At 43.2% G+C, this 139,093-nt stretch overlaps 11 protein-coding genes across 15 annotated transcripts; 9 read left to right on the forward strand and 2 right to left on the reverse strand.

Annotated features, from left to right (window-relative positions):
* Positions 1–327: 327 nt before the first annotated feature.
* On the forward strand, positions 328–29,624 carry nphs1 (NPHS1 adhesion molecule, nephrin). Its single transcript, XM_041942326.1, has 29 exons — positions 328–397; positions 567–761; positions 4,111–4,233; positions 9,620–9,742; positions 10,457–10,538; positions 11,638–11,741; positions 13,539–13,660; positions 13,872–14,043; positions 15,282–15,439; positions 16,415–16,556; positions 16,989–17,113; positions 17,189–17,357; positions 17,516–17,645; positions 17,858–18,030; positions 18,738–18,878; positions 19,467–19,607; positions 21,292–21,413; positions 22,051–22,210; positions 22,362–22,518; positions 22,887–23,038; positions 25,550–25,661; positions 25,749–25,930; positions 26,073–26,123; positions 26,446–26,568; positions 27,468–27,516; positions 27,823–27,955; positions 28,887–28,965; positions 29,184–29,350; positions 29,496–29,624. The coding sequence occupies exons 1-29, from the start codon at positions 328–330 to the stop codon at positions 29,583–29,585; spliced, it is 3,747 nt and encodes a 1,248-aa protein (XP_041798260.1). The 3' UTR covers positions 29,586–29,624.
* Positions 29,625–35,614: 5,990 nt separating this feature from the next.
* On the forward strand, positions 35,615–41,801 carry fxyd5 (FXYD domain containing ion transport regulator 5). The gene is made up of 10 exons (XM_041943007.1): positions 35,615–35,826; positions 37,599–37,644; positions 38,866–38,958; positions 39,166–39,309; positions 39,388–39,438; positions 40,062–40,139; positions 40,550–40,579; positions 40,673–40,747; positions 40,853–40,898; positions 41,381–41,801. Exons 1-10 carry the CDS (start codon positions 35,770–35,772, stop codon positions 41,403–41,405), a joined length of 645 nt encoding a protein of 214 aa, XP_041798941.1. The 5' UTR covers positions 35,615–35,769; the 3' UTR covers positions 41,406–41,801.
* Positions 41,802–42,075: 274 nt separating this feature from the next.
* On the reverse strand, positions 42,076–55,329 carry si:dkey-262k9.2. 4 transcript variants are annotated; one of them, XM_041943008.1, is made up of 9 exons: positions 55,235–55,286; positions 53,696–54,016; positions 49,950–50,010; positions 48,909–48,944; positions 48,083–48,115; positions 46,746–46,820; positions 46,524–46,592; positions 46,295–46,337; positions 42,076–45,024 (listed from the first exon to the last, which is right to left on the reverse strand). In XM_041943008.1, exons 2-9 carry the CDS (start codon positions 53,726–53,728, stop codon positions 44,982–44,984), a joined length of 393 nt encoding a protein of 130 aa, XP_041798942.1. In that variant the 5' UTR covers positions 53,729–54,016; positions 55,235–55,286; the 3' UTR covers positions 42,076–44,981. The 4 variants fall into 4 exon arrangements, with proteins under 4 accessions (XP_041798942.1, XP_041798944.1, XP_041798945.1 ...); XM_041943010.1 differs by lacking the exon at positions 53,696–54,016 and having other exon boundaries at positions 55,235–55,329; XM_041943011.1 differs by lacking the exons at positions 53,696–54,016; positions 55,235–55,286 and adding an exon at positions 53,552–53,635.
* Positions 54,523–72,812, forward strand: LOC121610294 (IgGFc-binding protein-like). The gene is made up of 28 exons (XM_041942327.1): positions 54,523–54,565; positions 55,670–56,824; positions 56,910–57,244; positions 57,338–57,929; positions 58,008–58,603; positions 58,689–59,235; positions 59,321–59,868; positions 59,950–60,502; positions 60,672–60,868; positions 61,380–61,518; positions 61,974–62,272; positions 62,442–63,018; positions 63,263–63,846; positions 63,973–64,540; positions 64,993–65,564; positions 65,685–66,246; positions 66,341–66,540; positions 66,731–66,866; positions 66,970–67,301; positions 67,381–67,954; positions 68,055–68,647; positions 68,733–69,300; positions 70,238–70,788; positions 70,876–71,431; positions 71,506–71,705; positions 71,970–72,347; positions 72,440–72,707; positions 72,790–72,812. Exons 1-28 carry the CDS (start codon positions 54,523–54,525, stop codon positions 72,810–72,812), a joined length of 12,246 nt encoding a protein of 4,081 aa, XP_041798261.1.
* Positions 72,813–73,875: 1,063 nt separating this feature from the next.
* Positions 73,876–89,115, forward strand: LOC121610295 (IgGFc-binding protein). The gene is made up of 22 exons (XM_041942328.1): positions 73,876–73,936; positions 75,374–76,615; positions 76,723–77,060; positions 77,208–77,787; positions 78,202–78,800; positions 78,906–79,473; positions 79,767–80,032; positions 80,144–80,482; positions 80,632–81,205; positions 81,334–81,533; positions 81,870–82,011; positions 82,135–82,463; positions 82,546–83,125; positions 83,227–83,825; positions 84,218–84,785; positions 84,885–85,489; positions 85,580–86,147; positions 86,255–86,454; positions 86,962–87,342; positions 87,476–87,762; positions 88,652–88,702; positions 88,812–89,115. Exons 1-21 carry the CDS (start codon positions 73,876–73,878, stop codon positions 88,659–88,661), a joined length of 9,036 nt encoding a protein of 3,011 aa, XP_041798262.1. The 3' UTR covers positions 88,662–88,702; positions 88,812–89,115.
* A 2,975-nt stretch (positions 89,116–92,090) lies between these two features.
* LOC121610296 lies at positions 92,091–100,978 on the forward strand. Its single transcript, XM_041942329.1, has 14 exons — positions 92,091–92,201; positions 92,308–92,367; positions 92,522–92,548; positions 94,188–94,217; positions 94,444–94,467; positions 95,573–95,647; positions 97,333–97,369; positions 97,548–97,585; positions 98,851–98,955; positions 99,766–99,801; positions 99,945–100,019; positions 100,126–100,162; positions 100,821–100,858; positions 100,959–100,978. The coding sequence occupies exons 1-14, from the start codon at positions 92,189–92,191 to the stop codon at positions 100,976–100,978; spliced, it is 615 nt and encodes a 204-aa protein (XP_041798263.1). The 5' UTR covers positions 92,091–92,188.
* Positions 100,979–101,420: 442 nt separating this feature from the next.
* Positions 101,421–110,025, reverse strand: LOC121610812 (NF-kappa-B inhibitor delta). Of its 2 annotated transcripts, none has more exons than XM_041943101.1 (12): positions 109,898–110,025; positions 106,426–106,562; positions 106,299–106,329; positions 105,626–105,813; positions 105,351–105,535; positions 104,672–104,777; positions 104,430–104,576; positions 104,286–104,337; positions 104,004–104,161; positions 103,562–103,678; positions 103,268–103,432; positions 101,421–103,179 (listed from the first exon to the last, which is right to left on the reverse strand). In XM_041943101.1, exons 1-12 carry the CDS (start codon positions 109,911–109,913, stop codon positions 103,108–103,110), a joined length of 1,374 nt encoding a protein of 457 aa, XP_041799035.1. In that variant the 5' UTR covers positions 109,914–110,025; the 3' UTR covers positions 101,421–103,107. The 2 variants fall into 2 exon arrangements, with proteins under 2 accessions (XP_041799035.1, XP_041799034.1); XM_041943100.1 differs by having other exon boundaries at positions 105,351–105,538.
* A 2,476-nt stretch (positions 110,026–112,501) lies between these two features.
* On the forward strand, positions 112,502–115,174 carry hcst (hematopoietic cell signal transducer). The gene is made up of 6 exons (XM_041943170.1): positions 112,502–112,559; positions 112,862–113,067; positions 113,603–113,679; positions 113,876–113,896; positions 114,123–114,257; positions 114,596–115,174. The coding sequence occupies exons 3-6, from the start codon at positions 113,634–113,636 to the stop codon at positions 114,637–114,639; spliced, it is 246 nt and encodes an 81-aa protein (XP_041799104.1). The 5' UTR covers positions 112,502–112,559; positions 112,862–113,067; positions 113,603–113,633; the 3' UTR covers positions 114,640–115,174.
* Positions 115,175–116,757: 1,583 nt separating this feature from the next.
* Positions 116,758–117,878, forward strand: LOC121610986 (transmembrane immune signaling adaptor TYROBP). The gene is made up of 5 exons (XM_041943334.1): positions 116,758–116,931; positions 117,027–117,047; positions 117,138–117,281; positions 117,378–117,439; positions 117,546–117,878. Exons 1-5 carry the CDS (start codon positions 116,895–116,897, stop codon positions 117,600–117,602), a joined length of 321 nt encoding a protein of 106 aa, XP_041799268.1. The 5' UTR covers positions 116,758–116,894; the 3' UTR covers positions 117,603–117,878.
* Positions 117,879–121,557: 3,679 nt separating this feature from the next.
* Positions 121,558–127,327, forward strand: LOC121610224 (casein kinase II subunit alpha-like). The gene is made up of 15 exons (XM_041942237.1): positions 121,558–121,625; positions 122,363–122,454; positions 122,786–122,862; positions 123,031–123,159; positions 123,246–123,357; positions 123,486–123,587; positions 123,686–123,736; positions 123,822–123,881; positions 123,999–124,082; positions 124,189–124,299; positions 124,453–124,554; positions 125,546–125,646; positions 125,738–125,886; positions 126,062–126,151; positions 126,473–127,327. Exons 4-15 carry the CDS (start codon positions 123,059–123,061, stop codon positions 126,586–126,588), a joined length of 1,179 nt encoding a protein of 392 aa, XP_041798171.1. The 5' UTR covers positions 121,558–121,625; positions 122,363–122,454; positions 122,786–122,862; positions 123,031–123,058; the 3' UTR covers positions 126,589–127,327.
* A 6,152-nt stretch (positions 127,328–133,479) lies between these two features.
* On the forward strand, positions 133,480–137,640 carry LOC121610483 (serum paraoxonase/arylesterase 2-like). Its single transcript, XM_041942617.1, has 9 exons — positions 133,480–133,638; positions 133,767–133,837; positions 133,924–133,979; positions 134,855–135,017; positions 135,194–135,320; positions 135,468–135,671; positions 135,760–135,841; positions 136,631–136,759; positions 136,918–137,640. The coding sequence occupies exons 1-9, from the start codon at positions 133,562–133,564 to the stop codon at positions 137,077–137,079; spliced, it is 1,071 nt and encodes a 356-aa protein (XP_041798551.1). The 5' UTR covers positions 133,480–133,561; the 3' UTR covers positions 137,080–137,640.
* Positions 137,641–139,093: the final 1,453 nt, after the last annotated feature.

The raw sequence follows: 139,093 nt of genomic DNA on the forward strand, positions 1-139,093 counted from the left end.
TGCATTAAGGCTACCTTCCTGACTGAAGAGCACTGCACCACTGAATGTCACCTAAGAGCGTGGTTGAAGGATGGCCAACCCCACCTATGACAAACAAGGGGGATTAAAGTGATAATCATTACTCTTCCCAGGAGGAATTAGCTGGTGGGACATCGACATTGAAGAAAAACCGCAGGTGAACGAGGTCTCTGATACCCCATACTTTTTTCCTCCTCCCAATACCCTATCTGCATTGCCGAGGGGGGATTTAATTCGCAGTAATTACTTTATTGACTCATTTTCAGGGCCGTATCACTGCAGTTTCCCATCAATAAAACATATGCCAGGATGAATAATGTGGCCAGACACAATGGGGTGCCTTCTCAGACAAAAGACCACAAGACAGCATCCCTGTGGTGTATGTTTATGTCATGCTCCCTGTCCTCCTTTTATTTCCTGCACAGCACTCCTCAGACATACTCAGCCCTTGTTCTTCTCCACCTCTTTACATTAAATCCCATCACATCTCCTCCCTGCTCTACCATTCCACTCCAACTCCTTGCCTCTTTCTGCTTTTATGTCTCCAGGCACGCAGGCCCAGCAGGCCTTCAGGTCTGAGCCCAGGAACCTCACTGTGCGGATGGGAGCCACAGCTGTGTTGAGGTGTGAGGTGCTGCGGGCCTCAGGGACTGTGCAGTGGGTGAAGGATGGCCTCCTCCTGGGACCTCAGAGAAGCCTGCCAGGCTTTCCACGCTACAGCATGATTGGAAACCCCAAGAGAGGTAAACAGGGATACTCACGGAATAGGGTCTATGGCTTGTTGTGTTTTAATGGACCTATGCAAACTAAACAAATGAATTTGTTTGATAAAAGAATCATTGAATAAACACTGGAACTTGTTATCATAAATTGCCTTTTGTTGAATTAGTCTCACAGTTTATGGGTTTGACATAGAATTGAAAAAATCTAACATAAATAATAAACTCAGAAGATCCAGTTCAGTGGAATAAGATGAGATAACATGGGTCATGGTAAAGCTGAGCTGCTTTGCATGCTAGAACAAGGTGTCAGATGTAGGATCAAAGTATGATGCTCCAAAGAAAATTAAGACACAATAACATGTTGTCAGTACAAGATCCATCCTATATACTGCATTTTCTTGTGATATACAGGTCATATGGTTTTAATTATGGTGCGTTGCTGTCGTCTCAGGAAGCATACAGCAGTACAGCTTGATGCTGGCTACTCTAAAAGTAAATGAGATGATGTTGTTGCTATGGCTTCAAAGTGCAGTAATAAAGCAACACAGACATTACAGGAACCTTATGGCACACTAGTTCTCTATGCAGGGAGCATCTGGGACTGAGGAGGTGATGTGATTGTCAGCAGCCTCACACCCTGCCTCACTGTCACTCATGTAAAGACAAAAAAATAAATGAAATTAAAGCAACAGAGTGTCAGCAAATCAGTGAAATGTGGAAGGGAATAAAGTGTGCTGCGGAATCTGCACCACAGTCTATAAAAAGTAATAGCCAATTAGAAGGCAATCCCTAGTAAGAGAAGAGCATCTGTTCCTTATCAGCCCGCAACTAGACAAGCGGCAATTCGCTGTTGCACAGTGTGGGAGACTGCCAGCAACACATAAACACAGAGAGACGCATAGATGCTCGTACACGCATTGTACATACAGTTTACATAAAAAAATGTAAACAAATGTATGGAACACAAAAGTGTTGTTTGTCAGCTGATTAGTTGTCAGTGAGCCAATTACAGCAAACATTACAGCAGGTACAGGGTTAGGGAAAAAAATCTTGCGTCTTTTTAGATCAGCGACAACAAAATAAGAATACGTACATGGGAACAGAAGGGAAACAAACACACACAAGCTGTCGAACGCTCAGACATACAGTCATGAATGAAATAGCCACCAGCGCAGGTACACTGTACCAGGAAAAGCAACTGCAGACTGATGTATGCAATCACTTTAGACTGCACAGAAAGAGTAAAATCATTTATGATGACACTTGACTGCACTTGATACTCCACCAGTTTTCACTGATTGTCACCATCAATGATGTTTATTGATGCTTTAAAAAAAAGGCTGAAATCAGACACACTCACAGGAGAAAAGCAGCGCTGATTTCAACACATGCTCACCCTTCGGTTCCCCAAGCCAAGGCAATGCTGCAAACGTGTATGGATACGAGCCTAGATCCACGATGTCCTGCATCCGTGCGCAACGCTGCGCATTGCAGAGACAGACACACTGAGGAACAGATAAAACAGCTTGTTTAATGATTCAAGTGAGAATTTATTTCCAGTGATTGGTCCACGAGGTGTAACTTAATTGTTGTACATGGCATGCAGCCAGTCAATCAGGCAAAACTTAATTATGAATTAACACTCATGCTCACCTGACATCACATATATTGCAAGTGTTGCATATTTTTCTTAATTTCAGCTAACTGATATAAAACATTTATAAACTTGTTACACATGAATATTAACTTAACTGCTTGCTGGGAGTTCTTGTTCGTGGCGTGTTGGCAACACTAGCTTGTCTATGCAAATGAAGTTGTCGTCAAGCTGAAAGAATCATGTAGGCCTTGGAAAAGTGCACAAATATTATTTACCCTAGAGTATGTAGTACCAAACAGAGCCAGAGAAATATGTGAGGAAGTTAAAGACCCTTCAGCTGATTGTGTGAATGCTTTTAGAAATATTGAAGCCTTTACTACATGCTCTGGATTGTATTACTTTGTACCAGGTAGCAATAAATAGATGATAGTATTAAAAATTTTCTGAAATGTTGAATGGACCTGTGAACTGTCTCAAATTATGAAATATTTTCTAAAACGTAATGATTTTCAAATTGTAAAAAGAAGTGAGAGGAACTTTATTGTCTCTACAATTCTGACTGGATCATGGAAAAAGATTGCCTGAATCGAGATCAAGACTAGTTGACAGTAGTTAGTTTTCTCTTTCCCTTCCCTTTCCATTGGAACTGACCTTCCCCAGTTACATAGCAATATGTGTTTCCAAGGAACTATACACAAATGCAGATATGCAGAGGGGAGAATATACTGTACTATAATATGCACTACGGTCATAATGGCTATGTGCATATACTGTATCCCCAAATTTTACAGAGTAATGGACAAATAAGCTAATCGTGTTGCAGCCATCCGCCATCTCCCCTCCCATAAATACACACTCTCTGCAACTTGATTGCACTATTTGTGAGTAATTTCAGGAAAGAGGAATATGATTAATAACTTCAATGTCTCTCTCCCTCTCTCTGCACTCAATGATAACTTAGATGTGAAAATTGCTTCTGGTTGGTGTTAATTATCTTGCCAGCTTACTTGACACATGCATTTGTAGGGCTGGGCGGTTGTCAGACCAAGATACTATTTTGCACATGTTAGTAGGCTGTGAGCCAGAGATTCGGGAGCTGGAAAACCAACACTGAATGTCATCTAATCCCCACAGGTTATGGCGATGCTTCAAACAAATCAAGTCCTGTTGGCATGCCAGACTATCAGAAGAGAGACAGAGAGAGAAGGACTCTGCCTGGCATCAATTAATAGACAGTTTATTCAGTCAGCGTTGTGACTCTGGGATTGGATTTCATTTACCACACTGGAAATTCATTCTGAAACAAAATGCCTCTGCAATGACTATAGACAACCACTCGCATGTCAATGGAAATGCCAGCAGCAGGAGGTTCTCAGCAAGTGATATGTTTCCATTTACAGAAATATGAAAACAGTCTATTTATAATCAAATGAAACACCCACAACGTCAGCAGTAGAGTATACTACCGCATTGAATTGAAATGCCAGACATTGTACGAATTGCTTTTATTGTTAATTTTCCCATTTCCCAAGTTGAAAATAGCCCATAATTCAGACACTCTGAAATCAGCACAGAAGAAATAGGGCCTGCAGGAGGTACTTATCGATATACATGCCACAAGTCTGAACAGCAAGCGTTATATTCACTGGGGTGTGAACAAGAAAACTAAATGAAACCCCCATCTTTGTAATCATTTACATGTGTTTAGTGAGCACATCCTTATCACGCCATGATGGGTGACAAGCATAATTAATCTCTCCCTCTCTGTTCCAGGGCAGTATCATCTCCAGATTGAGAAGGCCCAACTGGAAGATGACGGCCCCTATGAATGTCAAGCGGGCCGGTCTGAGAGCAGCCGAGCGATCATTTCCAATACAGCCTGGATCAACATGCTAAGTGAGCGAGACCATGGAGCCTGTGAACTGAGGGGATGTTGCGGGCTTTAAACATGTAGTTTTCTGTCAGAGTAACAAAACGATAATGTAATAAGGCACGGCGAGCATCCTCGGCACTCCAGTAACACACACACCAACCTCTTGACCAGTAATCAGCATATAAAGAGCTGTTAAATATTCATTTCTATTGATAAAGAGCTTTAATTTGCTTAACATAAGGCAGTTGCTTTTGAAGAAGCGCACACTTGAATTTAGGGACTAAATTTAAAGTGTCCTTGGTACAGTAGAACTCAGCAGTTTCCTTCAAGCGCAAATCGCATTTTAAGCATATATGAACCATGAAGGAAGTCACAATTTTTCTAACTTTTCGGACAGTATTAATTCCTCCAACAAGCACTGTGCCATCCCCACATGTTCCAGTAGGTCTATGGCTCTAACCAGCAGCTGCACAATATGGGTGATCCATGTCTCTCCCTCGCACAGGAATAAATTGTAACAGAAGTGATTGAAAAGTTCCTTCTCAGACATGGGCTGGAATAGATGTAATTGTGCGACTACATTAGACCACCTGTTGTCACTCTATAACAACCAGTATCTCACTCTCCCTTTCCCTCTTGCTTGTGGGAGCAAGCCCATATGTGGCAGGGAAAGGACTCTAAAAGAACCTTTCTTCTCCAGGCGCAGTTCATTTACTTACATCCCCCTCCCCATTCTCTCCTTTGCTCATTTTCTCCCTCTCTCCCTCGCTTTCAGGCTCTCTCTTTGGTGACCATGGAGAGGGTTTTTTTCAGGGGGGGGGGGGTTGCCGGGGCAATTCTAGCAGCCTCACTCTCCTCTGGGAAGAAAGCAGGTTTTTCTGACATCAATGGGTTGGTGGGAGGGATGGCGGGTGGTGTGGGATAGGAAGAGGCATAGACCGCAGACGTCTCCTTTGAAAGACTATGTTCTCTTCTACACTGCAGCAGTCCTACAGCAGGCCTACACCTGCAGCCGCAGCAGGCTTGACTCCCACATTTATTACTTCTGAGAAGGCTATTGCATGTGCGCCCACATACACAAAGTCGACACAATTGCTCTGGGCTTTGTCGAAAAGGTCAAAATGTGTGGGAATTAAGTTGCGTGCTGCGTCAGGGATCACTGGTAGTCGTATTTGCCGTGACTGAAACCTACTGCTGCCCTACGTTCCTGACATCCTCAGATCTGAAGCCTCTCCACACATCTCAGCTGGTGTTTTTGTTGAGCGTCTTGGCAACTCTGTCCAGCTGTTGGACGTTTAAGACGGACATTTGCAGCTGCACTGTTGCAAAGGGCAAAGCATAGAGCGACTGACTTAAAAAGGATTGCGCAGCCTTGGTCCTAAAGGGTCATTTGTTCCACCCCAACAACTCAACTGATTCAAAATACGTGACTAATCTGGAGCTTTATAATGAGCTGATGAATTCAATCTCCTGTTAGTGCTGAACTGGGACTGGGAACTGTGCATCCTTTTTCAAGAGCACTGTCTCTGATGAGTTCCCCACGGACTTCTCCATCACTGAACTACAGCTCCCAAGGCCCCACACCCCTGGCCACTCAACCGTTGCCATATCCCATCAAGCTCTGCATCAAATCAAAACACTATAAACTCTTTATGAGGAGATACAGTGCGGGAGAGGGGAGGAATGAGGAAACAAAACAGAGATTGCTGGTCAAATAATTGGATTCTTGGGTCAGAGGGAGTGCTATCATGACTGGCTAATTCAAGATGGATCACCACAGGCTGTGAATAGCGGGGATGGAGGCAAAAATGTCAATAAGCCCCATCCATGGGCTTACAAAGACATGTTTTCAAGACATTTCCATTGGTGCAACATAACTCCTGTGTGTTTTTGCCTTCCTGCAGAGCTTAGATAGGGGATTACTGCAATAGGCAGATCAAGTGGCAGTGAGTAATCCATGACAATAACAACCTCTACCTCCTCCACTGAAACCCCCTCCTCTGCTAAAACTTACCCCGCACTGTGCCCGTCACATACCTGACACATCCTGTGTCTCGGTTTATACCATTAGCCTTAGCATTTAATCCTATTAATGAACAACTCTCTCCCTCACCGCGTTGCATGCCTGTACAGATGCCTCCTGCAAATGTTCAAAACAGTTATTTGATGTGTTCTGGTTTTAGACTGTGTTACTCATTCAGTTGCCATAGTTGGGTCTTACAGAGATATATGCGTGTGTGTGTGTGTGCGTGTGTGAGAGAGAGAGTGACTGTGTGCCCATGTGTGTAAGCTTATTATCAGTGTTGGTTGGAGGTTAGAGGACATTTTAGGAACCAGGGCTATGGTGAGGTTTTCGCGGTAGCTAATGAGTTTAGCACTTGAAGAGTATATAATGAGCCTTCATTTTATGATTCCCTGTTATGAATAATGGAACAACTTATAAATGGGGGCACAGGCAACGTAGAACATGGTGACTTTATTCATCTTCGTTCACGAAAAAGTTCTGACAGTCGCCCAAGATATAACCCCAGCAGAGGACGGGGTGTTATACACTGATGTGATGGTGTGCATATCACAGTGCCAGACTGATGTCAGGGTCCTTACAATTAACAAATGAGTCTCTGCGAAGTCGCACAATGAGACACTGAAAGGACAACTGAGATGACTGTCTCTCTGCTTCTCCTTTAACTCAGTAAGGTAGATTTACCAGTGAGTCAGTTCAGAGTTTGCATGACTGTAGAATATTTTCTGTTAGTGGTCATGGAAGTGCGCAAATAGGAATTTAACGACCCAAAACAAAAGGCAAGAGAGACGGCAGTAGTGGGTCAGGAAGGAGTGATGTGTCGGTGGGTGGGGATCCACTTCTCCCCCAGAAGACGCCGATGTGACGGGGGAGAGGAAGAGAGGAAGGGCGAGCTGAAAAAAGAGCACTGTTTCAGAGGCTTTCATTGCCAGAGATCAGACACCTGAGACCTACAGTGTCTGTGTGTGTGTGTGTATTTTCGCGCGTATTCGAGTACAAAAATACACCCTTGTGCATGTACATGCGCGAGGATGTGTGGTTTTAGCCTTTGCCTTGCGCAGATATAGCCGATGAGTTGTGTCTGTCTGCTGTTGAGAGGTCTGATCTTCTCCTCTTTATTATTTTCTTAATTCAGCACAATAAGCTTTTTAGAGACTGTTTTATCCTCTGGGCCCTCTCCAATATTTTCCACAGAATCAGCTCCGCATCACATGTTACTGTGCACACACTGGCGCCTGTTTATAGAGAGAAGTGAGATGACTGTAGCATTCACTCGCCTGCGTCAGTGTGTTTGTGCGTGCAAATCTGCATGCACTGTAGACTTGAGTTTATCTTTGGGTGTTTGTGTGCAGAGGAGAGAAGGGAACGTCTGTATGTGAATGAGAGAGAAAGATAGGTGGAAAGAGCTGCTTATGCATATTGATGTGTGTCTGCTAATCTGCTTCTTATCTGCCTTATCCATCCATCCGTCTGTATTTGTCTAATGAATCGAATTTTGCGGCTCACTGTTTCTCGTCTGAACAGCAGGAGCAAGCCTTTGCATGCCTATTTTTGTGTTCATATATGTACCTTAATAAGAGAGATAGGGCTGGAAAGCAGAGAGATAGGGAGTCTAAATAAAAAAAGCTGCCTGGCAAGTAGACAAAAAAGGGGCACAAAGAGTTAATTAAGAGAACAGCTTGTTTGCTGTCTGTTCTTTGTTCTGAGTGCATGTCTACTAAATTGAGCAGAATGTGTGTTTTGTTGTTGTCCATGTGTGCTATCACATTTGTACAAATGTGTGTGTATGTGTATATGTGTGTGTGTGTGTGTGTGTGTAAGTTTATCCTGACTGGGCTGATTGGGTCACATGGTTTGCAGATGTGATGGATGGCGTGCTGTAATTCCCAGTCCAAGCTGGAACACACCTTCCCCCGCACTACTGGAGTTTAACTGCAGTGGTCAAGAAGGATAGCTTGTGAGGAGGGAGGAGGAGGGGGGGGGTTGCGCAGGGGCTGCTAGAGAGGGATGATGATGGAACGAATGAGAGATAAGAGGAACCGGCCAGCATGGGCGAGAGAGGAAAAAATTAGATACCTGCCTGCCACATTTGCGAACATATCATTATTCTTATTTTAGGATTTGTTAGGCTGCCAGACGCTCCTTGAGCACAACAAGTGGTGCGCCTATGTGAATCGTGCGGGCCCGAGTAGACTGAGAGTGCAGGGGCTGTCAATAGATGCATGGCCCAGTCATCTTCTCAGGGAAGAGGGGGGGAAAACAAACAAATGCATCTCATTATTGCTGCGCGCGCCTCTGCAGTGCTCTGGGTAACCCATCACAGTCCACACAGATTCAATTGCTTCTTTTAAATCAGTTTGAAGCTGCAGCCACATCTCATCTGTCTCAATAGCAGACTGGAGCCAATGGGCGACTCTGCACACTGCAACAGCTCCTCCTAGTGGCCAGGGATTGACTGTAAGGTTCCAAAGTGATGGACAGGGGCTGCTTGGCCTGATGATGTGCTTGCTTGCGGTCCAGCTGTGTTTTTTGCCCTCATGTTAGCAGTGGATTTATCTCAGATATTCGACAGCAGCCATCTCCCTGCCCCCGATCTCCTCTGCAGCCTGATTTACACTCACTTCTCATTCTTCTCTTTACTTCTCCGCTACAGTCTTTCATGTCTCCGTCACACACGTATTCATCCTGTAATTTCCAACACCCCGTTCTGTCTCTGAACTCAGGCAGCCTTTGCACTTGATCTTTGATGAAAGCAAAAAAACATTAATGGTACCCTTCTGATTCTGTTGGCTCACCCACTTGCTGAAAGCTGGTACAATAAACAGTCAGGTTCCTATAGGGTGAGCTGATCGCCTTGGTAAAGAGCCGCTCACAGATCTGCAGAAATCTCTTTGATGGTTTAGTTGGTGACGCATGTCTCAATTTACTGCTAAACAATTTCCAGTCCCTTGTGTTAAAAGCTGTGTTTTTTTCTGGAATTTCCTATTTATGGTCAGATAAAAGGATTGTAGAGTAGAACAGTGGAAAAGTGAAGACTGCTTTGATCAGTCCAGAGAGCACACATTTAGCTTGGGGGTGATCTGAGAAGACAAGTGTTTGGTGTTTGCTATGATAGATTAGCACTGGATCAGTTTCATCACTATTTCATCTCTGTACTCTCCCCTTGTCTAAAATTTGTATTCTAACTCAACAGAACATCAAACCTCGCTGCAGTGAATCACTCAGCTTCCAGCATGACGTGCCAGTCACTCCCAAATGTTACGAGTGCTTACTCTCATATCACTGCACAAGCTAATATCCATCTGTGATATCGCCTGCTTCCACTAACCCAACGCTAGTGTGATGGATATCATGCTACTGGTGTGATAAATGTTTCTCTCATTCAGTTTCTCCTTCCAAGCCGTACTTTGAGGTGGACATGGAAACACCTTGGGTGGCAGGGAAGACGTACACCGTCACCTGTGTCGCCCCCGACGCGAGGCCCATGGCTGAAATCACACTTTTTAAAGGTGAGTCACCCTTTCAGGTCTGGCAGAGATGGTCTATCCCGCCAGGCCAGAACAAAAAGGCAACAGTCTTTCCGAGATTCCACATCCAGGGATTTCCATAGGTCGCAACCTGAGTATATAAACATAAAAAACATTGCAGAGGATGAAATGCAAGTTCAGTAAAGATTTCTTATTTCATAGCCTTCGAATCGCAGAGTTGAAAGGAGCAGACTCTGCGTGGGAGGAAATAGCCTGAACATATGAATTTCCAATTTCCACTGACTTTACAATTACATGTACAATGGATGTATCACAAGTTCCTAGTTGTAACAAAAACTGCAGTTTCCTCATTTACTGTTTTTGCCTTTTGCTCCCCTGTCACACCTATTATACTGTACACTGCTGAACCAGAGCGGGAGAGATGTTCTGTTGTTTTATCTTGGTGTGAATTTCTCTACTGGGTTTTATATATTATCTCTTCTTCTCCAGCTGAAATGTATATCTTTATTGTGTTCAATAAAATGTCATTCTGTTTCGGTGATATTGTGGACTCGCTGATTTGATTTCATTTTAAAGACATACTGTACATACTGTGACTGCACCACACATATTTATCATATTCCAGTATTTACCATTCCACGTGAGAATAACACTGATGTTTCTGCCTCACAGGAACAAGTTTACACACAGTCTTCTCCCTTTTTTTGTGTGCCTTCCCCCCATTGTGTCTTTTAGATGGAGTCGAGCTGACAGGTGCAGAGTCTTTCACCATGTCTGGCTCAAAGGATAAGCTCCTGAACACGCGTGCTGAAGTAACGTATGTGTTCGCCCGCCTGCCAGACTCATTCTCCTCACCAGCCTGCTCAATCTCTCCAAGTCTGTCTTTGTTTCTTGTTTCCCTTGTTTCCACCCCACTCTTATGCTCCCCTTCTGTCTTAGTGAGTACAATGAATTTCTGCACACAGCGAGCTGTTACTTGGCACTGCGCGATTGAATTAGCTTCTGTCAAATGCACAAAATTACATTCCAGCAGCGAGACAGATCCGATCCTCGCCGGTTCGCCAGGTGCCTATACATTAAGCGGGGCCATAGATTGCTTTAATCCTGCTTGTCTCCACTGTGTCAAAGATAATAACCTCTTGTCATATCCTGAGATAACATTGGTACTGAGGAGCTGCAGTGTTGTTCAGCTCTGTTGCAGAACAGCCGAGGTTTTAAGCAATATTGATGCTTCTTCCTCATATTCATACTGAGCGCACGCAGCAGTGGGCCATGTGTGATTGTTATGGTTGACATGCGAATGCAATTTGATATAGAAGACGTAAACTGAAAGAGTAAACCAGGCTCAGAATAAATCCACTACATTGTGGGGACTAGGGGATCTTTCAGTCTACATCATCAAGTGCATTTTTGAATTTATTGTCATATGCAAGTGGTGGACAGTACACATACTCAAGTACTGTATTTAAGAACAAATTTGTACGGCTGTAGTTGCTAATACAAATTTGGATTGTGACCAGTATCCAGTTGTGCCTCCTGAGTTTTAATAGTTCTACTATTTTTCCTCTAAACTCCTCACATGGTTGTGAACCACTGGACTAAGCTGCATATAACGTAGTTAAACTTTATATGCAGTTGAGGTAGACTAGTTCCAACTCCACCAGCTACAACAGTATTAACAATCTAGTAAGGTCAGTAAATAATAATAATGTCACAGGATACTTTTACGAATGCGTTTGCTTTTATTTTTGACTGCAGAACTTTTACTAATGTGTTGGTACTTTTACTGTAATCTAAAGGATCTGAATAGCTCTTCCACCGTTGGCCAGACACAACCATGATGTGATGTTTTGAGCTTTCGCTGCTCAGTGTAAACTGTCCTCTCATTTCTTCTGTCTTTCTGCTACATCTCAAAGCGTCACCGCTCTGAGCTCTGACAACGGGAGGCAGCTGGCGTGCCGTGCCACCAACCCCGCCCTTTTCCGGCCTTGGGAGACCACAATGACCATGAGCGTGTACTGTGAGTGTCTCAACCTGTCTGCAAACTGACAGTCAACACCCCCTCTGTTCAACAAAAACACACTCGCGTACAAACACACTCAACCGCACAGGAACCCAACCTCGGGGAGGCCCAAGGGTATCCGGCCTTGTGCACTCAGTCCGTGTTAGTGGTCCGAGGAGAAACATTCAACCTGAAGGCGAACTCACACCTACTTCAAGACAACATGAGTGTGACTGTCTCCAGTTCTCCAAGTTTGCTCCTGGTGGGCTCAGATTGATATGACCAAAGCAGGAGGTGTAGGCGGTTTTCTTAATGTAAAACCATGTTCGCAGTGGCCACAGTGGCGGCGAGCAGCATAATATCACACATCAACAATGCAATTAAATCTGAATTCGTTTAGTTTACATTTACTGCTTTATTCAGTCAGCTCAAAATTATTTACACTGCTATCCCCCCAACTTTAACCAAAACACGTAACCTAATTATGAGACCAACTGAGATGGATTATATCAGTGAGGCTTCAAGTACTGAATTTTTTAACAGTATTATAATAACAAATATGGGAAACTAAGGCCACCACACTTAATAATGATGAATCCTGCAAAACTAACCGAGCAACTTTTGTGCTCATCAGCTCAAATTAAATTTAGACTCCACTGAGGCAGGAGGGGAGGCAGTTTCTGTTGCTTTTGCTTTCATGTTATTATCACAAACCGCGTGACATTATATAATGAAATTGTTACTGCGGCACACAAAGGTGAGTTGACACACTTGCTGTCTCTGTCTCTTTGTTTCTTTTTCCTCTTATTTGGCAAGGCTACAATGGAAGCCATTGTTGTTGAATGCACAAACAGTGTGACGCCGCAGCTACTGTTTACTACAGTAGGTTTAGTATTTTCTACCCTGTTGATCAGCTGAAGTAATTGATTGTTTAGGCCTGAGAGTCTACCCACCTGCTTCTCCCAGGCCTAAATCATGCTGTTGATTAAAGTGGAGCAGGGCTGCCGACACCTTCACCAGCGAGCGCTCCCCTCCAGCTCAGCTGCTGTATTATCCACAGGCTGACGAGACACCTTAATGTTGTCTGTATCTATACTCCTCCACATTAGAAGCCGCTGCAGCTGCTTTAACAATCACCAATAACTGTGAGCACTCCTCCCTTCCTCTCTATCTCCCTGCTCTGTATTAAACAACATGGGCCCTGTGCTAAGTGCTAATGTTGCAGAACTCGGGACCACCACTGCAGTCTTACTCAGCATGCCAGCCCATCAAAGCCAGCGCGGTGGCCATTTTCAGCCAGCCAGATTGTTAGCAAGGTGGCAATTTGTCACACTGGCCCAGGGTCTGCAGCCTGCTCGCTGAATCTGATTGCAGCAATAACAAAGGCCCCTCCTCCTCTATTTACTGTGTATATTTTATTCAAGGAGGCTGTAATTTATTCATATTTCACGTTGCCTTATTACCGTTTGAACATCTGTTATTTTGCTTTATGGACTGAATCCAGCTTTCTGTTCCCTCAATAGTTAATGCTTTCATCAGATTGTGACCTCTTATCCCACAGTCATGTTGAATGTGCCCAATTTATCGGCCCTGTCTCAATAAATAGGGACGCTCCCAACTCAATTGCCAAGAGTGTTTTCATTGCAAAGCCGTTCTTTTTTAAGTTATCCATTGATGCTCACTCCATCCCACTGTTTCCCTGTGTTACTGCATCCCTTCTCCTCCCTCACCATTTTCCCTTTAGTTTTCTGTCACCCTCTGTGCCATTCCCCTTTGTCAGGTCCATTTTTATTTTTGTCTCTCGTTTCCTGGCAGTCCCACCTCAGCCTCCAGTTATTGTAGGTCTGGAGAGAGAGGAAGTCAAAGCGGGGAGATTGCTCATGTTGGAGTGTGTGTCTCATGGTGGAAACCCCCTAGCCACTCTCCACTGGACCAAGGTAAATCTTCTCCACCATCTGTTAAGGAGGCTTTGCAACACACTGTCACACTGACAAAATGAGCTATTTTAGTTTGAGAACTTGCTGTGTAAGTACCCCATTGTTAGTCGCTTCTGTACTTCATTGGCTGCACCAGATGGGACCGTGCAACTATTCAAGCAAGTTCTTGATGTCGCCTATTTTAAATTTCACGTGTTCATGTGTGTGTCAGAATGGAGAGGCTTTGTCTACAACTTGGAAGGAGGACACTGTGGCGCAGAAGTCCAGCAGCGTCCTCCACCTGAAGATCAGCCCCGAGGACAACCAGGCAGTGCTGTGCTGCGAGAGCGTCAATCTGGTGTCCCTATCGCCCCTGTCCGTCAGCCGCAAAATCACTGTGCTCTGTGAGTGAAAATAATGCTTAGTATAATGCTTTGTACTGGAACACGCACACACACACACACACTCTCTCACACACACATACAAAGCCCTGGCAAGACGCGCAGCAATGGATTATTAAGGATATGGACATGAGGCAGAGGAATATAATAAGAGTCTTACCTCCAAAACCAATTCTTTTGCTGTCCCAGCATAAATTCTAATGCTAATATCATTAATGAAACTAATGGTTATTATGGCTGCAGCCCATATTTCCGACTGCCTCCAGATTAGTATCGCTGCATGCTCTTTCATAGCTGCCACACTAATTTAGCTGAATTGCTTCAACGCTCAATCCTGAGGCAGTAAAGCCTACACTTTGTGCGACAGTAACGCCCATGGTTAATAGATTATACTTTTCTCTCTGAATATAAAATGTTTGTTTCAGCAACAATAAAACAAATACAGGATTAATATTCAGCAGCCGTGGTGCACTGAGCCTAACAATAGCCTGATTTCCACTACAGAGCCAGACAGCGTAAGTCAGGGCTTTAAATGCTGCGTGATTGATGCACTATTTTATGTAAACATGCTTTGAATTAGGATCGGTCCTTGCAGAAATCTCTTGCTCATGCTACGTGAAGGTGGCTGAAGTTACCCCTCCTTTCCTCACCGAGCCCCCGACAGGCCCTGGTGCCATGCCTCGCAGTCATCCATTCAGGAATGTTGAAAATGAGCTGCTGCCTGCCTGACTGCGCTCTAGGCACTGGCAGAGGCTGGAGGGCACGAATACGTCTCACTGGCGTACTGTGAATATGCCTCTTTTACCTCACGGCACCTGAGTAATTTCAAGTCTGTGTGTGGCATGCACACATGCATCCCATCCTGTGTCTCGTGTGGGATAGACACCAACCGGTACAAGACTTACATACGTGACCCCACCTTCCCCACGTCTGCTAGTCAGTCCCCAGCCTTTGTATTCCCCCGAAGGCTTTATGCAGCTGCATCACTTTGCCTGCAGCTATTGTACCCTGTCTCCCCCTGTGGTTAAAACGAAGCAGACTTTAGAAACCACACTGAAAACCTCCTGAGAAAACAAGTTGCCACTCAAAGTGATTTTCCCTCTCACCCTTGATACAGCTCTATGTTTCTCATCCAAAAATAGTTGCGCTGCCACTGTGATCAGAATAGGTAGCTGTTGAATGTACTATTCATGGGACAATATTTTTCCCGACTTGTCTTTGCATGTGTGGGTGTGCATCAGTTGAGCCTGCAGAGGTGACGCTGTTGGGTTCGCTCACGGCCACTGAGGGGCAGGACTTGAGTCTGAGCTGTTATGCCACCTCCAGTAATCCCCCCGTCCAGATTCGCTGGTGGCTGGGCTACAAGGAGCTCAACACATCTATTGTCACCGTGGAAGAGGTGAGACGACGCAGAACACAATTAGCACAAAGCTAAAATCTTTTGAGCAGGAAGCCAAGAACAATACTGGCAAGAGACTAGACCTTTTGTACACAGTGAGTTGGTGAGCATGCTGGTCAGTATAAAGAGAATACTAAAACGGGGCATGTTTTGTTTCTTTTTTGTAAACACAAGGCTAAAGTCATGAAAGATAAAGTGCAAAGTTTTGCCCTTCAGTCAAGTTTGCCTTTACGGTACCAACAAAAATCCATTTAAATGCCTCCCATTGAATTAAAAGAATCCTCAAAATGAAATGTGACCTCATGTGAACCTTCACAGATGAAAGAAAGCGGTATGACCATGAGCACTCTCTGAATAGGCCTGCTGCAGCTCTGCAAATGAATCAGCAGCCAATTCCAAAAGGAGTATTCTGCTGCTCTTCTCCTCTTTTGTGTATGTTAATAAGATCAAAGTGAATAAAAGCTGACACAGAAGATGAGCATTATTAAACAAGCTCTTTATTCATCTGGCAGCAGCATTTTCATTTGATCTTACACGAGGCACTCAGTGTGCTGTGTGTGAGCTTTAATGCATCTGAAACAGTGTGAGGTTAATGAAGACTGACGTTCCTGTCCAGTGTCTTTGTTAGTCTTTCTGACTGTGGCTTTTACAGTAATCACCACAATAATAGCTTTAATAACCAGATGTGCTGCATAGGCATGGCTGCTATCAGGCAGGTGCAAAATGACGCTTTGCTCAATTTATAACGGTGTGTAAAGCAGAGAGAGTCAGATGAATATGCTTGTTTATCACAGACCATGCACAACATCAGTTATTACAGCAGCTAATTTGCCATCTGTATTCGCCAAGACAAACCATTCTGCGTTGTTTTTCTCTCTGATTTTTTTTCCCCCTCTCTTTCCTAAGACAGGCATTGCCAGAGACCAAGGCTGCCTGTCCCCCGACTGAACTGTCATGTGTGCTTTCCGTCTGCAGGGAGACAATGGTGGGATGACAACCATGTCCAACATGACCCACAGGGTCTCCCGCGAGGAGGATGGGCTGAAACTCACCTGTGAGGCTTTCAACGAGGGCACACACTTCTCCAAGATCCAAGTCGGCAAGCTCAGTGTCTACTGTGAGCGAGCTTAAGTCTGGTTTCTTTCAACTGTTGTGTTTTTAGTAGACAAAAGCTGCATTCAAACAAATCACCAAGGAGAATGAAGTTTTCATTTCGTACCATTTTCCTCTTAAAAACACATCTATAGTGGTTCAAGAGGGGTCAGTGGTAATTACAACTGTGAATGTCAAGAAACACAAAAAGGCAAAAGTCACTTTTGACAAATATAATCCTTGACAGAGAATGAGCGACTATGTTCCAGTCCTGCTTTCTCATGTTGTGTTGGAGGAAATATTTTCTGCATAGAAATACTCTTTATCAGTGGTATTGACTTCAGCTCTTTTCAGAGGCAATTGATCCTCTCTAAACACAAATAGCAAGAAAAATCAAGTAAAGTATTGTGAAAATATTCTACCAGATTTCAAACTCTTGTTAATCCGTTTACAACAGACCCTCCTCAGAAGGTTTGGATCGATGCTCCTCCTCAGGGTGTCCCCCTTCATTCAGGGACCACGGTCCGTCTCATCTGCTTCTCGACTGGAGGCAATCCCCTTGGGACTCTGACCTGGTTCAAGGTTGGCATGTGCTGTGTGTTGTACTGTGTGTCTATAGTGCACATACTTCTCTGTGTAACAGCCGTCCTGTTTTAGAACGGAAAAGCCGTGACTGATGCATTGAAGCAGGCGTCCTTTGATCGGGGTGTGGCTCGAGAACTGGTCCTGGTTCTGGAGGCGAGTGACAACATGGCTGCTTACCGCTGTGATGCCAAAAATGAGGCAAAGAAGACCATCTCCGCCCACACCAAGCTCACAGTTCACTGTGAGTTAGTCTGGAGCTGTCGCACATAAACATAGCCTGAGCTTTATTCCAGTCGAAGTCAGATAAATTAATTTGATTTGAGCCCAGTCATACAGCTACATCATCGTATACTCTTCATCTTGACGTTTTCTTTTCTGGCTTACTCCATGATCCTCCAGTTCCTGCAATAAGTATCAAGATCACAACTAAACAGGAGGAGCTACGTCGGGGCCAGATGCTAACTCTGGAGTGCCAGTCTGGAAGCAGTAACCCCAAGGCCAACGTCTCCTGGAGTTTGGGGACACTCAGGTTTGGCAAGACAGCGGGTGCAAAGTGGAAAGGCTCACAGCAGACAATGACACATGTTGAAAGGGGAATTTTCCTGCAAAAATTATGTGGCTAATTCAGCGTCAGAATGAGTCTGAATGACTGATGTTTATCCTGTTAAATGTGGCGATGTGCATGATTGCCCGGTGAACTCCCCTGTCGAGTGGATTTGCTGGATGGGATTTATGTCCTAGGTTCCAGGGAGTGGAGCAGCCACCCAGGAAGGCTCAGTTTGGTGGTGTGTCAGTGCAGAGTTCTGTATCCCTGAATCTGAGTTCACAGCATCACAACCAGAGGGTCGTTTGCCAGGCCTACAGTCCTGTGCTAGCAGAGGTGCCCAACACATTCTTCAAACTTAATGTTCTTTGTAAGTAGATGGTGCTTCTTTTGTTTCTTTCTTTCTTGGTTTGTTTGTTTCCTTGTTTTTCTTCTTGGCGAGTGACCAAGAGATGTGGTCTGCATAAAACTTAAACGATGCATAATGACGATCTATGGCGGTGCGTGCTGCTTTACTGGGGTTCTTTTGCAGAGAAATGTCAGCGTATAGTATGTGTATGTGTGTGTGTGGTTTTTTTTTTTTGTTTACTGGAAACCTTTGTTGTGATTTGTGGGTCTGTTGAGCTCTGCGGCAGTGTGTCCTAATTGTGCATTTGCTTTGCTGCATGGCCATGTTTGTCTTTGATGCCATTTCACAGGCAGCAGCCAGCCACTGCTTCAAAGCTTGTGCTGTGTATGAGCATGAAGGAATGTCACTGTGTGTTTGTGCAGAGCTGCAGTTGGACAACAGTACTGTCACGCGTCGTTTTAATGCTTGTCCCTCTCCCTCCCGCATTGCCTTACTCCCCTCTAAGTATGTGAAGTTGGTTAGATCTGGAATTATCGGTGGGATGTCGACTTTCTAATGGCTTGACTCTCATTAGTGTCTCTTACTGCTTTCATGCTCAACATATTTGGTGTGTCGTTGTGTTCTTTTTCGCTGTTTCCTGTCATTTTCTGGGCCTCAGTTTGTGTTTATGCCTCTTTGGCACAAATCCAACTTACTGCAGCTGTATTTGTGTGTCGTTTCTGTGTCAGACCCACCAGAGTTCAGCCCAGAGCAGCCAACGCAGGTCCAGGTGGTGGAGGATGACATGGCAACAATCCCACTGCTGGTCTCAGCTAACCCAGAGGAGGTCTCCTGCATTTGGCTGCACCGCAGGGAGAAGCTGGTCAAAGGTGATCCAGGGCTGTGTGATGGCTCTATAAACCAGGTCCTAGTTGAGCTGAGCCAGCAAGTAAGCACTCAGCTCTGCCATTCAGGGTCTGAATAAAACATGGCAGGTTAGCCAGCATGGGACCCTGCCAAATGTGATTCTCATTATGGCTCTAATGTATGCAGTCTAAATGAGGATTGCTGTCTCGCTGAATGCAACACAACGGTTCTAAACCTGGCTTCTCCTCCAGGCCGGTGTCATCAGGGCCCTGCTGCACCCACTCTCTTTCTCTGTTAACTCTGTTTGCTCCATCATACGCAGCCCCCACCAGAAAATGACTGCATAGAAAATGTTGAAACCCACATATTACTACATTTTGAGTTCTGTGGTACAGAAGGTGTCTCTCACGCAGCCAATTGTTGGCTTGATGTGGGAATCCAGCCAGGCCAATCAATAATGCAGGATTAGATGTCACTTAGAGACCGGTGGCCAGAGGACATGCGGTTGATGAGCGTGTAATGAATACTTAATTTACCATTGGTTTGCATGTGTGCATGTGTGTGTGTGTGTGTGTGTGTGTGTGTGTGTGTGTTTCCATGCTGTTGTGAAGAGGGAGATCTGCGCTACCACTGGCCGGACGACAACTCACTGGAGATTGAGAATGTGACGAGGAAAGATGCCGGCGTTTACACAGTCAAGTGCACAAATGACGAGGGTGTCGACCAAACCTCCGTCATGCTCGACGTTCAGTGTAAGAACCTGCACACAGACACAGAAACAGCTGAGCGGACGCATGCACCCGCATGTGAACTCTGATCGATGTTATCATACATTTTACCAGAAGTAAAAATTTGAGTACCTGTAGATTGCTTTCCACATATGTAGTGACATATGTAACGTGAACTATAATTTTCTTCCTATGTGTTCTGATATCTTTTTAGTATTAACTTTTGAAAGCATGCTTGATTGTTTTCAGTAGTTATTAAGTGTAAGTACCAGAGAGCATTTACCGGATGAACAATAGACAAAACATAAAAAGGGATGAAAATAATAAAAAATAAAAATTTTGAGAAACTTTATTAATACAGCACACACTGCAAAATGAAGTGTTTTACAGAAATTAGACCGGGATTAAAACATTTCTGCAATGAGACAAATAAAATCAATTTAAATGATAAAATGGAACAAATTGCCCAATAAGATAAAAAATATCACTGATTCTGCAAACCTCAGATCCAGAAAAATACAGCAAATGATGGGAGAGAAAATACAGAAATGATACTTTATAATAATAATTTTTAGCTTTCTGCATCCCATTCATAATTAATCGATCTTTTTTCAGCTTCTAGCACTCCCGATTTGCAGGTATACCTGTGGGCCATGTAGGTCACAAGTCAACCACATCATTTATCTCTTTTGAATTCCCCTTAAATACGGAGAATGAGCAGAATTTTTCTTGCATATATGTTGTCCATATTGTGCGTTGGAATTGAATATATTGGCTGCAAACTGCATGCTTTTTGAGCTTGTCTAAAGCTGCAAAGCATCAGAACCGTCAGTGCATGCGCTGCCATATCCAGGCGGCAACATTGACTTTCAGCTCCTGTCCAGCAAACATGCCTCATTAATTAGGCCTCCATGCAAGGCCGTGCACCTCCACAGCTGCCCCAGGCCCAGCCTCGAGCTCCCGGCCCTCTGCCCCGATACTGATGATTTAATAATGGAAGTGTTGAAAATGTAGGTCTGCCTGTTTCACCAAAGCCCAAGGTACACGCCTAATGGATTCTGCCGTCCTGATCTGACTGGGCTTGACAGTTGTAGATATTCATTATGTATGGAGAATTGTAGTAGCTTTTATGGGTGGCGGTGTCGCCCACTTAACAATGTCGGTCTTGGTTAGCAGGCCAAGATGGGTGGATCCCACCAACCCAGAGGTCTGAGCCTCTCAAGTGTTCCCACCACTGTTCTTCAAGTGTGAACATAGGTTTAGACAAGTAGGCACTAATGGTCTTATTGTTGCGAGTACATGGCACTCATGGGAACTATAAAACGCTTGTGAAGTAGAGGCAAATAAAGATAAGAAGAGGAGCGCTGCAGTCGGGAAGGAGGGATGATTTGATGAAAAGAGGAATCAAGGGAGGGGGAATTGGTCAGTCTGTCATCATCCATACGGGGATGTGATGTCAGCGGAGGGCCTTGTGGGTCACAGATTCCACTGGGTTGCAAAAACAAACATATAGGGAGGTTAATAGCATTGAATCTGAAACACAGAAGCCAATTAAGACAGGGTTATGAACAAGTTCAAAGGCAAAAGAGTGTAAGAGTAATTATAGCAATGCAGCATTGCTGTTAAATGGGTTGGCAAATGATTTGTCCCCGGTTGGCCTGTTAACCTTTGGTCCTGCCTCAGCCTTGTCCCATTTTCTTACTCTCAGATGCTCCCAGTGTCAAGGCAGTGAAAGACCCTGTGTTTGTGAACCGGGGGGAAACAGCAGACCTAATATGTGTGGCAGATGCCAACCCTGTGATATCTGGCATGTTCTCTTGGAAATTGCTGGTGAGAGCTTGGATACACACACACACACACCTACACACACACGTACACACACACACACACATACACACACAGGAGCACAGCCATCCCCTGAATTATATTTCCTTTACCTGGCTTGCTTTCTATTATTTTATCCATTCCTACCGTTCATCACTGGCCTTTCTAAATGCACAGATGCACCATATTTCACTGGCTCTAACTATCCTTCCACCCCACCTCTTCCTGCTCCACACTCAGCCCAAATCCAGAAAAATAGCTTTCATTACTGCTGCGTGACTAAAGGGCACATTTGTCAGCGTGGCGTGGTCTCTGTATCTACTGATGCCTTCTCCGGTCTAACCCACCCCCTGGCAGTACTGTGTGTCCCGCTTTCAACCTGCACAGCCCCTCCTTTTCTCTTTCCCTGTGGCTCTCCAACCCTTGGCATTATCTTTCTCTGTCCTCAGAGCTCGTTCCCCCGACGCCCTTCTCATCCCCACCTCAAGCCCTGATGGTTTCCTGCTCAACTCTACCTACCTGTCTTGCCCTCGCACAGCCCCCACCCCCGACAACACCAGCCCTCACCAAGGAGGAGGGGAGTCTGTGTATTGAGGGATAGCTGCTGTCTGCCACTTATTCCACCTCACTCTGTCTTCCGCAGGGAGAAAGGGAGGTGGGGATGGGAGAGGAGACTCAGGAAGATGAATCTGGCCTTCTGACCATCCATGATGTGACTCGGGCTCATGCTGGCCTTTACCAGTGCACAGCTGATAATGGCATAGCACCCCCTGCCACTGCAGAGGTGCAGCTGGTAGTGCAGTGTGAGTGCATTGTTAGGCTTATTTGTAGAAACATGCACACGTTTTTGTACCTGTCAATAAAAACACACTTATGTGTATCTACACATGTTTACTCCTGTGTTGTTTCTGGTTTCTGCATTAATAACCAACATGCCCATCTTGTGTTGGGAAGTCAAACCGGAGCTTCAGAAAGGACCGCAGTGGAGGAAGGTAGCGAGCAGAGGGGATGGAACCACTACAGCTGAGGTTGTGTGTCAGGCAGAAGGTATCCCTCGTGTTGACTTCTCTTGGGAAAAAAATGGCGTACGCATGGACTTTGCAAACCCCAGGTCAGAGAGTAAGCATTATTCTGTTCCAAATGCATTTCTTGCCATTCTTTTCACTATCAACTTCAGTGCTACTGTCAGCATTTGGTTACATATTGATGAATCCTCACAATTAGATTAGGTTTTACCCTAATATAATATATTCTCATGCTATTTCACCACTAAATCCAGATTTAGTGCATTTCATACTTTGCTTTTCACTATGCAAATACCTGTTTAATGCTTCTTTGATGTGTGAAATTGGGTGACTTAGTGCAATCTGCAGGACATCACAATCCCTGCTGTCTGCCTGCTCAGGATTTATCTCTCTTTCTCTGTGTGTGTGTGTGTGTGTTTGTGTGTGTGGGGGTGTGCATGTGTGCGTGCTGCAGGTATGAGGAGCAGACTGTGAGGGAGGGCTCCTTCCACACCAGCACAGTTCTGGTAGTAAATGTGAGCGCAGCTCTGGACTATGCTGTCTTCAGCTGCACTGCTCAGAACTCACTTGGGGAAGACAAACTAGACATCCAGCTCGTCAGCACAAGTACTGCATCTATTTACATTTGTATGTTCTGTGTGTGTCTTTTGTTGAAGTCCTGCATGCGGATCTCCAAAATGCCAGCTATTCATGAGCTAAGACAACCCTGAGACAATTAATTTTCACTTTTCGTAAAGGAACAACTTGGTTTACTTCAAAAAATCACCAACTTGTAATCACCATATTTCTTTTTGCAGCAATAATATGTTAAAAATGCATCATGAATTCTCTGTTCAAATGGAATCAAATTACTCTGTTGTCTGAAAAGATCACTAGTAATAGAGAGCAACTGAGATCAACACCCAAATCTGCGGTTATCTTGCCTGCACATAGACTACAAGGTTGAGTCTTGACGATCTCATAACACACTCTCCCCAATCTAAAATCTGCTGGCAACTGTTTCCACCGAACAAGTGCACGCTACCTGCCCAACATTGAGTGTCAGAGAGCCTAGAAACGAGTGGATTGTCATGAAAGTCAAGCATCAAGAGATAAAAAGACCCAGATAAAAGACCAGAGTTAGCAAACTAAACCGGACGAGTGCATATGGAATATTAACTGGCCTTGGTGTCTGTGTCTGCTCGATGTGTCAGTAATTGTTCACTAAAGCAACACGATAATTAGCATATTTTTATTAGAGTTTTTCTGCCCCCTAGTGGTCAAAAATCACACAATGCAGCTTTAAAAGAATAGCAAATGATCAAAGTCGGTGGTTAGGGCACACAACACGCAGGGATTATGCATATCACGTACTTGGCAGCAGAGCACACATTTTTCCTTTGGTTCTAATTTGGCAGCATCTCAAAATAATTGTGTCTGTGCTGCTTTGTCCAAGGTTTATCAGCCTTTTCCAGCAACATTACAATAGTGTGGGAGGGCAATTGAACATGCAGAATCCTGTAAACTGGAGAGAGTGGTTGCTCCTGAGTGTCAGCCCTTTAAGGAAGTTTTTCCATTGCTCTATCTCTACCTTATCATTTAGCCCATAGCGCTACTTCACTTCTCCCTCAGATAATGCTGCAGTGATACGCTTTGCTCTCCTGGCGTGCTTAGACTTTTCTGCCTTCAAGCTACCAGTGTATCCTTGCAACACCACCATTATCAACACAGTCCTGCTCTCAGCAAAGGCCCACAGCCATCATTGGACACATTTAATGTTTACTATAAAAACCATAAAATGCAATCCAATATTGGCCCTGTTTTTCCCCAGTCATGTTTTTAGTGCTGTGAATATTCATAATTAATCTGACGCAGTGATAATAAATTTTATATGCTTCCTTATCATTTTAGAGCCCAAGAGGAAAAGAGAGGGTTTTTTTCTCTTAGCATGGTGCTTTTTGGATTTGAAGGAGACGAGATCCAAATAAGGCTGACCCCTTTGCCCTGGAATCTTATGAGTGGAGCTGATAGTGGGAATTATTTACTCTGCAAACTGGGCTGCAGCCTGGAGCTAGAGACGAGTACAGCATCCCCTTCTTATGTTGCTGCTCGACTATCTCTCCTCCTCCTCTCCTTGACTATCTCTCCCTCTGCCCCCAAAACCACCCTTCTTTTTTCCATGCTCCAAATGCAAAATAATCCACTTTCCCTTCTCTACCCTGACTGAAGCAGTGCCTCATGTCAGACTGAAGGCCTGTTTAGCCTCCTTTGATCTCTGTCCACAATATTGATAATAATCAAGAGGCTTCATCCTTCATTGCATGACCTAAATCAGCTACTTTGTTCTGAGAGGGATCAGCCATTGCTCTGCCCATGTTTCCTGATCACTCGTACAACAAAGCATAAAAGAAAAGAAAAAGCAGATAAGGAGAGATGCAAAGCTGGTGCTGTCAAAAAGATATTTTCTGGAATAAACTGTGATTAAGACGCGAGAAACTATTAAAAAACAAAGAGGCTTTGGAGGCTCACTGACAAGTTTTGACCATGGTGATCATTTCTCCTCTGATTTCATTTTAATCACTTGTTTTCATTATTCATCATCAGCTGTTATTATCAATTTTCTTCATCACTGCTTCCTGATTTAAAATCCTGTAGAGTTTAAAAATATGTGAAAAGTGTGACATCCTGGAATCATACAACAATTACACCCACAAAATAAAATGTTGCTCTGAGGTAGACAGTTATTACTGGTCCTTCTGGTACACACGTCTTATAATTGTATTTTCAAACACAATTGTATGATCAATTGGGAAAGTAAGAATATCTCAAATCTTATCTTTTTTCTGGCTCTTCTATTTGTATGCAGAAGAACATCTGCTCTGCACTCACTTTTAGTAATAGCATTATGTCTATTTCTAACCAGAGATGGAGACCGGAGGGGAGGCACCTTCCTATAGGCCAGCAGGGCTTTGTGTTACTTCTGCAGATATAATCATTCGATTATCTCCGTTCCTGAGCACTTAAAGCCTTTTCAAATAGCCACCTGTCGAGTGAAGGTGTTCTGCTCTTTGTCAGTATTCTCGCAAAGTCGAGAGCACATTTGCTTTTTCTACAGTGCTCCTCTCCTTTCGCCCTCAGGTCACCCAGATCCTCCGTCATCGTTTCGCCAAGTCAGCACTACCCACGACTCAGTCACTCTGGAGTGGATCCCCGGCTTCAGTGGCGGTTTGCAGCAGAGATTTCGTGTAAGGTGAGATGTCAAGAAGGGATGTTGGTCCAAGAATGATACCCTCTCATAATCAAAGAAGTGTGCTTGACAGTGCCTTTTGGTTGACAGATACCGTTGGGATCAGTCAGCAAGTTTCCTGTACGTGGATGTCTTTCCTCCCAGCGCAGCAGCCTTCACTGTCACCGGCCTGCAGCCTGCTACCACCTACAACTTCTCTGTCAATGCCCTCAATGCGATGGGAGAGAGTGGCTATGCTGACGACAATGCAGTACTGACCATCACCACCAAGGGTCAGTTTGGAGTAACCCCAGCTTGACACAGAAAGGATGCTACTGTGCATGTGATGATATATGTATAATAAATGTAGCATAAGCTTATTATGCTTGCGAGTGTGGTGTGTACGTTTTTGGGATTCGCTTTCTTTCTCTGCAGAGAGGCCAGAGCTAGAAGAAGTCCCAGCAGATGATGACTCAGTCTCACAGAGTAAGTCTTTTATTACAACTCCCCGAAAAAGCTCTTAAGGGCAGTTGGAAATTGCTGTTTGCACAGCAGCTAGCTTCATTTGGCTAAATCATGTTAATGTATGCACCTCCAAGGCTGTTAATGTTTGCTCTACGAGAGTAGCGGTTGTCATGGCACCCAACCATACTTTTTCCCCTCTGCTAGTCTTTAATCAATAAAGACAATTGAGAGAGTGGTCGGCTCTGTCTCAGTCAGTTTTTATCTTTCCAAATTTCCATATGACTTCCTTTTTAACTTTCATTGTTATGCATCGAGCTAATGTCTCTAATGTTTTGTGAACTAGGTGCAAGTGGACTGTCAGGCTATTTGACAGTGGTGTTCACGGTGGTGTTTGGAGTCATGCTGGCGTTGAATTCACTGGGCTGCTTCTTTGGAGTGAGGTGGAAGAGGAGACGAGGCCAGACAGGTAACCATAACAATCCGGAAAAAAACAGGGAGGGCTGCGCTGGGTCAAGAACTACAGTGCTCTTCGAGCAAAGGGTCAGCAGTCGAGTAAAAATGAAAAAACAATGACTGTCCAGCTCATAATGGAAGTCCTTGGTATTGGTTGGCAGTCTGAAAGGAATCTGAGGCACTCTGATTATAAACCATGGGTGATGATCATCCATGATTTAATGAAGGATTTTTATATTTATAATCAGAGTGCCTCGGAATCCTTTTAGACCGCCAACCAATGCCACAGACTTCCATTATAAGTGAGCTGGACAGTCACTGTTTTTTCATTTTTACTTAACCACAATGATCTTTTCATCTATGGACGTGCAAGTGTTCCCTCCATCACTTCCTGTCATTATAATGTCCTGACTCCTCGACAGAACTGACTCCGAACCATGATGCAATTGCCAGCTCAGCCTCTCACTCTCTTCTCATCTCTCCATGTCTCTCTTTCAATCCGTCTATCCTGTCTCCTCTTCTTCTGCTCATTCTCTAAGCCTCTACCTCCTGCCACATTCATCCTTCAAAGCTGTCACTTCTCTGTTTCATCCATATCTTTTATCTCATTTGCTATCTTTATGTCCTTCTTCTCTCTCTGCTTCTGTCTCTTTCTATTTGTTCTTCAGTCTAACTGTCAGGTTCTCCCCTCTCTCTAGCTTTTATTTTTCATTCCTCACCTTCCTCTGCCCTCTGTTTTTTTTTTTTTTTTTTTACATAGACTCTACAACTTACTCGTCTTTCATTCACACTCGCTCCCTGGCCCTTTTATTGCTCTGATCAATTTCAGTGCTTATGAGATGATGCTCCTCTCTTCAAGTTCTAATTTCCTAACACTAAGCCTCTTTCCTCCTGTTCCTGTTCCCCCTGCAGGGGGTAGAGGAGGCAGTGTGTCGGACGGAAAGAAGAATGAAGAGGAGGGGTAAGTTAAGGCCCCACAGTAGAAATAATATAGAGACACACATCCAATCCACTCTAAGAAGTCTGATCCATTAGCTGACCCAGCTACTATAAGAGCCAGGCAGGCAAAAAATTCCTTTGTCAATATCCATTTATATCATTGAAACCACAAACCTGCAATAAATGGGTGCCACATGATACATTGTTCTCATGCAAGAAAAAGGTTGCTATGTGCTGAGTGTTTTGCATATATGTTAGCGCATATTGGGAATTAAGAGTTGTTGGGAAATGAATCACAACAGTAAAAGAATCTGACTTCTCCCTGTAGGTCCAACCAGTCAACTGTAAGCAACTCCAATAAGTACGAGAGCAGAGAAAAGATCAACGCCACCGCCCAGCGCACCCTCCTCGTCGACTCTGGATCCGAAACAGACAGCAACGTCTACGAGAGCTATGCGGCGGTAAGAGCGGGAGAGAGGAGGAAGAAAGAGAGCAGCGGGATGAGAGAAAGAGAAAAGGGCAATTGAGAAAATATGCAGAGACGTAGGGAAGGCTGAGTAAACAGATGAGGGGAGGGAAGAGGTTAGGCAGGGGGTGAAGGAGAGGAAGTGGAGAATTCAGCCATAACAAGGAAAATGGATAGATAAACTAATGAAACCTTTAGCTGTGCATAGAGATGGAACATAGATCAATACCTCACAATTAGCATTCAAAATACACATCGATCGTGGAGAAATTATCATTTTGTACTTTAAGGGGGCCAGCAAGGATTTGAACCTTGAAGAAAACTGTTGAGCGAGGTGGAAGAAAACAGATAGCAGTGTGCCGGATGGGGAATAATGAAGCCTCAAATCCCCAAAGAGGCAGGATTTACCTCTCCCCTACTTTAAAACAGTACACACCTGTAAGGGGTGGTTCAGCCAAGTTACCAAAAATAGCCTATTTTTTCATTTATCTGCTGTGGTACAGTATCTAGCCTTGAGTGCTTTTTCGGTTTTATTTGGCTTTGATTTAGATTCCTGCTGGTACAATGGATGGAGGTGGTCCTCACAGGATTGAAAACACGTCATTCTCTAAAAATATCCCCATTATGTTCCACAGACTTTGCTGTCAAATCATTTAGGGGCCATAGCCGTGTTTCCATAAAAGCATTTTTATGTGCATTTTAAAGTTTCACATTAGAAAAGGTTGGTGGAAATGGAAAAATTCGAGTTGTTACGCTTGCTTGAAACCTCGCAGAAATCTTGGAGAATGACATATAAAGCAGGCAAATAAAACCAAGCATAGCTGCATGGTTGAATTCTTTCTAAGGCCAGTGAGACATGTGCAATAGTCATTTACCTGAAGGTCAAAGCTGATCTAATGCAATCTCTCCCGTTTCACTCATTTTAGGAAAGCTCCCATTATTATTACCCCACCGCTGACTACATGCCACCTCTCAGTCCACACCCTGAGGAAATACGCAGGCTCGGTGAGACACAAATATACCTCAGAGTAAACAAGACAACAGTACAAACCTCCTGTCCCAAACATGAGCAGTCTGAGCCAAGCAGGAGCCATGTTTGTCCTTGTTTGAGCTGATTTCTCTTACTGTCCATTTGCAATTACTCAGCTTCTTTAATCTGACAGACTGTAAATGTATTTGTGCATATTTATGTTTCGTGTATGTGTTTCCATGTGCTCTTAAAGATGTTACTCGCCTCCCCGAGGACGCTCACAGCCATCTGTATGAAGATGTGAGAGACGTGGGTCTGCACCAGGACATCCTGCCTTCCCCTCTCTCTTCCGCTCTGCCCTTGTTTGACCAAAGATTGCCTCATCAAAGGAATGAGTGGAAATCACCGACCCACCCTCAGGTCTGTAAACCCCAACCGAGGATGAGAGCTCCCACTTGTTTCATTATTCACATTTGTCGATACCACGATTCAAAATACGTTGTTTATAAGGGTAGATGATATCCTGTATGGAAGTGCAACTGAGATGTAATCTGTCTCTCAGCAGGATATTGAGAGAGTGAGGGAGTTCATGGATGTTCAACAACCGAAGAGAGATTCTGATCTACCCTTTGAACTGCGTGGCGAATTGGTCTAGAACGAGAGGATCAGAGCAAACAAATATGCTAAGAGGGGGCGTGTGATTCACCAGAAGTCAGGACAGTGTTGTATGGCAGATATCGAATACGCTGTTATTTATTTCATTCTTTTTGAATGGTATCTCACAAGGCAAGTTGAATGAACCTGTCACAGTAGAATAGAATGGAGCAAGAATACTTGTAAAAGTCACATAATAAAGCATTTCAATCTCAAGGGTTCTTACAGTGTCTGTTGTGGTTATTGAATGGTTTCCTTATAGGTCCGAGGTGACCTACAGTACAGTAAAGTTCTCTATGGCAAACCACACAAAGAGAGGCACAGTGGAATGGCAGAATGATTTTAAAGTTTTGCCTCAGTAACTTCATGCAATCAATATCAACATGATCCTGTTTTTCATCTCTAGCATTTACCGCCACCTGCATCTTATTTTCTCCTCTACTCGATCCCCTTCTTCCCTTAACCTCGCTTTTTTTCTTCCACCTTTACCCTCTTTCTGAGAGCCAAGTCACCAATGTCCTGCTGTGGCCCGCAGGTAGACATGAATCAGTCAGTTAGACACAAAATGGACTGACAATGCTGTGGTTGGCACCTGGGCAGAAGCAGCGCAGACTCACGGTGCCATCCAAGCAGACAACATCCTTTTTGACCCATCCAGGGTCAACATATTCCAACATGTATCCAGATGAGAACCTGACAACAGTGGCCTGTCCCTCCCCTTTCTGATACAAAGAGTTTCAGGCCTCACAGTAAGTCTGTGGGAATCCCTACAATGGGATAGTACTGAGTGGTATTCAGCACGGTTAGGTCTTCAGGAGGTAAAGCCATATCTAGTGCCAGACTCTAATCCTGTTTTCTCTCGGATTGAAGTTCAGCTCACAGCGTCAGTGAGAGAGAAAAACCATGCAGGGAATTTGTCTCACTGAGGGTGGACAGTCAAAGAGAGATAGGAACAGGAAGAGAGGGTTAGGCTAAGCTGCTACTGCTGCTGGCTACTGTGACAGAAACATTCTGCTCTTTCTTTGGTTTTCATTATTGTTCAAATTGTAGGTCAAAGAAAAGCATTTCACTGTGTGTCTTTACTCCACAGCCAAAATAAAGCTTTATTTATAGACAGCGGTGCTGGTGCGGGTAGCTGGTACGCAGCTACGCACGCGTGACAAAAATCCATCCAGCTGTTTCAAAACGCGCCTTTGCATACGAAGCAGTAACCGGTTGGGTCTGGATTATAGAATGGAAAATGGGATCACTTTGGGTGGACACTGTAAATAGTTTGCACTGTTGCTGTTACAGGAGATGATGGTAATACATAAAACTGCACAGACGAAGAAGACAGCAGCAGCTGTCACTGGTCATGACTACACATTTCTCATCTACGTGCATTTCTTGTTAACACATTTGACCCAATGAAGTAAGTTACTGTGAGAGATGTCCAAAAACACAACCGGCACTAGGGCTTAACTTTGGCTTTGGTCCACCTACGAAGAAACTTCAAACTGGACCCTAGCAGAAGAAGAGACTGGTGCAAAATATCAGGGGGAACACGGAGAATGCACAGCACTGCACAAATCAGCGGTGAGGTAAGAGCAAAGTTGCAGCCTGCTGAATTTTCCGTGCTGCTCTTTGATGGATCATCAAAAGCCAAGTACAGATCTCATCTGTCAGATGCTCAGCTCTCAGCCCTGATGCACATTCACCTGTCAAAGATGACCACGGAGACATTTGACCCAAAGCCAGCTGTTCACCTGTGGATGGAGGCAGCTAATCGGAGACCCAACCAGCGATTGGGAGGTGCAGCTTCATCAAATTATACCAAAACTGACATACACAAAGGTTGTACAAATTGTAAAATTCAACATAAAATCTGATCAGATCTAATGGATTAGATTTCTGGCAGGTTTAATGTTTATCCAGGTCACCATCTTAGGTTTGTCTGCTAGCCAGCATTTGCTAATTAGCACTAAAATCGACGCACGGCTGAGGATGATGGGAATGTTAGTAGATTTGCCAAAATAGTTCCCGAACCAAATTCTCTAGGATTCACCGTGAGGGGGACTTAAATGTTTGTGTAAAATTTAAAGCAATCCATTCAACAGTTACTGAGATATTTCTGTCTGGACCGAAATGTTGCCATAGCCATCCTCAGAGCAAAGTTGCTACTGTGGCTAAAAAAGTAGTAGTAGTATAACTTTATTTCGATCACGTAAAACAACAAAAAAATTAAAAATAAAAGCACACATGTATACATGCATACATACATAGTTATACATACATAGTACCTATATAAATAATAATAATCATAAGGAATAATAAGGAAATAAGTGCACATTAAAAAAACAAAAACAAAAAAAATAACCCACAAAACAGTAACATCTCATAAGCAACGTAGTTTACATGAGCGAAAGGGAGTAGGAAGAAGTATAAACTTATCTAATCCTACCCCTATAATCAAGTCAAAGTCAAATAAGGATAAGAAGAGATTTAAAAAGATGCCCTAATTTCTTCAGGTAGGTCATTCCACAGCCTCATGGCCTTGACTGTCAGACCAATATATAATCTGTAGTTGATGTACTTTTTTAAGCTGCAGACTGATGCTGTCACTGCAAACAGAACACCTCCACAAATAGATGCTGTCTTCCTGTATCATAATAACAGGGTTTGCGTGCTCTTTATATTTGTGCAACTTCATCTGTTAATGTCTCGTGTGCAGAGATCAGAAACTTCCTCAACGTTTCCATGCCTTTAGGTTCCTGCTGCCTTTTAGTATGCACAAACAGTAACTGGGCTCTTATTATATCTGGACAGAGCCGTTAGCCGTGCAGCCTGTTTCCTGCTTCCAGCTTCTGCTTTTCGCTCAATCGCGATTTGTCACATCAGTCTCATGAGTACACATGTAACTCAGATACCTCAGCACAGATGACACATATAGTCCAATGAGACAAAGCAAAAAAGGGGATACTCTTCATTCTTCTCCGGACAAATGTTCGTTTTTCTTTTTGGAGGTGGTGATGTTTCATGAGTTATTTAGCTGGACCAAAGTCAAATCCTCAAGTAATTGTCAAAGCATTATTTGCCCTGGAAAAATTGACTTATAATATGTGAGAGATGATGTTTAAATCCGGCTGAGGTCGTTATTGTCCACACATTTGTCCAAACTACAAAATCCTGTTTCCTCAATGGGGCCCTGACTGCCTGGAGATAAATCTCAATGTTTCACTGAGCTGCGTTCCCTCAATTAGGCTCGCTATTCTCCATCATGAGCTGTCAAGGTATGTTTGTCTCATTACTGAACAATTGTTTAAGTTCCTGTCAAGCTGACTGCTGTGTTCATACCAAAGCCTGTTCATGAAGCATCATTTCGGCTCAGGCAGGAACGGTAATCTGCTAAACTGAAGGCTTGACAGCTCAATGCTGTATGTCAACTTCTGTTTTTCCTCGCTTGCCTCATGAACATTTTGATATGTGGTGCTCAGAGGAATCCCAGGGGAGCTTCAACATGCAGGCTGCATGAGTGCACAATTAAGTCAAAAGAGAAACAAATAAGAGACTTTAATTACCTCAGCCGTAGGAGTGTGTTTTTTTTTTTACCGATCTCCTGGATGGTTTTTGTTCTTGTTGTTCGTTTTTTGTTGTTTTTGTTGTTTTTTTTAACAAGTAAGAGATTGAATAATGCTCCTTTATCACTCAACGGGTTGTGCTACCAGTGGGGCGCTAACTCAATATCAACTCAAATTTCTGCGAACCCTGTCAGTCCTCTCATTATTCAGATTTTTCAATTTGAACTAAATAAAAATCAAATCAAAAGCAACCACAGGTTTTACAAATTAGAGCGTGATTTTACTGGCAGTTATTATGACTCACTTTGTGGCTGTGCTCTCCTGTTGTCACTAATGAGGATGTAATTTGCCCTCCAATGTGGATGAAAGACTACAACTTAATAAATACAACAGCAGCCCATGAAAGATAACTCGAAAGTAAAAACACAATTAATTGTTCATTTTGATGAGAGCACTGAAAGCATATTGAAACTAGCAGAGCATGTGATCCTCTTTAATAATAGATGATTTCGATGACTGGCCATAGCTTGTGTACCACATTTCTACCTACATTTCCATGAAGGCTCCTGTTACTTTGTCAGCAGATGACTTTTCTTTTCTAATATGCATTCGGCCAAACGCTGTGTGTTCGTGACAGGAGAAAAACCAATCGCAGTGAACGACTCCTCCATCGTCTGTCAGTAAAGTTCAAAGGGCATCCTGCATTTTTTTTGAACATGTCAGTTTGAACTTGGCACCAGTGATGACGGCTACAGCGGATAAAGATGACAACAACAGAGCACCCACGGCCATCTTTGAAGTCCCCCTTTGAGATTTCTGAAATGAAGAAAGATTCCTATCATTCGAGATGTTTGTTCTGTTTTCTGCACACAAACTTCATCACTGACAACATAAATTCATCGTCCAAATCCAGAAAGCATGTAAAAAAAGAAAAAAAAATCCAGATAAACATTTTAAATGATCTGTGCTTGTGGCAGCTGCAGCGATACTATAGTTGGTCATATCATATGAGTGTTCATGGATTTTCTTGTGTCATACTGGGACCAGGTCCTGTGTGAATCCACTGCTGACACATACCAGTTAGCTAGAGAAAAATGCTGTGTTGTACTGTGTGTGCTGACTGAAGCTTTCACAAATATATGTTTTAATCTAGTCAAATACACACAGTACTGTTAAAAGGGATGGGTAGCAAACAGGCCCCGGACCGAAGTGTTGTTAAGCTTAAGATGTTACTGGTTATTTTCTCTGTAGTTTTTGGTGTCATTTATTATCACACTACAGCCTCACCACTGCTGTCTTTGTCTGGGCTGAGCTCCTCATACACACAAACACTAACACAGCAAAGTCAGCGTACAGCAAAGTCTCCAAGCTTTTTAATCTACAGGTTCTACAAGCCATGCAGTGCATTCAGTAGGTTGAGTCAATAGGTTCTGTAAATGCATTGTGTTCTATTCCATTATATTACACCAGATTGATGCTCCTCATGATGTGTACAAGCAGATTGTGATTGATGGAAACCACATCTCATAACATGATTTGCTGGATGTGTAAGATTTTTAGCAGAATTTCGAGATTTTGTGTCTGGAAACCTGAGTGAAACATTTTATCAAGGATGATCACAATACAAGCTGTATTAAGAGCGCTGATTATGAAGTGTTAACAGTTTCTTCAGAGAAACCATAGAAATGTGACAGAGGACAAGCTGATCCAAAGCGCTCTGGACAAAGGCTGTACTCTGCTAGTGTGGATGAATTGCAGGCTTTGTCTGCAGTAACACTCTAGGTTTGTGCTTCTCAGCCACGTAATCACGTAATGCTTTTGGGTCACAGTCACACATATGAATCCCGCAGCCTTGAGGCAACAAATCTGAAAAAAACAAGGGTTTAACAGGTTGGGTATGTCACCGCTGAACTGAAATTCAGTGTGATAAACACAGACCTGGAAATTATCTGTGGTCATATGTCATGGAGTTTGGTGAGTTTGCTTGGCAGCAAATAGAAAAAAGTGAAAATGTACTCAAGGAACTGAACTGATTCTTCAAATGCTTGTTGAGAAGGTTGGAATTTAAATTAAGGGATATCATGTTCGTCACAGCCACACATAACTTAGAGCATCCTCAATGTCAGTGTGTTCTTCATCAATAAAAGGAAGCCACATGATTCAAATTTCCACCAATATGTACTGCATTTTGAGTGACTATGACTATACCAGCAACCTCTCATTACAACAGGGTCATTCATTGCTTGTTTGCGAGACAGCAACATGGATGGAGACGACAGATGGACCTGTGGACAGAAAAGATTGTATAAACATGGAGGAAGACGGTAAGCCAGACAGGGTGACAGGCAAGCAAACACAATAAAAGACAGCGTACTGTGGGGAATACAGAAATAAAGTGGGAAGACAAGCCGCCACGCTGAGAGACGGCTGAACTGCAGGCGGAGATCATACCAGAGTGAGTGAGAGCGAAAAAGCCAAAGAAGGAGGCATGAATACGAGTGGGTGAGAGAGAGAGAGGCTGACACAGAGTTCAGACAACTGGATGAGGAAGTGGTGCTGGTGAGCACATGGGTGTGGTTGGTTAGCCGTTACCCCATCAGCCTCTCAGATGTGAGGACAGCGTCGTGGATGATGAGGCTGTGGATAAATCTCTGGACTCGGGCGCCTCACAGGATGGATACTAAGGTAAGGTAATAGCCTGGATGGATGACTAAATATCAGAGGGCCGACGGGTGTTTTGGTGAAGCGGACTGAAAGGAGATTGATGGAGGATGACAGACAAACGGATGAACAGACAGACGGAGAGTGAGTGAGAGTGCTAGATGTGACAAACGGGCGGGCAGGTCAGGCTAGGGGAAGGGAGACGCGCCTGTACAGCCCAGGGGATGCAGGCCTCATCTTGACATATGCTCTGGAGTGAAATGAAGATTGGCATGACCTGCTAATCTGAGCTGTCACAGCTCATGACGGCCACGGACGCTCACCTGTCACACCGCTCCAAGCCCGGAGGACGAGCTGCCACCAGGATAGGTCAAAGATCGAGATTCATTTTCTGCTGGGGGTGGATTCAAACCGAGCCACCGGCCTAGACTTCCATCTGTCACTCCACCTGCCTCCGCTCTACCTGCTCGGCAGTTGTCGTTCTTCGTATCGCTATAAAATCATACAATATCGGACATGTTTTTGCCTACTTCTGTTTTTCTATAGTGTTTTGTTTCAAGCTAGGGGCAATATGTTGTGAGGGGGAGGAAAGAGCATGTTTTTCCACTGATTCAGAGAATGCTGCTCGCCAGTACCGGATTTCCATTATGTTAAAAAAAAGGGTTGTTTTGACACATCCTCCAATGCCATTTTTTTAATTGGTGACAGCAGCAAACGTACACAGACACGTGTGGGAGGACTGCATGCACAATGTGCGGCCTCGATCACTCATTTTTGACAAATGGAAAAAAGACATTTGTGGTTATCTTATAAAGTTTCAAAGCAAGAGTCTGTTTTCTGTCAGGCTGTGAGTAGTGTGGGTGATGTTGCCTGTGTGTATTAGGAGGAAGGAGAAATGGTCATGAGGTACAAAACCTCAGCCAGTCTAACTTCCTGTCTCATAGATTTGCACTGTACAAAGTGTTCCGGAGTGAATGCTCTCGTCTTCAATAATCTAAGCAGAGCCATTGATTTACCGTTTAGTTTATGTTCACCTTGTACAACCTGCATCCAAAAATCTAACATAAATAAACCAGAATGTGATAACTTATTAATACTGTTTGACATAAACTCAGTTGAAAACAGTCCAAAAACAATATATTTAATGTTTCACCTCATCACCTTCATTGATTTTTGTAAATATCTGCTTATTCTGAATTTGAGGCCAGCAGCTTGTTTCAAACAAGTTGGGACAGGAGCAACAAAAGACTGGGGAAGTTGTGCAATGCTCCAAAATCACCTGTTTGGAACATTCCACAGGTAAACAGGTTGATTGTTAACAGGTGATAGTATCATGATTGGGTATGAAAGGATCATCCTCAAAAGTTTCACCATGTTGTGAAACACATGATTGTGTAACGGAGATCCCGAGACAATGTCGAGAACACTAAAAACAGTTCGTTTTCATTCTGTTTTTATTTACATTTTACATGATGCCACAGCTTGTTTGGAATCATCATAAGTGCAGCTAAAGAGACATTGTGTACATTAACAGTGTCTTTCCGCATGTTGTGTACCTGCTCCGGTCCTCTGCAACAGACACACCAGTGTCTCTCCGTTTATATGATGCGTCTTCATTTCCTGTAATGTCTGAGGGGCTCTGGATTACTTTGCAGATACAGATAAGATAAAATCCGTGAGATCATTTCAATCTCATGACCACAGCTTGCGTGCAATTAAGGCACTCGCTGGGATACAGCGTTGTTTACACTGTATAGTTTCACCTCCTCTCCCCATGATATCTTTTCTTCTTTCAGATTTATTTGCTTTCCTTGACCTGTTTCCTGTTTGTCACGTTACAAGGTGAGTGCGAGAGATTCCCGCTGGCACCGAATCGACTCACTTAGAAATCACATGTGAATTGACTTTAAAGCTGCTCTATGTAAACGTTGCTGAATGGCAGCCACTTTGATCACAGTACACAATAACAAGATAATGGTATGCTGAAATATAAATGCACAAGTGCAGCTGCATAGAAGCAAAGACTCATAAAGTCAGCAACTGACTCACTAATCTCACTTACGCAGCAGTATCTGTCTAACATTAGGTAACAGCTACCATAAGCTACTGGTCATACCAGACCGACGAAGAGTGTGGCAGCAAACCTCCTGAGTGTATTGAACTGAGTAAGGTTGTGTTTTATTGTTTATGAGTGCTACCTATCTTTCATAAGAAGATGAATGTGTCACTCCCTGTTTCAAAAGTATTGTGTCACTTTAAGCAGAAGACATTACACCGATGTTTTCACAGGCCGATGAGCAGCACTGCGCGTCATGAGTAAACTCATGTGTGGAGTAGTTGGAGTTCCCCTTCAAATGCTGAAGAATTCACAAAAAGGATTGTAACAGATATTTAAGCATATTATTCTTTGGTTGATCCATTTGATGATGGAACAACGTCTAAGAAAAGTGAATATATGCAATGATCTGGGATCAGCACATTAATTGACACCTCGCAGAGCTCAAGATATGAACATATAGCTGTAATACAATATGTGCTTTACAAACAAAATAAAGGTTTTCATCCATGCACGATATATCTGACACATCGAATCATTAGTCAAGTGCGTTCATATGGGTTCATTAAAGTAGTAGGAATCACAGCATTAGCCCAAGAAAGTCGAGGTTTTGTAGAGCTTCAGCACTAATTTGAAGGTGCTGAGTGAGTAAACAGACAACAGCCTCACTGTCCTGCAGCCGTACACAACAATCCAGCTCTGTTTTAGCCAGAGGTTTTATAAGAGCCACTTCTTTGTAACTGTGCCGCACTGCCCCACTCACAGGACTATTACTGTGACATACTCTCCATGCATCTGCAGGCCTCTCTCCCCTGCATGGCCAGACACATTCTCAAAGTCTAGCCTCTGCCAGGAATACATCACAGCATTGTTTGAGAGAGTGACTGGGATAAACAACACTGCTCTTTGTTCTTCCTGTAAACTGTAAGGAGGCCTCGCTACGAGGCTTCATCTGACTTGTGTTTTTGGTGATTAAAATGTGTCCTTTTCTTCCCCCCCGCCCGCAGTGTCAACGGCTCAGGCTCCCAAACCCGCAGATCAAACTGAGTCTGAAAGCAGCAATATGGCAGACTCAACAACAACTGCTCTGACTCCCACTGGTATGGTACTCGTGGCCATTCTGAGGAATGTCACTTTGCAGCCTTTTCAGTCTCCAGGCTGCTTAATCTTTTACAGTTACTATTCACAATCTTAAATGTTGAGGCCGTATTCTAAACCATTAAATATCTATCCATCTATTTATCAGTCTATCTAAGGTTCGACATCTTTTAGTTTCATCTAATTCAGTTGTTTTCTTGGTGTAACAGGAAGCCGAGTGGGAGGCAGAGTCACCAGAGATGCCGACGCCTCCCCAGAAACTTCCCCTGCTGAACAAACCACAAGCCATCACATTGGCACCATCAACCCCGTCACCATCAGCGCCGTCACATCAGACGTGAAGTCTTCAACAGGTAGTCTGGCGTGTGCCATAAGTAACATTCAGAATTTCTGTTTAACCCGGTGTGATTTTTATGTTTCTGTTCCTGTAGCTCCAAATGAGGAAACAACAAAACCACAAACGAAGTTAACATCCTCTCCAGGTAACAATCACCCCCCTCCCCCCTTATGTATTTACACACCCAGTTGGTGGAGCTATTGAGTTTGGCTGGCACAGAAACCACGAGCACTCGACCACACTACAACGTGCCTTCACACCAGTAGCAAAGGCTTACAGTAGACATTCTCATCAAGAATGCAGAAAGCTTTAAAACTAATTATGGGGTAATTAGAAAATGTTAAACTCTCTGTCCTTGTTGAGATATACAGAGAGAGAGTATTTCTGCTGCATTTTACAGCACCGGGGAAGGAGAGAGAACTAGAGTGAGAGCGACAGAGAGAGCTTTAAAAAGTGTCAGCCTAAATTTCCTCTGAGAGTCATTCCACTGAAATATTCAGAAATTCAATTAAAAATGGAGTTAAACATAGCAATGCACCTGGAATTTTATGAGAAGTAATTATGTATGGACTCGCATGGCAAAGATAAGGAGTCAAAATGCCCCAGAAAAAAATATGTTCCCCTATATGAAATTCTGCTTTTACATTTTAAACCTGTATCTTATACATATAAGACTTTATAAATATTAAATAATGAGGGGAAAAGGGATCTAGATTTTTTTTTTTTTTAAGTCACAGAAACTAATGTTTTTACTGTCTGTTTTTTCAGCATCCACGGTGACATCCTCCCCATCCATAACGAAGAAAACCACCAAAAACGAGACCCATCAAGCTGCTGTTGCCTGGGGTAACTAAAAATTTTACTACTCCATAGCTACCTTAAATGCCACAGGCGTTGCAGTTTTATTGTTATCTCATAGCAGACTGACAGTATCACAATTCCCTGTCTTCCAAACAAAACCCATGGCGGAGAGGTAGAAGAGAACACCTCACTTCCTCTCTTGCCAACAGATTAATGCTTGATTGTACCTTATGCAAGAAGAGATAAGATATTTGTGTCCTCATGCTGTGCTGGTTTACCATAGATGTGGTTTTGATACACCATCACCAGCATGTCGGTGGGGCCAGTAGATCTGTCATGCTATCTCTGACTGTTGCTCCCCGGTGATCTTCTCTCTTTTTTCTTCCAGTAGAGCCTTCCTGTGTTCACACTCAAACTTAACTCAATACTTTTCTTTCTGCTTTTGCTCCTTATAGAGTCTGAGTGGGACAAAAATTTCACATATGGTGAGGAGACACATTTTACCCGCTTTTGTGTTGTGTTTGTTTTTAACTGCTGCATCCATGGTTGAGTGTTTGATTTGTGTTTTATATGTCCAGATTATAAATCCCTGCGCCAGGCCGGTTTGTCCATTGCAGCGATACTTTTCACCGTCGGCATCATGGTCATTAGCTGTAAGTATGACTCTGAAAGCAACTTTTGTTTTGCATCATCTCTTGTAAACCATTCTAATTATATTCAAATGCCTGTCATACTCTTTTGCTTGTCTCTAACTGTAGGTGGCAAGGTTTGCCGGCTGCCAAAGTGCCACAAGAGGTCATCTAAGTATGTATTTAATGCTCTTTATTTCATTAATTCTGGCAAATGTTCATATTTTGTATTTGCACTGTGTTTGAGGACTGCATGATAAGCCCAACTGCTGAATAATTTAGGACGATGAAAGCTGACAGACAAAAGTGATGTAAATTAGGGTCCGTGTGCGTGAAGGGTAGCAGTGCTTATATTGTGCTGCAGGGAAACTGCAGCTGAACGAGTTAAGTAATTTATATGACAGGCTTCTGGATGATATATGGCAAACAATCAGTCACTTCAGACACATGATAGCTCAACAGAATGCTGACTAAAACCTCTGTGATGACTAATAGATCAAAAAGATTATGATTAAGCTATTTGTTGGGCAGAACCGTAACAAACTAACAGCAGAACCCACACTTTTTATTTTACTCATGGTCCAATTGTGTTTGATGAACATAATTGATCGCTGAAAGAGTGTTTGATTCTTTAAATGTTGTGTGTTGCTTTTCCAGGTCGTATCGAGTGGTCCAGGGATGAGGAGAGAGAGCTCCGCGTGTCTTGTGAAAAGTTCAGAGCTGCAAGAAACCAACCAGGAGTCCATCAAGAGGAAAAGTACTGAACACCTGGCAGCATGTGTGTGCATGCGGACTGACTGCGTGCTGCCTAATAAAACATGAATCATGCTGACAAGGGAAAAAAGTGGAACCGTCACCCGCTTAATCTTTGTCAAATGTTAATTCTATAGTTGGATAAAACTGCACTAAAATAAGTGATTATTTATCTTTGCAAATAATGTAGAGGTGACTCACATTTTAATCACACCTTCAGCCATGAAGCGGGCTGGTTTCTAATAACCTTTGTATCTTATAACTGATAGCACAGCCAGTGTCTCACAGCCAGGATTCTTATTAAAGGTTATGAAGAATAAACCCATAACATCTCATGTGACAGTCTCACACAACACATGTGTTCTGCCAGGATCGAAAAACGAAGCTGGGTCACTTCCTCTTCCTGATACATGCCGCGCGCTCTTTACTCTTTCAAGCTCAACACGAACGTAATGTTTAGTAAGGGGTGTCTAAGCCTCTTAGTGGTTCTATGCTTGTAAATGAGTAAAGCCCTAGATTAAACAGGATCCACTGGCACGTTATCTTTGCATCCATATGGCATCAAAAGTGACGCAGACAACAAACTTGGAGACACCAAGCAAATTCTAGAACAGATTTAATGTTAAAATCAACACAATCCAGAGTTCAGCATACCTACATAATATACAGGAGTATTCACTGTTCTAATTGTTTTAAGAACACAATGAAGGCAACAGCAGCTGTGCAGGCAGAATCATTTCATGATACACAGTCCACTACTGTAATTGTTTTATTGTGAGATTTAAGTTCCTGTATTATACAGTGTTCTAAATAATGATATGATGAAAGACCACTATGAATGTCCTTGGCACAAATAATACGTACAGTATGGATTAACCTGGATACATAAGTGCATAGAAACAAATACACAAGTATTTAATTTTAAGTCCATATTACATTTGGCTACAAAATGACATTAAAATACAAACATATTTCATTTAGAAGAGGTTTTGGCAAATAACAGACTCCCACCTGCAACTGCAGTTTTACACACAATTTATAAATGAACAGCAGAGAGAAGACATCACCCTTTAAAGTCAACGAGTATATAAAAAGACCATCTTTTCCATCAAGAGACACAATGCAAATGCATAGCTCAGTAAATTTGTAAATACGTACAATATATTATATATTAAAAACTAGAAAAATTGCATAGGGTCAGACAATGCCTTTAGTACGGTGGTCCTGAGAGCACAATGCAGTGCACTTAAGAAAGCATGTGCAAATAGACAAAACACAAGCAGGTGGAGAAAACATCTTCCATATGACAGAACACAGCATTGCTGCAAATGGAGAAAATAACCAAATATAGACACATAGAATAGAGAACACAGCTGAGCTTTGCTGTGTTTTCTGTACTTTGTGTTTTCTCACTTTTAACCTTTTTTTAATGCTGCCCATGTGTTGCCAAATTGATGAAGATGCTTTCTTTATTTGCTTGTGTCTTGTCTCTTTGCATCAGTCTTCATCGAGCTGCAGCGCGTTCATCTGGCAGGGCCGGCTACTGGACAGAAATCAGCCATTAAAAAAAAAAAAAAAAAGAAAAGAAAAGAAACAAACAAGCACAACCTTTTCACTCAGAGGTCCCGTTGAGGAGGAAACGAAGCTCAACGGCATTTTGGTACATTTACATCAGTAGTGTCACAGCAGAGAGTCTCTACGGGAGGGAATAATAGAGGAGACTTTGTTCACACGCGTGGAGGAGCCTGGACCGAATACTGCATTTCACTTTGGACTTTTGCATAAGTCTATTTGCGTTGTACATTTGGGAAAAAAACATTCAAAGAGAATACTCTGCTGCTGATGTTACGGCATCACACTTTGTTTGTCAGAAATAGTGAATATCAGTAAATATGAATACGTAGACTACAAAGACTCAAAAAACTGAAATGTTTTGTACTGCAATTTTCGTCAAATTGTCCTCCCTTTGAAATGCTGACAGATATTGAAGGCTGACTGGGCAATGCTACACTTTTGAGAACGTATACTATACACACAGTGCTCAGATACAAACAGTAAAACGAATGCACAAACGATGATCACATCTGTTTGTGTTAAATAAAGTGGGGTGCGTCATTTTTAAGACGACACCCCGGCGCAGACGTCTAGCCACAGTGCACCCTGACGACGGCTGCACAGTTGTTTTTGCTCTCGAGTCTGGCTGGCCTGGAGCCAAGCCCTGCCCCCAGTGGCGAGATTAGCTGCAAGATTTAGTGGAAGAGCAAAGTGAGATCCTGCTTTGACAAATCCAGTGTTTAACCCCATATAGCCCTTCCGGGTGCTGCAAATGAGATACTGTCACGTCGCCAAGGAGCACGTCCCCTACCCCTTCGACCTTTGCCGCAGAAAGTTCTCCGATCTGTTAGAACAAATAAGGCAGCCAGTGTCTTTGGTTCTCTGATGGGAAGCTTTCTTCCACGGGGCATGATTGATTTCCATTTAAATGAAAACAGAGAAGCCATCATGCGCCATATGAATGAAACAAAGGCATTGCTGGTATGTTCCCAATCATCCCCAACACTTTATTTGATTCCCGAGATTTCATCCCTCCCTCGCACCCTGCTCCTCTCTGCCAGCGTGTGAGGCATTAATCTAACTCTCTACAGCATTCAGAGAGCTATTTACAATCTGCAAGGCTAAAGTGAAAGCCTTTCAAAACGAAAAAGAGAGGGGGAAAAGAAAACATCATCACTCATGGCGGTCGATTAATTTGCTCCCTTGCAAGAAGATGTTCACGGTGGCGGTTTCCACTTGTTTCTTTTTTACTGAGGTTGAGAAGAGGGGGGTGGGGGCAGGTTTTTATCTTCCTATTGCACTGCCTCCTGTCATTCCTAATGGGCCAGGAACAGAAGATGTCAGACAAGTGAATGGGAGAATGAAGTGAGCACTGGGCTGGCTTAGTGTGGATTAGCAGGGTTTGTCTCACTCATCGACCATTTCGCACAGACAGGTCTGTTCCACATGCACCAAATCAAACACAAATACAGATTTCACCGCCTGGCTGGTGGGAATAATTTCTTGTTTCAGGTAGTAAAAAAAAAAAAAAGGGGGGGGGGGGGACTCTGGCTGTGCTAAATTATCCCTTTTAACAAAAGAAGCTCTAAGCCATATTCACTGGCTTTGATTTGGATTCCTCAAATAGAATCCAATTAGAAGGTTTGAATGCGTTCCAAGTGTCCCAGGCTAAACTGTGTGTATGTGGAGTAGAAACGGCTGGGACAAAAACAAAAGTACTCAACAGTACAAAAAAAAAAAATATATAAGTATACATATATAAAATATATAGGTATACATATATATATTTTGCTATGTATTCATAAGAGTTTGTAGGAGCCAGCAATGAACTGAATGGTGAGTAGCAAGCTGTTGTGCAAAGAAGTACAACGGTCCTGAGTCAAGGAGTAGGAGATGACATCGCCTGGTCCTCTCTTGTCTGCATGTTATAGGACTGCTACTCCACCTGGAACTAGACCCCTTTCTGGTCCTGTTCTGTCGGCACAGAGTAGATCCTGTGGAGAGAGGGAGGACAGGCCACAGGAAGGGAATGGGGGGGGGGGGGTAAGACAGGGCAAAAGCAAAAAGTGTGTCATCTTCAAGATATTTTTAGGTTCTTTCTCAGTTTGTTAGCAGAAAGACAGAAGAAACATCCCTGTGTGTCGGAGTTCAGGAAACGGCACGTCTGCCTCATGCTGCAGGGCTCTGACAGGTGCACAGTGACTGCATCACCTCGAAACACAGCTCATCCCCGGGTGGGACTTATAAACCTGGCAAGGCACTGTTGATCCAACAAGCCAGAGGTTGCTGTGTGATTAAGCCTCTTTTCAGCAGAGCGATCAGTCAGCACCGAACACCGCCAGACCTGACTGCAGCCCCGGGAGGCAGCCAGTAATCCTGCGGAGGAATTTAACCCTTGCAGATAGTCTTGGGTGTCTGCTCCACAGTGGCGATTCTCCTGCTCCTTGGAGAATAATTTGAACGCCCCCTCCAGTAACCCCTCTCACCCAACCTGTGGGTCATATATTGCTGCACCCCAGAACAAAAGAAGAAACCTGATGACTCTGCAGAAAGCCGTCCAAGAGCTAACTGCAGTTAAATAAGCAAAGCATGGAAGGAAGGCAAAAAGAGAAAAGCGAGCGTGTCTCTGTTTAACTGGTTTAGGCTGTTTTGCTGTCTGATCGCTGTTGGCAGATTGTTGTCATGACGCCAGGATCTTGTTTGCAGTATTGTTTTATTTTCTGCACAGTCGACTCAGAACTCGATTCATGAGGTAAGCTTTGGAACAGGTTGGGTCCTGTCCCAGTCACTCACACGGACCCAGTGGCACTGTCTTAGGGCTATTGTTCGATGGTTAAGATGGAAAGGTTGAGTGGCGGGGAGTGTTCGGTAGTGGCCTCAAGCTGTCATACTAATTGCTGTACAAGTCCAGACGGGCTCAGATGGGTGGATGCTGCTTGCGTTTTGCCACCTGAGTGTTTTTCTCGAGTTTTGATGCTGACGAGTTGGATGATGTGGGGCAAATTGGCAAGGCAGCAGAAAGCCTGTTACCCACCAGACTGGTTCTGTCACCTGCAGGTTGACTTAGCGTAAAGTGGGACATGTATTTCTCAGTCAGACACTGATACGGCACGTACATAGGCCGTAGGAAGAAAACAAATATGTTCCTCTTGTGGAGTGTGAAAATGGAGTACATAGAAAATAAGAAATCTAGCTGAAGTGCAGCAGAAATACAGTAAATAAATAAATAGCTGTAGATTAAAAAAAAAAAACATTTGACCTTACCCTTGCTGCCGATTGTGCATGTGGCGCCTTACTAACATTATGGCTGAAAGAAGAAAAAAAAAGAAAAAGGTCACAGCTACACAAGGAAAAAGTTCATATTTGCTCAAGTATTAACAGCTTTACAAGGCACACATGGACTACAATGATTCCAGCCCGGCACTGACAGGTTTAACAGCAGAGCGTTTGTCAACTGTGGGATGAAAACAGGCCCAAAACACAGAATACTTACTGACTATCGCTGCGACTGAAAGAGTCAACGCGGTCACGACTACAACGATGACAATCAGGGTGAACTGATCTAGAATAGAAAGCATAAAAAGGTTTGCTATAAGAGGATTAAACAAGCAGATATCAGTGTATGATCTTTTGAATCCTTTATTCTTTTGAGATGTATGTTAACATTTTAATGCATTTACTGTGTATTGCTAATTAATCAAAATGCTTCTCTCACCTGATGTTTTATCTTCACCTGTAGTCTTATCTGCAAGTGAGCCAGAGGCAGGTCTGCCACGAACATTTGGAATCACTATAAGTGGCAAAGAGAACAAGAGAAGCGTTAAGACCCGTCACGCTGATTTCAGTGGTAAATTTCCACCCACCCCCCCCACACAACTTCTGTACTGCAGTGCTTCAAAATACTGATGAAGATTTCTGAACAGACATTGCTGTTCATGCCTCAACAAATGTTTGAGGTTTCAGTAGAAGACTGCAATCATTTAAGGAGTAGTTCTGCAGCTTGGGAAATATGATTATCTGCTGTCTTGCAGAGAGTAAGATGAGAAGATCGATATCACTCTCGTGTTTGCATGGTAAATACAGTGTGAAGCTACGGCCAGCAGCCTCGCTTAGCTTAGCATGAAGATTGGAAACAGAGGCTGACAGCTAGCCTGGCTCCGTCTAAAGGTAACAAAAGCTACCAACACCTCAGCTCAATAATCAACATGTTTATTTTAATCTGTACAAAAATCAAAGTTCGCCTGGCCAAGAACTGTCCTGCGCAAAAAATCTCTGTTAAACCACAACGTGGGTTGTTTTGTTTTTCTTACACAAGCAAGATGCTTAACTGAGCTAACCGGCTTCTGACGGTTGCTCCATGTTTACCATACAGACACGAAAATAGTATCAATCTCCTCATCTAACTTTCAGCAAGAAAGTGAAAAAGCATATTTCCCAAAAGTCCTCTTTAAGTCATGCAGGTAACCATGTTGACTGGTGTGTTGCTTGAGTTGTTCAAAATGTACTTAAGGGAAGTGAAAAAGAAAAAAAAAAAACGTGGGATTAAGTACATGTGTATGAGCTTGTGTCTACTGAGAGGGAGAGGGCTGAGGCTTCAGAGGACAGTTGGCTGTGGCTCCGTTCTAAACGCATCTGTAATTCTATCAAATGTCCATCAAAGCCAAGATGAGGAGTGACGGAGAGAGGTGTGGAGAGAGAATGAGAATGCCAATGTTGATTAGCTGGCCGGCAGGATGGTGGAGATGTTGACGTGTTCATTGGCCTTTCGGCAGAATCCATGGGGCCACTCCGGGGAGCTAATTGATTCCATTCAGGCCTTAATGGTTAGGAGGAGGGAAAGCCAACAGGGGCCACAGCCCCTCACACGTCTCACTGGCCTACAGCACCCTACACACAATGCTGACTTACTGACAATAATTACAGAGGCCATAACCTGCACGTACTCTCCTCTGCAAGGCTGCCGTGGCAGCATTTGTGGGAGAGACGCATGAAGGAACGAGAAAATCCTACTACCCTCCAATCCACCTTTGGGAACTGATCTGATGCACTCACATGTTTCCTCGTGTAAATCCTCATCATCCAAACCTGTGAAATAAGAAGAAATCACAAGGTTGAAAAGCCGGTACAGAAATTCAACGCTTTAAAATATTAACAGTGTAAGTTCCTCTACTGTACAATAGTTAGGATATAGACAACACGTCTAATCTCTTAGCAACACAACTGATTTAATGTTTTATGAAGCCAGTTTAGGACAAAAAGTCTAAGAGGGAAAATATATATATATATGAACAAGAATCAATATTATACAGAAAACTAAATCCTGCAAACTAGGAACTACGTCTGTAAACATGTGAACAAAATTGTAAAAAAGCATTAAATCAGGAAGTTAAATCATGAAGTGAGAAACGGAAGAGTATCTGATGCTCTGTAGATTGCCGAGACGGCAAGAAGCAGCAGGCTGCAGAATTTGAATTGTTTTTTTTTAGGGTTAGTCTTATTGACATGAAATCCACCAGTTTGTGTCAGCAAACATGTCAGCTGTGGTTCCTGACATGTGTTAATTGCGTCATACGTGGCCTAAAGGACCCACTTAACTCATCCGACGTCAAAACAAGGATGAAATACTCACTCATACAAATACAAGAAACCTGTAGGAACAAGCAAAGGACCCAATTTCTTTCTAAACGCATGTCCTCGCTAATGGCTGTGATCTCTGTTGGTTTAATTACTTAATTTAAATGTATTTACTCCTGTCCCTAAATTGACCTGAAGCGAGAACCAGATACAGTTCACTTGTTGATAACCGTGGATAGCACCATGGCAACAGTGGCCAGCTGACTGAAAGGCCTCATAAAGTGTTCTTGTTTGTCTTGTTTACCTCCATCAGCTGATCCTTCAAGCTCCTCTGAAACAGCTGCAAGACAGGCGCAGAGTTAGAAAACACTCACACACATACATTCACCACACTCACGATACAGTTTTTACTGGCAGTTTTTTTTGGCATTTCTGCTTCTCCAAAAAAGTCGGGACGCTGTCTAAAACATAAATGAAACAGAATGTGATTAACTTGCCAATCCTGTTTGACATATACTGATTTTTGTAAGTTGTGGAACGCTCCAAAAACACCGGTTTGGATCATTCCGCAAGTAAACAGGTTGATTGGTAACAGGTGATGGTATCATGATTGGGTGTGAAAGGAGCATCCTGGAAAGGCTCAGTCGTTCACAAGCGAGGTTCAGCACTTTGTGAACACATGATTGTATAAAGGATGTTACTACATGGACTCAGGAACACTTCGTACTACCGTTGTCGGTAAACACAGTTCATCTGCTAATGATCGCATCCTGTTTTTTTATTCATGTCCAGAGTCCAGACTTTTTTGGAAACAGGGTTGTTTGATAGTGACAGCTGGAGAGAGAGCGGATGACATGCAGCAAAGGACCTGGCCTGGATTCGCACTCAGGTCACCGCAGTAAGGACTCAGCCTTGATACACGGTGCACACTGTACCAGGTGAGCATCCTACGATACAGAAGGTCAATGTTGATCTCAGGTCTGCTTCAGATTACTGTTACATTCAGTGGATGCTTACATGGACTGTACAACACAAACAGTGTTTGGGCTACAGTAAGTTTATGGGTGTACTCGCATATCTGCTGTTATTTTCTGGTACCTTGAAAGGACAGCATTGGGAATATTACAGAGTTTTTCTTTACTGTTACTCTTATATGTGCGAACGCTTTGCTTCACTGTTGCGCCTTCTATTTTAGGTGGTTTTCTAATTCAAAAGTAAGTGCATACATTAATCTGCACAGACAGTGCACATACGCAGGCAGGTGAGGAAAACATGCCGGCGCTGGGGCGCACAGACCCTGATTAGATGTTTATCACCTGAAAGCGTCACAGAGATGAGAACATACCAGTAGCAGCTGGCAGCAGCAGCAGCAGACACAGGAACAGAAATCGCATCATCTTCAAATGCTGCGGGGGGAAAAAGAAAAGTTAAAAATATCTGCTATTAATATTCAGCCACTGATGTGTGTGAAATCTCGGTGTTTTGGTTTAGAGATAGGGTGTGATGGAAAGCAGCAATGCTGTCTATTATTGGGGCTCGTCTGGTACTTTGAGTTTCAGGATCACATACCGCTAGTCAGTGGAAAACTCCAAATTCCAGTGCAAGTCTGGTTTGAAAGTATGCACGCAAATGGAGATTGTAATCAGAGGTCGGTGGTGGCAACAGGGTCAGTGAGTGAGAACCTTATTTCCCATAGTGCTCAGCAGAAAAACTGCTCTAAGAATTTTGTCGGAGTCAGCTGGCAACAAGTGTCTATTCAACATTTTCCCCTCCCCACGCGAAGCCCAGGTGCTCTGCCAGGTGTTGAGCAACACAAAAAAGTGCCCAGTGACTTCACTGGCAATACAGAAGGGAATCAAATGAATCTTTCTTTTGTTCATTTGCTTATTGTATCCTGCTAAGCTTTGCTAACCGGGAAAGAAAAAGCATGAGCTCAGTTTCATTTAATACTTATCCGTCAGTCTTATCTTATCACACACTGATACACTGTCATCTGCTGTGTGTGCGTTGTTGTTGTTTTTAAGTAGAAATCTCACAACTTCCTCATGGCACAGGCCCGAAACAAACTCTACCTCCGTTCCCCATCACCACCGCGTCAATGTGAAACGCAGATGTTCAGATGCCCACGAAACAAAGCCCCAGCTGTATCCAACACAATATGAATGGTGGTATTTTTAAATGGGGAAACATGGGAATGACCTCTCTTCCAGTCGAGGTCCCGGATGAAGGCTGGTTGGTCAGATTTAGCCATTGAGGCTGGCTGTGGATCAGGAACCAACGGTCCCTCGTGCAATGTTTGATACTGTGCACAGAGGGAACTGCCCCATTGACCTTTGTGCCAAATATTATACTGTGTGCCTCTTTGTTAGCGATGGCGATTGTGTTTTTGTTGTCTCCATTGTTAAGGACTACGTGGAAATAACTGAGGTGACCTGCATTGTTAAGGTGCAGATTATCAAACAGAGTCACTGTAGCCTTCTCATTACTACAATTTAAGGAAGTGGATTATGCCCACCATATGGCGAGTAGATTCAAATTACCATATTTGGTGAATGGAAGTGAAAAAGGAAGAAGGAATGGGCATTAACAATGGAGACAGGAGACTTGTAAACACCAGTTTCAATAAGGTTTTTGACAGCTTTGTGAAAGCCCCATGCGTCAAGAGTCTGGCTCTAATCTCACCTATAAATGCCGCCACAGTGGCTGATGTCCACAAACTCTGACGCGAGACAAATGTCCACCCTGCAGGGCGGCGCAGGACCGAGTCCAGCCCGGCCCGCAACACGATTATCTTCATGCTAAATTGGCAGAACGGCATTAAGAACTATTTTTGTTGACGGTATTGGGAAAAAAGATGTTAATCACACAACTGAGGCTGATTGGAGAGGGAGTGCAGTGTGGGCTGTTCTGGCCTCTTGAATAGCTGCAGTAAATCTCCAAAACGCAAACAACCTAAGAAGCTGCAAATAAAATCCCCCTCTGTATCCAATTTGCTTTTCAGAGTCGCTTTGGGTGAAATAATAAGCTGATCCAATTTGGAAATATTTATCAACCCAGTCCACTGCCTCTGTATCAAAATGGCTCCTGACGCCTGTATTATTTTTCAAATTGGGTAATATATTCTTGTACATTTGAATGCCGATTGAATTTGCTCTTTAATACCAGACCCAATTTGCAACATATAATAACCAGTGGCTTGCTTATAAAGCAGACATGGCAGCTGCCTTCTGGCTAGATGCAAAGATCATAGAAGGTAAATGTAGAAATCTGTTAATCATAAAGCTGGAGTGCAGTGCTGCGAGAAAGGCATATACTGAGCTGCTGCTGGAGGGTGAATGTGCCTTGTTTTTGTTCCCAATTTTCCCCAGTGGAGTTTTCCATTGGCAGGATTAGCCCTGAATCTCATACCTGTCTGGCCAGACCAGCAAACAGTACACCTAAATCTTGTTTACCAGGTTTAATTTTGAATGATGAACACTTTCCACTCCTCCCAACCCACCCAGTACAACAAAAAAACACAGACAGAGAGAGAGGTTTACAACATGTACAGAAACAGAAGCACATGCAGAGCCTCAGACTATCTCTTTCTTATCTGCTCGCACTGATAACAGCCCTCCGCTCAACCACTGTGCATCGCTGACACGACTTTGACACCCCGCGATAGCGATCACTAACGTGCAAAGATATTGGAGCTACTGCGGCCTAGAGAGTTCATACGGAGACAAAAAGTACTAAGAATTGGAGAGAAAGAAGACAGAAGAGAGCAAAGCAAAACTTCATGTTGACCGTGAGGATGTGGCGAAGCCCAAATGAATGAGCCGAATAACGAGGAAAAAGAAGTGCTCAGATCATTTGTTATTCATTGCCATTCAGTTTTCTAACAGTGGTAGCTCATGCTGGTTCAGTGAGGAGAGAAAATATTCTTGCTGAAATGTTTACTCAACTCTGCCACCTCTACAGGAGCTGTTTATCTAAGTGAGGCTGATGCAGATTCCTTTCTTCCTTTAACACAACGCGCTCCGCTGTGCCACTGGACTGCAGGCAAAGCAACAAGGAGGCTAATGATGAAATAAAAATGTTAAAGAAAAAAAAAAAGAGGGCAAAATTCACAGTACCTCAGCTGGTGTCATGCAAACCGGTGAGCGATCCTCCTTCGGTACACGAGTCTGAGAGCTAAGCAGTTATTTCCAACAAGTGGTTTGTGGGTGGCTTGTTGAGCATCAGGCCAACGAGGCCAACAGTAAAACAATGAAAAGGATATGAGAGTGTGTCTTAATATGACAGCAGTTTTGGAAACACATATCCTGTATTTGCCTGCCTCCCTCTCTCTCTCTCTCTCTCTCTCTCTCTTTCTCTCTCTCTCTCTGTATGTGTGTGTGAGCATAAACCTGTGAACACACACACAGACAGGAATGACGAGATGTTGGCATTTCACCCTCTTCTGTGACCAAAACAGCCACGAAAGAGCTTCAGGACATACTGGATTCTGGGCACGTACACCAGAGATTTTTGGTTGCTTTCTTTTTTTTAATCAGATGGAGACAAGTCCTTTGTTTTGTTAACAACACTATCACAAAAGTCATCCCAGGCACACTGAAGGTTTTCACAGTCCAGGCCATCTGAAAGGCAGCCTCATCACTCATCCAAAAAAACAAGCAGCGCACTGTTCTCAAAAAAAAAAAACTTTGCAAAGAGAGATGGAGAGGGTTCAACAAAGATTTAGTGCCCCTGCTTCACCTCTGACACTCCCTGTGCAAGCAGCGTGATTAACAGCAGCAGAAAAACACTGTTATTTGTTTGCAGGCTAATATTGAGGTCAAAAGGCTCTCAGAGCAAACTGTGAACGGCATCACAATCTCATACAGAAACACAGGAAGTGTGATTAGGGGTGCTGCGGCGTGACAAGCCAGTTTTAAAAGCAAAAAACAAATCATTGAACATCCTCACCCTCTGCAGCCCGTTTCCTCCAGGAAGGAGTCGTTTGAATGGATGGAGTCAGGTTACTGTCTCATGCTCACAAGTATTACAGTATTTGTGTATTATTGCGTTACAGCCAAGTGCAGCCAGCGTTTAAAATGGCAAACCACCTACCACTGCAGGAGGAAGACAGCTCTGGTGCGACATGCGCGGCTCCACGTTTGGGAAATTAAAGTTTTGAAGTCATGTCCTTGAGCGTCTTTCTTCGTCTCTGCCCTGAAACTTGACGCGCTCACCGCAGCCGGGACGTTGACGGCAGCCGAACAGGAAGGAGCCAAGATTCAGGGCAGCTTGGTTCTCAGCTGCAAAGGGGATTCACAGCCACCTCATTTTGCGCTGAACTGCCCCCTCGCCTGTCACTCAGGTTTTTTGCTGCCTCGGAAAATACCCTCCGTGCGTCTGATCAGAAGAGCTGTCACAGCAGTTTCCTTAAAACTGTGAGGTCAAAACGCTGTCATAGCTGAGGGCATGAATGATCATGTAAAACAGCGATATGTGGGGAAATTGGGTCATTTGCAACAATTTCCGGTAAAGCTGAGTGATGATTTGTGTTTGTTTTATCATCACTATTTTTTTTTTTGTCTAAATGGACCAGAAGTTGCAAAAAAAAAAAAAAAAAAAAAAACTGGTGCACGATCATTTCATGTCGTCAGCTGATGATGATGATGATGCAGAGCACCTGGCAGTTGCAGCCTAATTAGTCGACAAATGATGACGTCCACACGCGCAGATTGACAGGATCATACCTGTGGTGGAGCACAGGTGTGCTAACAGGCCATCTTTATATATTTCCTTCTTTTCTGGCAGCATGTCACTAGCTCATCACTAGGTTTCGATTGCTGGTGGTTTCCCAGGCATGCAAATAGTCTAAAGTCTCTCAGTTGTAGGGAGAAAAAAAACAGTTTTTTCTTTCATGTAAGTTTTCTTGCTGCAGCACAGTAATGCAGTTTGTTCTGCTGCTCCACTTGTGCCTCTTGGGACTTGGTGAGTGGCTTTTTTAGTTTTTCTTGGTTTTTTTTTTTTCCTATGTTGGGCTGCAATTAACCTAGACTCAAAGGTTATGTGTGTCAACATGACAGTATAACCTGAGGAGTTCAGCCCTTGCTTCACTCAGCTATGTCCATTGTTTTCCCTTCACCCCCACACTGAATATCTGCAGCACACATGCATTAGGTTAGTCCTCTTTCACCTGCAACACTCAAGTCTCAACAGTTCTGCTGTGTACCTTGAGAATTTCTATTTGTCTAGTTTTGACTGATGAATGGGGTGTGGTTGTGTCCCAGCCCTTGGAGGTACTAATCTGTGCACAGTTGAAGGGAATTATGGTCAGTTACTGGTTTGTTGAGAAATATTTTTGTGTTGTCTTTTATCTGCATTGGGATGTGATTAGAAGACATCATTTGATGTCAAATTAAGCACAGCACACCAACAATCAGTTTGCCCCCTCTCCCACATGTTGCAATGCTTTACCTATGAGTTGAAAAATATATTATTCCTTTGCTTTTGTTTTACATTAACTTTTGCTACCATGTGAAATGTCAATCCATGCAACATATTAAGCTTATGCTAAAAGTGAATTAACATGTATAAAAGAGTAGCTTTATGCAAGGAACCTCATGCACATTTAGAGTATTGGCTGAAAGGTGAACTTACATTTGAATGAGCCGTTGTCTCTCTGCACTGCTGCTATGTTGTTGCTCCCACGTCAAGATCCTTGTTATCATCGAGCCTGCCAGGGTGAGGGTGCACGTTAACACAGGTGTACTGAGCCAGGAACCAGGAACTACGTTCCTCATTGGCTGCTGAGTGTTGAAATCTGACACCAGCACTATCTGTGTTGCACAAGTAGGCTTGCTGTGTACACTTGAAAACTTGCTCAATGCTCACAGTGAACAGACATAATCCCTTCAGTGCAAGCGTGTCACTTACTGTCATGAAATGATGAACTGCAGTCAGAGTAGTCTATCTTTGTCAATCATGTTATTGTTCACTCGAGATGCACATTTGCTGCAGTCATGATGCAGGAGCATATTTAAATGTTATATGTTGAATAACACGTCTAACTTAATTTTCTATTCTCCTCTGCAGGCCTGTCTGGGGCCAGGCCTGGTAGGAAGTTTCTGATGATGTTTCCTCCTCATAATGACCCAAAAGCAAATGTTAACCATCGAGTAACCATCACAGCCACTGGTGTTTGGACCTCAGTCACTGTGAAGGTTCTAGAAAGTGACTTCACACAACACATCTTCCTCTCTGCTAGCCAGTCAAAGACCATTCACCTGCCACTGTCTGTGGGAATGGCCAGCGATCACTCCTCCTACCTCCTCAGTGTAAAGTCTGTATGGCCTGTGACTGTCCTTGCGTCATTCTGTACCCCCACTGGTTGTGACCACAGCCTGCTTCATGATGTATCTTCCTGGGGGACCCACTACTATCCCATTACTCCTCACTTCCCTGACCAGACTGCTGTCAGCCAGATGGTGATCACGAGCTCAGACCGCGAGACATCAGTGGATATCGTCCTCTCAGGGGAAGTGCACTTTAAAGGCAATATGTACCAAAAGGGTAGTGTCCTTAAGTTGCACATAGGGGTGCTGCAGAGTGTTTACCTCCAGAGCAACTCCAGCTTCTCTGGCACAGACTTAGACTCCCAAGAGGCTGTAGGTGTCGTAGTTGGTTTCACCTGCTCCAAACACACACCTGGCAATTGCTTGTATGGATTTGCTGAACTGAAACCAGTCTCTCACTGGAGTTTTGATTACGTTATCCCTCCCTTGGTAAACACAAGCATGAGCTCCAGTTTCCTGTTGGCAATGGCTACTATCAGCTCTGACATGGACATCGCCATGGGCACCAGGCGAATGAATGTCTCTCTTGTTGGTGGCGTTATGAGGGTCATCCCAGTTGTGACCTCAAATAAAATCCACATTGCTAGTGACAGTCCTCTCCAACTTGTTTATTTCAGAAATGACGATGCTCAGCGTCATTCAACTCTAATAGTGCTGCCATCTATTGATGATATCTGTCAGACTGTGCCTATGTTTGATTCAGGTGATATGAGTGAGCAGCAAGGTAACAGCACTCAGACGGGAGATTTGAAGTCTGGTGTTATATTATCCCAGATGTCCAACTTTGCTCAGCTGACTGATAATGCAGAGCCCAGTTCTCCTCACACAGACACAGATGTGGGACACTATCTGAGTACCATGAACAAACAACTATATCCAGCAGTGTGTGACAAAAGTATGCATTGAATTACTTTGTATTACATGTTAAGCAATTTGTGACTGTTAAATCTAACATTTGCATGTATGCCTTTAAATTTCAGCAGCAGCTACCTGTGAAGAGTTGCACTGTGGACACAAACGGAAGTGCTCTATCAAAGATGGAAAACCGATCTGTTCTTTGAAAACTAAAATATGCTCTGCATGGGGTGACTCTTATTACCGCACCTTTGATGGAAGAGATTTTGTCCTACAGGGAAACTGTAACTACACTTTAGTTCAAACTGCCTGCCCAGGCTTAAATGCTTCTGTTCCACTGCAGGTTAATATAGCCAGGGCATATTTAAACAGTGCTACCATCTCCACCATCCACATGGTGCAGATTAGCATCCAGGGCTTTAATATCTCCATAGTCAAAGAAGACAAAAATCATGTTAGGGTGAGTGCACTGAACTTATTTGAATTAAGTAAACACTTCTTGTACCTGTTAAGCTTTCGTGTACATTGTCTGTTCTTACATTTAAACTCCTAGATTAATGGACAGAAGAGGAACCTGCCCCTCACCCTGGGAAATGGCTCCCTGAACTTTTATCCAAGTGGCTCCAGCGTCATTTTAGACACTGCTTTCGGCCTGGCTCTGCAGTATGACTGGAAGCACCATCTCCAGGTCGAAGCTGGCCCAGAGCTCTATGGAGTCCTGTGCGGTTTGTGTGGAAATGCCAATCACAGCTCCTCAGATGGCATAACGGCCTCTAATGGCACTGATGAGACCCACACTGTGGATTTTACCCTCCCATGGGTGGTGAACAGTGATGCAGGCTCCTGTATTGAGGATTGCGGTGGTGGTGTCTCATGTCCAGTGTGCACTCAAAGCCAAACCAAATCTTTTCCAGGGATTAAAGGCAACTCTATCATGATAGGGTGCACTCTGCTGCAGAGGAGCGGTGGACCTTTTGCAGATTGTCACTCATATATTGATCCTGACCCCTTTGTTCGTAGTTGTGTGAACGGCCTGTGCGTCAATGAAGCTGCCTCTTCTATGTGCAAGATCTTGACGGCCTATGCCAGCACCTGCCAAAGGATCGGGGCCAGAGTGAAAAACTGGAGAGCCATCAGCAAATGCTGTAAGTTCAGTTTGTTTTTTCCTAACTGATAACATGGTTTGCTGCAAAAATACCAAGAGTATGTTGTTTCTTTCACAGTTATGGCATGTCCTATAAACAGCCACTACGAGATCTGTGGTTCTGCTTGCCCTGATACCTGCAGTAACCCAGACGCCCATCGTAATTGCACCCTGCCCTGTGTGGAGTCATGCCAATGCAACCGGGGGTATCTGCTGAGTGGTGGGAAGTGTGTACCACTTAGCAAGTGTGGTTGCCTTCACCAAGGTTCCTACTATCTCCCCAAGGAGAACTTCTGGATTGGTGAACAGTGCCAGGAGAAATGTGTGTGCCAGCCCAACTCCAAGACAGTGATGTGTGCTCAGTCTAATTGCCCGGATGGTAAAGTGTGCAAGGTTCTGAATGGAGTCTTTGGCTGTCACGTGGATGGGCCCGGGGTGTGCATAGCCAAAGGAGATCCTCATTATACCACCTTTGATGGGCGTAACTTCGACATCCATGGCAACTGCACTTATCTACTCACTTCTCACTGTCCCACCTGGGGGGACCTGGAAGACTTTAGTGTGGAGGCCCAGAACCAGATAAGGGATGCTGCAAATGTTTCCTTTCGGCATGTTAAAATGATGGTCTCTGGTTATTCCATTAAGATGTCAACTGACTGGAGTGACAAGGTTATGGTACGCTCATTTATTTGCTACGGTACATCTAGACAAACTAATGTTTTCTCCACTTGCAGCGTTAACATCACTCCACTTGTTTCAGGTAAACGGTCTGCTAATGCGTCTCCCATCCGTGTTGAGCCGAGGTAAAGTAAAGCTCTACATGACTGGACTCTCAAAGTGTATAGAGACTGATTTTGGCGTCATTGTGACACACCGCTCTGATGTCCTGACTGTTCAAATGCCAAGGATCTTCTCTGGTAATCTGTGTGGCCTGTGTGGCAACTTCAATGCTAATCCAGAAGATGATCTGATGCCTGATGGCGAATCTGATATCGCTCAGGCTGTTAGACACTGGCGGACCAGCAGTGAACATGAATGTGTGGACGTGCCTATGAACACCTTGGGGTGCAACTCACAAGATATGGCTCTTTATCAGGGAAGAGATTTCTGTGGACGGCTGCTGGATACAGAGGGAGCGTTCCAGAGCTGCCATGAGACTATTGATCCACAAGATTTTTATGAGAACTGTATTCACGACCTCTGTTACAGTAACCAGACTACCCTGTGTGTTATTCTATCCAGCTATGTTGCTGTATGTCAAGAAATGGGAGCTATAGTGGATGAATGGAGGACCTCCAACTTTTGTGGTAAGTAATCATAATGATTTTTTTTTTCTCAATATTAACAGAATCTGAATATTTTGAATGGAATAGTTCACTCTCTCCTTCTTAGATCTCTCCTGCCCACCTAACAGTGAATATCACCTGTGCTCCAGTCACCTGTCTGACTGTGTAGAAAACCCAAGTCCTCTAGCAGTGAAATGCAAAGAGGGCTGCTTCTGCAAACCTGGGCTTTTCCACAGCGGTGGCAAATGTGTACCAAATCCTGAGTGTGGCTGCACTTACAATGATGTTTACCATGAAATCCATGACAGCTTCTACTCTGATGAGCACTGTCAGCAGCACTGTGTCTGCGTGAGCCACAACAAAGTGCAATGTACCAACCACACATGTCCAACCGGAACAAAATGTGCCATCCAAGATGGCCACAGGGCATGCCATGCTTCACAACCAGTTAAATGCACTGTCATGGGCGGCAGACACTTCAGGAGCTATGATGGACATAGCTTTGACTTTAATATGGGCACCTGCCGTTACGTTCTATCCCAGATTTGTGACGAAGAGTCTGACCTCACTGTTATTATCCAGCAAGGACAGCTGTACCTCAGGGTCCATGGTGTGAACATGTCATTAGAGATGGATAATTTGGGAAAAATAAAGGTGAGCAGTTGCACACTTACAAAACACAAAATGTTTAGTGTGCCTTGATTGTTCACTTTCTAACATTTTCTAACTTTCTAGATTGATGGTGTCTTGTGGGGTCTTCCTGTGCAGCTGGATCACATAGCAGTACTTCATTCTGGCTTGCTGACTCGCGTTGTCGTAGACACTGGAGTTGTTGTCACTTATGGGCCTCACATGGTAGAAATAGAGATTCCTGCCTCCCATAAAAAAATGTGCGGCTTGTGTGGAAGCACCAGCGCCGTTGGTACAGATGACAAGCGCAGCCCAAATGGCAGCCTCTTGAGTGGCATTTCTGTTTTTGCATCTTCCTGGTCACGTTCACCACCTGGAACAAACTGCTCAGAAGAATGTGATTCCTGTTCAGCCTGCAACTCTACCATGGCAGCTGAATTTGCATCTGATGACCTGTGTGGCACGCTGCGTGCTCCTGCAGGATCATTTAGTGGCTGCCACTCCACAGTGGACCCACAACCCTTCTTTCAGAATTGTGTCAACGACTTGTGTATGTCTAATGGGAATGAAGCTTTGTTTTGCAGTAGTTTGCGAGAGTACACTTTTGCATGCCAGGAGGCAGGAGCTAAAGTAAAACCATGGAGGGGTGAGAAGTGCTGTGAGTATTAACCTTGACTCTTGCATATACATGTTGCTTCATACAGGTCAACACACATGCTTTTGTTCTCATAAAACCCTGGCAAGTGCTATACAGTGAAGTTTCCAGATTAATGTAAGGCTAGTTGGACTCTGTACTGTATTTGAACCTTTTTTTTCCCCTCCCACAGTGCTCTCATGCCCTGAAAACTCTCACTACAATATATGTGTCAGTGCGTGCCCTGAGTCCTGTGGTATGTTATTCGATATCCCCTGCCCGTGGGCCTGTTATGAGGGATGTCAATGTGACTCTGGATACATGCAGAGTGGAAATGGCTGTGTCAAAGCTGAGAAATGTGGTTGCTTCTACCATGGCCACTACTATGAGGTGAGTAGCTACACATTTAGGTTAAACCAACATGATTTTTTATCTTTTTCTAAATCTGGTGAAACTATGTATTTAACATGTGATCAGACCTAAAAATTGCAGCTTTATTTGACTTCTGATTGACCTATTGGTCCACTGAGGGTGTGTGCTGTTATGACAAATTTACATGTGACCCCGCTGCAGGTTCAGTTATGAACATGTTGCCACTGTCAAGCTCGACAAGTGGCATGCTCTATTATTCCATGCTCTGTTAATTACATGACTCACTAATGTCCTGGCCAAATGCACGTATGCCTCACTTGTACATGTGGCATGAGTAATCACAAAATCCCAGGCCTTTGTGGTCTCCCTAGTTTGTTTGCTTGGTCCTTAGAGAACAGTTGGGCAGAGTACACCATCTGTGACTCACATTTCTATGCACATCGGGGAGATGTCGTGGGCTGTGGGATGCTCGGAGAGGTGTAACTGCTCTGCCACTGCCACACCAACAGTGACTCACTGTTCTCTGTAGATCGGGGAAATGTTATGGGCTGAGGGATGCTCTGAGCGGTGTAACTGCTCTGCCACTGCCACCATGTGCTGCGAGCCAGCGTCTTGCCCTGAGGGAGAGAGCTGCACCCACAACAATACCTGGGGCTGTGCAAGGAAAGGTAGGCCCAGCTGGTTCTGCTGGGTTGGATGACATTTGCTCACAGGCTAACTGTTGTTCACTCAGCTGCACCACGCAACACTCACTGGTCTTGCATTATCAAATTTGATGTCACTTTGAGGTATGTCTGAGATTACAAAACAACTCAGGCAGAAAAACAAGTGTTTTTTTCCTCCTTGTCTTGTCCCCTTTTGAATAGTCAATTATGTAGTAGGAGATCTGTCAGCCTTGGGGGTTTGAGAATGATTACACTGAAATACAAATGACTGAATGCATATTTACATTTGATGCATCCAAAAATGGCATTTTTCTTCTATTGACAGGAGAATATTTACACTTGAACTCAAAACTTAAATTTGTTTATGAAATAAATGCTTTCAGCAGTTTTTATAAGGGTGGGTTGTCTGCAGTTATCCAACTGCCATTAGTCTGATACTTTTTCTCTTTATTTCTTAGATGATAATAAAATCTGTGTGACTGGAAAGACTTGTGGTGTCCAGAGCCAACCTCAGCAAACCCAGTGTTGGGTACTGGGAGGCGCCCACTTCTACACTTTTGATGGAAAGGTGTTTGAATTCCAAGGAAACTGCACCTATACACTGATCCTACTGACAGGCACCAATGACAATGATACCTTTTGGGTCGGGGTACAGAAAGACAGGACCCCCAACGAGGCTTCCTCTCTTAAAGCTATTCACGTCAACGTGTCGAATGACAATATTGCTATCTACAGAGGGGAAAAAGGCTATGCTTGGGTAAGTTTGAATTTGGAGAATCAATTACATGGCATTCAGTATGGCCTTTAAATATAGTCATTCATGTTTTTGTACAATGTAGATACGGTGATAACTACAGGGGTTAAAATTGGGTAATAGTACACAAAATGTATTGCATAATATATAAAATGTGATGTGCTGTCTCCAGATAAATGGTGAGAAAAAGCTGCTTCCTATGACTCTACAGTTTGGACTTGTGAAGGTTTATCAGAGTGGCACGTTTGTTGTTGTGGATACAAGTCTGGGCATCCAAATTAAGTATGACTGCTCTCATATTGCCACCATCCTCCTCCATAATACAACAAAAGTCCATGGCATGTGTGGCAATAATAATGGCATCGAAGAAGATGACCTCAGGACCCCGCAGGGTGAGGATATCGATGCTACAACGTTTGGCTGGAGCTGGAGAATTCCTGGTCAGGAAGCTCGGTGCACAGCAGATTGCGGAGATGCATGCCCACGCTGCTCTGCTGAACAGCTACAAGAGAAACGCGTAGCCAATCAATGGCTCTCCCTGCACGAGTACATTTGGTCACCACAAAATCCATTTCACTCGTGCCGTGAGGTTGTTAGCTACGCTAAAATCTCCACAGCAGTGAACATATTTGACCTGTGCTCTAGTAATGATGCTCAGAAAGCCCTCTGCCGGATCTTGGAGGCCTATGCTGCCGCCTGCCAAAATGCCCTGGTTCAGATCGGAGAGTGGAGGAATAGCACCTTCTGTCGTAAGTTCATTTAGTGTTAAACTTTATCAACTGAACAATTTTAACATGTCCATTAAAAATTGGATATTTTTTACATGCTGACGTTTGCATATGCAACTACACTAAAACCCTCAAAAAGATCCTAAATATAATTTTTTCCCCACTTAACATGAAAACTGCGGCTTCTTTTGAGACGTGTACAGTATCAGGAATGTGTGTGCAGATTTCCTCCATATTGCTGATCGTTCTCCTTCTCTCCTATAAGCGATGTCCTGCCCGCTGAATAGCCATTATAGGTCCTGTGGCACAGCTTGCCCTGCCACGTGTCAGGACCCATTCGGTTCAAGGTCCTGCACACTGGCTTGTGTGGAGACCTGCCAGTGCGACTCAGAGTTTGTCCTGGATGGCAACACCTGCGTCCCCTTGTCCCAGTGTGGCTGCACTCACAATGGCTACCATTACCACAGCAACCAGACCTTCTGGTCGGATGAGAAATGCACTGAACAGTGCGTTTGTGACCCCCACACCCACCAACTACGATGCTATTCGGCTTCTTGTGGCCCAGAAGAATACTGCGGCCTTCAAGATGGTGTCAGATGCTGCGTGCCGTACCCTCAGCGAACATGCATGTACACTGGTCATCACATTGTCACCTTTGACCAGCATGACTACGATTTCCATGGCACCTGTTGGTATCAGCTAGCCGGTGTGTGTGGACAGAAGCAAGGCCTTGAAGCCATTCAGATTTACATACAGACTGACGGACACCTGGAGTCAGCACACCATGCCCTGGTCAATGTGAGTGGAGTGCTTGTGAAGCTAAACAGCAAAAACACTGAGACTGTAGAGGTGAGTGCCAGTATGCTTTCATTTTCATAAAATAGTTTCATAGTTAAACCAAACTTCACAAAGAGAACTTTTGAAAATGTGCTGCCCAGTGCTGACTTTCTAATGCAGTTTTGGCACCCTCTACAGGTCAATGGTGTCAGGAGGAGCATGCCCTATCACTTCGGCCCCACTGCACTGGTGTTCTCTTTGGGGCTGCACACTTACATCTACAAAGATGAGGGCTTTGAATTTAGTCTCAGTGTAGATGGCATAGTTAGTGTAAGCCTCTCCAGCAAATACGCTAATTCTACTTGTGGCCTGTGTGGTAACTTCAACTCTGATCCTGCTGATGACCTCACCGCAAATGGCACTCAGGAGCATCTCAGTCCTGAGCGTTTTGGAAAAACTTGGAGAAGTGGGCAGAATCCTTGGTGTGTGGAGGGCTGTCTAGGAGGAAGTTGTCCAAAATGTTCATCTGAGCGTCTGGTTCGCTTCTCTGACCCGGAGGCTTGCGGGAAGATTCTGGAAGTTAATGGACCATTCAGACACTGTCATGGCAAAGTGGACCCCTCCAGCTTTTACAAGCGCTGCGTCAGTGACCTGTGTCTTCATGGAGGTCTCCAGCCTGCCCTGTGTCACTCCCTGGCAGAGTATACGGCGGTCTGCCTTTCCCGCAAGGCTACAGTTTTCGCCTGGAGGAGTCCTGGATTCTGCTGTGAGTGTTAATGTTCTCCCAGCTCTGTTGTGCAGGCGAATGAAATTAATATCCTCTACAGTTGTTGCTGTGCTGCTTGGAGATCAGCATCATTGCACACCAAATGAAATATGGAGAGTGTGCAAATGCCATCTCATCATGTTTAGATTGTTTGTTTTGATATTGATCACATAACACGAGGAAAAGAGAATGGAAATTATCTGCACACAAATCAGATATATTCCTGTAGGTACTTAAAGACTGTAAGTTTGTTCCCTTGCGTATTTATTCCAGGTTAAAAAAAAATGTACAAATTAGATACAGTGTGCAGTGACTGTGGGATTGAAGTCACAACCTTTCAGGTGCTATTGGACCACTAGATGGTACTAATGCATCACTGGTCAACCCTAACCTTTACAACATTTTCCTGTCTTCCCACCCTAAATGACTGATGTCTCCCTGTGTCTCTACAGACCCGTCCTGTCCCTCCAGTACCAGTTACAACATGAGTTCTGCCTCTGTTCACCTCTGCCTCGGCTGGCAGAATAAAACAGTAGAGGTGCCTCCAAACACTGGGGAGAATTGCCAATGTGAAGCAGGTTTAGTTCGCAGCGGCAGCCTCTGTGTCTCTCCAGAAAACTGTGGCTGCTTTCAGCATGGAGAATACCTCAGGGCAGGACAGGAGGTGTCTACATGCGAACAAAGCTGTTTATGCCACGCTGGAGGACACATGACTTGTCGTAATGTCTCCTGCAGAGAGGATGAGGAGTGTAAGCTTATTAGGGGTGTTCAAGGTTGCCATCCCAAACCGAAAGTGGCACACTGTTCTGTCGATGCGTCCCAGTACACCACGTTTGATGGACAGGCGTTTGAATTTCACGGTTCATGTAACTACACCCTGGTGCAGACGTGCTCTCTCAAGAAACTGGATATGGAGCCCGTTTTGATAGCTGCACAGGGCAGCCGTAGTGAGGGCAGACAGATCTACCTGCAAGTTAATAAAAAGTATTTAAAGGCATCAGCAGCTTTTCCGGGAAAAATTCAGGTAGATCATGTAATAATTTCACCACCTTCAACATGATGTATTCTATAACATATCTATTAGTATGTGTGTGTACAACACACAAACTGTATATTATGTTTAAAACTGACTTATTTCACACAGGTGAATGGAGTTTATGAGAACCTGCCTTTCTCACAGAACAATGTCACTGTGCATCAGAAAAATGGATGGATAACCATTAAGGCCCCACAGTCAGTCGAGGTTATTTCAGACCTACAAAACCACATCCGGGTCAAGATCTCTGACCTTTTCCACCAGTCAACCTGTGGCCTTTGTGGGAACTACAACGGCAATCCGTCAGATGACCTGCAGCTGCCCAATGGCACTGTGATCTCTGATCCTGGCGTGTTTGGGCCATCATGGAAGCTGTCAGATAGTGAATCATCCTGCAGCGACACATGTGACAGTACCTGTGAACTCTGTCAGTCCCCTCTGCCAGAGTATACCTCTGAACTGTACTGTGGCCTTCTCACCCATCCCAGCGGACCCTTCTCTTCTTGTCACCAGTTGGTGTGTCCATGTAAATACTACCCCCTCTGCATGAAAAACCTTTGTGTTGCAGAAGGACAACGCTGGGCCCTGTGTGATGCACTCTGGGCCTATGAGGCAGCATGTAAGGAGGCAGGAGGGATAGTTGACCCCTGGACGAACGCCACAGGCTGTGGTAAGTATGACAGCTCAGTACGTCATTTAAATTAAATGTCATTAAAATTTCAAATGATTAAATCCAGTGAAATATTGTCATGTTTATTTTACAGCTTATCAGTGTCCTCAGTTCAGCCACTACAGCCACTGTGCCAATGCCTGCTCCTCACTGTGTCCTGAGATAAGCCAGGCGGTGCAGTGCCCCGGGGACTGTGAGGAAGGTTGCCAGTGTAATACTGGACACCTTTATGATGGCCGTGCCTGTGTACCAGCAGAGCAGTGTGGCTGCGCACAGGACGGAAGGAGGTTTAAGGTCAGCATTGAACACTGTTTTGTGTTCAGTCTAATTAGAAAAGCTGTAATTTAGCTCGTCCTACATTTTAACTTAAATTAGACCATTTCTGTTTGCAACATTTTAATTAAGAGTTGTATTCAGATAAATATTTTACCTCCTCAGTAAACACATTCTAATATTGCTTTTTTTTTCATGTTTCTATTTTAAGCCCTCTGAGAGCAAACTGCAGCAGAACTGCACTGTTAACTGTACTTGTGGGCCTCCTCTTGTCTGTGAGCAACATTCATGTCCTCCACTGCACAGCTGTTTAGTTTCAGATGGAATCATGGGTTGCCACAAGGATGGTGAGCAGAAAAATTGAAGAAATATATTTTTAGACATGTATTTGCTCAGTAGTGAACCATTACTTTTCATGTTACTAAAATGACTGTATTTTCGTTTAAACAGAGCAAAACCCAGATCCGTGCGAGGGAAAGTGTGATGAAACGGAGAAGTGTTACTTGAGCAGCGGCATGCCTGTCTGCGAAAGCCGGCAGGGTCTGTGCTGGGCCTGGGGAGGCCAGCACTACCACACCTTCGATGGGCTCAACTTTAACTTTGAGGGTACCTGTACCTATCTGCTCATAGCCAGCAAAGGAGCAGCATATGATCTGGCACCCTTTAATGTGTCCAAGAAGAGTGACTGCAATGGCAGCAGAGCCGTGTCCACCGTACAGGTGGTCACTGTACAAGCTCATGGGTTCATCATCAAGCTCGGCGGTGAAAAGGGCAGCATACATGTAAGTAAATGTCAGTTTCTGAATGACAAAGCTGCTTGAGTTTTCTTTGTGTTACTAATGAGTCTCCTTTTACTTTCAGGTTAATGATCAAGTGACTTCTATTCCTGTTAATCTGTTACGGGGTAAGATCCAGGTCTCTTACAAGGAAGGCAAAGTTCAACTGACAACCGACTTTGGCTTGTATGTAGTCTTCGATGGGAACGCCACTGTTCTTGTTACGCTGGACCCACACTACAGGGGCAAAGTCTACGGGCTGTGTGGCAATTTCAACGGGGATCGGCAAGATGAGCATCCTGTAAATAAGTCTGGTCCCTCTCCCGCAAAGACAAGCGTGGAGCTCGCTCAAGCTTACCAGCTCTTTGATGGGGACCATAACTGTTGTACTGGCTGTAAGCAGAGCTTGGGTGAAGTGACGGTGCGTCCAGATCTTGTCTCTGAGGTCGTCTCTAGTCACAGGAGGCAGTGTGCTGTGCTCAGTGGTCAGAATGGTCCGTTGGCGCACTGTCACAGTCGAGTTGATCCAGAGTCCTTCTATGAAGGTTGTGTAGTTGACCACTTGCATAATGAAGGGTCAGAAGTTCTTCACCAAGCCATACATTCATATTCCATAGTTTGTGAAGAAGCTGATCGCTTCCACAGTGACGTGACAGTTGGTAAGTAGTTGTAGTGTAAGAGTGCATGAGAGTGCTGTATCATGTATGATACAGCTAAAATTTTCTTGTGAGTAGTAAATGACACAATAAATCTTTTCAGATGTGCACTGTCCACCGAACAGCCACTACAAGACCTGCGGCTCAGCCTGTCCCTCATCCTGTGAATTTAATGCCACCATCTGCAATAAGGCCTGTGTTCAGGGCTGCTTCTGTAACCCTGGATTCATAAGGAGTTCAAGTGGCTGTGTGCGTCCACATCAGTGTGGCTGCACAGACTCCAGAGGCAAATACCACAGCCTCAACTCAACTTTCTGGACACCGGACAACTGTGGCCAGCTCTGCACCTGTGGACCGGCTACTGGGGAGGTCCACTGCCGTCCAGCCCAGTGCCCCAGAGGAATGCTCTGCAAGCAACTACATCACAAGAGGGTGTGTCAAGCTGAAAAACCCCAGAACTGTACCATTGTTACTGGGCTGCATTTCACAACCTTCGATGGATATCATTTCGACTTTAGAGACAGTTGTGCATATTCATTAGTACAAACCAAGTCCAACCTAACTGGACTTACACCATTCAGTATCACTATCTCTGGCGCAAGCTGCCACAAAAGGCTTTTTCATAGCCTTAACTTAACACTCTCGATCTATGGTTTGGAGGTGATAGTGAGAAAAGATGAGCCAGGAAAGGTTTTGGTGAGTTCTTTAACAAGATCTTATTGACAGCCTTCAAAATGAAACCACTGAGTGCAATGCTAATGATTCTGTTTTTCATTCTCAGTTTGACGGACTGTCTAAGCCCTTACCGTACTCACACCAGACAGGCCGTGTAAATGCATACCGCACACCTTCATCGCTCACCATTCACACTGATGTAGGATTACAGCTGATCGTCTACAACATCGGCACTCTGATGGTCATCCTTCCCAGCAGTTACAGCTCTTCTGTCGCTGGTCTTTGCGGGAACGCCAATGCTGACCCTAATGACGACCAAATGATGCCCAATGAAGAGCTTGCCCAAAATCGACTGGAATTTGCCCACAGCTGGAGGTCTCAGGAAGCACAGGCCTGTAGGCCCAACTGTTCTTCCAAGCTGAAGCACTGCCCCGCTGAGGCCCAGAAGCTGTTTGAAGGCAGTGATTTTTGTGGAGTGCTGTTGAATGAGCTAGGACCATTCGCAGACTGCGCCTCAGTGTTGAGTCCCAAGCATTACTTCCACAGCTGTGTTGCAGATTCCTGCTCTCATGGCGGACACTACTCGGCGCTCTGCAATTCCGTTGCATCTTACGCAGCTGCCTGCCAAGCTGCTCGGCTGCCCGTCAGGCAGTGGAGGAGTGACACTTTCTGTGGTGAGTGTGGTTCGGTCTGTTTCTTCATCAGTTCAGTTTTACACAGCTGATTAAGGTGTCCAGCTTTGCAGACTCAGACATTTAATGTGTGATACACATGTCAGTTTTGATTCAGGGCTCTCCACTGTGAAATTGCCAAGTGCTTTGTTTTTTTTTTTTATGTAAGGCAGCAATCATGCAAACGTTGAAGGAAATGCCCACAATTGTCTGCAATCCACAACACTAACAATAAAAATGGGATCGGCAGAAGAAGCCTGGAGCAGAAGCGCACGCACACACACCAAAAGAGAATAAAGAATGAGTTTATATGTATATTGCTCATTTCCAAACTGGGGGTGTTTGAATTATGATACAGCTTTTCATGTGTCAAATATTTACATCCGATCTGACAGCAATATTTTGCCTGTAAATGGAAGCAAAAAAAATATTACAAATATTTTCAACCTCCTTATATGGCTACAGCAAGTATTGTTCTCACAAGGCTTTGTTCAACACATCAGTGTCGCATAATTACACTATGAAAGTTGATGGGCTGAGTGTGAGGAGTCCATGGGGGGCATTTTTCAATTGGCTTTTGCATGAGAAGTTCCATCCATCTTCTTCCGCTTATCCGGAGCTGGGTCGCGGGGGCAGCACTCTAAGCAGGGATGCCCAGACTTCCCTCTCCCCAGACACTTCCTCCTGCTCTCCTGGGGGGACCCCGAGGCGTTCCAGGCCAGCCGAGCAACATAGTCCCCTCATAGTTCTTAGATTTCCTTTTTTTTTTTTTTGTTCTAATAACTTCTCATGCAAGGTTTTCAACTTGCATGAGAAGATGTTAGAACAAATATCTATTGGATGAGAGTATGTTGATTTGTGTTTAGAATGGGATTTATGCTTATAAGGCAGTAAGTTTAACATGTCTTGTGGGTTGAAGTACTACCCTCTCTCCCTTCAGGTGTGTCATGCCCTAAGAATAGCCACTATGAGCTGTGTGGACCACGATGTCCTGTTGTGTGCCTTGGACTGTCCTCTGCAGCAAAATGTAGTGGAGGTTGCGAGGAGGGTTGTCAGTGTGACCCTGGCTACGTACTGAGTGATGGCCAGTGTGTGCTTGTTTCTGACTGTGGCTGCATGCATGAGGGACAGTATCACCCTGCTGGCCACTTCTACTCTGAGAAAAGCTGCCAAAAGTGTGACTGTGAAAAAGGACAAGTGACCTGCAGCGCCATGGAGAACTGCTCAGTACAAGGTGGCCTCTCCTTGCAGTATGGGGTGTGCCAGGTGTTTGCTGGGTTTGGCTACATCACTTTTGATGGAGTCATTCTGCCTCACCACGGAGCTTGCACCTACGTAGTGTCAGCCCTCTCTTCTAAGGCTATACATAATTATACTCTGCTACTTAGCTTTAAAAAGGAGAGGAATGGCATTTTTGCCATCAGCAGACTAGTGTTTCATTTGCTTTCACTGAAAGTGTCCATTGACCCTGAAACTCTATGGAAAATAGAAGTAAGTTTTGCAATCAGTTTTAATTTATCTTTCAAAGTCGAGTTTTAGAAAAGTCGTTGCAGCCTGACATGGTCTCTGTGCTTTCAGGTGAACCGAGAAGAACGCAGCGTGCCTTTTGACAGTGGGGAACTTAAAGCATACCAAGCTGGCAACAGACTGATTATGGTCACGCGGTCTGGGGTGGAAATCGACTTGTCCTCTACACAATACCTCAGGTTAACTGTACCGCAGGTACATGACGGCACAGCATCGGGCCTGTGCGGGAACTTCAATGGAGACGGGTATGATGACTTGGAGCTGAGAAAAGGTCATCTTGCCCAAACCTTTTCGGAGCTTCTGCACAGCTGGGCAGAGGTAGAGCCTCCTGGACAGCATTGCACTGACACTTGTGGGAGAGAGTGCGAGGAGTGCAGCCTGACCCCACACGACAGCATGATCTGTGACATCCTGCTGATGAGAAGTGTTGCATTGAACCGTTGCTCAAACAGTGGGGTGGAGCGTGACATTTACGTACGTATGTGCATTAGGGCAGTGTGTGCTGGGGCAGGGCACATGGCTGCATGTCTTGCACTAGAAGCATATTTAGCAGCCTGCCAGTCTAAAGGAATTCAAGTAGGAATGTGGAGAGAGAACACTCCCTGCGGTGAGTGAATAACCTTGATCATGTTTTAAATCAAGAGTACATGATCCGCTCTGATTTGTGTTTACTGCCTTCAGCTTTGCAGTGTCCCGACCGCAGCAGCCCAGGAGGGTGCGTTGATTCCAGCTCCAACTCATGTCCTGCTTTGCTGCAGCCTGGTTCGTCAGCAACTGGCTGTACAGAAGGCTGCCAGTGCCACTATGGAAACGTTTTTGATGGGGCTGAGTGTGTACCTTACAATCAGTGTGGGTGTGTTCTTCATGATATATATATCAAGGTAAATATACAAGCTTAATGCGACAGTAAATGCTATGACATTCTCAAGGGAATGTTATCTGCAGTAAAGGTACTGCATTAAAAATGAGAAGTATAATCATGGAAATGTAATTAAAGTATTAAAAGTGCTCAATGCCCCTGTGATTGTTGTACTATCATATATATATATATTTTATTATTGCTCATTCATTAATGTGTAAGATGCATTTTAATGTTGTTCATTTTTAATCAGAAATGCTTCCCCCCCCCCTTGTCATCTTTTTAGATGGATGAGCAACTTTACATTGAGGACTGCACCCAGAGATGCTGGTGCCACCCTCTGAGTGGGGTGATATGTGAGCAGGCAGGCTGCGGTCCAGGACAGCAGTGTGCTCTGAGGAATGGTTCCTGGGGCTGCCACGACAGACCTGACGCTTGCGAGCTCAGGGCCGGCCTCCAGGTCTCCACACTCAGCGGGCAGCAGCTGATCTTGGAACCTCGGTTTTCTTACAGCCTGATGTCACTCTGCAATGAGGCGAGCGTGCAGTGGTTCAGCGTGGTCTCTTACCACGGACCTTGTGATGGCAGCTCTTCCAGGCTCGTCACTGTGTTTCAAATCCTCCTGCGCGAATCATCATTTACCGTACAGGATGGCACCGTGAAGGTTTAACTCCACTTTAGCTTTTGATGGCCATCATCTGAAACATGCGTTAGTGCCAGTGGTTGCTCTAGCTAACTTACTGTTTCACCCCACAGGTGAATGGACACTTTGTGTCCCTCCCTCACATTTTGCCATCAGGGGTGTCCCTGTCCTCTGGTGTGAACCAGGACAAGTCAGAGGTCATAGTGGTCCTGAGGAGAGACGCTGGCATGGAGTCAGAGCTGGAGATAGAAATTGGTATTACCATGCTGACAGTCAAAGTCCCTCTCTGGTACTCGGGGAAGTTGTGTGGTCTCTGTGGAAACCTTAATGACCTCCACTCTCACAGTTCAGTCAGGTCATGGGTTCTCCCTGACTTTCCTGGTTGGTGAGTAACATTTGCCACAATACTAGTACTGTGTGTGCACTAAAGAATTTAGTCATGTCGATTTTTCTCTTTCCACAGTGGCTTTACTGGATGATGGCTGACCGTTTTAATGGCTTGAATAGTGTGTACTGTTGACTGTTTTAAATACAAAAGAACTGAAACAACTTTGTATTGTCTGTTATTTAAAGTCCGATGGACGGCATGCCTTTCTCATACATTTTACGTAATACTGGCAGTGCTCTTATCAGTTTGGCCCATGCACCTTTTTAAATAAGGTCATCTCTGTCCATTGTTGATTAGGCCCCAACAAAAAATAATGAGGGCACACCTTTATCTAAATCCACAATGTGTGTACTTTAACTAAACAGGGCTTACTGTTGTCCAGCCAAAGGACTTCTGCCCAAATGAACAGCAATTAAATATTACTCTAAGAAGAGTCTAATGCAAACTTTTGAGGACTAAGTTGTATTTGCATTCTGTCACAAATGATTGTTTCCTTCCACAGCATGTGGATATTCTTGGGTCACGCCCAGAACCAACAAAAACGCCCATTTAGCCAAGCAACTGCTACTCTACAGAAACTTTTTTTTTTTTTTTTAATTTAGATTTGATCGATCAATTCTGTGGGATTATCCACTCATTTTGTGAGCTTTACATGGTTGCACATCTTTGAAACATCTTTGTTTATGAAGACACAATATAAATATTTGCTGAAATTGTGACGTGTGCGTTGAGTGGGGCTTACACACCAGTGATACGATGCACAATAGGTGGCGTGAGTACTAAAGTTGTTTTATCCCAAGTGATAAATTGAACAGGACCAAAAACACCAAGTTGGCATAGAGCATTTGGAAAATAAATCAAAAATTAATGGTACAGAGGCACCTGCTAAAATGTCATTACATCACAGCTGATTTAATCCCACAGCAGAAATATAAGAAAATGTATGCTGTTACAAGAAGAAACCAGCATTAGGAAACACGTCCTCTAATGTGACATATCACACTGATATCTCACTTTTTTTTTTATTATTCCGTTCAAAGCCCAGCCTTATCTAACTGTTAAGACTCCTCTTGAAAAATTCCTCAAATTCAGAATTTACAACAACCAATATGTAAAAATAAGTTATGCCTGTGAATGCAGGGATTCTCAACAGATTCCGGGATGTGGATGTCACTGGGTGTGGCGTCGCTGAAGAAAAAGATGAATGATTCATCACATGTTGGTATTGAACCTCACACCTATGTCAACATGCAGCAGGACCTGCAAATTGTTGCCAAGTTCTGCCTTAATTTGTTTTAGAGGAACGGTATTGTTTTTCCAAAGTTTTACCTCTTGGGCTTTACGAATTTTGATTGGTTGTGTGTTTTGTCCGTCAGAGTATATAAAAGGATGGAACCGTAAAAAATCCATCATACTTAAGCCTCTTAGCGGGTAAGCACCGTTCATTCTGAGATTATGGCGGTTTGGTCTAACTGATGCATTTATATTATTCAAATAATGTACATTTAAAATAGTTCTGTAACTAAAACAAGGATTTCTGTCTTTCAGCCATGGGGACCCTATTGCTGCTTTGTGCTTTGGGTGCTTTATTCAGCTGTAAGCATCTTTTGTCATACTCTAATTTCTTTTTTGTTTTTTCCAACTGTGGAAGAACCCACTAGAATGCTACTCATTTTCATCTCAGTGTGATATATCTGTGCTTGTCCTCTTAGCAATTTGTCATGATTTTAAGCTGTGTTAAATTGAACAAACACATTAATAGCAAGGAAAATCTTAAAATTGAGGAAAATCTTTTCTTAACATCAAAACTCCATAGCCACCATTAACAACTATTAAATCCAACTGAATGTGGCTTAGCTCAATTAATCAATCACAGCAGCAGTCCTAAAACCTTTCCCAGCAGAACATGTAGCCAAGCGATTGCTCGATTTGAAGCAATTTATCCAGGTTGTCAACCCCGTCAGTTGAGAGCATTGTTGTGCTGCCATACCCCAGGTGCTTGTGTGAATGAAGCCGAATGTTGAACAGGTGACGAATTTGAGAGTGCAGCACATGAAGGATAGCCATCTAAATTGAAATTTGCTTTTGTTGGGAAAAGCATTTACCTTCAACTGCTATTGAGTTGGAACTATTATACTGAATGGGTGAAACAGGAGCGTAATCTAAATCCCCCAGGCCCTGACTGAGCCCAGAAAATGTTCTTTTCACAGCAAAGGCACAGATATTGATAATATTTCCATTATGCAATTATATTGTCTGCACAAGTGACTTATTGAGTGCTGCTGAGAAGCAGTCAAGTGACTATTCCTTAGTCTAAATCTCTCACAATGGTTATCATTGATAAAAGCAATCCATCCATTATAGACCAGCATTCATCCCTGCTTTTTAACTTTGAAATGAAGGTATTTTTCAGTCACTTTCTCTTTGGTGACATTTTGTTTCTTTGTACCATGTGTGCATAACCAGTCTGTGAATCCTTTGACTGCCCGGGCACAAATACTCTAAGTCATTTCTTAATGCTTTCTTGGCATGTTTCCTTCATAAACGACATTTGTGGAGCACAGTTTTGTACCAGACTGCCTCATTTTGTGTAACTTGAAAAGAAGCCGCCTTTTGACATGCTTTTCTGTCTGTTTCCTTCTCTTCTCCCGTCTGTCAGGTCCATCTAGCGCTGGATCGGCAGGGAGGGAGTTTGCCCTGACATTCATGCAGAATTATGTACAAAAACAGAAAGAGGACAGGCCTGTTCAACGCAATCAACTATACATTGTCGCTGTACAGGACAATGCTAAAGTGACAGTGCAAGTGCCTCCCTTACACTTCAAGCAAGAGAAAACTCTAAGGGTTGGAGAAAGGGTCACCATCAGCCTCCCTCCTGGTGCTGAGATATATGGCTGCCGAAAGTCTCCCAACACGGTGCGCATCGTCGCCTCAGCAGATGTGACTGTAACCTCCTTCAGCTACAAGCTGCACACTGCGGACACCTCTGTGGTGTATCCCACCACTGAATGGGGCACAGAATATTTTATCTTCACACCGACTGCTGGCTCCTATAAAGAGTTCTCTGTGACAAATGGAAAAGAGAGGAACAAAGTGATGATTTTCCCGAAAGGCCCAATCAGGTTCCAGGGTTTTCTTTATCACCGTAACAGCCGAATTGTAATGGATCTTCAGCCGTATGAGAGCGTCCAGCTCCAGAGCGCATCGGGACTTTCTGGCACCAGAGTTGCCTCCCAGCACCCTGTTGCTGTTGTCACGGGTCACACCTGCACCTGGCGGTTCTCAAAATGTAATCATGTTTATGAGCAGCTGCTTCCAGTTAGCAAGTGGGGATCCAGCTTCATTGTGCCCCCTGTTAACTTCCAGAATTCCGATGACAGTGTCTTCCTCCAAGCCTCCCAGCTCACCCGAGCCATTGTCCAGAGTGGCAACCATAAAACTGTTCTAAGTTTGAGCAGGGGGGAGATGAGGGAGATCCGCTACCGCAGTCCTGTTACACTGTCCATCCAGGCCGATCATGGCATCCAGGTCCTCATGTTCTTCAACGGTGTCAAGTGGGGATGGTGGAAATGCTACCCTTTTTTGATGACCATCATGCCCACAGACCGCTTCTGCTCCTCTTACTCGCTAGAGGCTCTGGAGGGATTTGAAAACCAAGCCCTGATTGTGGCACAGACCAGTGTGATGGCAGAGCTCCGCATCGATGGAACAAAACTGCCACGTAATGTCCAGTGGAGGAAGGTTGCAGAGACAGATTTCTCCTGGGTACAGATGCCTTACAAACAAGCCGCTGGCAGCAGAAGACGCATTCTCTCCAGCTCTGGTTCCCGCTTTGCTCTCTACAATATCGGTGTCAGCCAGATGAGTGGTTATGGTTTCCCAGGACAATGTATGCAGCCAGGTAAGGTGCACATACTTGAGCGGTTAAAGAATTTTGAGATTTTGCAATAACGCATAAATTAAGCGTAATGATGTGGCCGTTAATTGTGTATTCTTTATGATTTGCAGGAGGTGGGTCTTTGTCCTGCAGTAGTATCACCTGTAGTGCCAATGAGGCTTGTGAAATGCAGGGTGGGTATCCCACCTGTGTCCCCAAACCTGCGACCTGCTGGGCCATGGGAGATCCCCACTACCGTACCTTTGACGGACAATACTATGACTTCATGGGTACCTGCACATACGTCATTGCTAAAAACTGTAAAAAGGATAACAATCTCCAAGACTTTGAGGTCCTTGCCCAGAATGAGAACAGAGGAAGCCTCAGGGTGTCATATGTTGCTCTGGTCACAGTGAAGGTGTATGACTTCACCATCACAGTAGCTCGGTCTGAGACAGGTCATGTGAGGGTAAGGCTTTCTATTTCCTTTAGTAAAAGGTTGTAATATCTGCACGTGGCTTAATATTAGTTTTCACTGGTATTACACATTAAAATGCATACATTTAAAGCAATAAATGATTACTGTAATAACATACTTTCTGTTTGTTTTGTGCAGATTGACAACAGTCTGTGGAGTTTGCCAGTTGCTTTGAACAGCAAGAAGCTGGTTATGTTTCAGAGCGGTCGTTTTGTGGTCATTGAGACCGATTTTGGTCTGACTGTCCGTTATGACTGGGAACACTATCTTGTGGTCGCTCTGCATGGTCGTCATGCTGGTAAGACTTGCGGTCTGTGTGGAAACTTCAACGGTAACCCCAAAGATGATTTCACCACACCCTCTGGCATCCAGGCAGGTGGGGCTGTGGCCTTTGCGAGCACCTGGAAGGTGCCAGGGCTGGTGAAAGATGCTCTTTGCAGGGATGACTGTGTGGGTGGATGTGAGCACTGTGAAAACAGTCTGATGAAGTTCTGGGAGGGTGGCATGTCATGTGGGCTCATTACACTCGTAATAAATGGGCCATTTCAGAATTGTCATGCCGTCATCGACCCACTACCACACCTGGAGAACTGTAAATATGACATATGCATGGGAGGTGGCCATCGACATTTCCTCTGCAAGGCACTGGAGGCTTACGCTGAAGCCTGTCAGATTGCTGGGGTCCAGGTCCAAGAATGGAGGAAGCTCGCACGATGCCGTAAGTAGACATGTACCTATGTACAGAACAATGTATGTGTGTAACTAGCAACATGACTAACAACGTACAATGTCCATATACAATACAATACAATTTTTCTGTAGATCACAAACAAATCAAAACAAAGAAGACAAAAACCAAATAGAAATAATGTATAATGAAAGAATAAATATTGCATGAGTAAAATGCCAGATTACTTTCTATACATGAGCTGTGTGGTTATGTGCAGTATATGCATGTATATTTGTCTACATACCAGCACATACAGCCTGCAAGAGTTATAGATGGGTGATATGTGCAAGTTAAAACTGTAAATACATAATCTGTAATTAAACCTAATCATAAAATGAACAGTGTTTTTTTCTTGTTTGTTGTCCCAAGTATAACACTCTGTTCTCTTTCTTCTCATCAAAGCTGCAAAATGTCCAGCCAACAGCCACTATGAGCTCTGTGGCAATGCCTGCCCTGCTACTTGTTCAGACCCTAATGCTCCCTCCAAATGCAAACTCCACTGTGTGCAGACCTGCACCTGTAACACAGGCTTTGTTTTGAGCGGGAGTCAGTGTGTGCCCACTGATAGGTGTGGCTGCACCTACAAGGGCCGATACATCCCTGCCGGGGAGTCATTCTGGGCTGACCAGGGCTGTCGGCGACGGTGTAAATGCTTAGCAAGCAGCAGACGTGTAGAGTGCCAAGATAAAGGCTGTGGCGCAGGGCAGCAGTGCCGGGTGGTTGAGGGCATAAGGAAGTGCCAAGCAATCTCCCATAGCACCTGTCAGGCCACAGGTGACCCCCATTACGTGACTTTTGACAAGAAGAAGTTTGACTTCCAGGGCACATGTGTGTACCAACTGGTTGCACTCTGCTCCAAGAACCCGGAGCTTGTGTGGTTCGAAGTGCTGGTGCAGAATGATAACCAGCGTAAGAAGGCGGTTTCCTTCACCTCGTTAGTAGAGATCAGGGTGAACTCCTACAGCATTGTCATTTCAAAGGCCCACAAGGGCATGATTATGGTAAGAACTACATAATGTTTAGTATACGAACAGTTTAATTGTTCCTGTGAGTGAGCCACTTTAATATTCAGTCTCAGTATATAAACACAATTGTGTGTCATCCAGGTGAATAATGAGCTGGTCGACCTGCCGTTCATCCCAAAAGGAGGACAGATATCTGTGTATAAGAGTGGTTGGTACGCTGTGGTCACCACGACCTTTGGCCTCAGAGTCTCCTTCAACTGGGAAAGCGCTGTGTTTGTAACACTGCCAAGCAACTACATGGGAGCCGTTTGCGGCCTGTGTGGCAACTACGACGGCAAACCCCAGAATGACCTGACTCCAAGGAATGGTGGCAAACCTGTCTCACCAACAGATTTTGGTGCCAGCTGGCGAGTGGCTGAGATCCCAGGCTGTGTCGATGGTTGTGAAGGGGCCTGTCCTGAATGTGACGCTACCCAGAAGGTTCAATATGAAAAAGGAGATTTCTGCGGTATGTTGACAGACCCCAAAGGGCCGTTCCGTGACTGCCAGGCCAAGGTGGACCCAGCTGGCTACTTTGAAAACTGTGTTCAGGACGTATGCCTCCATAAAGGCGGAAAGGATGTGCTGTGTCAGGCCATCACGTCGTACACATCTGCTTGCCAGGCTGCACGGGTCAAGGTGTACAGCTGGAGAACCAGTCATTTCTGTGGTGAGTGATGCATTTATTTTGATAAAATAGTTCACATAAAAGGCAAAGTGAGCATTATTTACTGCAGAATTCTACAAATGACAATATACTGGAGAAATGAAATGGCACAATAAACTTCTCTCTTCACTGCTCTGTGAGGCTAAGCCCCATTTTCTATGCATGCTTCAATATGTGTTTCTTCCTTTTCTTGGATTTTATGTTGCTTCATAAAAACTGTGCTCTAAATTAAAATGTGTACAGTAATTTAAAAAAAAAAAAACATCCATGTTGTCTTTTATGTCCCATGTGTACAGCGGTGAAATGTCCAGTCCACAGCCATCATGACGTTTGTGCAGCTTCCTGTCCCGCCTCGTGCATGAGCCTCGCCCCTCCTGACGGTTGCCAAGCTCAGTGTGAGGAGGGCTGTCCCTGTGATGAGGGTTACATCCTCAGCGGAAGTCGTTGTGTTCCCTTCTCACAGTGTGGGTGCCTCTACAAAGATCGCTACTACCGCATCGGCCAAGTGTTTTATCCCGATGGGCAGTGTCAGAAGGAATGCAATTGCACACAAGATGGAGAGGTAATGAACGGTAGACAGTTTAACCAATAATAATAATGTTATCAGTGTGAACTTACAATATGTGGAATGTAATTTTGGAAATTTTCATGACACTTGTCTTGTTTCTCTCAGGTTAAGTGCAGGAAGTTCACATGCGGCCCCAATGAGAAGTGTAAAATAGAGAATGGCATGCAAAAATGTCACCCTGTTGGCAAGAGTGTGTGCCATGCCTTTGGTGGTCCCCATTACTGGACTTTTGATGGCCGAACATTTGATTTCCAGGGTACATGCACCTACGTACTCGCCAGGAGCTGTGGGCTGGACGACACCCACCTGGTGGACTTTTCTGTTGAGGTGGAGAACAGGCCATCGAAAAAGAGGATGAATACAGTGGCATCTGCCACCAAGCTGGTTGCTGTGAAAGTCCAGGACTTCACTCTCATCCTCAGGAACAACATGTTTGGAGTCCTGGTGAGCAAAGACGCTTGACCTTCATATCAACCACGCTCCATATTTGGAATACAGTGAAATCTGTTGCATGTATCGTGTAGTGGCAGGTGGTAGAAATGTCTGAGAGACAGTAGTTATTTCTTTAAATAAGACTTGTGCTTTTCTTTCAGGTAAATGGAGAATTTAACTACCTTCCAGTGAGTCTTGATGATGGAGCAGTGCAGGCCTATCAAGAGGGCACGCATTATGTTATTGCAACAAATTTTGGGCTGGTTGTCACTTATGATCTGGTCTATCACGTGACAGTCTCAGTACCAGGTAATTACTATGGTAAGGTCTGTGGGCTGTGTGGCAACTACAACGAGGACCACCAAGATGACTTCCAAATGTCCAACCGTCAGCTCACCAACGACGTGAATGTGTTTGGAAAGTCGTGGACGGTCAGCAGCCCTGATGTGGCCTGTGAAAACAGCTGTGATGGGAATGGCTGTCCTAACTGTAGCCCAGCTCTCACGGCTGTGCTTTCAACGTTCAACTACTGTGGTATTCTTACAGCGCCCGGAGGTCCTTTTGCAGCCTGCAATAGTAAACTGAACCCACAGTCATACTTTGATAACTGTGTTTTTGATGTGTGCGCTTCCAATGGCGACGAAAAGGTGCTGTGTAACAGCATAGCAGCCTATGCTTTCAGCTGTCACATGGCAGGAGTGGACGTCAAAAAGTGGAGGACGACTTCATTCTGTCGTAAGCGACGAGAGCTTTTCCTCCAAATCAGCCTCCTTGCCCTGCCGTACTTTGTTAACATTTTATCTATCAAATATAATGACAGGCTCTACTACATGTTTTCCCTGTCTTGTGATCATTTCTTTCAGCCATGAAATGTCCAGCCAACAGTCACTATGAGGAGTGTGCAGACCCCTGCTCTGCATCCTGCCAGGGCCTCACAGAGATAGTCCGATGCTCCACCAGCTGCACAGAGGGCTGTGAATGTGATGACGGCTTCTTCTTCAATGGCCATACGTGTGTTCGAGAGGGAGAGTGTGGCTGCCATGACAATGGAAAAACTTACAAGGTACAATTCAAGAGCTCTGTCTGTGCAAAAAAGGCCATTCCATGCACTGTGATGTACAAATGAAAGCTTGTTTGCGTCATAGTAGCTTAAACAATACCCATCACAGCGTTCATGCTGACACTGCAATAAAGTTAACTTTGCTTTTTTCCACAGCGGTGGACATTAGCTATATGTGCACTGAGGGTTTCTCCTGAGACTTAATTAGCAGATTTTCTAAATTTGTGGGGGGTTTTAATAAGATGGAATAAGGATGAAATAATGTGGACTCCTCTTTAACCTGCCTCCTCCTCTGTGTATTATTTCCCCCTGTATAATGAACCTGCACTATGTCCCCAGCCTGGCGACGTAGTCTATGAGAAAGACTGTACTACAAAATGCACCTGTAATCCAGCGACAGGCCTTGTCTGTGAGAAGCATTACTGCCCTCGAAGCACCACATGCATGGTCAGGAGACGAATCAGGGCATGCTACTACAGAGGCAAGACATATATCTATGCATTTGTAACCAGTTTAAGCCATTTTTGACATATCTACCAAATTTCTTTCATGAGTTTGCAGTAATTCTCTTTTTTGTGTTCCCTCCTCTCTGTATCTTGCATAGATCCCTGCAAAAATTCCAAGTGTCGGGTCATGGAGAAGTGCCGTGTTCGGAAAGGTGAAGCTGTGTGCATCCCGAAGTACACGGGCACCTGCCGGGCCTGGGGTGACTCGCACTACCAGACATTTGATGGTTACGACTATGATTTCCAGGGCACCTGCAAATATGTTCTCTCCAAGACCTGTGGGAATCTGGATGGTCTGGAGCCATTCTCGGTCACTGAGAGGAATGATAACAGGGGATTTAGAGCAGTTTCATACGTCAGGGAGGTAGATTTGTCTGTATATGGCTACAACATCACCATCCGCAAGCACCAAGTTGGTCGGGTCACGGTAAGATTTTCGTTTCATGTCTGATGTGTTTGACCCGTAGTGTTTCAGTGTGTACAGTATTGTTCTGATCCATTCCCTTCAGGTGGACGGGGAGCTGTTGAATCTTCCTGTGCGACTGGGTGAGGGTGAGGTGTTGGTGCTTCAGCGTGGTCACACAGCAGTGGTGGAGACAGACTTTGGCCTGGTTGTCTCCTACGACTGGAACTGGGAGCTGGTCATCAACCTGCCCAGCAGCTACTACAGCAGTGTCTGTGGCCTGTGTGGCAACTTCAACAGCAACCAACGTGATGAGCTCCAGGATCCAGCCGGCAAAGCTGTCTCCTCCATGATGGAGTGGGGCAAGAGCTGGAAAACACCTGACCAGGACAAAGACTGTCCTTGCTGGGACACATGTGAGAAAAACTGTCCTACCTGTGACAGCAGCCAGCTTAAGCTCTATAAGACCAACGCTTTCTGCTGGGCTCTCGCATCCAGGACCAATGGTGTGTTCAAGACATGTCATAGAAAATTGGACCCCTGGGCCTTCGTGTCCAGCTGTGTGAATGATATGTGTTTTACGAAGGGAGACAAAAAGATGCTGTGCCAGGCCTTGGCCTCCTACAGTAGGCAATGTCGTGAAGAAGGAATAATAATCAAGGGCTGGAGGAGCAGGTTTGGCTGCCGTGAGTATTTACAAGAAGCTCCTTTGCTCATTTTAATCAAAGATTTGAATCAAATATTGATTTTGTTTTGGTCAACGCCTCTAAATTTACTTTTTATCCAGCAATGAACTGTCAGCGTCACAGCCACTACGAGAACTGTCCCAGCTCACCCCAGCCATCCTGCCCGTTCACTCAGCAAAACCAAACCTCCAACACAGCCTGCATGGAGACCTGTGTGTGTGATAAGGGTTACATCCTCAGCGCTGGTGTCTGCGTTCCTGCTAAAACATGTGGTTGCTCCTATCAGGGCCGCTACTACAAGCCGGGCCAGCATTTTTGGGCCGATGAGGCTTGCGGTCGCCTATGTGAGTGTAATACGGCCCTCGGTATGGTGATATGCCACAAGGCGTCTTGCTCTGCCAAAGAGAAGTGCACCGTAGTGGATGGCGAGCGTACCTGTCGACCCATCAGTCACGCCACATGCTCCGCCTCAGGTAACGCACACTACCAGACCTTCGATGGCCATAGGTATGACTTCCAGGGCACATGTGTATATCAGCTGGTGGGACTATGCTCTCAGCAGCCCGGGCTTCAGCCTTTCAAGGTGACTGTGCAGAATGAAAACCGGAGAAGCAGGGCCGTGTCCTACGCAAGCGCTGTCACGTTTTCCATATATAACATCACCCTCACTATCAGCAGAGAATACCCCTATATGATTCTGGTAAGTATGGATGTGGAGGTATGGTTAATGTGAAGCATATGGATGATTAGATAAAAGAATAAATGAGTAATCCGTCACTTGTTTTCATGAGGATTTTTGAAGAAAAAAGAAATGGGACACAGCATGTGCAGTATTAAAAATAAAAACAAGACAGATACTCTGAGCCTCATTCACATGAGTGGATGATAATGCGTTCTGTCATTGTGCTAATTCTGACATCCCTCATGCTCTTCCGCATATATATTTAATTGCAAATTAAAAATTTTGATCCAGGCAGACTTAATTAAACTAAGATTTAACTGCACATTAGAACGGATTAGCAAGGATGGCAGAATTATTAAATCTATAATCTCCTAAAAATATGCCTCCCTCCCTCATTTTCTGCTCTTCAGCTCAACGGGCAGCTTGCTTTGTTACCGCTGGATTACAATAACGAGCTGGCTGTGTTTCTCAGCGGCTGGACAGCTGTAGTAAAAACAGTTGCTGGTATCACCCTGACCTTTGACTGGCGGAGTACAGTGAGCGTTACTCTGCCCAGCAACTACCAGGGCGCAGTCTGCGGTCTGTGTGGCAACTACAATGGAAAAGCTTGGGATGACCTGACCACGCCGACTGGCCAGACCGCCAGTGACGGAGCCAAGCTGGGGGAGAGCTGGCAGGTAGCCCTCGTACCAGGCTGTTCATCAGTCTGCCAGGGGCCATGGTGCCAGGCCTGTTCAGACTCCCAGAGGAAAAAGTACCAAACCCGGAAGTACTGCGGTATTATCGCTGACAGGGCAGGGCCTTTCAGAAATTGTCAAAAGCATGTAGACCCGACTCCGTACCTGGAGAACTGTGTGTACGACGCCTGCCGTTATTATGGCCACCAGAGACCCGTCTGTGATGCTGTGGGAGCCTATGTCTCTGCCTGTCAGAGTCGAGGAATCGTCATCCAGTCCTGGAGAAGAGATAACTTCTGCCGTGAGTTTCAGATTGCGTTTCCATCCTTCTGATTTCATACAGATCTCTCATTTCAAAGTATAACTTTCCTCTTTCACCTTGTTCCATCCTATCCTACAGCAATGGTGTGTCCAGCTAACAGCCATTACACCCTGTGTGCTGCGGGCTGCCCAGCCACCTGTGCCAGCTTAGCATTCCTTGCCACCTGCCATAGGCCCTGTAGAGAAGCCTGCGAGTGTGACGAGGGCTACCTGCTGAGCGGGGATACCTGTGTGCCTGTGAGAGACTGCGGCTGCTCTTATGATGGTCACTACTACAAGACAGGAGACGTCTTCTACCCTGAAGACAAGTGTGTGGAGAAATGCACCTGCGGAGAGAATGGTGCAGTGTCTTGCCAAAAGTCTGAGTGTCATCCAGGGGAGACCTGTAAACTTGTAAACGGAGTGAAAGGCTGCCACCCTAAGAGTCACGACAAGTGCGTCACTTCTGGTGACCCTCATTACATTTCCTTTGATGGAAGGAGGTTTGAGTTCCAGGGTACCTGTGTCTATGTATTGGCCAAGGTTTGCCATAACGTTAAAGGCAAAGGCCATCTGACACCATTCAATGTAACTCAGGGGAATGAGAAGTATGGAAATGGAAAAATGGCTGTTACCAGGTCGGTTGCAGTGGCAGTCTATGGTTTTGTCATTTATATCCAGCAGGGAATGCCATGGAAAGTCACTGTGAGTTCAACAACCTCTAAAACACTTGCGTTACATTTGTGCGTGTTCATTTCCTGGCAATGATTCTGTCCTCCTTCCTCCTCTGTCCAGGTGGATGATGAGCTTCTAAACCTTCCTCTCTCCCTGAACAATGGCCGTCTAAGAGTCACCCAGGAAGGACGCAACATAATTATCCGCACAGACTTTGGGCTGACAGTCCTGTACGACACGGTCTATTATGTTGAGGTGATCGTGCCTTCTACATACAAGAATAAGATGTGTGGTCTTTGCGGCAACTACAACGAGGAGCCTGGCGATGACTTCAGACTTCCCTGTGGCAGAAAAACAAACAGCGTCGAAGAATTTGGGAAGGCGTGGGTGGTGGACCTGCCAAGGCATGTGTGTGGGGGCTGCGGAGGCCAGTGTCCAGTATGTGAGCAGGCCAAGGCTGCCTTATACAGAAAACCAGACTCCTGTGGCATCATAAGTGCACCTAATGGACCTTTCAAAGCCTGCCACAGAATAATTGACCCCGAAGTATATATGTCTCATTGCATATTTGATGTTTGTGCAGTGGGTGGCAACAAAGACACTCTTTGTAACAGTGTCCAGGCCTACGCTTTGGCCTGCCAGAGCGCAGGAGTGCAAATACAGCCATGGAGGCGCAGCTCCTTCTGCCGTGAGTCACACACAGCAGCACTTTAACGGAGGAATTGTCCATGTTTTTTTATGTTTTACATCTCAGGTTCACACACAAAGTCTTACAAATGCGTTATTCTCTTGTAGCTGCTTCCTGCCCTCTAAACAGTCACTATGAGGTGTGTGCCAACACCTGTGGTGGAACCTGTGCTAGCTTTATGTACCCAATTACTTGTTCTGAAAGCTGTTTTGAAGGATGCCAGTGCGATGCCGGCTTTGCTTTTGATGGCCTCCGATGTGTTCCCTTGGATAACTGTGGGTGTGTGCACGCTGGCAGATATCTGACGGTAAAACTGTCCTGAGATTTTACTTTGTTGTCACATAGTAACTGTGCTACAATGGAAAGATAGTCATGACAGAATAGCATATAGAAAATAAGGGTCACACTTTATATTATGGGACACATATTCACTAGCTGCTTATTAGCATGGGTATTAGTTGCATATTTGCTCTTTATTAGTCATTATAAAGCACTTATTAATGCCTTATTCTGGGAGTAGTGGTAGTAATTTGGAGTTTAATTTAGGTGAAAACTCTTACTTAATGTCCTTGTAGTTGTAGAACATGGGCATACAGAATAGTGCATTAATAAGTGCTTTACCATTAGTAATAAAGAGCTAATATGCATGCTAATAAGAAACTAGCTAATGGTGAATATGTGTACCTTCATATAAAGTGTTACCAAAATGAGTACTCTAATTCACACATTTACACATGAATAGAGATTAAAGAGGTTCTATTCAGCGACCTGGAAGAGAAAAGATTTTAACGTCACACGCAATGTATGTGTCCAGGTGGGCCAAGCAGTGGTGGACAAAGACTGCACGTCCAAGTGTGTGTGCCAGGCCTCTGGGCTGGTCAAGTGTGAAAAGCTGTCCTGTGCCAGTGAAAAGGTCTGTGGCATAAGAGACGGGGTCAGAGGTTGCCATGCCAAACGGGGCCACTGCAGCGTCAGCCACACTGGCTACTTCACCGCCTTCGATGGCATGTCTGGGGCAATAGGCGCTTCAGGGGCATTCGAAATGGCGTCTCTGTGTGACGAAACCGCCCGGCTGTGGTTCCGTGTGGTCGTGGACGTCAGGGTCTGCAGCAAACGCGCAACTCCCACCGCCGCCGCTGTGTACGTGTTCTTTAACGAAACCACCATTGCAGTGAACAGCAAGCATGAGACCTGGGTGAGAAGAGCTGGGAGAACGGAAAGAAACTCTTACATTGAATGATTAATCCATGAAAGGCATCTTTTGGGTGCACTTAATCACAGTTGATTTTGTTTTTCCCGCTCATTTCCCCCTTCTCCGTGCCATCCAGGTAAATGGCAGGAAAGTGTCTCTTCCCATCAAAGTGTTGAGCGATCTGTCTGTCCAAATCTCAGAGAGGACTGTGATCATCGAGAGGGCGTCTGTTGTGTGGGTCACCTACTCACTTTCACAGGAGGTGACCGTCATTACTGGCAGCTGCCTGTCTGGCAAAATGTGCAGCGCCTGCGGCAACTACAACAACAACTCCAGAGATGATATGAAGACTGCAGATGGGAAAATCACGACTGATGTGTCTGTGATGGTTGCCTCCTGGAGTGCTGGGGACTTTTCTAGGTGGTGAGTATTTGAGTGGCACCGTGCAACATTTCCTCTGTACAAATATAATGCGGAAAGATGCATTGCTATGTTCAGTGCTATGATAATGATAGGCCTTCTCTTCACCGCATGCTCTCATCACATTGTTCCCCAACCCCCGATGCTAACTTTAATTGCTTTAATAACATAACAACTTCGCCTCCTCGTATACGCTTTTAACCTTCAATTCTATTTAGAGTGGAGGTTTTAATCTTGAACTCCGTCTTGCCCTTTATTATGCAAACAGCAAAGTTAATTTGACCACTGAAATAATCGAGCACAGATCAGCGAGAGATGGGACGGTGTTATGACCATTCAACCGCTTATTCTCTTAACAGCAAGAACTAAACAAGGACTCCACAGAGCCCTTTTAAAGGAATGAGAGTGTGGTTTTTAATTGCATTTGGTCCAATTTAATTAAGAAATGCCAGAGAATCCCCTATGGTAATTACTGATTAAAAAGCAGGTGAGGCTGACAGGCATGGCCATCAAAAGCTACCAAGCTTGCAATCCAATCACTGCTTGTCATCCAAGGACACTTAAGACTCATCTGGGTGCAGTATTAATTTGAGCCCTCATCTTTAGTTCTGTGTTCATCCTTAAGTCAATCCCTCGGAGAACCGGGTTTGTGTATCCCCCTTCCTCTCTTCATTCACCGTAGTTGTCTTTTTGCAGGCATGTTCTCATCACCGGGCCCCTAAGAAACACAAGAAAACACCCCGAAGAATCAGTGCTCTTCCTGAGCGCTCGCACATGCCTTTAAAAATACCATTTTCTCGAGTGTTGCTTGTAATCTGTGTTGCGCCTGAGCGAACATGACTGTACTTTGCTCCAGCGCCCTTTGACTGCAGCATTTCGCTTTCCATTTCAGCGGGCTGTAGGGGTGTTGGCTCGGCAGCGACAGAAATCATGTAGCACACAGGTAACGTCTGAAGTTGCTTCCTCTCAAAACTATGAACTGCCGTTTCCTCATGAATGAAACAGCTGTACAAATGTGTCTGACATCCCTGCTTTTTACCCCCATTAAACAGGATGAAGAGGAACATGAAGTCTTTCGGCTGAATGTGCTTGTTTACTCATCACACTTCAGCACTTCCTCTTGATTCATTAAACGCTTTTGGTTCTTTCCTGGCGGTCTGGTCCTCTATTGTTCACCTTGAAGTGGTAGCTCATTCTTGACCAACATCGCCATCTAGTGGAGGAGGAAACTGTAGCACCTCCTTCCCCCCAGAACAGTCGGGTAACTTCACCGCATCTGTTCTATTATAGTTGCCCAGTTTCAGAAATGTGTGTTTTACAAAGTTTGTACTCCTTACTGCTCTTACCAATAAATACGTTTTCATCACACTGGGTGATACTTATTTGAACTCCTGCAAAACCTGCAGAGCACTTTCTGTAAATACATGACTGTATTTCCTGTATCTCGCACAGTTGGTGACAGAAGACAAACTTCATGCTTTAATTAGAAAGTTGTGCACAGGAGGAAAGTATTGCAATAACAAAATTACACAAATGTGCACAGCACTAACCTACAACAGGTAACACCCTGGATATCATAATCTGAATCAACCACATTGAGACAGGGCTGCCATCAATGCTCGGCTGGTGGAAGAGGCAGCTTGGCGGTTTGTTTCGGGGGAGACCTTGGGAAGGCATTTTTCATGGAGCTGAGAGTAAACTGTATCTCGGTGACAGACTGCACTGGCCGTGAAAGCCGCCAGTGTTTATGCTCTCACTTCAGAGCGCTGGAGTTCAGAGCGCTCTCCGCAACCTGTAAATTAACACCGCAGCACAACAGGCCCACTGTCTGATGCTGCTGCTGTCTCTTATATTTGGCTGTGGGGGGAAATGAGCGTGATTTACAGGTCATTAGGAAATCATGCTTTATCGATGCTGGCACCAATGCGGATGGCAATAGTATCGCAGCTCAGTAGCGCTGGACTGTAGCTTGTTTACCTCTGGGAGGATCATTTTAAGGAGTAACTGCAGAGGCTGAGCGCTCTCAACACCAACACCCCCCGCCCCACACCTCCATCCCCCATTCCTGAGACCAGACCCAAAGAGTAGCGGACCTCTACTCGGTGCAGCGGAGCGCTTAAGAATCTCCACCGAATGCAACACAGAATAACTCTGTTTTAATTCGTCGTGAGCTATAAGAGAAGGTTTTGCATTTCATACCTCGCGTCTTGGCTGAAGCCACAAGTGAGAAACTTTTTAACGAAGTTCGGCTCACTGGGCGGAGACAAAAGACTTGTTCACGTTAGAGTTTATAGAAGGCTGAAACACGGTAAGTTCATTTAAACGTCCATGTTTTGTCTCTGAGGTGCATGCATTCACTGAAATACATTTGTCAGACCATCGCGGCTGGAATTGAAAGGTTGGACAGGTAAAAATCTGCAGGAGGAGTCGCATATGTGTCTGCGGGTTTTTGCGGGGCCGTACCCCGAGCACGACCTCCAACCCCTCAAACTTGAAGCTCACTCCACCGTCAACGTGTGGCCATTTAATTGCATGCATCTACAGCTTAATGTTGCTCTCACACATTTTCGTACAGAAGCCTAACCTTTTTTTTCTATTTACGGCCACGCTGCTTGTATTACATATCATGGTTATGTTGATCGCGTCAAAGTGTTTTCCATTTTCATTCCGTCGGCGCGGTGGCCTCCTGCCTGGAAAATGCCACGCCATCTGAGAAGTTTCAGCTCGACTTCAGTGACACACTTTCACGCTGAGCGCTGCCAGAAACGCCGCAGCCAACAATTTCACTTTTGCGGCCAGCATCGCGTTAATTTGCGAGAACAACGTGAACCCGAGCAGGGTCACTATTTGAGACTGGCCTGTGTGCGCCCGCAATGGTCAGCCTCGATTTAAGGCCACACATGCACAGCTTGTGTCTCATGTTTTGTTCTAGGGACACAAAAAAATGATGAAGCTCGTGCTCTAAAGGGCTTGTCTGCAATGGTTAATTTAAGAAAACCCACTTTTTGAATTACAAATTACAAATGTTATTCCCACTTTATTATATTCCATGGTAATTAATTTTTAAAGGGTTGCTTCATGGGTGTCTTTCCTGTCTCCCCATTATATTCCTCTACAACACTCAGAAGGCTAACAAACAAGATTATTGGATTGGTTCTTGTTAAAATAGCTCACCCTGTATTTGTTTGATTAAACCTGATTGGCAGGCCTTTGTTGTTAATCCTGCTCCCGGGGTTGAAGTGTTCATTTCTCTCCAGCTCCATGTTCACACCCCCCACTTTAGTCATGCATGAGTCCCCAGCAGTGCTCTGGGCCAGGGAGGGGATCCGCGGCTCTGCTAACATACGCTTTGATCTTTGCAATGCAAAACATTTTAGTCCATGGCTTAGATTTTTGCTGTGGAGCCGTGTGTACCTGCATGGCTTTTTTGTTGCAATGTCTTGGGATTTTATTGGTATGGTGACGTGTGAAGCTAAAACCGCTGCAACCGCTATGCTTCTTGGCCATGCATGGGCCTCCTGTAGCCCTTGAGCCCAGTCATGATTCTGGTTGTGGAGCCTCAGCCTGTAAACATATGGGTGTAAGGCAATCTCAAAGAATGTCCTAGATAATATATAGACAGAAAAACAAGCCCCAGGAGGCTCGTGTTCCAAACTAGATGATCCGGCAAAACGAATCCAAACCTACTGACCAAATATTACATGCAACTCAACACCAGCCTTGCCTTGTGCCCCACCACTGCCAAACCCCATGTACTGGGCCTGAAATAGACACTCTTTCCTTACCCAGAGTCAGGAGGTCACATTATTAAGACACATATCCTGATGATGCTGTTATGTAGTGTCTAGTCCAGATGCAGCTTGGTGTCTCATTAAGGGGTCCAGTGTACTCGTCATGAGATGTACTTGCTCATCTTGTAAAAACAGTATATTTTCATGTGTGGCTATTGTAGGAGCTTTTTTTAAAGTAAAAAAAAAAACAGAATCACTTTATTGTGTTGCCTTATGGGGAATGTTGGATTTAGTGTTTTTGGAGCAGCAAGACACTAAAAAGGAGGATATTTCAGCCTCTGCTGCTTTGAATTTGACTTTTCTTTTTGCTGGAGTACCTCTTTAACAGCATCATGTTAAGCTGCATTTTAATGCATACAAGCCAGTTGATAATAAAGAATGTTCTGCAGTTTCTGATCCCTTGCTGTTCTGGAAAACAACAGCTTGCCCTGGCTAACCTTAACTAGCTGTTTGGTGGTTTCTGTGAGGTATTAGAGGGGAGTTGCTGAGGCTTTTGAAAACAGGCTTCTCTCTGTTTCTCAGGGCCGTTTCAGTTGTTATTTCAGTCTGAAAGGAGTCAGTGACTCACATCTGTAAATCGCATTTTTAAAAAGTCTCAACTTCAAGTCACCACTGCAAATAACCTTCATAAAACAACAATGACCGCAAAATGTGAGCTCACACTGTCGCCTCCACAGGATGAGATCAAAACATTATATTTTTCTCTTTATTTTTATGCGTTTTCAAATAAGTTTCATGGTTGTCTGTTTCTTATCAGCAGGTACAATGGCTCTTGTGGTGCTGGTGGCCTTCAGCTCCTGGCTGGCTCCTGCATTCGGTGAGCATCCTTTTAAACGGAACATCCGGCGGCTTTGTGTTATTCCCACTTTGAACCCGACCTGTGTGCGCGTTCGGTTGCTGCTCCTTTTGTGTAGCTTTGGTTTTGTTTAAAGTTCCTCCTTGTTAAACAAGCTGATGTGTCTGTATAACAGGATCAGCGTTTGGCAGGGAAGTGTTTGGTAAGTTTTCCTGCATTAGAGTGTACACTGGCGATGCATGGCCGTGTGATTTCTTCTTCTTCTTCGTTTTTTTTGTTTTTTGTTTTTTTGGTACGGCCGCTTGCCATGCGCTCCTTTTTGTCAAATATGTTTTTAACGGCTTGTCTTATTGTTAGCATTAGAGTGACATTGTTTTTAGCATAAATTCCGTTGAACATTTTCCATTTTAAATCATTTCATGTCAGTGCTTTGCTGTGACAAAAGGCCATGTCAGAATAGTGTAAATGTTTTCCTTATACTGCAGTTCGAATAATCATTCATTCAGACTGCTGCCAAGTTCCCCATTGTTAATGCAGGTCCTGGGCTTTGGTTCGTTTCTCTATGCGCCCTGCATGCCATCAGCTGAGCTTGATGTTAAGCTGATTTGCCTACACAAAGAGTTTTTTTTTTTATCTTCTCCGACATTTAGGTCTGTTAGAGTCAGACCTCATTTTCAAAGGCTTGTCAGCACCAATATTTAAAATGTGTTTTTTTTTCTCCCTAACAGAGGAAGAGACTAACATTAGTATTTACTGCCTGATAATGAGGTCAAAGTTAACTCCCACTCTGCTGTAAATGGACTGCGGCGTGTATAAAATTTTATTCAGCTCAGGTTTTTAACTGTATCATCCTCATTTGTAACAGTTCATGTCAGACTTTGAATCACATCCATCAAGGACATGATTCTTCTACTGAGTGCTATAAAAACCAACTATCAACTTTGAGCTTCTAAGCTTGTGTTAATGAGTTGCTGGAATAAGTCAGAATAGTTGCCTATTCTGACTTTGCTTTTTACACAATTAACAGATAATTTAACTGTATTCAACATCAGGTGTTAAATTTTGTACATAAAACAACTACTAGGACTATCTGACATTTAAAGCTTGCGGTCTGTTAGATATTTTAATGAGAGCTGTGAGAAATAAGGCATTGATGATGTGAAATGTTGCCTTGTACAAGTCAAACAGTGTTTATGTAACCTCCAGTGTGCTACTCCAAGGTTACATTGTTCTCGCCCCTAACAGTGGCGCGTCTTTATCGTCATTTCACCAGGTTAAGTTGTCGTTTGAATCGTTGTCTTGATGTCGCTGAACACAAGGCAGACAGAGTACAGTATGCTTTCTAGCAAGGCTTAAAAGACTGGAGCGTAACGTGAATGCAGGAAGCGTGTTTTTCCACATGGGAGACGAGATGTGGTAGAGCGGAGGGGGCTGTACTTTCCCACATCCTTAACAGCACAAAGAATGCCACAGATCGGGGCACTACTGTACATACACAGTCGCTCCACAAAGGTGGGGAGAGTCGGATTATACAGTGTTTCATTCTGAGCTCTGCTGCACTTCTGTTTGGCGGAGAATGGGACTCTGCTGGGAATTTGGCTTAAGTGTTTATTTGTCATGAGAGTTAGTGCGCGTGGCAAACGCTCTGTAAGAGATGCTGGGCCTTTGTGTGTAACTACTTCCTGTGTATGCTCTATACATACATACGTACAACTTGGGGTTCGATACTCACCTTTTTGGCTTCTCTAGAGAGTGAATTTACCTGACTACCATCAATTTTGCACTCACGCCACAATGTGAATACCTCATAAAGACTAATGAATTTGCTTCCTTTTTCACAGCTTCATCGGAAGGGGCAGATAAGGACAGAGGTGGGTATTATTTGAACAGGAGCTCAGAAAAGTCAAATTAAGATAAGCTGCATACTCGTTTTAGCTGGCGTGTAAATTGGCACTGGCATCAAACTGGCTAATGACGAGATGAATGACTGAGGTCCTAAAACTGCTGAGTAGCCGCCACATCGTGAGTGCTCTCTGAAGTGTGTCAGTGGCTAAATCTGCTTCTCATTTGTTTCCTCTCTCTGTTCTCTCCTACCAGACTATGACAGCGCTTTTCATTACGGTGAGTGTCGAGCGGGCGGACGCGTCTCTTAATGGCCGAGACGAGTTGCAATTTTCCACTTGTTTTTCCAGATTCGATGGAAAACTTTCACCCCAAAGGCCAAGCTCCTGGAGTGGTCCCATTGCAAATACTTCTAATCCCGTCCACGGTGCTGTTGTTTTCAGTCCAAACCAAAGCAGTGAAGTGCACAGAATGACTCCACATAAATTCTTTACTTCTTCTTATTTTATATTATTTATATTTAGACACTTTCCATTGCAACCACTGTCTATGCCTTATGGGAAGACCAGTAGAGCAGTGGTTCCCAACCTGTGGTTTGGGATTTCTCAGGGGGTCCCAAAATGATGTTTATTTTTCTTCGACTTTGATCTATTTTGTCTTTTTTCATGGGAGATTGAGGGTACTTCCATCTCCTCTAGTCTCTAACGATCATGAATGAAACAACCTGAGAAGAAAAAACTATTCTTTAGTCAAAATGTTTCCTTCATGGTACAGGGCAGCAAGCTAAAAAAGTTTAACTGCTGCACCAAAGAACTGATGAAGCCTGCCAGCAGCTGAGACCAAATTATGATTTGATTCAGAAAAAAAGTGCTGTGGTCATGCTAACGTCTGCGGGTATTTGCCATCTCGCCAGCTGACTAGCCAACTAGATGAGGCAGTGCTTGATGCATGTAAACAAAGCAGCGACCCTGTTTGTCTCAGCAACAACAAGAGGTGATGTGAACATTACAGTTGGAAAGCTATAGCTTATAGCTAATCATACCATAAAACAAGCAGACACTGTCTCACACTCATTTTCTTCGCAGCACTTTAACCAGTCAGATTTCTCCTGCACGGCATTACTGGAACAGATAACAACAGAGTTCAAGTTGACACAGTGTTTACAGTTTTGGTCACTGTGGCTCACAGGAATTTGCGGTGACCCGACATGACCATTAGGGGGCTGCAAAGTATTTCTGCAATGCTGCTCTCGAATTCAAATGTGGTCAAAGGCCTCACTAAAGGCTTTAGAATTCATGTTGTTTTCCATCTCAAAACATTCATATGTCACTGTTGCTCACAAGCACTAAAAAGTATGTTTTTTTTTGGTTTGTTTTTATTTCAGATTATGAATCTCTGAGAATCGGTGGCCTGGTTTTCGCAGTGGTGCTGTTCCTCATGGGTATCGCCCTCATTGTCAGTAAGTGTTTTACCGCCTTAAACTCGGTGCAGAAGGGCAGCGCGGAGTGTCAGTGCCACCACACTGTGATCCCTGTATGCCTGTGTTGACCTCACAGTCTCCTGTGTTCGCACGGTGCTGCAAAACAAGCAGGCTTCTGTCTGTCTCAGGCGTCTGGAAGGGAGGCACTCCAGAGCTCCTTGCACAATCTCGACATTTAACACTCTCGTGATCCATGTATCTGAGGCAGTTTAACCTTTATCCCTCATCCCCTTCCTCACTCGTAGCGCCCTACCGAGGTTCCTCCTCCTACCTGCCAGCACATGCTGTTGCTGCCAGTGGCGAAACCAAAACCAACCAATAAATAATTCATTGGAACCCGCACACTCTGCAACACGTTCTCTCTGCTTCTGTTCGTCAAGAATGACGTGCATGAACTGGAGTATGAGAAATATGTGTACGCCTTTGTTTAAGAAGTGCTTATATGAGAGGTCACATTAAACTAACATAATAAAAACAAGTGGAATGTATATTTGAATTTGTAAATTGTCTTTGAAAGGCACAATCTGTTACCCAGTTGTAAGCAGGTCGCCACACTGCCAAAGCTGAAAGGAGCAGAGCCTACATTGACCACTAAATTAACTGGCAGGTCGTTAAATACACAGATTTAACCTTTTAATCAAAGCTATTAATGTATTCTGTAATAATCTGTAATATTAATGAGCACAGAAGTGCTCAGCTAAATGTAAGTTCCAATTTTCAAATGTCATTTGCTTCAATGGCAGCCATTGAACTGATGAAAGACCGATCAAACCTGATTTAATAAGCGCTTGTGATGCTCCCAGGGGCAGAGGCAAGTCTTACAAGCAGAGCATAAAGCAGGCCATAACGTGAGCAAACAGTGGAAGTGTATTGTTTGGCATTTCAAATTCTGCATTTGGAATTAAACAAAATTCTGATGGCAGTAGGCACCCTTTGGCGCCTCCCAGTGTTGAAGTGAGTGAGTCGAGGATGAGTGTTACCTTTCAAGATGCTCACGGCTGTATTCTTAGTCGTCACAGTATGTAGGTCACAGCCTGGTCTGGGACTTCCCAGCTGTTTTGCTGGCCGCACCAACTACTCTAGCAAGTGTACTATGACATTAACTACTTTAGGTCTTACCCTTCGGGCGAATGCCAAACAAGAGACATGTGAACAGAATATTTGTAAAGGGGACAACTCTGCCATTAATCATGTAAGTGCTGCATCATCCGGCTGTGATGTTTATCGGCAATCTGAAGTGGGTCGAAATGACAGAACAAAAAAAAAGGTTAAATGTTGAAACACCTTTGAAGACTTGCACAGATTATAAATGCTGCTTGCTGGAAGTTATTCAATGTTTTGGCTCCTGTATAGTTAAACAACGGAATTTGTGCTGTGATTTAGATACATGAATATAGTCTTGAGCTTGGGCCAATAAGCTATAAGCTTATAAGGCCTCCCAAGGCTTGCAGCCCAGATGGGCTTATTGGCACAAGCTCAAGACTGTATTCATGCACCCATCAAGGCTTGGAGCGCGCTCTTCTTCTTTTTATACCAGAGGGGGCGGGGCGGGTGGGGTGGTGTTTGGGGTACACCGCTGACTGTTATAGTTGCATTCATTCTTTATATGTTTTCACATGTTACAGTTTTTCAATTCTTTTTCTCACGTTTTCCCCCAAAAACAGCCCGAAAATGTTCCTGCTCAAAGAGCGACAATTCAAGGTAAGTTATGTCACAGTCAGACCAAACAAACCAGACCCTGGGCTGTGAAAATGTTTGAAGAATTTTGTTTTCTGTAAAATAGATAAGGTACCGCTCCAGCTTTTTGTTGCACGGGCCCTTTTTACTTTAAAGGCAACTGTATAATTGCAGTTTTTCATTTTCTGTTCATTTTCTTCAGGTCCAGGGGTCCTGATGCAGAATCAGGAGTTCCAAGGGGTAAAAAATTTTCTCTCTCCTAAAATAATAACCAGGATTGTTTAATGCCTAAACAGTAGATACATTCATTTTCTTTTTCTTTAAGAAGACACTAACCAAAAGCTCTTTCTACAGCTTAGTGAACACAGAGGCAAAGAGCCGTGGACATTAGGTAGGTGTCTCACAAACACCTGTTTTCTGCAGAATGAACGAAGACAAGCTTAACCCTCCACCTCTTTCTTCCGCAGTGTTACTGACTGTTGCCATTAGGTGGCAGCAAAGACTTTGATCACAGCTGAGGACAATCTTTCCATGAACACGTGAATCCTCCTTCAATTATAATGTTACTCTGTTCCCTTTTTTTAATGTTTTTATCATCAAAACTGTTGGTAGATAATGTGCCAACTGTATATGCCGGCACTAGCTTCATTACCATTTGTATTTTTGTGACTTTCAGAAAATAATAAAACAAATGTTTGAACAAAAATGTTTCTTTCTTTGGTTTTATTTTAGTTTCTTATGCGTCATTATCTCAATTTCCAGCCATTAGGAGAAGACCAGCGGACAGCCCTCTATTATGCTGCACTCCTGCTTCTGCTGACGCTGCAGTCAGTTCGGTTACACATGCAGTAGTAACTACCAGCAGCGAGACAGTGAATGATTTATGTGCTGCATCGTGCAGCTCCTGGAGAAGGCTGTCTTTAAAGAAATACACTTAATTTAACCTACCTCTGTGTTGCTCACTGCTGTTCATTGGCAGATTTTCCACCGTAGTGAACCTGGCAGCCTCTGCGAATGTAAAAGCTGCATATGTAGGCTATATTTTCTCCCTGGAGTTGCAGGAGTGGGTTGACTGCACTGCACAAAAACACATGTGAAATAGAAAATGGTGCATTTTTAGGTAAATGCTTATACTGTTAAGAATTGTAAAAGTAAGAAGCTGCAGGGAATCTTGGAGCAAAAGCCGCAATACTTAAAATATCCAAAATATCTTCATATTTTGGATATTTAACACACACACTCATACATTTCACACAAGCCATTATGGTAATAGATTGTTGAAGACTATTGTAGTGAGATGATATTGTTTCTTTATCATACATTTATTCTAACTAATGGTTACTGTGGCAGTCCACCACCCCCTGTAGTCCACACCCAGGCAGATCTGTCACCCTCTGGGGAGTATTCAACCACTGTGAATGCAATGCTTTGCTGTGGCCACCAGAGGGTCCCTGCTGAGTTTACACTGATGCTTGTGAAGCAGTTCTGCCTGCTGTCCTGCTCAGCTGTATCCAACCTTTTAACTGCAGCCCAGCAACCTGCTAAATATCTCGGAGACGGAGCTCTTCTGCATCTCCTGCATCTCTACACTGCAGCCATGGCCACCACAGGTTTGACTGTTTTTCTTCTTTTATGGGATTGTTAGGGGGGAAAAGCTGTGCAAAAAATGATTTGTTTGGTTAATATATGTGTGATCAGTGACTTTTTAAGATCTCTTTTGATGGAGTTAACTACCCTGCTGCATTGTTGCTACAGTGCCAATTTACTGCTGATGCATGGATCAGTGTAAGAACAAAGGAAGTTCTTTCGCAAACTCCCCTCTGCATGAACAAATAAACAACAATGAACATGTGAATCACTTTCAAACTGAGTAGTCTGAGAGAAAACAGTGGTAAGAAATACAAACGGCCAGCTCAGCCACTTGGGAGTGAGGGTTCAGCAGCATGCAAGCCGCATTATTGACGCCCAGATAGCCTGAAAGCCTGGCACAGGCTGCAGTCCGAAACACTTGTATTTGCAAAATAAATCACTTCTTTGGTCAAAAGCAGGAATCTATTAAAATTAAAAATTACTTAACCACTGCTGCCACTTCAAGTGGCCCCTTCCACTCTAAATCACCTTTCAAACACTTTCTACTGTCCAGGCTCTGATTTTTCTTTGCTGCTGTGATGATACCCTCGTGTCCTGCTGCTGGCTTGCAACCCACTTTTTCATGGTGCATCTTTTTCTGCTGAGCGAAGATGCTGCATTGAGCTCCTCTCAGTGGGGGAAAAAAATTACTCCCGAGGAGTTGTGGAGCCAAGCCTGCCAATGTGAAGGGCTGCAAACCTTTCTGTCCATGCTGATGGACTGAACCCAAACCCTTAACAGATCATCTACATTTAAGAGGCTCCATAACTGACCAGGCTCTTTCTTTGCAGAAATGGTGTTTCCAGACCGAAGTGATTTCGATTATGGTAAGATTTACACCAAATACCAATTTTAAAAATCAAAAGCACCATGTTTAACATATCAACTTTTTACTACTGTATGTTTTAAGCTCATCATGAACTGCAGTGGGTTTGTTTGGTTAAGTCCCGTGCGGTTTTGTCCTTTGTAGATTATGAGACACTGCGGACCACAGGGGTTATTCTTGCTGTAATTATGTTTGTCTCTGGCATTTTAATAGCCCTGAGTAAGTTTAGACTTTCTCTTATATATCATTTGAATACCGAGGCTTTATCACATTTACTGTACATAAGCACCTTTACCTTGTAACTAATCTATCATTCCTCAAACAGGTAAAAAATTCACAAAATGTGTAAAATCCTCACCCAAGTAAGAGTTGTGCAAGGCTTAGTGGATGATCCGCCTGTGCATGCTGTATGACTTTGACTTGAAGGGAATACCCAACCAGCGTGGAAAAACATCTTTTCCAGTATTGTTCTTTGACGATAGCTGAGTTTCCCACATCATTTTCCTATCCCTGCCCTGGATGCCTCTTCTCTAAATAACCCACTCCCTGTTCTGCATACACAACCCAGAACACACTTCCAACACATTAAAGGCTTTACACAGAACCTTGTGTGACAAATCACATGTGGGCAGCGCTTTCATGTCCTCTTTATCTCAGTGCTTGCTCTTGATTTTGAAACGTATGTATCACACTCCTCATGTGTTGGCAGTGAGTGGGCAGTATGTAGTCTCAGTTGATCGCATGCCGCTTGTATGGCAAGACAAGAAGAAAGACAAGGGCTGCTATTTGAACGGGACAAAAAGCTGCATTTTGGTCTATAGTTGTACCCCAGTTACCTCAGAACCCTGTGGCTTCAACTGATTTTGCACCCTATAACCCTGCTAATGGATGCACTTGATCAAATCCAACTCCAAGCTGAAGTTGAGGCCACAGTTTTCAAACTATATTTCATAATCAGTTATCGTGATGAATTACAAAAATCCAACACTTACTCAATTCTTCCCTTATTTCTGTTTGCAGTTCCAGCTCATCTGGTACCCAAATTCCAAAGACAGAGGGTAGTTCACTCACTGTTTCTACTCATTATCTGCTTAAATGTGCAATAATGTTCACTTTCTCTCTGGAACTCTCCCTGATTTCTTCCCTTTTCTTTCACAGTGCCGCCTCAAACTGTATAGAACATGTAGAAAATACTTGAAAGAGAGGAGGTCGTCACAGGAGCCACGCCAGCGAATACACACTATGGCCATTCCTCTTATGGCTAGTATACCTCTGCCAGCTGGGTGACCAAGGAACAGGTCTTCCCAACCTGGTTTCATTGAGTCTCCCACTGAATTCTGTAGTAAGTCTTAAGTGAGCAAAATATCCATCTATGTATTGCTCATTATTGCGCGAATGTTGACATTAGAAGCTTCTCTAAAACAAAAAACAAAAAAGAGTAAATAAAAAAATACTCTCAGACATGAGACATGATAAAGTACTTTTAATCAAACTAATATTGTCTCTCCTTACACTTCAATCCTGTGGAACAATTAAATTAAGAGCATGAATAAATATTTATAGATTAACAAAATCTTCAGGTTGAAACAAAGAACCGCATGCGCTGATCAATGGTAACAATTTGCTTTTATTTTTCTTAACTTCTGTTAATATCTACTTTTCTGGGGCCTCTCAAGAAGCATGAAAAAATAATGAAGAAATCAATAAATGGAATAGTCCAAATATAACATACTGAATAACATAGCAAAATATCTTGATGAAAATTGAAAGACAATGTTCTGTAATTTGTTTTATTTTGAAAATGCTTTGACAAATGCAACAGTGGTTGAAACGTGTGTTAAATTGGTGATTTGGGGTTTTATTATCTGTCTTTTCTTCTGTTTTAAATGAAGGCAAAGGTATTGAAAATGAAATCATTGTGTGTAAAACCGAAACAATGAGACCACTGTTTCAAATAAACTCAAACTCTTGTGTACTCAACAAGATGGAGTGGAGTAAATGTAATTCAGAAATAATAATGATAATATCTCATATGTTGTTTGTGACCTATGACACTGATCTTTCCCTTGTGCTTTACAGGAATTTACAGTGTCTAATAACAGGCATGACACATAGGTGAGCAACGCCTCAAACCTTATTTATCACTCAAATTTCAGTCAAAACCAGACCTCGTTTCTCCCGTGACTAAGGGTCATGGCTGCAAATGTCGGCGGCAATTGGCCTTGAAAAGCAGATACTCCTTAAGCCTGACAGACACAGCCATCAAGTGGGATGCTGTATTTTCCATCCTGTTAATATCTGAAGTTAAACATAACTGAATCATCAAAACAATTGGATGGAACATTTGAAATACAGTGTTATTGTACTTTTATTCATGACTCATGACTAAAATGTACAGTTAGTCAGACAATTTGTCACCGCACTTACTCATATAATGTCTCTGTGATAAGAACATTCTTTGTCGTAATCAGTTTCAAATACATAACAGTTTTACACAGTAAAGTCTCTTTTTCCACAAAGAAAATAAATTGTACCGGGTGTTACACACACAAGTATGATGCATACAGAAAGAGAGTTAAATTATAGGATAGATTGTTCTCACTTTGAACACACGCATTCTTAACATAAGCACACATGCTGACTGAAATCTAAACCATCACTCAGTGTATCAATATGATAACCTGCTGTGACGGGGGCTTTTAAAAAGAGAGTCAGATTGGTTTCAGGGACATTGTCCTGGAGGTCATACCAACAATTTCATAGAAATCAACATTAAAGTGGGAGTGTAGCCTATGAGGAAAATGATTAGTCCACCTTCCACAGCACCATCTGTTCCTTCTTCTTTTTGAAGATAACTAATAGTCTTCGTTTCTGTTCATTTAAAGGCTCCCATTTCAAAATATTAAATATCCACTTTGACCGATACAAATACATAAATTAAAGCGTCTCCAATAGTCAGAATTGTTGTCAATTTGCCGGCAGCAGCAGGAGTATTTTGTGGAAAGGCTAAATGGAGGATATCACATTTTGGAATGAAATGCCTCACCTGCAAATCAATACTTCACCCTGTGCGTAGAAAAATAAATAAAGCAGTAGATTTTAAGACTCTAGATTTAAGATTTATGCGTTAAAGCATCATTCGTCTAATCTAGTGTGAATTGTACCCAGAGATTAATATGCCAAACTAGTTTGCTAATCATTTATAGGCCAGAGACTCCCAAAACCACTTAACAATAAATCCCCTTGTCAACAGAGGCAACATGTTAAAGACTCATTCCCTCGAAATGGGGATTACAAGTGATTCAAATCATTCCTGGTCCTGCAAGGACACGATACGGCGACGAGACGAGGCGCTCCGTTTCTTCAGCATGAGCTTGAGCTGGAAAAGAAGAGAGATTCAGGATGACAATGAACCGACAAACACTGAATCCGCAGGAGCGGACCGCATAAAACGATGGGCAGCTCACCTGCTCTCCCTGGAGGCCACTCTGCAGCAGGTGAGCCGGCTGGTCGTTCTCCAGGTTGCGGATGCTGGGATCAGCTCCTCTGCTCAGCAGCAGCCGCAGGATCTCCTCCTGGTGGGGGTTGCCATGGAGACCAGCTGCCATGTGTAAAGCTGTGTGGCCGTGGGCCTGTGGCGAAAGGGAAAATGCGGCGTGACTCAGCCGGTTTACAGTCAGGTGTGTGTACAGTATATATTGTACGTAAACACACGCATATTTAAAAACCACTTTTGAGTGTCGCGTCAGTGTGGGACTCACTTTCAAGTTGACAAAGTCTTTCATGTTCGGCAGGGGAATCCTCAGCAGATAACGCACCAGATCAACATTCCCCTCCTTTACAGCCAAGTGCAGCACAGTCTTGTTACTTTTGATTTCCTGGAAATGGAGAATTGGAAGTGATGGGAAAAACAAAATGAAAACCACAAGACAAAACCACAAGTCAGACTGAGACGTTTAAGTGTCAAACAAGAAAGGCACAAAAGAGAGAGTGGGGGGAAATGGCTCGAACTATGACATCATCACGGTTAGATAAAACCTGGGCACTTCCCCTATGAACTGTAAATATGACTGAAAGGTCAGGGTTTAACATATAGGACTTTGATGCTTCTGTGCCTGATTGCTGACCCAAGCAGCTACTAATCCATGCACCCATTATCTTTTCGTGTTCTGTGACACATCTGTGGGGAGAGCTGTGCTGTACCTGGCTGAGCAGGGACGCCCCGGCGCTGAGAATCATCTGCACGCAGGAGAGCTTCTCCACGGCCTTGGTCTGAAGACTGACATCAACCAGCCCGCCGCTGGACAAAGCCTTCATGGTGGCGCTGTGAGAAATGGCTGCACAGTGCAGAGGAGTCATTCCTGCGGTGAAGAAGAAGACACATGTAACATCTGAATTAAGGCTCTAGTGTTTTTGAATAGGTCCAAATCATAATGTCCAGCCTTAGCTTCCCTGTTGGCTAAAACTGGTGAAACATTAAATTACCTTCAAAATTGCGGGCCTCAAGGTTGACTGCTGGCCTGCTAGACAGAATTGCCTGCAAAGAAAAGAACATTAAGGTCTGTTCTTTACGTTAACTTTTCTGACCAGCTGCAATAGCCTTGCCAAAGTAATTCAGTAATTCTTTACCTGCAGAACTCCAGGTAAGCCGTAGTGTGCGGCCAGATGCAGGGCAGTTTGGCCTTTCACATCGCACGCATTGATGTCCGCTCCTAATGACAGCAGATCTTGCACGATCTCTGGCTGGTTTGCCGTCACCGCCACCAGTAAAGCAGTCTGCACAAGCACACACACACACTTAAATTTGAGAAATTACGATCCTGTGCTTTGGTTTGGGATAAAACATGTGATTTCTGCTTGCCTTTTCATACCTTTCCCTTGTGTTCTTTGGCATCAAGTCTGCCTACATCCCTCAGCCTCTCTGCAGCAGCAAAGGCACACTCCCTAAGGCCCTTGGCTGTGTAGATGTGCAGGATGCTAACAGAGCAAGAGCACATGATAAATTAGTTTCAGACGGGACTGGAAAATTGTGGTAATCCCCACAGCCAATTTCACACCATTCCTTTTCACAGTTGAATATGTCTTTCCATTTTATCTGAGTTTCTAATCATCTGAGCATGAGTGGCTGACTCATTGACATCTTTTGGTTTGCTTAATCTTTCTAGGATTGCCAAACAGCACACACGGCTCTCACTTTTAGCTTCCAACTGAAAACGAAACTCCTGTGGAGGTAAATAACTTGCACACTTACATATGCACATTGACACAACCCTGTATTGCCAGCAGTGGGGGTTTAAGAGAGTCCAGAAAGAAAATGTGGATTGTTTTGAACCCACTTTCACAAAATGTGGTTAATAACTAACAATTCAGAGTAGCTTCTGATGTGTGTGTATGTGTGTGCGCGTGTGTGTGTGTGTGGGTGTGTGCGCGTGTGTGTGTGTGCTATCAGTATAATCTTGAAATCTGCAATGTCAAAGAAAAATGAGAGGGTCCACATTTGCCAGGTTGTACTCATGTAAACCCCACAGGCGTTCACTCATAAGCACTCACGTGTCTCCGTCTTCATCCTGCCTGGTGGCTCTGCTGTAGTCCATCCCGCTGAGCAGCATCCTGGCCTCCTCCAGCATGCTGGCATCCATCGACGAACAAAAACTCAGCTGCGTGGTCTGGCTGGAACCCAGAAGTGACCAAGACGCGGCGGCCATACTGGGGTCCGCGACTGTCATCGGGCACTCCTGCTTAAACGAACAGAGGAAGCAGCTTATACCAACAACTTAAAGGTACACTTAGAAATACAATGTGTTAGTAGAAGGGATTTCCCTTACATATGTCTGAGGCATTGTATCGCCAAACTCCTGGACTTGCTGCTGTGTGCCATATTCAGATGTCATTGGGAGGTTGTAGGCCGCATAGCTGGATCCTGGATGGCTCGGGTAGTAACTGAGTGTAGAATCTGGAGCTGGAGTCCACTGCTCATAGCTCACTGCCATGTCTGAGTAGCTGCTGGACGCACCTAGAGGGCAGAGGGTGGACTGTTATTCATCACTGATGACTCTGTCAGTAATATTTGGACTATATGAAAAGAAAAAGGCTGGTGATATTCTACAGTTTTGCTATTGAGAAGACAAAAAACAGTGATGTGTTAGTCTATTTACTGCAACAGAGTTATTGGTTTTGGTCTTTTCCAACAGGAGTAAACAGTGTGTTTGTTGGCAGCTGGTTTCTGTCATGGATTTGGTGCTTTAGTGAGTATTTACAGCAGCAGGACAGTGTGTCAAAATAAACTACAGTGCCAATGTTCATCATGGCATTGAAGAAACATGTCACCCAGAGCAACAGTGTGGCTCACTTTAGTGTTTTGAACAGTTTTTGGACAACAGTTGAGCTCCACAGCACAGAGGAATGAGCTATATCAGGCGTGAGCTATCAATTAATCGTTAATTTCAGTCTTTTCATGGGAAATATAGAAGTGTGGTGCTGAAGTTTTCTTTCTCTCACCTGTACAGGTAAATGGTTCTGATGCAGACAGCTGCCGGGAGAAGGAAAAATAGAAAGATGTCACAAACAGTCACATCTTTATGGTAATATTAATATGAGATTTTGAGAGGCTGAACCGCTGCCTTACTGTAACAGTAGTTGTAGCAGCAGGACTGGTGCTGGCTGCAGAGCAGGAGGGCGGCACAGAGGATGTTTCACGCCTTCTCTTCTGCTCCAAGAGTTTCTTCACTGTGGGAAGAGTGCAACACGGCTTCTCTTTTGGTGCTGAAAAAAAATGGAAGGACTATTTGGTCAAATATTTTGTGCACATGGATATTGGAGATCAATAGAGTGTGGATGTGAAACAGCTGGGGCTTTTTTTCGCTAGCCTTTTTTTTCCTGTCAATTATTGATTTATTCTTTGGTCTGTTCAATGCCAGAAAATAGAGAGATCACAATTTTCCAGAGTCCAAGGTGACTTGTTGGGCTACAAACAAAACAGAGTGAAGCTGCAAATCAATCTTCACAATGGAGAAGTTGGTTCAAAAGAATTTTGGGTGTTTTTGATTGAAAAATGACTAAAAGGATTGATCAGAATTATCAGAATAGTTTAGTTTTTCAGCTAATCAATTAATGTTCTATTTGTTCCTGTCCAGGTGAAAAAAATATTATACTTAGATTCTGCATTATGAAGAATGTACAAAGTGTACTTTGTGCTATTTTTGTCGCCTTAAAGTATACATAAGTGTACTCAAGTAGTCCTTTAGTAAAACTTGAGTAAACTGAAAGTGTAAATAGTTGCTAAATTGGCACAACCAGCAAAAATCATGATTCATTAGCATTCAAAACACACTTGCAGTATAATTGTACTATATCACTACATGTTCAGTACTGGAAATACACTTACATATACTTAAAATGAAGTGAAATTGTGATGCTAATGCTAATAGTGTAATACAAAGGACTTGAAAATAAGTATACTTTTTATAATATACTTACAATAAAGTAGACTTTTTATAAGTACTTTGAAATACCACTTTAGGTACTGCAAAGTAGTGTATTAATTTTTGATACATTTTACTAGAACTTAATGACATCTATTTAGAAGTACACTGTACTCGTAGATACTTTTCTTCTAAATGATATCTGTAATACACAAAAGTACAGTACTTTCTGAGGGTGTGTCCCTTCATCCAGAACTACAGAACTTGTTTGTCCTTTAAGGTAAATTTCAGATAATTATATGTAGACAGACTTCACTATCAAAAGAGCTTTATCTTTTTGTACCCATGAATTGTAAAATATAAAGTAGGAAATAAATGATAGAGTCAGTAGAAAACTAGAGTATGGAGATCCACTCTGTATGTGCAAGAGTTAATTTCTTGTTTCCTCTTGTTTACTTACCATCTCAAGAAAGGCTTTGCTTTATTATCACAGTGAATTATTAATAAATCAAATGTAGGCTGACAAGTGTGACAGTAGAAATAATGTTGAAAGCTGAGTAATGCAGGTTTGAATAAAAACCTTTAAAAAGTTATGACTTGGATGATATTGCCTGCTCACTTTCTCCATGGTGGCCATTTCCTGCTCACCTTTAGACATCAATATCAAATCCATTTGACTATGACTGTGTTTTCCCCCTGCTGATGCAAAAGTCTCATTTCCATTAAACAGGTAAAGGCAATGAGAAAAATAGGAAAAAAACATTACAAAACAGAATTCTGATGTTTCCAGCTGCAAGGCTGTGACCACACAGGTTGTTTCCTCAAAAACTTCAGCCCGAGCATGAAAGATAAAGTGATATTTCCACCCCGTCTGTGGAACCGGAGCACAAAGATAAAGCTCTGACAAACCTCCTCCATTAGGAACACAGATCGTGTGGCCATGCAAACCAGACAGATTCATCAGAAAAACTAGCATGGGATTACCACTTCTTATTTTCTATGACATCTTCCTGTCTCGCTCCATTACGCTAACAAACGCAAACCACATCTTCCTGCCTTTGGTGTGTCACAGGCACGTCACCTCCACACATGTAGTTGCCTTGCGCGTCCTGTTGCATTTACATGTCTAGGAGGCCGAGCAGAAGAAGACGGACATGCCTCTTTTGTCGGCTCTCTTCTTCTTTCGAGCCGGTGAACGTTGAGTGCTGCGGTTAGCCACTCAGGGACGAGGCAGCTGTGTTCACACATACAAAAGAGGCTGTACTTCGGAAAAAATTTGGCGTGTGAGAGAGAAAAACGAGTTCACGCACTTGCTGGTTTTGACTTCTGCCTGTGAGTTGTGTCTTTTCTCTCTCAAAAAAAAAACAAACACAACAATCTCACTTCCAGGTGAAAACCTGTCTGAAACAATAAGCGCTTGTGCTGCTGTGTGAGACGCGCCTCCTCCACATGATAAAGGTCACTCACTTTATCAGAAGAAATGACATCAGTCTGTCAGTACATTTCAGTGACACTAAGTTTCATTTTCAAGCACAGAAGGTGTTACTATAGGTTACTCAATCCTGACTCATTTGATCTTTACAACAAAAGGCCACCTTTGGCCTCTTTACAGATGATGTAACGCTGCAACATGTAACTACATCACCGATATGAGTTGCACAGGTAGGTGAATAAAATCACCAGGTGAGAGAAGTTGCACATCCCTCAAAAATCTGCTCACACACATCAGCTGAGAGAAGGTAGAAGTGAGCAAATAGCTTGACAAGAGTGAGAGGAAGCGTGGCACCAACACACACACACACACACACACACACACACACACACACAAACTTGGGGTTTAGATGCACCCACGCCGTGCGTTGGGCTACTCTGTGCCACATTTAAATAGTAGTTGTGGAAACCCCTGGACATTGAGTCATGTGTGTGGGAGGTTGGGGATTCCGACGACCTTTCTCTTCTGGCTCCCTCCGTAGAGAAAGAAAAGAAGTAGTGCAGAGCCAGTTTCCTCTTTTTGTGGGTGAACAGCACGACATGACAAAAATATGTAATCATTCAGGCCTGTGTCAAAGAAGGCACGGACAAAGAAAGTTGTCACGTCACACAGTTTGCTTGTCTAGCATTAATCGAAAGGGGAAACGAAAACAAGCAAACAGGGGTGGAGGTGCATCAGGGTTTCCCCAAATGTCCAGAATCTTGGATTCACCCAAATTATGCTCTCGCTCGATGAGAACTGAGAGAAAGTCTAACGCATGACGGTATCACTAAAATGTATTAATAGAGGAGTACGTAATCTACTCACAGTCTTAAACACCCTGGGAGATTACAGAGGATCATTTCAGTCAGATTTAGGATTAAAAGTCCAAAATAAAGTCAAATGAAAATGTCTTTAAGGTGGAGAATAGGTGTGTAAAATGTAGGGTTATAAATAAGATCTACATTTAAATGAGTTTTCATCAAAACACTGCTAAGCCAGTAACCTGTTAATGAGCGCTGTAAAGTACAGCACAGTATGACAGTGTGCTGTCCTAACTGAAGCTTAATAAAGTAAAAGTATTAGTTTAGGTACTGTCAAAGCATCCAACAGTAGAATGAAGCCGCCCTCATTGAAAATACAAGGCACAAGCAATAACACATGTATTCTGCCAAATCTACCAAATTAAAAGCACTCATACTCACATTTATCAAAGTGCATGTCAGAAACGGTTTTGCTTTGAAATCTTCAACAGGTCGTCCTCTTGGCCACTGCTCCGCTCTGGATGTGACAAAGTGATTTACAGGACGGAGCCGTGGGGATCTGTGATGCGTTCAGCTCGCCTGAAGACTGACTGGGTTGTTGCTGCTTGTACACACAGAGCACGTTGTTCCCCATCGCCGCCCCCAGCTGTGGTCCACGCCCTCTAAGCAGAGGGGAAGCCACACATTCACATTCAACCACGCGTCAGATAAATAGAGCTGAACAGAATGTGAGAAAGTGTGACAGGCTCTTCTTGTGAACAAAGACTGCAACAAGTGAGCAGACCCAAAGGCTCATCAGGCGATCAGTGGATCACTTAATAAAAGCAAAATCCTGCATTCAAAATGTCATTTAAGTGAAGTTTTATCAGCAAAATGTGTTTTAAGTAAAAATAGTATGCAAAATGCTCCAATCTGTACAGTATTACCAGTGGTGTAAAGTAACTAAGCACATATACTCAAAGTATTGTACTTAAGTACAGTTTTGAGGTCTTTGTTGTAGGAGCCATGAATGAGTTTAGAAGGTAATGATCTTTTGATATTAATATGGTTTGTGATGTTAATAGTTTGGTATGTTATTCATTAGTGTTTGTAATACTGTTATTTGTTATTGCTATATCCAATCAATGCCGCTTTATACTTCTACTCAGAGGGAAATACTGTCACTACTGTTATTTAACTGCTATAGTTGCTCTGATTTTAAATACAAACATATGATCGACTTCTTAGATATGATGCACTATTATGGATTGAAGGCACCATATTTTAACACTTTGAATACATTTACTTTTGATACCTTGAATTCTGCTGGTATGTACTTTACTCGAGTAGAACTTCAAATGTAAAAAAAATGAGTATTTCTGCACTGTGGTATTGTTACTTTTACTTAAGTCAAATGTCTGAGTAATTGTTCCAACAGTGATTATTATAATAGTACATAATAATTAATAATACAATGATGAAGGAGAGTACATCGAAACTGTAGAGCACTTGAATAAATATACTGCAGTCAGTAAACGCAGAACTCATCCAGTCAAACAAAAATGATTTGCCAGTTTTGCAATACTGAATGACAATAAATATATAAATTTGTCTTTTCAATGTTGTCCTGTGTCTCAGTAAAAGAGCACAACATAATGAAACAACATGATATTAAACTCAATGCTAAAATCAAGTAAAATAATAAATAAGTCTGCATTTATTAACTAATCATCAGTGATAGACGCAGTTCATTCCAATGTTAACACAAATCTTCACATAAATAAACCAAATACTTCTGTAACGCTGTACATTTTACCAGTCAATCAATATGAGCTGGAGAAGAGGTTCCTCCTCTTCTGTGTTCGGGATCCAAACATTTGGGCTATTGTTTTGTTTATTTGGCTTGTACCTTGTCTGTTTGATAAAACATATTTCCTTTTACAGTGGTTATCTCTCCAGACACAACCCTACAGGAACCTCTGTGTCACCTTAAAAAACACCAGCATCATATTGGAACAAAGTGATTAATCTTTTTTTTTTTTTTTTTTTACCAAATGACTAAACATTTTAGTGTCTATTTGTTCCATAAACCACGACTGAAAACAACATAACAGAATAGAGATGCAAAATGTAGAGAAATGTAATAATATAAAACATAGCATTAAATGACCAAAGTGAAATGACCAGTGAGTCATATGTGAAAGAAAAGGCAGTCCAGACTAATGAATTAAAAGGATAAGTGGAAGAAGATTGGACAGCCAAGCAAATAATTAGATAAAATTGTGTTTTTAAAGGTAAAATTATGTGTTCTAGATTTGAGCTTTTTTTTTTTATACAAAAATCTTGACAGATTCTGATTCTGTTTGTTTCAAAAATGAAAACATGGACACTTAAAGCTGCTTTCCTTTCCCAAAGAGCAGACAAACGGCCAGAGGAGCACAGGGATTTAAAGAAAACACAAATGGCACATTCAGTATTTGTGACTTCTAAATTGACAACAAAATCTTTAAATCCTATCCCTTCTTCTGGACGTCTGATTATTTGAAATTTGTATTTATATTTTCTAAAAAACAAAGGGAAAGAAACAAGAAGTAGCAAAGAAGAAATGGCACCATAGTATGGAGATCAGGCTATGTATATGTACATGGATGTACTGTGTATGTGTTCTAAGCACACACCACATGTACTGTGGTAATTACTAAGAAAGACAATTTAGGTACTACATGGTGTGTATAATGCCCACATCTGGAACTTTTTTCCTCAATTGAGTCTGCGTTATTTTAGATGGGATTGGATGTTGATGCCTTTTTGTTAATAGGAAGGCAATTTTAGTCCAAATCAAGATGGAAAAAACAGGAGTATAAAACAGAACAAAAGTAGGTGAAACCTGTGGATTACATTGTATCAGTGTGTAGTGATGCATGGCTGTCAATAGAAGCCTCACAGCTCCATCTGCTGTTGCAAAGAGAGAATCAATCTAATTCAGAGGCAAGGCGCCGCCGACCTACAACGAAAGTGACAACTAACCACACAGATAAAAGACAGGCATCGTCTCAACCTTGAGGATTTTCAAGCTGTCAGCTGGGAGTGAAACTATCTCCAATAAATGTCCTTGAACATCTCTGTGAGTGTAGAGTGTGAACATTTAAACTTGAGATTAGATTAATGATCCGGCACATGAGTTTTAACTCAAACCCTGTGGCAGAAGATATAAAGTTACCTGATGCGGAAACATTATACCTGGATTTTTCGCTTTTTTTAACTTGACGAGGTTAAAGATGCAGCTGCCCCAGGGTTTAGACTGTGTGGTTGTGTGTAGCACTGATGTCTTCTAATTGTTCAGTCTTTTGTAATATCTTGTGTCTGACTCATTGGTTTATTTTGTATTCTCCTCTGTTCTCTTCTAATCTCCACCTTCTCTGTCAGTTTCAGCCATCAGTAAACAGGCAGGTAGAATCTGTTGTCGTGACGCCGCTGGCCCGCATTGATTTAAACAAATCTTCAGCAAAAAGGCAGAGTTTCCGCCCAAAGGAGGAAGCAAGAAGATGTGACGCCACCACTGAAAAACAAAAGCTAGTGGGAAACTAGAGTCACACCATCTTTGAAATCGGGACGGCAGATCAGCCGAGCAGGTATGAAAATCTTTACTCCCGCTGACTTTCTCTTCCTCATCTCAATTTTTAACCATTTAATGTCTGTCAAGTTTAAGATTGGAGATACAGTATACAGCCAGAATATCTGGGGAAAAAGCTTTGTTTTATGCAACTGTGAATGTAGAGTTAAAATTCAGTTGACAGAGCTTTATCTTATTCAAGTTTGATGACAGTATGTTGATAGAATGATGTATGATGATAGAAATTCTTCAGGAATGTGTGAATTATTGACTTCTTGTCATCTTTTTGTTGATGTCTGAACAGAAATTTATGGCTCGTTTTGATGCAACCCGATTCAGTTTATTCAGCAAAGCAGAAAAAGGTCCAAGCTGTAGCCTCAGACAGTTTAGTTGATTTAACATCAATTCAACGATTGAATTGAATTGAATTGATTGAATTCAATGAATCTGAATGATGTGAACGTGTGTGTGAACATGTGTGTTTTATTGACTGCATTTCTACATTTTTGAAGCATGCAACACCAGGCAAAGGTTGCTCTCTTTTTGTCTTTCAGAAAGCACATAAGTGAGCTGACAAACTTGGCAATGGCATTTAACAAACTCTTCATCATTCTCCTGTTTTTTCTTTGCAGTGAGTACATTATTGCAGCTTTCTTCTCCTTCTTGCATACACACACACACACACACAAACACATACATTGTATGGTGGTCTCAGGCAGGAAAATGAAACCACAAACATTTTGCATGACGGAAACCCAACCGACAAATGTGCTGTCACTGGCAGAGAAGTTGATGTTTTCATGTCTCTTTTCTTTTCTTTCTCTAAGATCTGGCTGTGGTGCTCACAGGTATGTATGACAAAAAGAGGACACACACGCACACGCACACGCACACACACACACATCTTTGACAGTCAATTTTTATGAATGTTATTAGAACAATAAGCAGCACGAATGCAGAGCTAGACGCGGACACCGGATGATTCACTTTTTCCAGGCTGTCTTAGCTCACATCCTCCATCCCACTCTTCTTCTCTGTCTGTCTGTTTATTGACCGCGTGCCTGCGTTTGCCAGACGGCGCCGTGCCTTGCTACAGGATTGATCCGGGGACAATAGCAGGCATCATCTGTGCAGATGTGTTGCTGACTCTCATCATTGTCATCGTCACCTACCGATGTGCCAGCTTTCGGCGCCAAAAGAAAGAAAAGGGTGAGGTGATGGAACTGAAATGTGTCGTGTTTACATCTGCACTGTGTTATATTGAATGCAATGCAGATGAAAAACTTTATCACTGATCCATACTTCCTCCCCAAAGGCTTTTCATATTCCTGTTCAGTGATGATGCACAAGTTGCATTTTTGCTGCTGTTCTATCTTAAATTGAAATGACTTTTTGTTTACATTTATAAAAATGTTCTTTTTTATATCTAATTTCTCCTGCATCCCTGCCAAGAGCACATGTGATCCATAATATCACAAAATTCTGCCTCCCTTATGGTCTTTGTGCATTTAGGTCATTTCTGTGTCTCTCCTCTCATCTCTTCACAGCTGACAAAGTGTACATGAACGTTCGGGCCAACTGCATGAACTGATCGACAAGATGTTGGAAAAGATGAAGTCAAGTGGATTATTGCACATGTTAAACATGTTCTACTAAACATACAACAAGTACAGTCCTAACTCTGAATTCATAGGCTATCACTGTCACCAGTAATAGTCCAATGCACTGGATCTAAAGCTGGTTCTGTATCCTATTTGAAAGCTTTAGAAAATTGTATAAAGAGACTTTTACATTTAGTCCCTTGTGTGCTTGTGCTCTTCAGCTCGCTGCTCGGAGTTACCTTGTAAAAGCTAGAGTCAGACTTACGCCACTTTCACCGCAAGCAGAAAACAGCACCCTCTGCAGTTGACTTTTGGTAGCAACATGTCTAAATGCTGTATTTTAATGAGCCCTGGAGATTTTATGTAAATATTCTTTTTCATAAAAATGAGATTTTACATATGTTTTACAGTGTCTGCTGACAAACCACTGAGTTGACAATGTACAAAGAGAAATGTAGATAGAATTTCCAGCACATTACTAATGTAAGTAATTTTTTCAGTTTTCAATAAATACTGTTTTTGGATACTGTATATTGGTGTGTGGTTGGTTAGTTCTAATGCTTGTTTTCTATCTTGTTTGTTAGCTTCAAAAGACTTTTTTGGGGTATTTTTCCAACAAATAGGCTTACGTCTTCTTATCCGTGTTACTGTGCTGTGCTACAGTGACATTTGAGAAGTGTGACGAACAGAGGAGACCTGATTAGATTCGGGGCAGTTGATGCTCAGTCTCACCGTGTCCTGAGGTGACTGTGGTTAAGTTGCTACCTACTCTCTGCTGTAGGTGCACTGTGTCGCTTCATCACTCTTCAATAGATAACCCTGCGTGTTTTGAGAGGCCAGCCGAGGACTAGATTGAAAGGTCTGTAATGAAACCGTCTCTTCTTACTTTCATTTCATAGACTATGGGAAGTTGTCGCAGGGAGGGCATGCATGAGGAATTTCCCTTGAGGCCCAGCTAAAACTCCCAATTGAAAAAAAACAAAAAGTCAAGTCCAGCTTCTTTAAAGATCAATTTAAGATATCAATAAGAGTGATGTTTGGGTTGCCAGGTTTGGAAAAATCTTTCTGGAGAGTCAGTTATCAAGCCATTAATGAACGGTCATGAGTTTCTCACCCATCATGTACTGAAGTATAAACATTAATAATTTTTTATGTGGCTTTTCCTCCAGCTCTTCTCCAGAAAGTCAGAGGTCAATCAACCTACGGGAGGTAAATTCCTGGTGAACTAAGATCTGTTCAGTATTAGTATGATCCGTTTCCTATTGAAGCGCCTACAGAAGCTTCTGGAGAAATTTGTTAGAGAAACTTTTGCCTGTTACATCTTCCTTTGAATCACTTTTTAACCTCATGTTTATGAATTTGCTAACTTTTATCCTGATTTCCCAGGGTTTTTTTTAAGTACATGGATTTTTTTTTTTTTTGTTATGGTTCTATTTAACTCATGCACTATTCATTTATTTTGTATTTTCTAATTAGTTTTCTACTTCTATGTGCGGCACTTTGCTTTATCAATAAACATATGTATTGTTGTTGTCTGTGTATGCTCAGTCCACATACTGCACATATATAAGCTGTATTTATTTGTCATTTATATCTAAACATGACACATAAAGGTCTCCATGCCATAACAATGAACGTGTGCTTTCATCTTGCTGACAGTAAAGCATCAACAGAGATATAACTGCGGTTTAGCAATGGCTCACAGACTAGGCAGCAGTGACTGTGGCCAACCGTCTACACGAAACCACAGGTCAGGAGGAAACGGTGTATTTGAAGATATGATCGCATGCATTTCAGCAGAAACTGTAGGTATAATGAAACTGACCTTATTAGGGATTGGCATTACTTGGACAAGTTAACCTAAAGAATCAATATACTGATAAAAATTCAAAAAGGAAGCCTGAATCCTGATGATTTCTGTTGATATGAGACCAGCAAGGCTCACATGAGTGTGACATTACAGGGAAGAAACAGAAACACCAGCTTCCTCTTCTCTCAGTGGACACCCTCCTCCTCCTCCTCTTCCTCCTCCTCCTCCTCCGAACACAGTCACATGCTGACAGCCCCCACACCACAGCCTGCATTGACTGTGGACACCTCTTCATCTGTGAACCCTCCCACCTCTGACATCCAACATATTGTTTATGGGCACAACAACGCAGCCATTTGAAAGAGAACAGGAGGACAGGTGGCCTTCAGCCTCTCCTTCTCATTTCCTCCTTCACCTGAAACCAACATCAAGAACATGTCTGACACTCTCTGTATCGTGGGTTCGTTGTTCGGTGAGTGTGCTGTGTGTGCAGTAGACAGTCAAGGCCGTAGGGACGACACAATTCTGCTTTTATGATCTGACATCTTTACAAACTTTGTTTTTCAGGATCCGCAGAAGGACAGCAAGGTATCTAGCTTTCCTAAACCCTTTTGCTCCAGCTGGAATATGATGCTGTGAGTTTTGGTTTTGTCTTACAGACTCTTCTCTCTTTCACAGAATGTGGTTCCTGCTATGTAATAAATATGGGGTCTGTGATGGCCATTATTGCCACTGATATTATCTTGACCATCTTCATCACTATTTCTGTGTTCTGCTTTGCAACTCACCACAAGAGACGGAAGGAATGGGGCTCTCAGGATGGTGAGCACTAAATCTTTTTGTACTGCTGTTTATTTGTGGGTATGCTGTAGTGGTACGATGGCAGGGTGAAATTAACATCTTAAAATTGTTTAACAGGCAACCTACCACCATCAATATCAAAGAAAATGGCAACAGAGGTCACAGAATCCCCGTACCAGGTAAAGCATTATTCAAGCCTCAGAGACAATTAATAAGAAAATTGTTTCTGGTTATATTTATACATCATTTGTGTTTCCATGACGGATTGCTTTGACTTCTTTATAGGAGTTACATGGAGTCCAATCGGATGTGTACAGTGAGCTTCGGCACTTTAGGAAATGAAACAGTGGAGCTACACAAATGCCAACAATGTCTGTAATTATTTTCTCAAGCTACAGCTGGATAGTACCTCACACCCCTCTACACACATCCTGTTTTGCCACCTGCAGGATTATAGGTAACAACATACAGTATATGGATATGTAACTTGCATGTAATTGATTTATATTTTATTTACTGAGTGCTGAATGTGATGTTCGCTGAATAATGTTTTTTTTCAAATCTCTATATATGTATTTGTATTCAGCTAATTATAAATTAAAGTACATTTAAAAACCCAGGAAATGAAAAGGATGCACTCTTTACATTTTCTTTTTATGTTTTGGGAGATTACTTGAACAATTTTACATCACACTTGAAATGTTGAGATAAATAGGACACGTTTCAGCCTCAGAGAGCCTGAAATAATCAAAAATTAGGGTTTTTTAAAAAAAGAAAGAACGAAAAATAGTCATTTCAAATTTCATTTTCTGACATTTTTGACTCCACTAACAAATATCACACTGAAGCTTCCAAACAAAATTCTCAGAGCCTTTTTATTTCTTTAACTTGTCCACAAGATCACATAACAAAACATGTGAAACTCTAAATCTGGATGAAAAAGTCCCTGATGCAACTGTATTTGGAAGCAGCCTGTCCGCCTCATATGACTCAACAGATGGTGGCTCCTGACTCATTATGAGGAAGGAATAGAATCGTAAAGAAAGACAGGAAAAACAATTGGTATTCAACATTGTGTTCGTACCAGACGATCAACAAAGCAAGAGCTGGGAAATCGCCTCATCCTCTAATCAGGCGAGGATGGACTATAACTAATTAAATGTGCATTATGTGGTTAACATGACAACATGTTGTGGAGTTGTTTCCTGAGCCAGGCTGGGCGAGTGGAGCTGTAAGCTTAAAACATTTGTCTGATTCAAATGCAGAGGAAACACACCTCCGCAGTATCATCGCGAGGCTCGGCTCTTGGCTGGAACAAACAAGCTGCTGGGCTTGTGCTCCGGAGGTGCTACAGCATCTATGAGGAAGGAAAGAGCTTTTCAGGAAAGCAGTCTCCGTATGCATTAGTAATCTAACAAAGTTGTTATGATATTCACTAGCGGAGGGGGAAATAGTTCTTACCCACTGGATAAGTTTCAGAGCTGATAAATTCTCTGGTTTCTGCAGGAATATTAAAGCTGATTGTTTAACCTTTGACAGCAGAGCATAACTCTTGGAACAATTCTATTTTATGTAATGTTGAAAGTCTTACCATCATCTCCTCTGTTGCCCACTGGAGCAGGTCTGCCATTGTTGTCCTCCAAACTATCCCAGTCCACCAGTTCTCTGCTTTGGCCTGGGGCCAGCACAACATCTAACCCATGAACTCTTCCTGGAGTTGCCTTTCTCTGGAGATTGGAGCCTGGATTGGCACTGTCAGTCACTTGGTCTCTTCTTAAATGCATGATTTGTTTTCCTACCAATATTTCAGCACCTGCCGTCATCCCCTCCTCACTGTTAAGATCGGGCCCCTCTCTGCTAGCCTGGTGTGCCACGTGTGGTCCACTGTGCTCTCTGCTCCCCTGGTCCTGAACCAGCCTGCTGCTCATAGCCAAAGATCCCATGTTGTCTACATCTCCTCCTGATTTCCTCCTTGATGGTGAATTGTCTTTCACCACAAGTGTAGGAATCATGACCTCATGGCTGTCAGGGTCTTCAAATGCATCTGGGAGGAGTAAAAGTTAATGCTACCATATCTCCATCAGTATGTTGTCTGCACTGTTAAAGACACTAAGATGCTACTTTGAACTTGAATTTAACCTACTACACCTCTGCTTTTTTTAATCTAACAGTTCAGGTTTTGAAATATGAAAAAAGTTTCATTTTTATGGAATTAGATATTTTTTTCCACATTTTGCATGAAATTAAGCCCACATACCTTTAAATCCATTGGTGTCAGAACTCTCTGTAGATTTTGCCTCTGACATATCTGTGAATGAGTTTGCTGCTATTTAAAATAAAATCCTACTGGTGACAAGCGGCATGTATGCACAGCTGTCTTGTGACAATTTGGAACTAGACAAGAGGAAAAACATGAGTATAACAAGTGATTGCAAGCTTTTGAGCTGTTGTGTATACATACAGCATGTATAAAGTAGGACTAAAATCCACTCTATTTCTTTCAACAGGAAAAAAAGCACAAAAATGTACCTTCAGAGTCTTGTTCTTTCACAGGTTTACTTGGCGGGTTTCTATATGCTGCAGATGTGAGAAAATACATGGTGATAATCACATATGGCAACGATCAGATAATGTCAAAAGTGCTTGCTACAGTACACCCTGAAGGTTAAGCTTAACGATAAAGCACACACTCCCTGTATGTCTCTGTTCTGTTTTTGTCTCTTTTGTGGTCTATGAAACTCAGGTTTATGTTCTCGGACAACAAAAAGCACTTTGAGGATCTGGTGAGATGAGCTCCCAGTAAGGAACTTTCCTGTGAGTTTTTTTGTCTGATAGCTACATTTTGAATCACAGACCTGTTACAGTTGCAGGTATGGTCTTTTCAGTCGTTGTGTCCAGTGCATCTATAATAAAAGTAATGAAGAGATTATGTGATGAAAGTTCATAGTAGCGATTTAAACAGATTCAAACTGATTTTAAAAAGCTACCAGGACATATAGGCTATATAAAAGTGACATTAGTAATCTCACCATTTAGGAAGCTTAACACATTTTCTCTTTGGACTTGAAACAAAGCAGGAAAGAAAGAAAAAGTGTTATCCCCGCTACTATATTTAATCAATCGGAAACATGCATTACAATAGTTTAATAAACTCAAATCAACCTTTTAATTTTTTTTTTTTCTGATTTACCTCTGATTGGGGCTGCTACCACCATAGTTGCAAACAGAAGAAGCAGACAACACGTGAAGCTGAAATGAATAAAAGCACAATTAAGTCTAAGGTTAAAATGCATGTTTCTGTTGAATTCTTATGACATTGTCATTTACCACTGGAAAATTAAATACATTTCACTGACGGATGTTTGAAAAGATAAATATCTGTTAGACAAAATCTAAAAACTTACGGCTTCATTGCTGACTTTGGTCCCCAGCTGTGTTTGTGAGCAAGCGTGCTGTCAGGCTTTTATATACTGCGACTTTATCCTGATTTTTCACCTTTCGTACATCTTGCCCTACTTAATTATAGATTCTGACCAGATGTATCAGATAGAGCTGCAGTCAAAGACTATTTCTGTATGTTTAACAGTGCATGACTTGCATGCACAGCAACAACAATTAGGCTACAGGATAAACTTACAAGGGCCTATTCTTTATCTCAAATTCACGATGAAAAGATGTTTGAAACAGTCAAACTCACATAAAGGATTAGTCTTTCTCTCTATTATGTACTGATTACAGGTGGCTGGTCACTTCAGGAAAATGCCCCTGGCTTTTTCTGTCCTTTTAAATTATGCTACAGACCTTGCATTGTTTTCATTATTTCACCATTGTCCATTTACCCAGCGAGCCCCATATTTTTCCTATACAATGACCTTTTTAAAACAGGCCCTTGTGTTTATTAGTGCATAGGAATGTCTCTTGGTGGAAATATCCTGAAATTGAGAGCACAATGTAGTAATCAAGTGATGTAAAGAAACTGGTTATGAAACTATTTTAATTGCAATCTCGTGTGTACCTGCTGCATACCAATTATTACAGAAAAAAAATGAATTATGTTGGCCCACTGAATGATATTGGTGGTGAAATGTGCCTGTTGCTTATGGAAATGAACAGTGAGTTAGGGGTAGGATTATTGCTACTACCGCTAACAGTTTTTTTTAAATGACATGACAGTTGTGACTAAATAAACACGCTTAGACACATGCAGATAAAAGTTTCCGCTCCTGTCAGACCTGTTGGTGGCAGAGGGAGCAACAATCTCCCTCATGAAAAAGAAAAAGGAGAGCGCCCTCTGCGGGAAAGGCTATTCGCACTAAGCTCTTGATCCCAAGCATCGCCATATTGACGTCCCAACAACGCTGAGAGGTAATCGTGTTATTTAACCACAAATCGTCGCAGGTTTGGGGCTGCTGTTGAGTGTTTTGTGTGTAAGGCGAAGCTGGGAACAAGTAACACAACCGCGGTGCCATTGTACTGTTCGATCACAGTGTTTGTAGGATGTTTTTTCAAGGCGTTGTCAGTCAGTATGCCTCGCCAGCCAGCAGGCTATTCACTCCCTTAGCCTGCTAGCTTAGCACTTTCTAGCTTTAGGAAACATATTTTTCGAAGCTTGTTGTTCGGCTATACACGAATAACGACCACTGGGATGTTTTTGACTATTTTTCTCGCCGACTGTTCATTTCTTGCCGTTGCGGTCTCATAATGTGGCCGAGAGCTAGTTGTGACTTTTCCAACCGGCTTTTCCCTCTGCTGTTGACGAGCTAATGCTAACTAGCTCGCAGCCCAACCAGCTGCCCGGTTTGCCTGCTAGCTAACTGCTAGCTCCACTGCACTTGTGCAGGCCTTGGGCCACAGAGGGTTTGTAGCGTAAACTCACCTTTTCATGAAAGTGCTAAGCGGGCAAACTGTCTGTAACAGAACGAGTGTTTTGTAACGTTACCAGAGAGAGCATTTGTCGATTGGATGCTTCTCGTAAACCCATTAATTTGATGTAGCCTTGTAGCTGTATTGGCTGGCATACGTTAGCTCACATAGTTTGCTCGTGTTTGCTTAATTGACAGCATTGATTTTAATCAACCTACTTTCTGCCTTTTTTTCAACAGGAGATACTGCCTTGGTGTAGCCCCCAGTGATGACTGTATTGAACCCTGTACCTCCTGATTAGACTGGTTGGATGCCCCCATTTAACATTCAGGTTTCTATATTTCACACGCTACCATATATAGACATTAACGCGATTCATTTGGTTAGAGTTTATGTTTTGGGTATGTGCATTATTTAAATGGCATTTGCTGCTATTGTAGTTGCATAGTATTTCTTCATTTGTAGTTAATTTATTCAGATTAGCATTCTGTGGTGTAAAAGTGCTCACGTTAAAGTGTTTCCTTAGCTGTTATTAACATTTCTAAGATCTGCACATGGTATTACTAACATCTATATTAATGTATGTTAGTATTAATGAACAAATAGGAATGGTTGGACAGTAGCTGGCTAACTGTCTGTATTATGTCTCTATGCCCGTGTAGCTTTCTTACCGCAAAGGCATCTCGATTGCTCCTGTTCAGATTCATCAATCACCATCATCCTGGAGGGAACCTCCCAGGTAATGTGTTGTCTTATAATTACATTAGTTTATATCACCTATTTTTAGTTATGTTTAGTTTAGTTCCTTATGATGTCCTCAATGGTACCACTGTACATTTGTACACAAAGTGCTTTTGAACTGATTGATTTCTGTGATTTCAATTTTTTGATGTTTGTTTTGTTTTAGGAGATTTAGAGAAGATCCTGTTTAGAATATGTCTGGCCCTGTTCCAAGCCGCTCTCGAGTTTACCCTGATGTAAACACACAGAGACCTCGGGAATACTGGGACTATGAGTCCCATGTTGTTGAATGGGGGTAAGTTGGTGCATTAGTTGTATTTGTCTTGTTTTGCTTTGTTGGGTAAGCTCAGCATTGTTCACTGTGGCTTTTTGGTTTTTTAGGAACCAGGACGACTATCAGCTAGTCAGAAAACTAGGGAGAGGCAAATATAGTGAAGTGTTTGAAGCCATAAACATCACAAACAATGAAAAAGTGGTCGTCAAAATACTGAAGGTATGGAGACAATCCATTGATTTACCTCATGTTTTATTTGTTTTGCAAATGTTTTTCAGTAAAACAGTCGTGATTTTGTCACTTCAGCTGAGATTTCATGTTCCTTACAAGACTATCTCTGTTCACAGCCGGTCAAGAAAAAGAAAATCAAGAGAGAAATAAAGATCCTGGAAAATCTGAGGGGTGGCCCAAATATCATCTCACTGTTAGATATCGTCAAGGATCCTGTGGTAATTTTGATCTCCTTTCTGCACTCTTACAGTTTAGGACTCTCGTATGTACAGTGTTTCATACATTAACATGCATTTGTTGTTTTTCTTTTTTTTAGTCCCGAACCCCAGCTTTGGTCTTTGAACATGTGAACAACACAGATTTCAAGGTAAAGATCATGGCTTTTTGATTTTGTATATACTAATACATTTCACTTTTTTATGAACGCCTCACATATTTTTCCTTTTTTACAGCAATTGTATCAAACCCTATCTGACTTTGACATACGGTTCTACATGTACGAAATCTTAAAGGTAAGAAACAGCTTCTTCTTACAGCGCTTTATGGTCTGCACTGGTTCTGTGATATTTGCCAGAAACATATCAAGCTCTATTTCTATTGTTAACATATTTTTCCTTTTGACCTGACAGGCCCTGGATTATTGCCACAGTATGGGCATTATGCACAGAGATGTCAAGCCACACAATGTAATGATTGATCATGAACACAGAAAGGTATTGTCCCATGTGCCGCCTGTTTTTAAAATGTCCTCTTTTCTGTGCTGTGACGTCAGCAAAAAGCATTTCTTAAAAATACACTCAATTTTTTTTAAACTTCCAGCTCCGCCTAATCGATTGGGGTTTGGCAGAATTCTACCACCCAAACCAGGAGTACAACGTGAGAGTGGCATCAAGGTACTTCAAAGGACCTGAACTGCTGGTAGACTACCAGGTATGGCTCCTATACACGTCTTCATGTCTAGTCATGTTTTTACACAAGACGCCCAGGAATTATATTAATAAAGACAAGAGAATTGATTTGTATCGTTTAAAATGCAGTCAGGAAGCCGCTTCAAACCTTTTCATCTCTCTGTGTTGTTTGCAGATGTATGACTACAGCTTGGACATGTGGAGTTTGGGTTGCATGCTCGCCAGCATGATCTTCAGAAAGGAACCCTTCTTTCACGGTCATGACAACTACGATCAGGTATGAAGAAGAAGGTTTTTTTATTGTATTTTTAAATGAAGTCTTTTTAGTTTTTTGTAAGTAGTCACAAACCTCTGACCTGAGGAGAGAAGTGTCTGGACTTGTATTTTTGTTCAACATTGCATAATACATAGTATTGTTAGAGGAATGTGGTTTGACTATGTAAACCTAACAGAAGAGTTGGCCACAGCAGCTCTTCTGGGATGTCTTTCTAGGTTATCTCAGTGGTTATTGAGTGATCGTGGACATTTGTTATTAACTTTTTGTGAGTTTGGAGTACTGAATGTATAACAGAAGGGGTAAAAGACAAATGCAGGACTGTACCAGTGGACAAGTGTCATAGCACATTTTACCTCCATGGACGGTGTCATTAGTGTCGCAGGTTTTTCCTTCCTACGCTGTAACATGAATGCAGCATTTCAAGTTTATTCCATGGCTCTTCTAGGCTTGTTTTCTTCAGCCTATTTGATATTACAGTTGAGTTGAGTTCTTGTTCTTATTTGCACCTTTATTGTTCTTCTGTAGAGCTTCTGTAAAAGTGAATTTCTCCATTGTGAGATTAATGAAGTCTAATCTTAATTGATATTTATTTCCAATGGTGCACAATGGCAACTGTTGATTTATAATTTTTCAAGTAGTCGTCTCGTACAGCTTCCACTCTGTGCTCAGAGATTGAACTCTAATTTCCTCGTAATCAGGAAAACTTGTTTAATCTGTTAAAATTAATTAATTTTTCCACACTCAACATGCAAAACTGAGTTCTGCCTGTTAAATGAAGGATGGATTGCTGTCATCAAACTATCAAAATGAAACAAAATCTGACTGATTATAAAACCTGACTCTCCATACAAACACACTACCTAACTGATTATAACGCTATAAACTGCAATAGAATCCAGACCCCTCTTTACCCTTCACATGATTTAATATAATTTAAAAAAATCTAACTCCACTCTTTTAATTGTTGAGTCTTGTTTCTTCTACCTTGCAGCTCGTGCGAATCGCGAAAGTACTTGGCACCGAGGACCTGTACGACTACATTGACAAGTACAACATTGAATTGGATCCACGGTTCAATGACATTCTCGGAAGGTAAAACACTGTCGCTGCTTGAATGTTTTCGACTGAGGTTTTGGCTAATGAATACCTCACATTAACACATGATCCCCGGTTTGTCCACTAGACACTCCCGCAAAAGGTGGGAGAGGTTTGTGCACAGTGAGAACCAGCACCTGGTCAGCACAGAGGCTCTAGACTTCCTGGACAAACTGCTGCGCTATGACCATCAAGCCCGCCTCACAGCCAGAGAGGCCATGGATCATCCCTACTTCTGCAAGTGTTTTTTTTTTTCTTTTTGTTTTATTTTCTCCTCCATTTTTTTAAAAATCTCCCAGTCTGTGTCTCTTACTCACTGCATGAATTAATAGCTTCATTCCAAAATGTCAATGCTTGGTTGTGTTAAAACATGTTTGGTTTGTGAGGTGCTCAAATCCACTTTTGTTGTCAGATCCCATCGTCAAAGATCAGGGAAGAGGGGCCACTCCTGGAGGGATGGCTGCCAGCTCTACACCAGTCAGCTCCTCAAGTATGATGGCCGGTAAGTAAACCTGCTAAGCATGAACGGCCCTGTTTGAAATGAAGTCTATATTTTTAGATGTTCCTCTTGTAATCGGTCCGTTGAAGAAAGTTAATCGTGCACTTTGAGCCAAAGGGAAAATCAGATTGGGAATGGCTGGACATCTATAGTTTGACTATTTTTCGAATTAGAGATAAAACTTTATTTGCAGCCAAAGAGTCGGACAGATTGTAAGAGGACCATCGGAAAATGGTTGCAAAGAAAGTTATGTCACAAACTGTTTCCTGGGCTTCGTGATGACATGTAAATTATTAATGAGGCCCCCCCCTCCATCTCTCCTAGGCATCACCTCAATGTCCTCCTCGCAGCCACTGGCTAACATTGCTGGATCACCTGTCATCTCTGCTCCCAACACTCTGGCCACACAAGTCCCTGCAGCCACCGGGGCTCAACCCTGAAGCCACTTCCTCACCTGTGTTTATGTGTGCTCATGGCCATGTCCTGCCTAGCTCTCACTGCGGCCCAGGGCCATGGCTCCCCTTTTTATGTTGAAAATAACAAAGAAGAAGATTTAAGAATTGCTTTCCACATTCAGTTATATTTTGACACCTGGACTTGACAGAAACGTATTGTTGCACCTGTCAGGATTATTAGAATTAATTTGGGTGTGTTATTTGACAATGCCATTGTCTAGAAAATCTAATAAGATGTAGACATGAAGAGAATGGATAATAAAATTTATTTTGTATGTTCCAAATATACAGTCTTGCTTGAAACTGTTTGATGGGGATCCTGCTGTATTACACTGTGAACCTTTACGCGACTTCACAAAACAGAGTCAGGAATCTGGTGTGCCCCGCTGAACAGTGCTCGCTGGTTGCACACGATATGTAATGTGCAGGAGTTGTTGGTGTTTTGAAGTTGTTAGATGCTATGATTCTTTAATTGGACTTTTGTAGATATTCTACAGTTACTGTCAGGTTGCATGCACCCAATGCTGAGTATCACAGGGTCAATAGTTTGCCAATCTTATGTTACTTTCACTTCTATATGTGTATGTATGTGTTCATGTTTGTTTTTTATGAAGTCTCTTACACATGATTTTGATTACATAGACAATTTTGTAACTTTTTGTTTTATGTTGGGAGGAGTCATCACCTACAAAAACAACTTCAAAAATAAACAATTTAAACAGGGTCCTGCAGGCACTACATGTTATTGAGTATACCGTCTGTTGACTGGTTGCACTGGTAGTAAATGAATTTAAGGCAGAGCAGTGTAGTCTGCATACACCACAGTCTTCCTCTGATAATGCATTGTGGCACCAAATTTGTAGCAGCCTAGCTGTTACAGCTCTGTGTTCATACAACCACATCCCTTACTATTTTGGTTAGAATGAGGTGAGCGTGCAATGCAAATGTCCTTGACTCACCCTCTCCACAGTCTCTTAAAGTCTTGCATTATGGACGCATCAAACGTGTGCGCTAATTTCTAGAGAGCTTGGAAATGAAAAAGGCTGAATGTGTGAGTAAGATGCGTGAACCACATTCAGAGCACACCTGTCAGTGCTGGCAGACCATATTAGACTCCAACTAATTAGGTGGAAAATGAGTCTGATGACTCATGCATGTTCTCTGTTGGGAAAAAAAAAGAAAAGAAAGCTGCTATAAACCAGGCAGTGCAGAACTGTCCTGGTTGTTCCCAGAGGTTTCACATATAGATGACTCCTTCCATTACATATGCAAATCCAACGGTCTAATGGTAGCACTCTGCAGTCAAGCCCATTTACATTTACAGCATGTTGGACACACGTTCAGTATACTGCAAGTATCCCACCTGGATTAAACCTGCACTGAACATAGCAATCATAAAAACCTATCAAACACTTTCAACCCATTATGTAGAGCAGATTAAGCCCACACAATGTGTCCAAACAATTTAAACTGTAGCACTGTAGCACAGAGGTCCCCAACCATAGACATACATAAGTTTGATACTTTTATACATCTATGTCCCCAACGCCCGGACCGGTAACGGTCCGTGGATCAATTGGTACCGGGGTGCACAAGAAATAATTATTTCCGTTTTATTTATTAACGGAGTCTGAACAATCTTTTATTTTGAAAAATTACCGGATTCTCTCGGTTACATCTCGCTTACTTGAGCGCTCAAATTTAACCCACAAAATAGCAAAATGAGTAAGAAACAGAAGTCTGAGGAAAGTTTCTTTGCGAAGGGGAAAAGGCCCAGTGAAGAGACAGAAGAAGAGCCTACGACTTCCAAGAAAAAAAAGCTTTTAATAGACAATAGCAGGAGTCTACTTGAAATCTGGATTTGTCACGACAGGTGATTCCCACACGCTGAGCCCGCTCTGCATAATATGCGGTCACCGGCTCTCTAATGAGGCGATGATCCCTTCAAAACCATGCCACTTGGAGATCAAGCACTCTGGATGATTGTTGGCGCAATGTTCTGAGGAAGCTGCTAATAAAGTTGCATTCCAGTACACAGTGATCCACTTACACCCCCCCTGCTCCGCAGTTAAATTGTCAAGCGTTGACCGGTCCGCGGTGACAAAAAGGTTGGGGGCCACTGTCTTACAGTATAGCCCCATCATCAGGTCAAAAATGTAATCTGTTGAATGTTTTGATTTATGGCAAAATACGTGCAAAGATGTAATTCCCATCAGCTATACTTTGTGATACAAGAGACAAGAGGAAAAAGGTATGTACTGAAATCTCAATGACAGATCGCCACAGTGATAAAAACTACGTTAAAAGCCTTTACTCTGAACTTGTTCTTGTTTAGAATTTGATGCCAGCACCACGTTTCAAAAAAGTTGGGCCAACGGCAACAAAAGACTGAAACAGTTGTGAAATGCTAAAAGAAAACAGCTGGTGGAACATCTGACAATTAATTAGGTTAACTGGCAGCAGGTCAGTAACATGATTGAGTTTAAAAAGAGCCTCCCAGAGACGCTGAGTCTTTCCCAAGAAGTGGAAAACTCTCCTGTGGCCGAACAAGTCAAAATTTGAAGTTATTTCCTTCTTCCTTTCTTATCCTCCGGGCTAAAGAGGAGGGGGACAGTCCAGCTTGTTATCAGTGCATAGTTCAAAAGCCAGCATCCATGATGGTAGAGGGGTGCATTAGTGCACGTGCAATTTGTTAAATATTTTGGTGTATGGCAAAATATCTGCAAAGCTAATGACATTCCCAACAGCTATACTTTGTGTGTAGTGATAATACGCAAATTAGTTAAACACAAGATACTTGTGCTCAAAAAGAGGATTCATTCTCAGTGAAGAACCTTGGACCCCTAATCTGTCTCTATACATGCCAAAGAGCAGTGATTCCTAACACGTCTCTGGGGGTCATCAGGTGAATACCTCCCTTCAATGATGTTTCGCCTACTTAGTCCCACGACACCTCCAGGAGGCTAGGCGGTGAACTCCGGTGTCCCACAGTCACCCCCCCTAGTGCCAGTTCACACTGCTCCTACACAATCCAAACAGCACTGCCACGTTCAACTGACCCAGGCCTGTTTAGGAGATGCTCCAGGTAGTGACCAGTACCGATGCTACCATTTAGCTAATGCTAATGCTAACTGCTAAGAAGAACAGAAGAAGACAATACAGTTAGATTCACCTATACTGTTAATGTTAACTGCTAAATGCCAATGCTAACTGCTAAGATATTATCATACTACCACCATTTTAGCAATTGTTAGCTGCTACAATGCTACCACAGGCCTAAATGCCACATGTAACTGCCAAGTGCCGCACTACCATCATCTACCCCTGCCTCTCACCAACTGCACCAATAAAAGCGGGGTGTGGGGATGCAGACCCTGGTTCGGGTAAGGGGTAGAAAGTAAAGAGGTAGAGTCAAAGATGAAAGTAGGGATAGGATGCTAACACACTAAATGAAGATGGTGAACACACAAAACATTACACTTGCTGAATGTCAGCATGATATTATGATGATGGAGCTGAAGCTGTACCTAATTATAGCCTCACAGACCTACTAGCAAAGCTTCTTTGTCTAGTTCAATTTTATTTTTCATTCTTTCTTGAAACTCTGGATTTTATATATATGAGCACAGTAGTCCTCTAGCTGTAGTTAAACTGTAACATGTAACAACAGCTATCTTGTTATGGTCACATGACTCACTCACTTCAAAACACTCAAAAACAATTTTCAGTAAAAATATTAGGACAGAAATTAGATTATGACATTTATTTTGTCTTATTTATTTTACATGTTTAATTATTATTATTCATTATTATTGTTGTTGTGGTTGTTTCCTTTCCTTTAAGACTTTATTAATCTCACAATGGAGAAATTCACTCTTACAGAAGCTCTTCAGAACACACAAGGGGGGGTGCAAATAAGGTGCAAAATAAGAACAACAAGGGTGCACATAAGAACAATAGGGAGAACAAGAAAAAATAAAGGTGCAAATAAGAACAAAAGGAGCAATAAATTACAACTGTGCAAACCATAAAAAGAATTTCAAAAATGTAAAAAAGTAAAGAAAATAAGGTTTCCTATGTACAGTAAGTTTAAGAAAAAAATAAAGAAAGTGTCTAGAAAGTGTCTTTTGCCCAGCAGTAGTTGATTTGGATGTGTGGATGTTTCGCTCGCTTTTTAGCTGCTCACTGAGCTGACTGGTGTAGCTCACGTGGAGAGATTGAACTACCTCAATTCTGGCTTCTGTGATCGTCTTCCTTTTTCTTGGAATAACTTGGCAGCGTCTTTGTCAGCCAGAAGCTGCTCCTTCCCAATTTGACGCTCCTCCTTTTGCTTCTGCTGTTTTCCCCCTGATCGTATTCTGTCTGTGGGCAGAAATAGACTGATGAATTGCAGACATTTTCTCTTCTTTTTCCTTCTCCCGCTTTTCCCACTCTTCAGTGACCCAGTGTCTGTATCCACCTTTTCGGTTGTCCAGTCTCTCTTTCTCTTTCATTTGCTGCCTCTCTGTCATTTGATTGGACTGAGATTTTTTGACAGACCGGACATCAAGCTTTTCTTGAAGGCGCGCCTGCTGATCCTGCCTCTCATCTTCATCTACTCTAGACAGCATCATCTCAGTGTTGAACTTCCTAACCTTTTTATTGTGGTTAAACTTTTCAGTCATGGTCATGTCAACGTGGTGCTGCTTGCGTTCTTTCAATAATCCCACCCCCTCTACAGCAAACTGCACCTTCATTGTCTTCGCCTCCTGCATCTTCCACCGAGCCTGAGGAAGTTTACTCTGTGGTCTAGAATGAGACAGAGTACTTCTACCTGCTCCTGTCTGTCCATTAAGCATTTCAGTCATGGTCATGTCAACGTGGTGCTGCTTGTGTTCTTTCAATAATCCCACCCCCTCTACAGCAAACTGCACCTTCATTGTCTTCGCCTCCTGCATCTTCCACTGGGCCTGAGGAAGTTTACTCTGTGGTCTAGAATGAGACAGAGTACTTCTACCTGCTCCTGTCTGTCCATTAAGCATTTCAGTCATGGTCATGTCAACGTGGTGCTGCTTGCGTTCTTTCAATAATCCCACCCCCTCTACAGCAAACTGCACCTTCATTGTCTTCGCCTCCTGCATCTTCCACCGGGCCTGAGGAAGTTTACTCTGTGGTCTAGAATGAGACAGAGTACTTCTCTCTGCTCCTGTCTGTCCATTAAGCTTTTCAGTCATGGTCATGTCAACGTGGTGCTGCTTGTGTTCTTTCAATAATCCCACCCCCTCTACAGCAAGCTGCTCCTTCATTGTCTTCACCTCCTGCATCTTCCACCGGGCCTTAAGCAGTTTACTCTGTGGTCTAGAATGAGACAGAGTACTTCTCTCTGCTCCTGTCTGTCCATTAAGCTTCTCAGTCATGGTCATGTCAACGTGGTGCTGCTTGTGTTTTTTCAATAATCCCACCCCCTCTACAGCAAGCTGCTCCTTCACTGTCTTCGCCTCGTGCATCTTCCACTGGGCCTTAAGCAGTTTACTCTGTGGTCTAGAATGAGACAGAGTACTTCTCTCTGCTCCTGTCTGTCCATTAAGCTTTTCAGTCATGGTCATGTCAACGTGGTGCTGCTTGTGTTCTTTCAATAATCCCACCCCCTCTACAGCAAGCTGCACCTTCATTGTCTTCACCTCCTGCATCTTCCACTGGGCCTTAAGCAGTTTACTCTGTGGTCTAGAATGAGACAGAGTACTTCTCTCTGCTCCTGTCTGTCCATTAAGCTTTTCAGTCATGGTCATGTCAACATGGTGCTGCTTGTGTTCTTTCAATAATCCCACCCCCTCTACAGCAAGCTGCTCCTTCATTGTCTTCACCTCCTGCATCTTCCACTGGGCCTTAAGCAGTTTACTCTGTGGTCTAGAATGAGACAGAGTACTTCTCTCTGCTCCTGTCTGTCCATTAAGCTTTTCAGTCATGGTCATGTCAACGTGGTGCTGCTTGTTTTCTTTCAATAATCCCACCCCCTCTACAGCAAGCTGCTCCTTCATTGTCTTTGCGTCCTGCATCTTCCACCGGGCCTTAAGCAGTTTACTATGTGGTCTATAGTGATAGAGAGTACTTCTCTCTGCTACTGTTTGTCTATTGTGTCCTTCCATTTCAGGTTATGGTATCATATATATATTTCCTGTGTGACTTAGTTTAAGTTTGGTTGGTGTGTTCGCTTGATAGCTATATCTTTAACTGTGTTCACGCGTTTAAAAGTTTGACTGTATTGTGTTTGCTCTCTCTCTCTATAGGCTATATACAGGTAGTTTCACTGAACCAACATCAAAGCAAACTGACATCACATTGCCTTTGATCTTTTATACTTTAAAGCTGCTAATTGGATTTATGTGGATTTACGTTTATTATTTTATTTACAATATAAACAATCTACGTACTCCCCCCATCGGTCCACTCGGACCACTACTGTAGCAGATAAACAATAAAAGTACTTTGGTTCCGGATGTAGTGGATCCAACCATTTGGGAATCATGCTGCATTCACGTGCTACTCGTGTGTGGGACATTACCACCGCTAAAAAAAAAAATGTCACGTTCAAGTGCATTTGGTGAGCCTGTGGCTGACAACAAACGTAAGTTACCTGTATTTTGTCTCATGATTCGAGATATACCTTGGTCCTGCAGCTGCAAGATAAAGGGGGGAGGGCGGCATCAGTCAGATTTAACATTAATGTGCAAAATGCAACATGCTGTGCGTAATTGAAGTATTTGTATATTCAGGATGGCAATGTAGCGATGCGCAAATTGCAAAATGGCAACGCTTATCAGTAACAACAAAAGTAAACTCATAAGTACAGATATGACGCCATATTTCCGACAGTCTTGAAGGAAGCATCCGTCGCGCCCGCTGAGAAACGCCTCGCCTGCGGTAACGTCGGTCGGCTGGTTTAAAGCTGCATGTAAAGTTAGCTCATCGTTATTCCGACATGGGAAAATTGGTTTTCATCTCTATTGTAATAGCTGCCCTATCGGCGCTGTTGGGAGAGAGGATTGTCAACTTAAGGTGAGCAGAAAGAAACTCAGTTCATGTTTCAGCGTTTGCTCCCGAGTCTTTCTGCGGGAAAAGTGAGACGCCAGTGAAGTGTTGTGGCCACCTGCCCTGTTGTGAGATGTGTGTTGAAAACATTGCAGGAAAAGGACGCTCGCGTCCAGGGAGCTGGAACGAAATCACCTCCCGAACTGCGTCGAGCTCAAAAGTCTGGGTATGTGACGTTAACGCCACAAGAAAATGCTGCAAAAACCTGGTCGTGAACGTCAAGAATTAACTTTGCGACTGTCGCACTTTCAGATTATGGCACAGAGGATATAACGATCCTCGGGGACGGGCTCGCTTTTATCAGCGCTGTGAGTATTTGAGTTGAAGAGCGGCCAAATGTGCATTGCGCCAAGGTTTAACACGGTTATAGACTGAGAGGCAACACCGCAACAAGAAAAGCAAACTATGTCACACCGATGGCCGCACTCTCACCTATCTGGTCAGCCTACGAAAGTGATTTTTTTCGCTCAGGGTCTAACAATGTGATGCATAAAGGTTATTGATTAGTGCTGCAACTAACTGACGGTTGTGTAATCAAGTAATCGTTCAGATGAAAGCTCCCCCTAGTTCTTCTAGTCCGAGGTCACATCTGTTACTCCTCTGTTCAGTCAGACCAGTGCACAGTGAGCCATGACATAAAGGGAGTCCAGTATATAAAACATAACATTATATAAAACATTGTGTTGTAATTATATGCTTTGATGCAAAATGACTAACAATTAATCCATTATCTAAATCAGACATGTCCTAACTATTCATAAAGGACCCTGTGGCTGCAGGATTTTGTTCCAACCATTCAAAAGGTCTCCTAATTATCAGCTGAAAACTGAGATCAGCTGATTAAATGAGTCCAGCCTGGTGTGCTCCTCCTTGGTTGGAATGAACACGGCCCTTTATGGAATAGTTTGGACATGCCTGATCTAAATAGTCAATTTTTTTCCCCCTGTTGATCAGTTAGGCGTATCGAGTATCTGTTATTGATATGGTCAACATAGCGTCAAATTAATGTTAAACCCCTCAGATGATCACAGAAGATTAATTAAAAATAAAAACCTTCTTGATCCCACTTGAAACTGCATTCACTTTGCCAGCATCTCTTGAACTGCAGGAAAAGTAAACCAAGCTCTGCAGCCCCTGCCACTAAATAATCTTAACCTCCATATATATTTCTTTTTTTCTCAAGGGCCTGAAGTATCCCGGAATGCCTTCCTCAGATAAGCCAGGCCGGATTTTCATCCTCGATATGCAAGATCCTCGGATGAAACCGGTGGAGCTGCGTGTGCCGAGAAACTTTGATCTGGAATCGTTCAACCCTCACGGCATCAGCCTGTACGTCGATCCAAGTGGTAAGAGCAGGAATCACTATGTGTGGTCTCACATTTGTCATAGACAAGTTTCTGCGAGATGCCACCTTTTGAGGAAAAACCCTCGTCCAGTTGCTCTCTACTGCTTTTTCGTTTTTATCTAGATTCAAGAACAGGTATATTGATTTCTTCTACTTTCCTTTATCCTTCATTATCAGATGATGCAGTGTACCTGTTTGTTGTCAGTCATCCTGAACTCAAAACCCAAATAGAGGTGTTCAGGTTTGTCGAGGACGACCTCTCCCTGCTGCACCTGAGGACCATCAAACACGAGCTTCTCTACAGGTACGGCGTGTTGACACATTGACATTGTGACATCGAGTGCAGTTAGTCTGCAGCAATGTTTGGAAAACTATACCGTGCTTCATTCAAAAAACATGCATATTGTGATAATGATGTATAATCAAAATATTTTTCCATTTATCTCTCCAGTGTGAACGATATTGTTGCAGTGGGCGTGGACAGCTTCTACGCAACCAATGATCACTACTACAACCATGAAATCTTAAAGGCTTACCTGGAGCCTCTTCTGGGTCTGCCTAGGTCTAATGTGGTGTACTACAGTCCTAAGGAGGTGAAAGTGGTCTCGGAGGGATATTACATGGCAAATGGCATCAATATCTCACCAGACAAAAGGTAAGAGTGCTGTTCAGGGCTGTGCATATAATCATCCGTGCTTCAAATGTCGGAGTGTCTTTATTTTGATGTTCTGTCTCATTTGTAGGCACATATATGTGGCAGATGTGCTTGACCACAATGTGCATGTGCTGGAGAGGAGAGAAGGCAATGCATTAGTCCCTGTGAAGGTAAATAATTATTTCAGCAGCATGCATTATACTTTTATTGTTCTATTTATACTGTACAATACTAGTGTGTAAAGTGTTAAAATTATTCATAAATGTCTGATCTGATGTCCTTAATCTGATGACATTCGGGACAGCACATGTGTGAAATGTATTGGTGTGATATTGATTTGACAGTAAGGGTAATGTACACAAAATAAAATAGCAAATAAACTGATGTCAGTTCCAGTTAACTTTGTTCCTCTAACTGGACATAATTCTTCACTTTAAACAAATGACTAAATTTTTACATTTTGAATTACAAATATATGGGAAGCGTTCACTCAGACATCAGAACTGGGTGAAACAATAACACAGTCTGATCATATCATCTTGTTACAGTTTCACAAAGAGTCAACAAATGCTAATGGTGAATTCTTCCCCTGCTTTAGTTTACTTTCAGAATAAAAGCACACAGAATTTTAATGTAAGTAAAGTTGCCTGTGAAGCATTATTTGAGTATTTCTGGTTTTACATACCTTTTTAATGTTGGTTGTTGTGACCGAAATTTGATTATGTTAAACACACTTGGGCAAGGCTGTTGCAGTAAATGAACAGCTACGTCTTTACTGGAGGTAGTTTTAAGTGTGGTGACAGATTTTATTTCAAAGCTTTTACTTTTAAAGACGAATAAGAGAAGGCAGAAGAGAAAATAATGGGAAATAAGCACAGAATCAGGTCGAGCTGGAGTTAAGGTAGTCGAGACAACATGATGAATGTAAAATGCTAACCCTGTGTGTGTCGCCTCCCCAGTCTGTGGCTGTGGGTTCACTCGCTGACAACATTGAAGTTGATGCTGAAACTGGTGACCTGTGGATAGGCTGTCACCCTAATGGATGGAAAGCTTTCATGTATGACCCCAATGACCCACCTGGATCAGAGGTTCGTCCGTTCTCTTTCGTCAGATAGTAAATTGTCTCACGAGGTCACAAAAACAAGATGAAATAAAACAGATCTGCTCGCCTAAACAGCTGATCTGAATATTTACATTTATTCATCTGGATGTAATTCTTTCCTTCTTGCCGTTATGTTTTCTTCAGGTCATCCGCATCCAGAACATCCACTCTGATCAGCCAGTGGTGACTCAGGTGTACGCCGACGACGGCCGTGTGATCATAGGCTCATCTGTGGCGGCCACCTATGGAGGGAAGCTGCTCATTGGCACCGTGTTCCATAAAGCCCTGTGCTGTGACTTGAAGTAGGCAATGACTGACACGTGCTTTTAAACAGAAGCGCTTAAGTGAATAAAAATTTCAGTTAAAGGAAAGGAAACAGAGATGAATCGCTTTGCAAGGCTCTGAATCAGAGGTTGCAGTGATGATTTGAATCATGCAGTACTTAAAGAATATGCTTCACCCTGTTGTACCAGACAGGATCTGATAAGAGACTTTGAAAACCTCTCACCTGGTGAAAGACTTCCTGAAGGCTCCTCAGGAGGAGCCAGAGGAAGATATTTAGATGGCGTTTACCTGATTTTATCGCATTGAGCCCTGGGTATGACAGAAGTTACTGAGCTGCCCAGACACTTGAATAAGTGTATGTGAAACAATATTTTTAATCAGACTTGTAAAAGGATTTAGAATTGCTTTGCTGCGTATCAAGAAAAACTATTTTTCACACGGCCACCTGAAAATGTGAAGTCTTTACATTTGATGTATGTAAAAATGTTTTTACATGTTTCAGTTCTTGTTGTTGTTGATTGGGAAAAAAAACTTGCATTTCTTTCATGTATTTGAATGTAAATAAAAAGATTAAGACACTGATTTGTCTTTTGATGCAATCTGTCCCCAGACAGACAAACAAGGATGCTTGACAAACCTTTTTTTTAATCATTTAGGATCATTGGTCTCGGTGTGCTTGAGCAGGAATAGCCCTACAGCTAAAAGTAAGGACAACAAGAGCTGAACAAATAAAAGCTACAGAATGGTCAGGACTGTGATGTCCACAAGTATTTGAAAAAAGTGCATCTAAATAAATATACAATTGTAAATTATAACTAAAAAGGGGACCTTCATAAGGTCCCCTCACTTTGGAAAGACTCCATTATTGTCCCAGTTCCCAAATCTGCATCCCCCAAATCACTAAATGATTTTAGACCCGTGGCATTAACTTCCGTAGTCCTGAAATCTTTTGAGAAGATTGTCAAGGAAGCACTTCTGACCTGTGTTCAAGATAACCTGGACCCACTGCAGTTCGCTTATAGGTCAGGCAGAGGTGTTGAGGATGCATTAGCCACCCTTTTAAATCTTGTCTTGACTCATCTTGAGGGAGCCAAGACTTTTGCTCGTCTTTTATTTATTGACTTTTCATCAGCTTTTAACTGCATACAGCCACACATTTTAGCAGAGAGACTGAGGGAGTTCCACAGCATCGATCCTGGTCTAATAGCCTGGCTAATGGACTTTTTAACAGAAAGACCACAACGTGTGAGGGTAAATGGTGTTTTTTCAGACACTCTCGTCTCCTCCACTGGATCACCTCAGGGCTGCGTCCTTTCACCATTACTGTTTGTTTTGTACACGAACGAGTGCCGTAGCCAACATGTGGGGCGTCACATCTTGAAATTCGCAGATGACTCAGTAATCGTGTCCTTACTGAGCAGTGACGACCCTGACCATGGCCCTGTAGTGAAGGAATTCACAGACTGGTGTTCCTCATCTTTTATGTGTATTAATGTGTCAAAGACTAAGGAAATGGTGATAGACTTCCGCAAACATCTGTCAGCCACTCCTCCTCTTGTCATCGAGGATCAAACCATTGAGCTGGTCCATAATTACAAATACCTTGGTACTAACATTGATGACAAGCTGTCTTTTGATCTCCATGTTGATGCTGTTTGCAAGAAGGCACATCAACGCATGTACTCCCTGAGGAAATTGCGGAGTTTTAATGTTGACTGCACTTTTATGAGAATGTTTTATTCTTGTTTTATTGAGTCTGTTCTGACATTTTCTTTTATTTGCTGGCACGGCTTACTTTCCCTCAAGAACAAAAACAGACTGCAGGGAATAGTGAGAGTGTGCAGCAAAATTGCAGGCATTCACCTCAATGATCTCGCTGACATGTACAAGCTCAGGACCCTGAATAAGGCCTGCTCGATTCTCACCGACGAGTGTCACCCTTTGGTTGGTGAGTTTGTGCTGCTCCCGTCAGGCCGCAGGTTCATCCTGCCAAGATGCAGGACCAACAGACTTAAATACTCTTTTGTCCCTGCTG

Source organism: Chelmon rostratus, chromosome 8 (assembly GCF_017976325.1).
Source record: "Chelmon rostratus isolate fCheRos1 chromosome 8, fCheRos1.pri, whole genome shotgun sequence".
NCBI lineage: Eukaryota > Metazoa > Chordata > Actinopteri > Chaetodontiformes > Chaetodontidae > Chelmon > Chelmon rostratus.

Excerpts from the sequence above, each read along its gene's own strand:
- nphs1 (XM_041942326.1), top strand. The coding sequence starts at position 328 with ATGAATAATGTGGCCAGACACAATGGGGTGCCTTCTCAGACAAAAGAC. Across the intron at positions 4,234-9,619 it reads AGCCTGGATCAACATGCTAA|TTTCTCCTTCCAAGCCGTAC; the intron begins GTGAGCGAGACC and ends TCTCTCATTCAG. Across the intron at positions 19,608-21,291 it reads CGTCATGCTCGACGTTCAGT|ATGCTCCCAGTGTCAAGGCA; the intron begins GTAAGAACCTGC and ends TCTTACTCTCAG.
- fxyd5 (XM_041943007.1), top strand. The coding sequence starts at position 35,770 with ATGATGAGGCTGTGGATAAATCTCTGGACTCGGGCGCCTCACAGGATG. Across the intron at positions 39,439-40,061 it reads GAAGTTAACATCCTCTCCAG|CATCCACGGTGACATCCTCC; the intron begins GTAACAATCACC and ends CTGTTTTTTCAG. Across the intron at positions 40,748-40,852 it reads CGGCATCATGGTCATTAGCT|GTGGCAAGGTTTGCCGGCTG; the intron begins GTAAGTATGACT and ends CTCTAACTGTAG.
- si:dkey-262k9.2 (XM_041943008.1), bottom strand. The coding sequence starts at position 53,728 with ATGTCGCACCAGAGCTGTCTTCCTCCTGCAGTG. Across the intron at positions 48,945-49,949 it reads GCTGCTGCCAGCTGCTACTG|CTGTTTCAGAGGAGCTTGAA; the intron begins GTATGTTCTCAT and ends CCTGTCTTGCAG. Across the intron at positions 46,821-48,082 it reads GGATTTACACGAGGAAACAT|TGATTCCAAATGTTCGTGGC; the intron begins GTGAGTGCATCA and ends TGCCACTTATAG.
- LOC121610294 (XM_041942327.1), top strand. The coding sequence starts at position 54,523 with ATGCAGTTTGTTCTGCTGCTCCACTTGTGCCTCTTGGGACTTG. Across the intron at positions 67,302-67,380 it reads GTGAAAAGGGCAGCATACAT|GTTAATGATCAAGTGACTTC; the intron begins GTAAGTAAATGT and ends TTTTACTTTCAG. Across the intron at positions 72,348-72,439 it reads TACAGGATGGCACCGTGAAG|GTGAATGGACACTTTGTGTC; the intron begins GTTTAACTCCAC and ends TTCACCCCACAG.
- LOC121610295 (XM_041942328.1), top strand. The coding sequence starts at position 73,876 with ATGTGGATGTCACTGGGTGTGGCGTCGCTGAAGAAAAAGATGAATGAT. Across the intron at positions 77,061-77,207 it reads CTGAGACAGGTCATGTGAGG|ATTGACAACAGTCTGTGGAG; the intron begins GTAAGGCTTTCT and ends TGTTTTGTGCAG. Across the intron at positions 83,126-83,226 it reads GAGGAGCAGGTTTGGCTGCC|CAATGAACTGTCAGCGTCAC; the intron begins GTGAGTATTTAC and ends CTTTTTATCCAG.
- LOC121610296 (XM_041942329.1), top strand. Across the intron at positions 92,368-92,521 it reads CTGGCTGGCTCCTGCATTCG|GATCAGCGTTTGGCAGGGAA; the intron begins GTGAGCATCCTT and ends TCTGTATAACAG. Across the intron at positions 95,648-97,332 it reads GGGTATCGCCCTCATTGTCA|CCCGAAAATGTTCCTGCTCA; the intron begins GTAAGTGTTTTA and ends CCCCAAAAACAG.
- LOC121610812 (XM_041943100.1), bottom strand. Across the intron at positions 104,577-104,671 it reads CCAAAGAACACAAGGGAAAG|ACTGCTTTACTGGTGGCGGT; the intron begins GTATGAAAAGGC and ends GTGCTTGTGCAG. Across the intron at positions 104,162-104,285 it reads TGAGGCCCGCAATTTTGAAG|GAATGACTCCTCTGCACTGT; the intron begins GTAATTTAATGT and ends TCTTCACCGCAG.
- hcst (XM_041943170.1), top strand. The coding sequence starts at position 113,634 with ATGGCATTTAACAAACTCTTCATCATTCTCCTGTTTTTTCTTTGCA. Across the intron at positions 113,680-113,875 it reads TCTCCTGTTTTTTCTTTGCA|ATCTGGCTGTGGTGCTCACA; the intron begins GTGAGTACATTA and ends TCTTTCTCTAAG. Across the intron at positions 114,258-114,595 it reads GCGCCAAAAGAAAGAAAAGG|CTGACAAAGTGTACATGAAC; the intron begins GTGAGGTGATGG and ends ATCTCTTCACAG.
- LOC121610986 (XM_041943334.1), top strand. The coding sequence starts at position 116,895 with ATGTCTGACACTCTCTGTATCGTGGGTTCGTTGTTCG. Across the intron at positions 116,932-117,026 it reads TATCGTGGGTTCGTTGTTCG|GATCCGCAGAAGGACAGCAA; the intron begins GTGAGTGTGCTG and ends TTTGTTTTTCAG. Across the intron at positions 117,282-117,377 it reads GGAATGGGGCTCTCAGGATG|GCAACCTACCACCATCAATA; the intron begins GTGAGCACTAAA and ends ATTGTTTAACAG.
- LOC121610224 (XM_041942237.1), top strand. The coding sequence starts at position 123,059 with ATGTCTGGCCCTGTTCCAAGCCGCTCTCGAGTTTACCCTGATGTAAAC. Across the intron at positions 123,588-123,685 it reads ATATCGTCAAGGATCCTGTG|TCCCGAACCCCAGCTTTGGT; the intron begins GTAATTTTGATC and ends TCTTTTTTTTAG. Across the intron at positions 124,083-124,188 it reads TTGATCATGAACACAGAAAG|CTCCGCCTAATCGATTGGGG; the intron begins GTATTGTCCCAT and ends TTAAACTTCCAG.
- LOC121610483 (XM_041942617.1), top strand. The coding sequence starts at position 133,562 with ATGGGAAAATTGGTTTTCATCTCTATTGTAATAGCTGCCCTATCGGCG. Across the intron at positions 133,980-134,854 it reads GGCTCGCTTTTATCAGCGCT|GGCCTGAAGTATCCCGGAAT; the intron begins GTGAGTATTTGA and ends TTTTTTCTCAAG. Across the intron at positions 135,018-135,193 it reads CCTGTACGTCGATCCAAGTG|ATGATGCAGTGTACCTGTTT; the intron begins GTAAGAGCAGGA and ends CTTCATTATCAG.